Source organism: Panulirus ornatus, chromosome 10, assembly GCF_036320965.1.
Source record: "Panulirus ornatus isolate Po-2019 chromosome 10, ASM3632096v1, whole genome shotgun sequence".
NCBI lineage: Eukaryota > Metazoa > Arthropoda > Malacostraca > Decapoda > Palinuridae > Panulirus > Panulirus ornatus.
This window is the reverse complement of record NC_092233.1, coordinates 11,811,793-11,955,971: the sequence shown is the minus strand read 5'-3', so window position 1 is coordinate 11,955,971 and position 144,179 is coordinate 11,811,793.

The following is a 144,179-nucleotide window of genomic DNA, read 5'->3' as shown; positions in this document are numbered from 1 at the left end:
TTTTGCCTCAGCACCGACACACTCGAGTGTGGACAAGTTGAATCGTCTCTTGACACTCAAAACCCGACATCATATCTGCATTCTAAATGAGCCGATTTTTTTTATATCCGTTCCTCTGGAGGTCCTTCCCCTCTGTAGTATTAACGTGTTATCCTCTTCAGTAGAGAGTTTCAACCTAAACCTTTCTTTCTGATCTTTTCTCCAAAGAAAATGAAACCAAATCAACCATTCTTACTTTCTTTTTCTTTTTTTTTCTGTTTCGGTGATTATTTTTTTCTCTCTCTTTTTTTTTTCATTTTCAACTAACAGCGTCGTGGTACTCTCTGAAGACCCGTGGCAGAGGCGTCCAGAATATCACACGGGACGAAAACATGAACCGTCAGGTCGCAATCTGCTCGTGAAATTTGGTTAATTGTTATTTGGGAATAGTTGCTCCACTTTTTTAATTTCACTTTTATCTCATGATAGGTGAGACGGCAGGGGGCAACTGAGGCCCTTAATCTAGGCCATCTCATAAACAGTGTATTTATTATTTATTAGTATACTTTGTCGCTGTCTCCCGCGTCAGCGAGGTAGCGCAAGGAAACAGACGAAAGAATGGCTCAAACCACCCACATACTGTACACATGTATATACATAAACGCCCACACACGCACATATACATACCTATACATTTCAATGTTTACATACATATGCATAAACAGACATATACATATATACACATGTACATATTCATACTTGCTTCCTTCATCCACTCTCGTCGCCACACTGCCACACATAAAACAGCCATCCCCCTCCCCCCTCGCGCGCGCAAGGCAGCGCTAGGAAAAGACAGTTACCCATTTGATCGACCAACCTCTAGGGGTAGATGAACTGTTGGGTTGACTGTGGACCGACTGCTGCAACCAGGATTCGACCTGCTGCACGATCTGTCGGCTCTCTTAATTCTTTTAAGATTACATAAAGGTTCTCTTCATATCCCACTTTCATCAACAGTTCTTTTGATGCTTGATATATAAAAGAAATGAATGAGGAAACTTAGGCCTTAATCTCGAGTATATAAACACCCTTCAAGAAGATATTATCCTTTTCTGTCAGCTGATTGCTCTTGTGAACTCAAGAGCGAATGGCTGATGGTTGACTTTGGGTTGTACTGGCAATGATTGTTGACTTTGGTTGTACTGGCACCGGTAAGCTAAGAAGTTATGAACACAGACGTCCTTTACATCCTGCCACTGCAGGCTGTCTGTTGTGATTGAATGCCTATAGGATTATGATTATCATATACAGTTGTCCTTGTAATCTTAGCTGAGTGTATGTACGTCCTCTTTTGTGATGATTAATCATCTTTCAGACTATCATCGCTGAGGGCCGAATTGCTGGACTACTGTTTGCAGCTATATATCCATGGCAACCGTCCCCCCCCCCCCCCCCACTCATTAACGTCTCTATAAAGCCTATTGAGATTTCAGTCCTACTTCTACTCTCACCCAAGGATCAAACATGTTCAGATTTCTTATAATTATCTTCTGACATGAAGGCTTAAAGAGTCAAAAGCTTTCAGAAGTAAAGGAATGGATTTCATGAATCAAATTTCTTAATGTTTTCTTTTTTTTCCTTTTCTTTTCGACCTATTCGTATATAAAGTACGTATGGCAATGGTGGTTAAAGATTTCACATATCACAGTTGCTCTTAAGTCACTGTCGTGAGAGCTACACTGCAACCAGCAGTGCTCGCCATATATTGCCAGTTGGAACATTCTGCATTCCCGTTCCTTCCTTGGAAAAATACAGGGAATTGATATCAAACTTTGAATTAGCTGGGGAAACGATGCTGCACTGAGTTTTATGCTTACAAATTGCATCTGATATATTTGTGAACTATGGCATTAGCTATTCCAGACGTGTGTGTGTGTGTGTGTGTGTGTGTGTGTGTGTGTGTGTGTTATGTTGTCTCATTTTTTTTGTGAATATTTCGTCTGGTCTTCGTCCATGGTCTTTAGTAATGCACCCATGGATGTGTACGGACCATCTTGACTTCACAGTGTGCGCTACTGGCTCTGTGATTTAGGTGATGCACTTTCGTAAAGTTAAACTATCTTGTAGACTGTGGCTTACTAAAGTAACAGAGCCTCTCCTTAACCAGTTTGGCCTCTCGAGCAGCAGGACCATCACGTATAGTGAGAGGAAGCACCATAGACCCAAGTCTTATTGTGGCAAGAGCCACCATAGACTCTAAGTCTTACTCTAGCCTCTCGGTCGGTAAAGAGCGTCACATACAGCGAGAGGAAGCACCATAGACCCAAGTCTTGAAGTCTGGTCTCTCGGGCAGGTGGAGCGTCACATATAGTGTGAGGAACCACCATAGACCCAAGTCTTGAAGTCTGGTCTCTCGGGCAGTAAAGAGCGTCACATACAGCGAGAGGAAGCACCATAGACCCAAGTCTTGAAGTCTGGTCTCTCGGGCAGGTGGAGCGTCACATATAGTGTGAGGAAGCACCATTGACCCAAGTCTTACCCTGGTCTCTCCGGCAGGTGGAGGAGCGTCACATACAGCCAGAGGAAGTACCATAAGACCCAAGTCTTATTGTTTAAACAACCGGAGGTTCGAGTGCACACCTGGCAACACTCCTCCCTTGCTAATGCCGCGCGAGAGTTCTTCGATAAAAAATGGAAATTGTTTCCGCCCATAATGTATTTCATACATTCTTTCACGGTAATGCGCCATTACGGGCAGCATTTAGCGAGCTGGGAAGATGTTAGGGTTTGATTCACTGCTGTAATATTCCAGTAAAGAATACCTGCTTTGGAATTGCAGATTCAGCCCACGTGCCGTTCTCCATGGCTAATCAGGAATGTTAATTAATGGATGTCATTTAGATGAATGAGTGAAATACAATGCAGATGAATGTAGCCCCTTTCCATCTTTTATATCTTCGTAATTGGTGATGAGTTATGTATTCCACAGACAGGAAGGCATTTTTATGTGCCGTTTCTGCATTGACGGTGCGAAGAAGCTGGGTGATTTCCTGGTATGACGCATGTCCTACGCACACACACACTGTCTCTCATTGTGAGTAAAGACGCTTATGGAAAGTAGGACGAAGCACTGACTGAGATACACTTGGCCTTGTGTGTACTTACGTAGTTGTTCAGTACGGCGGGGGGGACCTCTACACTCGTGTGTGTGTGTGTGTGTGTGTGTTTTGTATGTCTAGGTATACCTCATCCCAGATGAGTGTGAATAGATTGGTCTCAGTTTTAGATTAGTGTGTATGAGTGTAGCTCGTCTAGGGTGAGTGTATGTAGTTGCAATTTCATCCCATTTGGTTGTGAATAGTTTCATTCCATTTCAGATGAATGGGTGTAACGCACCCAGGATGATGCTTTACCTCATCTAGGATGAGTGTGTGTGTGTGTGTGTGTGTGTGTGTGTGTGTGTGTGTGTGTAGCTGCATCCCACTTCCAATGAGTGTGTACATATATGTCTCACATCACGTAGATTGAGTAACGCTGCGTGTCATCATGCCTTATTAGTGTGCACGCTTTCTATGTCACCTTGGCAGCGTTCATAGGGGCATCTCACTGACCATGATTAGGTATGACCACTACGAGAATCCGGTAGTGTGCTTGTCTTGGTTGAAGCTATACCCGGTCATATTCCCTTGAGAATTTAGGATAAGTGTTTGGGGGGGCCGGCTAGATGTGCTTGATGCTGAGTTGTGCATGCTTAATATTTCATCCAGGAGATGTATATGACAGGAATATAAATTTCATGAGCATATGATGCAAATGTAATATCTCTTCACATAACTGCCTGTCATAACTTCCATTTGAAAAATGGTACGTGGAATATTTCTTGCCTGATGTATTCTAAATTAGAATAAAGAATTAATCCATCCCTCAAGTTTTCTTGTTAACGTTTTGTGAAATTGTTCAATGGCCTCAGGAAACCGAGGATATTCTAGCTTTTATGTTATCACGTAATATTCCATGATCTTAAGGAACCGGAGTGAAAACGTCCATGTTCACTGAACTGTATGTAATATTCCATTCCTAGGCAGCGGTGCAAAACAATGCAAAAAACTGATCTAAATTCTTGATAGCATAAAAGATATCATTCAGAAAATCTAACTTCGTCTGAACTTTGCAAATAAAACAGCTAGATTTATGTAGCACAAGTATACATCATACTGACAGTTCGTCTTAAGATTCAGTTTGATCGTTGTGGACAAAACGACAGTCAGACATCGGTGCAGTGAGATATGGCTAGCGATTCACACCCGGCCAGAACTCTGCTGGATGAATCGCGTCGTCCTCGACAAATGCTAGGGCAATTTCGGTCTGGAGACCCCCAGCTGCTGTCACACAAATTGGGTACAACTTATCGGATAAAGGACCCTTCCCTGGAGGACTGAGAAACCCGCACACACAACAGCCCAGCCACTCCTATAGTATAGAGGTAAATGGGGACGTCCTTCGTTGTGTGTGTGTCAGCCCCTTACCTCCTCACCTCTCCGCCTTACAAAGCGACTCTACACGTAGCACGTCATCTCTCCGCCTTACAAAGCGACCCTACACGTAGCACCTCACCTCTCCGCCTTACAGAGGGACCCTACACGTAGCACCTCACCTCTCCGCCTTACAAAGCGACCCTACACATAGCACCTCACCTTTCTGCCTTACAGAGGGACCCTTCACATGGCACCTCACCTCTCAGCCTTACAAAGCTACCCTGCACGTAGCACCTCACCTCTCCACCTTACAAGCGAACCTGTGCATAGCGAGAGTTGTAGGTGGTTTGAGAATACATTTTACTTAACACCTGAGTATGAATATTTCATAATTAAAAGAAACTGTCGACATGTACATGATTATTGAGCTAAGCCATGATATGACACTTACCTTTGGTGACCCGACCCATGCCCTTTGGTTCATGACGTTTCTGATTACAGTTGTTCATCATCTGTCTGACCCCAAGAGCGTGAATTACACCGCGACTGAAAAGTCACCTCTGACGAGGCAGTGTCATCGGGAATACGAATCTTGATCAAACACTTTTCACTCCAAAGAAGTCTACATTTCCCTGCTACTGGAAGTAGTGCAGCCTCGGTCTTCAAGGAAGAAGGTCAAAGGTGCTACGTGAGACCACTTCCACTCGGGAGACCTGAGTTCCTATAACATACACAGAGGGATCAGCAGCCTCTTTCCTCGTCTCCCACGCTCTGGGCTGCTGTAGATTGGCTAGTGTTGCTTTTACGTCCTCGTGGCCATGGGGAGGGGAGTGCCCTTAATTTGATTAAGGCTGTAAATAGCCAACCCCGGGAGAAGATATCCTCGTTTTGGCATTTTCAGGAATAATCGAAAATCAAATATTCTTTTCAGGAATAATCGAAAATCAAATATTCTTTTTTTTTTTTAGATGAAATCCTTATGCATAAGAGCTGCCTGGAGGTGCAAATGGTGTTTGTTCTTTGGTCGATCATCCATCACACCGAAGACCACATCCTGAAGATGTGGGAGGTGGTAATCTTGGGAGGTAAACACCACCGTCTAGGGGCGCATCGTGTCCTTCGCCTTCTCTCCTTTGTCTTGACGAACATGATCGTTTTCTTCATATCACATAGAAAATGAGGAAAATATACACAAGTTTATGACGCCACTTTTATCATTCGTTTTCTCTTGTTTCGATGTTTTTTTTTTTTCCTTCTTTGGCTTGTCATTCTAGCTTCGCTACTCTCGCCCTCGCTCTTTCTTTAACGAAGTTACAATCCTGAGTTTATGATGAGCCTCTTCATTGCTTCTTTTTTTTTTTTCTTTCTTTTTTACGAGTGATGAGTGAGCAGTGGCGGAGGACGCATGCATGATAGAGTGGAGAGCCGAGGCAGAGGGTGTTGTTGTGAGGGATACTGGTGGAAGATAATGTTGTACAGGAAGGCTTGAGAGAGGTAATCGTGTTAGGAGAGGTTGTGGTTGCAGTGGTTGATGTGGTAGAGGAGGATGTGTGCAGTGAGGGAAGAAGGTGTGGGGGTGGATGTGGTAGGAGGAGGATAGTGTGTGTGTGTGTGTGTGTGTCTTTGTGGATGATGTGGTGGTGTGGTTTACGATGGCGGGCTGTGGGATGGAAGGGTGTAATGAAGAAGGATCTGAGTTGAGGGAGATGGGAAATTTTAGTATGCTAGGGAAGGCCCCTGGTGGTGGACGGTGTCATGGAAGTGTGTGGTTGCATATGGTGCAGTATTGGAGAGGGTGTGGTAAACTAGGCCGTGGCAGAGAAAGTTACTTTACCTCAGGGTGTCCGGAGGGAGTGTGTGGTAGAGGGACACTGATGGAAGAGGGTGTGGAGGCAGAGACTGGGTAAAACAAGGTGTGATGAAACAAAAAAATCATTGAAGTTAGGCGTGGTCGTGAAGTGGTGGCTCAGTGTGGACTGGTGGAGAACTGCTGGAGGAAGGAGAGGCGATGGATGAGGATTCGACTGTGGTGAACTGACGGATGATAATGTGATGAAGAAGAACTGATGGAGTAGAATATGTATTGGTGGAGATTTAGTGGAGTAGGGTGTTGTGGTGGAGACATGATTCACTTGGGTGTGAGGGTGGAGAACTGGTGGGGGACCGGTTGTGGTGGTGGGGTAATAGTGGACTTGGTAAAGCAGTGGAGGACAAGTGGAGTAGAGTGTGTCGATAGATGAAATGTGGAGGAAATTTGGAGGAGGTGTTCAGTGATGGAAACTAATGAAGCAGGAGAGCAGGTGTAGCAAGTTTTGGTGTAGAACTAGTGGAGGAGAAATAGAACTGGTGGAGGAGAACTAGAACTAGTGGCGGAGACCTAGTGAGGGAAAATCTGATGAAGGTAGACTAATGAAGGAGAATCTCATAGAGGGGAAATGGAGGTGCCCTACGGTGTGGTGGTGAAGGAGAACTGGTGAAGAAGATTGTGGTGGAGGAAGAGCGGTAAAGCATGGTGTGTTGGACAACTGTTGGAGTCAAGTGTGTGGTGGAGACTCAGCGAAGCAGTGAGGTAGTGGTGGCAAGAACAAACACCTCTGACTGACGGATTTTATTACACCGTCTCCCTGCAGTTTATCGCCTGACGGTTGGGATGGATCATGGAAGGTACGGCTTCAGGCATCCTCTCTCTCTCTCTCTCTCTCTCTCTCTCTCTCTCTCTCTCTCTCTCTCTCTCTCTCTCTCTCTCTCTCTCTCTCTCTCTCACACACAGCGACACGGACGGAGTCAAGCAGTAGGCGAGAACGATCGCAAAATAATTATGTTACCGATGAATTTTTATCATCGCTTCAGAGAATGTAATTTCAAAATACACACATCCCTGACGCACTGCCATGAAAAGAAATACTGGGCGAGAAAGGAGGTACAAAATTGATTGTGTATCAAATGATTTTCTAGCAGGAAACTAAAAAGCAGTGGAGTCATTCTTTGTTCCCAGCAAAATACTTGTGTCGTGGGTTCTCTGGTTGCATACAAAGACTACCTGGGAAAAAAAAAAAAGAGTGTTGATCTCTATTGTGCTCAGGGAAAAAAAATATATATCCGGTTATCCGGATATTTTTGCCTGGTATGGTAAAAGATTACGATTCATTTGTTATTCGGGGAAAACATATTTCACTCATAGGAAGCATTAAAGTAGAGAGTCTCGCTGAATAAAGGAAGAGATGCAATGGATGTGGCAAAACACTGTATACGTTGGGTACACTGATATTCTTCTGCTCCACAATAATTACCATGGGTCGGTTGTCGTATAAACATAAACATGGCAGATGTCATTCAGGCTGAAAAATGGAGATCCAAATACCGCTCGGTAAAGTTGAATTTTATAATGAGTTATTCCTCCCGCAGGAGTCCGTTCTCTATGAAGTTTCTTCACCCTCAGGAGTCCGTTTTCTGTTTATGAGGCTCCTGCAGCGATCTAGACCCAAGTCCACCGGTTTGGACCATAGATCTTGAAGTGTAGTGATGCTGTTGTGTGTGCATCTATGTGCAGCGAGTGCAAGGCAGTTAGACAGTACGTTACTTAGCGTCTTTGTTGTCGTAGTTGAATCATAGGCATGAAGGTATTGGGATATGTTGGAATGGTGTTTGCAAAGTTGTAGTGATGGGTGATGTCCAGAGCGTAGATGGGAGAGTGTGACTCGTGTCTGTCTAGGGAGTGTGGCGTCTGATGGGTGTATTTCTCGTGGGTTGGCGTTCAAAGCTGACTCAGTATGGCGGTTGTTAAGTGCTTATCGTGATATTTCAGTGTGTGTGGGTGTTGTTATATTTGCTGGGGTCGGGAAATCTGCGGTTGAAGACTTCTGTGGAGATGCAGTAATCATGTTTTGGATGAGTCAGAGTTCCAGTTGTATAATGTTGTGCTGCATGTTTGATATTGATGCCGTGGTTTCAGGGTGTTGTGATGTGGTTGTGAGGTCGTCTGCTGTACATGAAAGGCCCTTCCCATTGTGGTTTACTGTAGGTAATGGGAGGTAATGTCGAAAAAGATTGAAGAGGGTTGGGGAAACGTCTTCTCCTTGGGGCACTCCATTGTAGAGTTTATGTTTAAGAGGTAAAACCAATGTGCGTGAATTTGCTATGGCAGCCGACTATGAAATTGACCAACCACATTTTTTTTTGCAGTGTTGTGGAAGATGGTGCAAGTATCTTTCGCTTGAGGATGTGTTGAAGGATGATGTCGAGTGCTTTGTTGATGTCTTTTGCCAATAATGCTGTGCGGGAGGGGGGGGGGCATGGTTGGTTGCAGCCATCTAAGACGTGTTGTGTGAGGTTGATGTGTTGCCTGGTGGTGGAGTCTTAAGGTCGGAGGCTAAACTGTATGGATGAGAGTGGGAGTATTTTTCTCTGATTCTGGTGTGGATCAGGTTTGCACAGAGTTTTGATTCTTGAGGATAGAAGTGATATATGACTGTAGGAGGAGAGGGAGTTTAATGGGATTTACGACTAGTATTATGTTTGCAAGTTTTCAGATGTTGGGGATTATGCAGTGTAGCCAAGAGCTTCTGCATATATATATGTACGTGCTTGAATTGTCAGTGGGGAAAAGTGTTAAAGTGAAAATTTGAAATGTTGCCAGAGACTGAAACTGGACTGTGTGTGTGTGTGTGTGTGTGTGTGTGTGTAGGCAGGATATTGAATTTTCTGTATGCTCCGCTATGCAGCAGTGTGCACATTATATATTCACTAGTTTCTTGTTGGCTGATTTCCATATTCCTTGCTGTAGCTTTCACAGGCACAAAAAAGTTTGTGAATTGAATTTCTTTTTTTCTTTTATATGTTTATTGTTGATGAACTGGTTACGTTTCGAGATGCACAGCCAGTACATTGTGGAGGCACACTAGACAGAGATGCATCAGTGTGGACTCTTAAGGTGGTTGACTGAGATGCATCGGTGTTTAGGTGTGGACTCTTAAGGTGGGTTGGTCTGTCACCTGGGCACGGACTGATTGGAGTACGTGAGGGTCGAGTTGCCTTTCGCTGCATGCGTCCGACACCTCATGTCCACGTTAACTGCTTAGGGGTTCAGCGGGTTATCTGAGAAGAGTTTTAATAATGTTTCATCGCGACGTCTTCTTTTGGTGGTGTTTAGTCTAGGTTTCGTCTCAAGGATGTAGATCGTGCAGGTGTGTTTGACATTTGCTGTACCTTACTGTTTTGCTTCTGGTTTTGAGACGTTGTCGCTTCTGGAAGATGTTGTGATGTTCTCTCACACGTTCCTTTACTGGTTCTTGTTGTGGATGGGTTGTGAGACGTCGGCTACGGGCAATGCTGATCGTGCCATCATAAATCCCAATTTTCTCAAGTTTACAACCTTGAGGGACGCACGAGAATTGGTAAATTATATTGATGTGTTGCAGGGAAGGGATCCGTGTCCTGAGCTATGTTCCTTTCCTGATTGTTATTTTGATTCTTTGAGCAGGCGATGAGGCTTTACTTGTCCTATGCTTGTCTGCATATGGTACTTCTTTGTATCATTTCCATTGAGAACTCACTCATTTCTCTCAGTTCTTTTTTTTTTTGGACTTGGGCCTTTGCACCAGCGCCTATTGCTACTGCGTTTGATGACGCATTCATGATGGTCATTAAACAGGATCTTCTATATAAACCAGTTCTAGAAAGAGCCATCATTCCTGGGACTCACATATGAGATGAGGGCGTGTACAGCAACAACATCCCCTCCCTACGAGTTGACATCAGAGACACAGGTTGTATACGGACGCCTGTCATCAGCATGCCCTGTGAGGGCTGCCGTAGTAATGTGTTTTGCTGCTCGGGGTCTGACCTGACCTGAGGGGATGTGATCAAGCTTGTATATAAAAAAGGACCTTGGAATGCCGGATGTGACTGAAATACTCCAGCTGTTCAAAGCCAATGGCTTCTAAGATACGTCTCTTCCTTTGTATATCAGCTGACTGTTCTACGTCTTCTATCTCATTCTTTTATCTCCCCTGACGATGTGATTATTACACGAAAGTGCACTTGGGAACTTATCGTGTTTCATTTTCCTCTTGGTTAATATATATATATATATATATATATATATATATATATATATATATATATATATATATATATATATATATATATATATATACAGAGAGAGAGAGAGAGAGAGAGAGAGAGAGAGAGAGAGAGAGAGAGAGAGAGAGAGAGAGAGAGAGAGAGAGAGAGAGAGAGAGTATTTAGAATGAAACCAGTTGGTGTGTTCTGACCTGCAACCTAACCCGATGTAAATTCTTATTCGAGGAACCCTGTAATGAACATGAACTATTTTTGGAACCCATTTTACCCCTCCTTCATTCTTCAGCATAATGTTATATAACATCATAAACCAACTTGTGGAAAACATTAGCTAAGCTTTAGTTAAGAGAGCTCCATTTATATAGATTATGAACTGCTAGGATTACCCATTTAGAATTTCTTAAAAAACACACAAGAGTCTCTTGGAACCCTCGAAGCATGCACGTGGAACCCTGGTTGAAAAACGTGGTCGAAATGTGTGGAATGAGACAGCCAGCGTGGGAAACTAATGGCGTAGAGGCGGGCCTGTTGGGCACGTAGGTGGTGGTAGATGGTGCCAGCCAACGTAGATGGGTGAAGGATTAAGCACCGGGACGGGTGGGCTGCTCATGCAGGTGCGGGCTTGGCTGGCGCTCGCGCTCCTGCAGGTGTGGTGGGGCTAGGCGCTCTCCCCTGGGAGTGCGGTAAGGCGAACGCCGCCCGAGTGCCTGAGATATACTAAGGTTGGTTGGTTGTTTTGTGCTCGAGGCCTTTTCAACTGCCTCAAGTCTTCTTAAGGCCGTCAACAACGCCAGGCTACAATTATCAAACCGAAAATTCCTTAAACATCATCATCTGGTTTTAGGGATAATTCTGAGGCCACTTAGAATCATCATGTAAGTTAGCCTATGCCTGAACTGCACACTTAAACCAGGTTTATAAAGGAGGATGGGACAGTTCGCGTCTCGAGGGCGGTCCTTGGTTGTCACATCGTTTTTGATTGGCTGGAGGGCCAAGAGGAGGCGGGTGGGTATTGGAACTCGTTCATTGGTAGAAACGTGAAGGTGATGAGGCTTCAGCCATGAAGGTCGGAAGGCGCTCCCTCTGGCCTGAGTAGTGGCCCAAGGATCAGTCAAAAGTTGCTGCAGAAGGTCCATGTTCTCGTGGGAGGTTGCGAGCACTCCACCATGTGAGCAGCATGGAGGTGACGTGAACACGGAAGGCGACTTAGTTAACATGTATGTCTTACAACATCAGTTTTGACCGGGCCACACACAGGCCTTAACGTTAACACGGCTATGACAGAGGGCTTGGGCCTTCTGCTCGGTGACCTACTGGTGCCTTTCTGTCACATAGCAACCTAATTCATAGGGATATAATCAGTAGATATAAGTCTCTTAATTTACTGTACGTTATATGAACGGTTGCATAACATACCTAGAACATTTGGTGGTGCATGGAATAAATATTTAGGAAATGAAACACAGCCTTAAACAATTATGAAAAACAAGAACTGACTTACTATTTTTAGTAACATAACACGTAAAATGTATTAGGGGTACAGCCAACATGCATGAAATACAGACAAACACAGGTGTGAAGAGATGTGAAAAACACAAAATATCATTTGCTTAACCTTAAACTTCAGACATAAACAATCTTGTTAAAACAAGAAGTTATCTACACAGTAACTCGCTCTAGTTTAGAAGACAAGTAGCTTACTCCCACTGGGACTGTAACCACTGTAATCCCGGAAGAGTGCGACGGGCTTGATTGACTGTTACATATGGCTTGGGACCATCACTGACAACGGCTATGGTAACATCCCACTGCTGGAGTACAAGAAGAAGTGGGCTTTACATATTCATCAGCTACAACCCTTGTGGGTTTAAGGAGGGGGGTGTGTGGCAGGTGGCAGTTAAGGTATGGCTGTTTTCAGCTAGGGTGCAGCTGTTTTCAGTTGGGGTGAGGCAGTTGACAGTTAAGGTTGTGTCGGTTTCCAGTTGTTATGTGGCTGTCGACCGTTAAGGTGTAGTAGTGTTTAGCTGGAGTGTGGCTGTTTTCAGTTAGGGTGTGGCAGATGACAGTTAAGATATGGTAGTTTTCAGCTGGGGTGTGGCAACTTCTTACACTTAAATGTTTTCAGATATCTACCAATAATAATCTTAACGAATAGTCAGTCATCAATCTTGTAAACGAATAAAACATAAGACCTTGAGTTGGGACTGAGCAAAACATTGTCAAGTAATCGCACGTAATCATGATAAGACACATTAACTCGGCACGAGAGATGATTCAAGATAATGCTAATCATAATTTGAATAGATGATATTGATGATGATTGTACTTCGAGTCTGTCACTGCTTATCACTTGGATTAGTGCAAGACCCACGAGACACTTTCGGTAAGACGTGGTCGAAATTACTTGCTGTACTTCATCATGTCTTACACTGGAAAATCTGCTTCTGGCTGACTCACACTTCCTCAGCGACCTACCAGACTGCTGTGTGTATATATATGGGCGGCCACGTCGGGTCACGAAGGCGGTCCTTGGGAGTTAAGAATTAAAAAGCTATCGATTGCCTGGAGAGCCAAGAGGATGAGGGTATTCGAGCTCGTTCATTGGAAGGACGCTAGAAGGCGGAGCTTCAGTCTTTAAGGTTAATAGTGGTTGGTCTAGGTCGACGGTCGCTCTGTCTGACTTGCTTTAGTCGTCTGAGGTCAGTAACAGTTGCGGCAGGAGAACCAGCTGTTCGTGGGAGGTTAGAGATGCCACGAACACACAAGAGCTTACCTCAGCTTTGAGTGGCACGCTTACGGTTGTGGCAGGGATCTAGCACTCCATAGAGACCGTAATGAAGCTCATAAGAGGTAGTGTATAATATAGTGTACCACAGGCCCACAGACTTAGGAAGGTGCCTCCCTGCGCACAGTTACTGCCAGCATATATCAAAAGCTTGACGAAATTTGAACGTAACAAAGCTTAGAGGAACTGTTCATCTTAGCACCTCCTCCATTACGAAGTTCAAAAGATCTAAACAAGTCGTAGGAAACGATGGATTCTCAAACTTTTCTCTGACAGCAGCTTATCTACAGCATAATGTCTACACCGATCGCTACCAAATTTTTGATATTTTAAAAACTACTGTCAAGTATCCGCCAAGCCTTCGCCTTTGCTGAGAGAGAATGGTTCGTCTTTCTTTAAATTTAGCGTATGGTTTATACTCTAGTTCTGTTGCTATACTTCTGTGGTTGTTTTACATTTTACCGTATGGTTTATACTCTAGTTCTGTTGCAATACTTCTGTGGTTGTTTTACATTTTACCGTATGGTTTATATTCTAGTTCTGTTGCTATACTTCTGTACATATTTCTTTTTTTTTTTTTTGAATCTTTGTCTATTTGATCCCAAAGAAACAAAGATTCTACCATTCTCCTCAACATTTGGTTGGTCTTAAGTAGCGAAGTACGAAAGGGTAATATGGTATCTGATAAATTTGTGATGAAAGTTTCTTAAATTACAAAACTTTGCTTTTGAGCGGCAGCTCTGTTTTTCTTGCTATATCATTCAGGAAGCAGTGCTTTCCTGAGGGAAAACTTCATGATTGATCTCCTCTCTGACCTTTGAAAGCGCTTCTCGAAATGTCTTTTAAGTCTCATATCCAAGATGCATTGCTCTGCTTTTTCTTTTAACGTTGGAAGCTCCAGTCATGGACAAAATAAAAAAACACTTCAAGGCTGGTCATGAATCCGAATATAAGAGGTTAATGAAAGAGAAAAAGAAGAGATGTGGAAAAGTATTTTCGAATTTCTGGAGAAAATGATGAACCTGTATTTTAAAATGTGCCAAGTCACAGTTATTGGGAAAGACATGAGAGGGTCGAGAGTTGCAGAGCTTCGAGGTATAGGAAAAGAAACAGTTATCAGAACTACCCACCCTTCAGTTGCCAGTGGCCACACAGTAATCATGTTACGAAGTAGCCTGCCGAATATTGCGTGTTCTTGCTAATGGTAGTGACACACAAGCAGCCAGCGCTTGGGAGCAATAGCCAAAGTAATACCTACCGAAGAGGGAAAGTGGACCGCGTTCGTGGCGTTAGGCATGTGGGTCGAGTTTTGAGGGAGACTTGATAAGTCGGATAGCTTTCGACTCAACTCTGTCAAGTAAGGATTCAGAGCTAGAACCACCCCGTCTGTGAGAGCAGTACTCTATACAAAGACGGATCAATCCCTTGCATAAACAGAGCAGCTATTCGGGGGGAAAAAAAAGAGATTTCGACATCTAAACAAGATTACACTGTCTACACTGATTTTCATTGGCTAGTTCTCTGACCATCGTGTCGGTATGTCATCATTTTGGATACTTCTGGTCATCGGAAACCATTTGGGATGCAATCTATACCTTTTTAACACATAAGTACCACTCCTTGTTTGGAGTTGCCCTTGTAATAACTGATTCGGGTCCTCCTCGCCTTCTCGTTCCTTCAGAGGCCTACCACACCTTCTCTCACTAAGACCACGCCCTCCTACCGTGGCCGCCACACCCTACTTCATACCCCACCAGTCCCTCCCTGTGTGACTACCACACCCTACCCTGCCATCAATATTTCCTCCCTCCTTGGCCACCACACGTTTCCTCACCACCACCAACCACTCCCGCCCACCCTGGCCACCACGTCCTACCTCCCCACCATTCCCTCCCTCCCCGCTACCACACCCTCCCTCACCACCAGCACTCTCTTCCACCCTGGCTGTCACACACCTTTCTTCACCACTCCCACTTTTCCTCCCTCCCTGTTCGCCACACACCCTGGAGAGCGCAGTGACATTGTTCAGTGACTTAGACGCTCATCACCGCTATTTTCCGCTTCAATCTTCATTTTCTTCATTTTCCTCATCCCATATCACTGGCACAACCTTCCCGCTCAGCTGTGTAAAATTACAGTATATCATATTTCCGAAAATACTTGACCCCAGCAACCAAAAATTTCAATCCAGTTAAGGAAATGGACGAATTGTTGGCAGATGTATTTTAGGAGCTACTTATCGTACGCTGGGTAATTTCCTCGCCTTTCATACAGACAAGACGGACAAACGGACAGACAGGAACAGCTTTTTTTTGATAGCACAGTTGTAGCTGAATGTAGCAGTATATGTTCAGTACTGTTCCTCATTTACTCTTATGTTGCATTATAGTCACCCTATTTTTCACCATTTTGTTACAATATATCCTCATACTGATCACCCGTCACTATATACAGCAGTGTTTTCACCTGTATCCCCAACTTATTACTTGATGCTCCAGTATTTTCACTGCACTGTTGACCAGTCGTTATCATCACGGTATATTGCAATATTGCCAACATACTTGTCACCGATTAATATGTACACCTCATGTTTCAACATTCATCTCGTAGCCATATTTCCAAAGTATTGTTCAACAATCACCACACGAGTACATTGCAGCACTGTTGCCATATTGCTTACCAGTCAATATACGGAGCGAACGATTCCACCACACTGCTCACAAATCACTATATACAGCCATACATCCACCATTATCTGACCAATAGCAATATGTCGCAATATTTCTTCAGTATTGTCCTCCTCTCACTATACAAAGTATAATAAAAAAAAAATATATATATATATATATATATATATATATATATATATATATATATATATATATATATATATATATAAGAGTGAATGTTGGGGTGAAGAGGGTGGTGAGAGTAAGTGAGCTTGAGAAGGAGACCTGTGTGAGGAAGTACCAGGAGAGACTGAGTACAGAATGGAAAAAGGTGAGAACAATGGAAGTAAGGGGAGTGGGGGAGGAATGGGAAGTATTTAGGGAATCAGTGATGGATTGCGCAAAAGATGCTTGTGGCATGAGAAGAGTGGGAGGTGGGTTGATTAGAAAGGGTAGTGAGTGGTGGGATGAAGAAGTAAGAGTATTAGTGAAAGAGAAGAGAGAGGCATTTGGACGATTTTTGCAGGGAAAAAATGCAATTGAGTGGGAGATGTATAAAAGAAAGAGACAGGAGGTCAAGAGAAAGGTGCAAGAGGTGAAAAAAAGGGCAAATGAGAGTTGGGGTGAGAGAGTATCATTAAATTTTAGGGAGAATAAAAAGATGTTCTGGAAGGAGGTAAATAAAGTGCGTAAGACAAGGGAGCAAATGGGAACTTCAGTGAAGGGCGCAAATGGGGAGGTGATAACAAGTAGTGGTGATGTGAGAAGGAGATGGAGTGAGTATTTTGAAGGTTTGTTGAATGTGTTTGATGATAGAGTGGCAGATATAGGGTGTTTTGGTCGAGGTGGTGTGCAAAGTGAGAGGGTTAGGGAAAATGATTTGGTAAACAGAGAAGAGGTAGTGAAAGCTTTGCGGAAGATGAAAGCCGGCAAGGCAGCAGGTTTGGATGGTATTGCAGTGGAATTTATTAAAAAAGGGGGTGACTGTATTGTTGACTGGTTGGTAAGGTTATTTAATGTATGTATGACTCATGGTGAGGTGCCTGAGGATTGGCGGAATGCGTGCATAGTGCCATTGTACAAAGGCAAAGGGGATAAGAGTGAGTGCTCAAATTACAGAGGTATAAGTTTGTTGAGTATTCCTGGTAAATTATATGGGAGGGTATTGTTTGAGAGGGTGAAGGCATGTACAGAGCATCAGATTGGGGAAGAGCAGTGTGGTTTCAGAAGTGGTAGAGGATGTGTGGATCAGGTGTTTGCTTTGAAGAATGTATGTGAGAAATACTTAGAAAAGCAAATGGATTTGTATGTAGCATTTATGGATCTGGAGAAGGCATATGATAGAGTTGATAGAGATGCTCTGTGGAAGGTATTAAGAATATATGGTATGGGAGGAAAGTTGTTAGAAGCAGTGAAAAGTTTTTATCGAGGATGTAAGGCATGTGTACGTGTAGGAAGAGAGGAAAGTGATTGGTTCTCAGTGAATGTAGGTTTGCGGCAGGGGTGTGTGATGTCTCCATGGTTGTTTAATTTGTTTATGGATGGGGTTGTTAGGGAGGTAAATGCAAGAGTTTTGGAAAGAGGGGCAAGTATGAAGTCTGTTGGGGATGAGAGAGTTTGGGAAGTGAGTCAGTTGTTGTTCGCTGATGATACAGCGCTGGTGGCTGATTCATGTGAGAAACTGCAGAAGCTGGTGACTGAGTTTGGAAAAGTGTGTGGAAGAAGAAAGTTAAGAGTAAATGTGAATAAGAGCAAGGTTATTAGGTACAGTAGGGTTGAGGGTCAAGTAAATTGGGAGGTGAGTTTGAATGGAGAAAAACTGGAGGAAGTGAAGTGTTTTAGATATCTGGGAGTGGATCTGGCAGCGGATGGAACCATGGAAGCGGAAGTGGATCATAGGGTGGGGGAGGGGGCGAAAATCCTGGGGGCCTTGAAGAATGTGTGGAAGTGGAGAACATTATCTCGGAAAGCAAAAATGGGTATGTTTGAAGGAATAGTGGTTCCAACAATGTTGTATGGTTGCGAGGCGTGGGCTATGGATAGAGTTGTGCGCAGGAGGATGGATGTGCTGGAAATGAGATGTTTGAGGACAATGTGTGGTGTGAGGTGGTTTGATCGAGTGAGTAACGTAAGGGTAAGAGAGATGTGTGGAAATAAAAAGAGCGTGGTTGAGAGAGCAGAAGAGGGTGTTTTGAAGTGGTTTGGGCACATGGAGAGGATGAGTGAGGAAAGATTGACCAAGAGGATATATGTGTCGGAGGTGGAGGGAACAAGGAGAAGAGGGAGACCAAATTGGAGGTGGAAAGATGGAGTGAAAAAGATTTTGTGTGATCGGGGCCTGAACATGCAGGAGGGTGAAAGGAGGGCAAGGAATAGAGTGAATTGGAGCGATGTGGTATACCGGGGCTGACGTGCTGTCAGTGGATTGAATCAGGGCATGTGAAGCGTCTGGGGTAAACCATGGAAAGCTGTGTAGGTATGTATATTTGCGTGTGTGGACGTATGTATATACATGTGTATGGGGGGGGGGGGGGGGCGGGGCCATTTCTTTCGTCTGTTTCCTTGCGCTACCTCGCAAACGCGGGAGACAGCGACAAAGTATAATAAAAAAAAAAAAAATAAAAATATTTATATATATATATATATATATATATATATATATATATATATATATATATATATATATATATATATATATATCATTGTTCCTACCATATATTTCACCAGTCACGAATCGTAGAACAGAAATATTTTCTCGTGATGTTCCCCAGTCTTCACATGTTGAAATATACGCACCATAGTGACCACCAGTCTCGGTACGCTGATATGATATCGCCATATATTGTCTGTGATGTCCCCATGCTGCTGTCCTAATATATTGACCGTCATGCTAACTCTGCAATATTTTCTACCACCATTACAGGTCGTGTGTGACCACCAGCTGTTTGGCATGTGAGTAGAGAGTGTGAGTACAGTCCGTAGAATAGCAAGTCGAACGAACTCTAGAGTTGATGAGTAGAGTGTGAGTACAGTCCGTAGAATAGCAAGGCGAACGAACTCTAGAGTTGATGAGTAGAGTGTGAGTACAGTCCGTAGAATGGCAAGTCGAACGAACTCTGGAGTTGATGAGTAGAGTGTGAGTACAGTCCGTAGAATAGCAAGGCGAACGAACTCTAGAGTTGATGAGTAGAGTGTGAGTACAGTCCGTAGAATGGCAAGTCGAACGAACTCTGGAGTTGATGAGTAGAGTGTGAGTACAGTCCGTAGAATGGCAAGTCGAACGAACTCTAGAGTTGATGAGTAGAGTGTGAGTACAGTCCGTAGAATAGCAAGGCGAACGAACTCTAGAGTTGATGAGTAGAGTGTGAGTACAGTCCGTAGAATGGCAAGTCGAACGAACTCTGGAGTTGATGAGTAGAGTGTGAGTACAGTCCGTAGAATGGCAAGTCGAACGAACTCTGGAGTTGATGAGTAGAGTGTGAGTACAGTAAGTAGAATGGCAACTCGAACGAACTCTGGAGTTGATGAGTAGAGTGTGAGTACAGTCCGTAGAATGGCAAGTCGAACGAACTCTGGAGTTGATGAGTAGAGTGTGAGTACAGTCCGTAGAATGGCAACTCGAACGAACTCTGGAGTTGATAAGTAGAGTGTGAGTACAGTCCGTAGAATAGCAAGTCGAACGAACTCTGGAGTTGATGAGTAGAGTGTGAGTACAGTCCGTAGAATGGCAACTCGAACGAACTCTGGAGTTGATGAGTAGAGTGTGAGTACAGTAAGTAGAATGGCAACTCGAACGAACTCTGGAGTTGATGAGTAGAGTGTGAGTACAGTCCGTAGAATGGCAAGTCGAACGAACTCTGGAGTTGATGAGTAGAGTGTGAGTACAGTCCGTAGAATGGCAAGTCGAACGAACTCTGGAGTTGATGAGTAGAGTGTGAGTACAGTCCGTAGAATAGCAAGTCAAACGAACTCTGGAGTTGATGAGTAGAGTGTGAGTACAGTCCGTAGAATGGCAACTCGAACGAACTCTGGAGTTGATGAGTAGAGTGTGAGTACAGTCCGTAGAATGGCAACTCGAACGAACTCTGGAGTTGATGAGTAGAGTGTGAGTACAGTAAGTAGAATGGCAAGTCGAACGAACTCTGGAGTTGATGAGTAGAGTGTGAGTACAGTCCGTAGAATGGCAACTCGAACGAACTCTGGAGTTGATGAGTAGAGTGTGAGTACAGTAAGTAGAATGGCAAGTCGAACGAACTCTGGAGTTGATGAGTAGAGTGTGAGTACAGTCCGTAGAATGGCAACTCGAACGGGATGATCAGCTTGAGAGTTCTGAACCCAAGCGCGAGTGGATGTTGCACTCAGTTCTCTTACGTTATCCATACGCCATCCAGATCAGTTGAGTTCACAGATACAAGAGTGTTACCGGATTCTTGTCCATGAGTATACTTCAGTATCAATCTCGAGCATGTCTGAATTGTTAAGGAGACTTGTTAATTGTTAGGCTACATGTTAATTGGTAGGCGACATGTTAATTGGTAGGCTACATGTTAATTGGTAGGCGACATGTTAATTGGTAGGCTACATGTTAATTGGTAGGCGACATGTTAATTGGTAGGCTACATGTTAATTGGTAGGCGACATGTTAATTGGTAGGCTACATGTTAATTGGTAGGCTACATGTTAATTGTTAGGCTACATGTTAACTGTTAAGCTACATGTTAATTGGTAGGCTACATGTTGATTGGTAGGCTACATGTTAATTGGTAGGCTACATGCTAATTGTTAGGCTACATGTTAATTGTTAGGTTACATGTTAATTGTTAGGCTACATGTTAATTGTTAGGCTACATGTTAATTGGTAGGTTACATGTTAATTGGTAGGCTACATGTTAATTGTCAGGCTACATGTTGATTGGTAGGCTACATGCTAATTGTTAGGCTACATGTTAATTGTTAGGCTACATGTTAATTGTTAGGCTACATGTTAATTGTTAGGCCACTTGTTAATGATTAGGCCACATGTTAATTGGTAGGCTACATGTTAATTGTTAGGCTACATGTTAATTGTTAGGCTACATGTTAATTGTTAGGCTACTTGTTAATGATTAGGCTACATGTTAATTGGTAGGCTACTTGTTAATTGGTAGGCTACATGTTAATTGGTAGGCTACATGTTAATTGTTAGGCGACATGTTAATTCAACCTCGTTCATGTTAAGAACACAACACACACTGAAATGATCTCACGGGTGGAATCACTCAGCCCCAGGACGTCACTGGTATCTGAATTAACAACATTATCGCGTTAGTTTCACCGTTTTTTTCCCAATTCGCTTTTTCATGCTACACTCGGTCATTGTGGATGAACTAAACTTGTTGCTACGCGTCTCGATTGATGTTGTAAGAATTATCGTTTATTTTTTATGGACTCTTGAATAAATGATAATTTACCATTAAAAACTTCGTGTGAATAAATGGTAATGTACCATTGATTACCATTGCTGGATAATGCTTATAATCTCTGTCGCTAAGATAACAGCGTCTAGCTAATGCATTTTCATTAACGTATGGAGGTTTATAGACCCTCCATGGACGTAAAGGCAACCACAAGCGAGGCCGGAAAACGATCGTTTAGCCGAAGTGAAATAGTTTCATATTGCTTCTATAATAGGTTTACCACAAGTGTTCTGACTCCAAATTAACCAGCATCGCCTCTTATACTAGAAAGGTGGATCTGGGTATTTATAGGCAGCTGTTGGGCAGAAAACGGGGGCTTTTAGAAACAAATGCTGTCGATCACTTGCACAGTTTTGGTCTGAGTAACAGAATATGTGGGCATCGTCAAAATTTATGACACCCACTTAACGCTGTTTCCACACTTTGTAGTACGTACGACCAGCTTTCACATGCGACCTTGTATGAGAACCAGTCTTAAATCAGTCAGATTTTCCGTATTTTTTTTCCCCTTTGGAATCTTATATAGATAATCCCACTTATTTTTTTTTTTAAAAGTGGTTTTTGCTGATTTTCGTTCTGTAACCTTGCTACAGCCTTTGCATTGTCATTCATATGATCGTAACACATCGATGTGAATTATATTCAATTTGTGTGTCCTTGTTTCTCTTCATCGAATATGTGTGTGTGTGTGTGTGTGTGTGTGTGTGTGTGTTTGCTTCTGGGCCATTGTGTGTTTAGGGGAACGGAGGGAATGTGTGTGTGTGTGTGTGTGTGTGTGTGTGTGTGTGCTTAACGTTCGTTCACTTTATCATTTATACGTATAATCATTCACGTACTGTAGCAAGTCATCAGAGCGAGTTCGTTCTTGTAGATATGTAAAAGACGGTTCGTTTCATCACGCCTACACTTTGCTTGTGTTTACATACAGCAGGATGGCGGATCCTAACATTTACTTGTTTACGTCAGTCAAAATCTTATCACCCAGATGCTGTATTTATAGCTAAGGTAATCTGAATAAACAAGTTTGTTAAGAATTAACCTCAAAATCAACACTCCCGGCACCGGCCTTTGTTTTGTCTGCAATGACCCTCAAAGACTTCGATGGCCAAACTACCGGTTATGATCCGTTGTTGCTTAAAAAGGCGACGTTGCCAAGTCCTGTCCCACTTCAGACCACATTTGACTCGAGCCTTGCAGTGAGGAGGACGCTTGCAATGGAGACGCTGTTGGCTATTCATTACTCTCGGACGTAGTATTACTTTGACTCGAGTGAAAGCGTAGGAAAAAAGACTGGCGTGAACATTTCGTTAACTTTGATTTCTAACGAGTGTGTTATCGGACGATTGTTTGGTCGTTAAACATGCCTTGAACAGACGTTAATCCAGGGACGTTATAGTGTTAAAACACGTATTTCCAAAGAGAAACATTGATTAGATAAAGATAGATAGACTGCAGATGTGCTTCAGTTGATAGATGAATTTGTTCCTGGATAAAATCCAACAAATGGTTTGTGTATGTGAACACGCTTGAACAGTTTTAGGAATGAGATAGGTAAAGATTGAGTGTGACATCCATAACTATAAAACAATAAGTGACAATACGTAATGAAAAATGGCACAGATAGCGTGGACAGTGAGAATTAGAGCCCCCCCCCCAAAAAAAAATTGCATCTGTTAACAGAACTGATAAACGGTTTCTATATGACAACAGTGAATAACTGAAAAAAGATATTGTGTTTATATTGCAACATACACTTACGTTGGTGAACAGTATCGTAGAAACATTGCGACATGCAGTAACGTGTGAACATTTATGATAGAAAGACTGCAGTGAACAACTGATGCGATTGCTTGAACATTTTTCGAAAAGCGATTCATTCTCCGAAAAGCCTCGTCACTCAGGTCATTGACGGCTGTCGGAACTCTACTACTACTACTACCACTACTACACTTGCCAATCGCCGCGCAGGGGTGTGTGTGTGAGGAAGGTAAGTGACAACCACTTGTTTACTACCTCGTTTGATGATCATGTCTCAAGGAATTGCTGACAGTGTCACCGGACGAAGTTCGGTGATTATGTGGCAGCTGTTTATATATATGTATGGTGAATTATTACTCAACGATTGTTTCAACTGATATGATTATATTTTCTTCGGTGATAATGTTTTTGATAAGGTAAGATGTTATATTTGGATTGTCAAGTTTCAATCGATAAGGTAAGCTATTATATTTTGTTTATCATGTTTTGATTGATGTTATATTTTGTTGATCATGTTTCATTGATGTTATATTATGTTGATCATGTTTCGATTGATGTTAAGATATAATATTTTGTTGAACATGTTTCGATTGATAAGGTAAGATATTATATTTTGTTCGTGTTTCAATTGACAAGGTAAGATTTTATTTTTGTGATTGTTTTAGATTTATTTGTGCTGATTTGTTTGGTAGTTTCAACTGATGATAAGGTAAGATTATAATTTAAGGTGATCATTATAATCGATGGTCGGTAATTTTGTTTCTATAGATGAGGTAACATTCAGTGATCCTGTGATCCTCATAACTGATTGTAGGGTATTTACGAAGGGCTCCTGGGTGATTGTTTCACGTTATTGTAGGTTATAGGAGAACGTGGATGGGGCACGGGCCTCTCTATGGGTAATTAGTTCAGTTAAGTCAATTACGTAGGTTCAGACTAATTAGAGGTTGTCAGATATACAGATGTTTTCAGAATTCTTTAATAGGTGGCCTGAATTTTGATTGGCACTCCCTCCAAAATATGGTTATTGACAGTATTTAATGGGTAACGTAAGTAAGAATATATGATCTAGTGATGAAAATAACGAAGCTTTGAATGATTGAACTCTTGACATTTTACGTAGTCTGGTCTGTTATAACATGTTTGTAGGGATGGTACCAAAAGTATTTTTGTATTTTTTTTTTTTTGAATTTTGTAAATATTTGAATCCAAATGTGGAAAGCTTACTATCATTTTGGATACAGTTCCACTTCAAGCTAATGGTACCAAAAGTATTTTCGTATTTTTTTTATTTTGGAATTTTGTAAATATTTGAATCCAAATGTAGAAAGCTTACTATCATTTTGGATACAGTTCCACTTCAAACTAATGTTCCGCCAGAATGATTTTTTAAACTAGATACTTAAATGCAACATGATCATCCCCCTTCATCATCATCAATATCGTGATCAGTGTCATCATTATCATCCCCATTCATCATAGTTTTCATCTTTGCCAGAGTAATAATCATCATCTTCATCACTGACGCTGAACTCCTCCATATTCCAACCACCAGCCAGTACAACTGCAATCCACCCCCGATGTGTTCCTCCACCCAGTTCCACCCCCGATTTCTACCTCCACCCCCGATATCTACCTCCACCCGCGATTCATACCCCCGCCTCCCACTTCCCGAATCGTACTTCTGCGTCATACCTTCGACGTGCGAAGTCCTCTCTAGGTGGTGATTGGTACCGTTCCCACGCCTCCTTGCACATGCGTGCGTCACGGACGCACTGCTCGTGTAACAACAACGCTAATTGTTGGAGTACTTTCCCCGAGACGCGTTTCGGTCCGGCGTAATATACGAGTGAATGATCTTCAGTGGAATTGATACATATATGTTGGAGTTTCTGTGATGGTCATGTGTTTCGTCAGGTAAAAGGATATAAACCTCTGAAGAAAGAGAGGGAGAGAGGCTATTCGACACTTCAACTGAGCTGTTGTCGAACTACCAGTTAGGATCTTGCCTCAACTCGCGCCTTACCTCGCCAGATGGATCATCCGCAACACCAGCTGGCGTTACCAGGAAGAATTGTTGCCCTGCGAGAGTCTGTCTGTGCGATTGCAGCCGTAGCAGGCGAGCTAGGACTATCGACACGTATTACAGTGCTACGTTGGTGTAGGAGAAGGGAAGAAAAAGTGGAAACCTTCAAGAGCGACCTGAATGTGGTGGTCCGAGACTTTCTTTAAGACCAGCCTCGCGTGTGGTCGAAGGGTTTCGGACGAGGTGACGGGAACTACTCGCTGACAGAATGCCGTCGCCAACAGTGAACTGCTTCAACCAGACGCTTCCCCGGGAGCTGTGAGGAGGCGGCTTCAAGAAGCTGGAGTACTACGTATGACAACGGCTCTTAAGGAGAACTCAGAAGACCGCCACGGTAATGCCAGAGTTTGCCCGCCAGTGCGTAAATGAAGGAAGGCCTCAATTGTTTTTTTGTGGAGGAAGGTAATCGATCATCTCTGACGAAGAGACATTGACATCCACCGCCCACTGTCCTCTCTGCTGCTGGCGACCCAACGCCACCACAAATATACCCACGTGAACATCATCCCACGGTGGCAAGTAGCGGGCATGTCGCAGGCAACCGTGTGGGCGATGGATACACCTGTGCGGCATGGCAGATATGGATGAGATATTTAACGTCGGAGAATGTCTGGAGATATTAGAAGTGATGGTTCCTTCTGTGTGACTCTCTCTCTCTCTCTCTCTCTCTCTCTCTCTCTCTCTCTCTCTCTCTCTCTCTCTCTCGTCTTCAGAGGTTTATTATTTTCTTTTTTTCCATTTGTTTGAATATTTGACCATTACAGCAACTCCAGCATGTGTGTTCTTTCCGATGAGTATTCCGTCGCGTATGAGTGAGGACCGAAGCAATTATTAGGGAAGACACTTGAACTGTAGTCTCCGTACTTACATGGGGAGTGCGACGTTGCCACATGAGCAAGTGAGGCTTAACACCACACTCGTGGAACCGACTGTACCTCCACTTGCCACCCTTGATAGACTTTGGCCTCCACGTCCCTCCCTCGACTCGTTCCTCCACCTCCTTCCCTCCCTCTCTTGACCCGTTCCTCCACGGTATACCTCAGACTGGTTCCTCCACCCACCCCTCACCCTCGGCCCGTATCTCCTCCTCTTCCTACCTCCCTCTCCTATTTCCGTTATCACATTCACGCGTTCCTATGTGTGTGGGGTGGGGGTGGGTGGGTTGAATTATATATCGGTGATAAGATGTGGAATGTCAGGCTTCAGACAAGCGAAGCGTAATTATCTGAAATTCGTCAGAACACCCAATTCAGTATACAGACAAGGTGATAACGAGGGAAGAAATACTTAAATGGGTTGTTAGGAGGGTCTAGGAATGATTGTAATATACATTCCCAACTCTCTACACGTTAGATCACCACCGTCTTTTTACCCCAGTGTTTCAGCACACGTATGTGACACTTTGATAATTGATTACAGTGTGGTAGTATTTCTCACTCGGAGATACTGTTTTTGAATCGAATTTTTTTTTAGTATTAGAAGTGTATTCGAGGAGCCAGAGCGGCTGGAGCGTAGCTTTGGCAGGATGAGTGGTGTGTGTGTGTGTGTGTGTGTGTGTGTGTGTGTGTGTATGGGTTGTGTGTGGGTCTTGTGATAAAGGCCTTCACGGAAAGGAGTGGGGAGAGAGAGGAAGCGTTCGCGGAAGTATGGGTTCTGCAAATTCCTTTTTCTATGTGTTGTGAGTTCTTCAGGTCCTAATCCTGTGGTGTTCACACGCTTCAGGTCCTAATCCTGTGGTGTTCATACGTTCAACGTGTAAGTTGCAGTGTCTGGTTGTCGAAGTTGAAACGTATCAGGCATCATGAATTTAAGTTTCCATTCATTCATTCCCTTTCATGAAGGATAGAATCAAAACTCATGCGTTCTAGCAAATACTTTTGTTACTTTTGAAGCCTACTTCGCAGAAATAGTGACGTTATCGACTATATATACTTTCATACACGCTACTTGATTTACATATAGTTTTACAGTGTACAGTGAATTGGTAAGTTTTCCCCGCTAACTACGATATACCACATGATGTACCTTATAGAGGGTAAGTGATTCGACAAGGTGTATGCAGATGTCTGATCACTGTCGAAATGTGTGGCATTCCTTTCTCCTTGTTTACAATACTTTGGCAGCTGCATATTGCTTCTACTGCTCCCTCTTGAATGAGGATGGCTCAGTGGTAGGTGTAGTATTACACTCACTACTGGCTTGGCACGTCCAGGGAATTTTCTTCAGTGTGTGTTTGGGGCCAGTCCCTCACTCGCTACCGTGTACGTATTGAAGCTCTTCAAAATGATAACATTAAAGTATGTTTCATCTGCCATGCATCTTAAGATTCCTGCAAACTCTGTGGTTTGTTATACCACTGGTTCTGTGGACCAGCAGTCACTGCCTCTTGTGCTATCATTTTTACTACCTTCTTGCTTCCATAGTCTGTAGAGTAATTCACAATATTTCGACACTGTAGACTGAGTTATATGCCAGCACAGTGACCCTTGAACAAGCTGCAGCTCATAATCATAATGAAGTGATGTGTCCTGATTCGTTAAGTTGCTATTGAAACTTTGAAGCACGTGATTCATGACACTGTAAATTACAAAGATAATTCTACCATCTCAATATCTTTAATCTTCAAGTTACAGGATTGAAGCTTCATCTTCACGTGGGTTCCAGATCATGCGAGTCTCCACGTAAGTGAGGATTCTGACAGCTTGGCCACACAGGGAACGGCACAACGAACGATCAAGGAACGAATCCCGAGCGAGAGTGAGGTAACTGAAGCGACGGTTGAACTTTGGCTGGAGGTGTCGTCTCTGCTTGACCACCTCACGACCTCCCGGCAACTTTGCTCCGTCGGCCACCTGGTATAAGGTTGTAACTATCCACCAACTAACTAACAGCCTTTGGCAACGGGACTACTAGGGGCGAAGAGGAGCATCCCACGCACCGTCTTCGGCTGGGCTACCGTCGTACGGCGCCTAGGAGGTAGGGCTGAACGTGTCCTAGGATGGTAAGAAATGCAGAATCCGGTGCTGGGTTACTGGACATTCTCTAAATCACAACCTGCAACGCGATGATGACTTACGATACGTGTGAGCGGGTATTACCATAGTCAGTGTAGCACAACGTCCGTTGCAATGATCATCTGCAGTGTTTTCGCATGGTAGACTTTTTTTTTTTTTTTTTTTTGTCTGTCGTGTGATTCTTGTTGCTGTTGATTGAAACACTCATCGAGACAGAGCAGTAAGCACTGACCTGAGGCCTTCTCCCATACATGTCTGATTGTAAACCACCCTTCGTGGATCTGTCGGCATCTTTCCTATCTATAGACTACACCAACATCAGATGTTCCCTGTCTCTGGTGCTTTTCTTGTTAATTAGTGTTGGCTTGTCATTCCTTGGTAGGTCGAGAGCAGTCTCTTGTTGACCACTTTGGACTGCCCATCTCCCTGGCACTTGGTGGCAGTTGGATCTGTCTGACTCGGATGGTTTTTGAGGCAGTGGTTAATGGCTCGGGTGATGCTAATGGGTCATCCGCAGAGGGGTAGTGGTGTTCAGTTATCCTCTGGTGAGTCTGCTTTGGAGAGTAGTGGTGTCGGGTCATTCTCATAGGAGTCGAATGTAGAGAATAATCGCACTGTCAGTCTCAGGACTAAGAGGGTAACAGTGCAGGGGGTCATGCTCAGATGAATTTTTTGTGGTGAAGTTCGTGGTTTATTTCGTCCATATACGTAGTTATCAGCTCGTATAATGTAGTCTCCCGGCCAGATTCCCGTAGTGTGCGCAGGTTCTTCATGGAGGCAAATTTTCAAGTGAACTCCCGCGTCACAGAGTTGGATGTTAAGTGCGCCTGGTCAAGTGTGATGCTTTACAGGTCTTCTTACTCTGGGAGAGGACACCTGTGGTCGGTTTGGGGATGTTTGCATCATTGGGTCTCGCTTGTGTTTCTGTAGTTGTGTACTGCTGACTGACTCTGTGCCCTGTCTTTCGTTTAGCACAAAATGCACCAGGTCAGGACAGTAAAAACTGATCCTAAAGTCGGGATAGGGCAGTAACATTGTGCTGGCGAGGTAGATTTTGGGAGTTGACGAAGCTACAATCACAGGTTGTGACTGTAGCTAAGATGGTCCTTAAACATGAGTTTACGGTTGATGTAGAGTTAGTAGTTGTAGTTTCCTTAGTCTCGATTGGTGTAGCTGCCTCCAGCTCAACACTGTTGAAGCAGTCGAGCAGAGTCTGGTTGGTAGTGAGGAGATGTCGGGTAACCAACTTGTTTCACACAGAGTTTGGTTTGGAAAGGCAGGACGGGCGTCTCCTGGAACATCAGCAGAGCACGGTTGCCCCTCTCAGTTAGGAGTGTCTCTACAAATCTCGTGAAAGATGTGAGGAATTGGGGGAGAGGATCAAAACGGGAGGACATGTGATCTTCCTTCTGGTGTTGGTGTAGTGACACTCGCTGTATCTTGAGATGAGTGGAGTCAGGGAGTAATAAAACTGCAGGATATTTGTTGAACTTTGTTTGCACACTTCATGTTGGATGTAGATTTTCTTGAAGCACGCTCTTCTCACCAGGGATGTAGTCCACAGTCATCTAGTGTGGTTCTTGGACGTACTCGTGATTTTATTACGGATGTCTTGAACCAAGACAATCTTGGCCCACGATTCTTAGCGAAGTACTGCTGCTATCTTTTTCATTTGTATTACACTTTGAACATCTCTGTAGCCTGAACGGTCTCCTATTTTGATGGGCATCTTTGGGAAGACAGGTGTTGTCCATGCAGGAGTTCAGCATCAGATCTCGTTGTGGTTTGTAGGTGGAAAAGATACAGACAGAGCCATGAAAAGAGGCCTACTCTCAGAGGCCTTCTGCTTCCTTTGATGAGAATGTTTGTCAGCATCGTCAAAAAACACATGATTGGAACAAGAAATATTCCTTGTGAAAACACTGCTTATAATCTTTGCAAGACATGTTGCTGCACTGACCATGGTCATAATTACACAAACGTATCGTAAGTCATCTCGTAAACACTTACGTATCGTAAGTCATCAGTGTAGTAGGTTGTGATTTGGAGATGTCCATTGATGCAGCCACAGTTTCTGCATTTCTTATCATCACCAAGGATGTTCAGTCCCAGCTCGTAAGCACGGTGGTGACCTAGGCGAAGACTGCGTGAGACGCTCCTCACCCCAAGTGGTCCTGCCACCTAAGATTGATGGCTAGGAGGCAGGTACAGAATCATAACCAGGTGGCCGAAGTAGAAAAGTTACAATTGCTTTAGTGGGGTTCAAACATGCGACATCTCCAGCCGAAGTTCAACTTTCGCTTCAAGTGGCTCACTCGCGCTGTGTCTTGGTTCCTTGGCTATTAGTCGTGGTGTTCCTTGACGGCTAACATGCCACGATCCTAATTCCCGCATGGACTCGCACGACTTGAGACCCACTTGAGAATAACATGCTACGCTACGACTGACGCTTAAAAGTGGTCGTTAAATTTTCTCTGTAATTACATTGCCATCGTCAGGACTTGTGACCTTCAAAGTTTCATTAGCAATATTTGAGTCGGTGTAAATCATTACGTTATGAACATGAGCTGCGCCATGTTCAAGGATTGTTCGAGGGTTATTTTAATGGCCTGTAACTTTGTCTACGATGTCGAAGTCTTATCAATTACCCTACAGACTTCGGAGGCAAGAGGGGGAATGAATAGATGCCACAATCTGCAGGCATTGTTGATTCACAGAACCACTGGTTTAACAAACCACAAGAGTTTGAAGAAATTCTATGGTGAATGGCAGAGAAAGCATATTGTAACTGTGAAGAATTTACCAGTGGGCGACAGGTATAGCGATCATACATACGCCAGCGGAAGAGTGAGCAGGATACTCGATTCCTGGGACGAGGAGATGTGTGGCCTCGAGTCACTCGCGGAGGTCGGTGGAAACTTCTCTCGAGCCCTGAGACCCTTGGGCTCCGGTATCCTGACGCAGTTGTATCCAGGCGGAAAAGACAAGACTCCATTCGCTTCCGGGGGGTTCATTCATCCCTTATATTTTGTGAGGATCTTGACCGCTAAGGAGAGGGAGAGAGAGAGAGAGAGAGAGAGAGAGAGAGAGAGAGAGAGAGAGAGAGAGAGAGAGAGAGAGAGAGAGAGAGATTCTTGACGCTGTGGTTTAGGTCCGTGTTTCTGGGCACAGTTTATATACGTTTTAGTTCATCTTGGGGCTTGCGTAACGCTCTCCATCGCCCTCTTTTGTATGATCTTTAGAACATCCATTTGGGATTATGATATTGTCCCACAGTGTCTGGGTGTAGTCCATAGCAGAACTCAGAGAGTGAGTGTAGTGTGTCTCATAACGTAGTCGGATCCAGCCTTGCTACATCAGATTTAGCCTACATATTCTTCATTTCAAGTACTTTATGTGCTTATCAGATGTTCACTTACCGGTCCGCACCCCTAAGTATTTGTAATAAGTCGGCCGAAAGAGATACATTTTGCACCCAAACATGTCTCTTGATTCCCATCACCAAAAGCGGAGTGTCTTTGATTTCCCAACGGAGATTTTGAACCCCACGGATGACGAAGACTTAAGTCATTCGCATAATTGAAGAGATTGATACGACAACCAAATTATGACATCTCTCACCTCTCTGACGTTGATTCCCCCATTTCCTTTCATTCTAACCATACCAACATGTGTAAGGGTGATGGTCTGTCTCTCGCCGAAGTGGATGCGAAAGTAATATCTAGACGGCTTCCTCTTGATACACGTCGGGACGTCACGTCTGACTTAGGGAGACGTTAAAGAATTTCGTGTAAGGCATTGATGGTACGTCTCCGGTAGTGGTATTGGTGGTCGTCCTCGAGGTGAAGGACGATGGTGAGCTGTAAAACTCGATAATGAACATGTTAGGCTGGGATGATGGTTCATGTTGATCTTTGATTGCCCCTACTGTACTGTCAAGACTTAACCATTGTCTCGGCGACGTTTCACAGCTTGAACATCAAGAATATCATCACAGGGGATTGAATCACGCGCATGCGTTCATGGGATTACTTGCAAATCGAAATTCATACAACCTAACTTGCTTGGTACTCCTTGTAACACGAGAGCTTTGATAGTTGGCGAGTTCAGAAACATGCCGAACACGAAGACACGTTTTAAGTAATAGTAATTCACTGACTGATTCCATTCCATGTCTCTTTTCACTCTTGTAGGAGGTGGGTTTTCCGTCGAAGTCTGCACGTATTCCAGTGCACGACCCCTGAGAAGTGTCCTTGGTTGAATGTCGCACCGTGAACTTGTGTCATCTCCGTGAAGTTGATCTCTCCGTCATCGTCCATAATTGCCACTAAAAGCTCCGTTCAGGGTTTTGGTGGTTCCTGTAACTCCGTCACATCAGGGTGCTTGTTCACGTCGACGTCGTCCATATCTGTCAGTGACAGTTCTGTTGACGCTTGCGATGCCGGATCCGAAACCATCCAAACATTAAACAAAACTTCCTGAATCGTCTGTACCGGTTGATGGATGCGGCTGTACAACGATGTTTGTGACTGGGTGGTGAGTGCTAGGGGCCTTCCAGTTTTGGTGAATGTGAGGTGGAGAGTGTGATGCTCTTGTGTCAGACTGACGCTCTGTGCCGCGCTGCTAACGTTCTTCTGGGATGGTTTCTGGATCCTTCTCTTGTGGTTCCTTAGTCCATTTTTTTTTCTTCATGCCCTGATTTTGTGGCCAAGGGCAGGCGTAACCTTCCTGCAGAATATATTGCTGTTCCAAGCGATCCAAACGATTGTACTTTCAAGAAAAATGGGTCTTGTGTGTGTTTTTGTTGTAGTTGCTTCACTGTACTGGCTGCCGATCTCTCGGTTCGAGTAGCTGCGGCACGTAGAAGAGGTTTCTCTGGAGAAATCATCCACCCTTATCAAAGTGCCGTCGGTACCAGGATGTGGAGGAACGCACTTCAGGTATCACACGAAGCCACAGCATGGAGGAAAAGACACAACACTCTCTCCACGAACATCCTATCATTTGCAAATGGGTAGTTAACTTCCACTTGTTTGTTACACGGGATAGATAATGTCTGGCGCAGCATCTATCAGGCGTGGCAGCAGCTACCAGGCATGAGGCACGAGACCTCTATAGAGCATCAGTTCTCAGCCATGGTAATCCTGCTAATGGGAAAGCGTCTTGTGGAGTAAGCGATATCCCAGTATCTCAGACTGAGCCCTTTGGGGAATTCTCACAGCAGATGGGACCATTCGCAGTATTGTCAGTGGAGCTGAAATGGCCTCGTATCTCACTAGAACGGACTGAGGTTGCTGCTTCGTGACTAGGGTTCGTTCATCCTGCCCTGAAACCTTCTACATAACCGTTACCACGCCCAGTGGGCAGGCCCCGTGCATACCTCGTTGGCATAAGCCTGTTGATGGTAAACGTGTTAGAAGGAAAGTAGTTTTGTAACCTCCAGCAAAACCTAGTACCAGTCCAAAAGCCCATGACAGTTCTATCATAAAAGACATCGTTGTACGCCTGAGATATTGTCTCATTCATAAATTACTGCGGCGGTGAACCAGCCCATCGCTGCTGCTGGAAGACCCTGCAGCACATGAAGCTCTCCAGAATGACTTGGCCTCACTTTCTAGAGCTGGGTTGTCGAACTGGTGGTGCATGCACCACCTTGGGGTTGCACGGAGTAGCTCTTGAGAGCACAAGAGGTATATGGAATAATGTTTCATTGTGCGTCATGCCTTTGCGACCTTGAAACAAATTGGTTGTTGACAAATTTTTCATCTTCATTCAAAATAAATACATGTAGTTCTGCATTAAAGTGTGTATCTAGAAAAAAAATATTTTATCCCTTGTTTTTCCACATTTCCACCATGTAGGGATGCACGAACGAAGATGAATTTGGTCAACGGAAGCATGAGCCCAGAAAAGGGTAGACAGCTCTGTTCTCGTGGGTGGATTCTAGGAAAGTCTTTGATAGTCAAGGAGTGATGTATGAAGCGATGAAATTTGTAACTATTCTCGTGATGTCTTCCCCGTTGGCCTCTTTTTGGAAGCGGTAGAAAAAAGATATCGCTTCAGGCAGCACTCAACCATCAACATGAAGATGAAGTTTTTAATTCTTTGAGAAATTGTAAAATTCAGGAGGTGGCGTTTTGTTTGTGCATATCTTGGGGGTGGTGTGGATAACAGCCATGTTTTATTCCACAAGAGACCCTACCACGGATCCTTCATTTTCATGCTTACCATAAATCATGGTCGATTCTTTCACCTCTTCACAAATACGTCTCCTCCATCACATGTTTATCCCTAAAGAGGTCATCCAAGGACCGTAAGAGAGTTGTTTCTGGAGTTCAACAAAAGTCGAATTAGGAGAGCTATCGTGAAAGAGCAGTTATATATAGTTGGCAAGACTCACAATCAAAGCTCTACTATTAATCCATTCTCTCTCTCTCTCTCTCTCTCTCTCTCTCTCTCTCTCTCTCTCTCTCTCTCTCTCTCTCTCTCTCTCTCTCTCGCCACACGCCAGGGATTATTCCCTGATCCCTCTCGTATCTTCACCTGAAAGAACACGGGGTTTGCGGATGACTGGTGGTGTCGTTGCCTTCTCCCTCGCCCCCACAGGTCATCCCATTTTCCATTTACACGAGAACGTCATAAATAGGGCGGCACCACCACGACCTCCTCCTCCCCTCTTCCCTAATCTTTATTTCTTGCTTTTAGTGTAGTCGCAGCCGCCTGTTATCTCGGGTAAATCTATCTCCTATCTCTTTTATAGGCCAGTCAGTCGACTCGACATCACTCCCAGAAAATGCATAAGTAGTGGTTCAGACTCGAAACTGTTCCGTGAAGCGTCTTAACGTCCACTTGGTCAGACGAAGGTAAAGAATTTGGCATGATAATGAAAACCCCCTTCTATTTCTGGGCAAGGTTTCCCCCCCTCGAGAAAGCCCAATGGTCCATTTATGTGGTTCATTGGACCACATTTCTTTCAAAAGCGTAAGATATAGCCCAATAAACCGACACACATTACCGGCACTCATTCGAACGGCGTCCGACTCGCCTCCCGAAGCCTCCTCCTCTTGTCTAGCCCAACCCCCCCCGCTTGAGGTAAGCCTCCGTAGGTCGTATTCTGGTCGTCGGTCGTTCGACCCTTCTCATCGACAATGGATCGTCGTAAAACTAATATTTTATATCTCTGGCCTTACCTTTTCGTAACCTATAATTCTCCACCGGATCCCTACGGATAATAAAAGAGAAGAAGAATGCTTTCCGCAACGCTTGCTATTGTAATCAGAGAAATGAACTTAGAGAGACCAATGTGCTTGGAATGGAATATATTTTTTGGAACTTTGTAGATAAAGTATGTCGTGGATGCAGGTAGTGTTCAACAAAGGATCGAATGAATGCCATTCTTTTAAGAAACTATATATCCATATACTCCCTATACGAAAAAAGATATTCGGCACCCTTACGGCGTGATACAATACGACACACCACACGAGAGTTTTTGAGAAATAAAAAAAAAGAAACCCTCGTGAGGTGCGGTGCATGGTAGGTAGGTATTCCTGGCCTGCTGAGTTGCCAGTTACCCTGCAGCCTTGTGACCAATAAAATTTTACAGTGGCTCTACGTGCAGGTTGTAGCACATGATCCAAATAATGCTGCACGATGCAAATTAACCACTAAAACAGTGTTCACAGTATCGCCACAGTTCTTGTTACAAACAGACTTGGTCACGGAGTATTAGATATATGACCTAGTCACAGAGTATTAGATATATGACTTAGTCACAGAGTATTAGAGATATGACTTAGTCACAGAGTATTAGAGATATGACTTAGTCACAGAGTATTAGAGATATGACTTAATCACAGAGTATTAGATATATGACCTAGTCACAGAGTATTAGATATATGACTTAGTCACAGAGTATTAGATATATGACTTAGTCACAGAGTATTAGAGATATGACTTAGTCACAGAGTATTAGAGATATGACTTAATCACAGAGTATTAGATAAATGACTAAATCACAGAGTATTAGAGATATGACTTAGTCACAGAATATTAGATATATGACTTAGTCACAGAATATTAGATATATGACTTAGTCACAGAATATTAGATATATGACTTAGTCACAGAGTATTAGATATATGACTTAGTCACAGAGTATTAGATATATGACTTAGTCACAGAGTATTAGAGATATGACTTAGTCACAGAGTATTAGATATATGATTTAGTCACAGAGTATTAGAGATATGACTTAGTCACAGAGTATTAGATATATGACTTAGTCACAGAGTATTAGATATGACTTAGTCACAGAGTATTAGATATATGACTTAGTCACTGAATATTAGATATATGGCTTAGTTAGCTTATTAGATATATGACTTAGTCACAGATTATTAGATGTATTATAAGGGTTGATCGGTCATGTGCCAGGCTGGTTCATTGCTGGATTGGAAAGGTAAACACGTTTCACCAGAAGTTACCTCACTTTTAATTCTATCAGTAGCGTAGGAAGCCCCTGCCGCTAGGATACAGTTAGACTTGTTTGGCTGGCATGGTTTTCTTCTCGTCTAACATAGCTATGATTCGAAATGAATATTGCGACTCCCACTGCGCGCTCCGAAGCTCGACTCCCAGCAGGTTGAACCAGTTCCGTTTCCAACGTATTCGACACACAGTATTCAGATAACACACTTCCTGTGGTAAATTTCTGTGCTCAATAATATTGCTTGTCTCGCATGAATTTTCCTCACCAATCACACCCTTAAGGAGCCACTGATCTTCTTATGTTTATCTTACTAAAGAAATATCATACATAATTTCATGATTCATTCACTGCTTCATAATCATGCCAGAGCTATGACTAATATCACTCTTTCGATCCACAAATATGTGTTCTTTGTGCATGTGGTCATATATTACAGGTGGTTTACATACTTCTCATTATCTTCACTTTGTAATGATCTGGGTATATGGCGTTGCGTCTCATAACGTAAGAACTCCCTATATGGCACCCCGATTCGTTGGTTGCCATGCGCACATCGATACAGGTTATGGGTTTGTTTATTATATTGCTGAGGGTAGTGTTATGCCGTTTAGAGGCTTTCGTACTAACACTCTTATGTATTGCTGTTTACTAACCGATAAATGCAACACGTGGCAGCCGTAAACATCATAGTACATTCACACACACACACACACACACACACACACACACACACACACACACACACACACATACATACCTGGGTTAAGCTGGCCTGTGTGTGTGTGTGTCTGTGTGTGTGGTTGCATACATACATAAGGGTAAAGATATGGTGTTTATAAACAAGCTTCAGAAATGGCGCAAAATCACGTTAAGGCGTTACTCAAGAAGTTGCATCTTCAGGTAGGAAATAAGGGCGTCTTCTTCAGTGGATAGATCATCTCTATGGAAGGGCACAAAGGCCCCATGCGAGAGGATCTTTTTCGACAAAGGTTGGAGGATTCACTATTGGTGTGCTACAGGGTTCAGTCGTGGGGATATTGCTCTTTTGATCCTTGTAAATGGCCAGCCGTAAGGGTTGGATTCCTGCCGTAATATGTTTGGGGTTGATGCCAAGGTCATTAGGGAAGGAAAAGTGAGGAAGATTGTATCGGTTTACGAGGGGATTTGAAAACTTCGAAGATGTTCTGGTACCTTTTTAATGGGATTCGACCCGAGGAAAGCACAGGGCATAGAGAGAGGTCCTAGTACGCATATTATCTAGTGGGGAACAAGATGCAGGAATCTATGTGTAAATGGGATTTGTATGTCGACTTTACACCTAAGCTGTCGCCAGAGTCTCACCTTAGGAGAATAGTAGAGGAGCGTAACTCGCTGTTGGCAAATATTAGAATTGGATTCCAAGTATATGAATGATATTGATACTCGGTAAGCTTTTCACGTCATATATTGAGGTCAGAACTACAATATGCTTCTCAGTTTTAGTCTCCGTCTGTAAAGATCTTAAGAGATCAAAAGATCTTAAGAGAGGAGGTCCAGAGTACGTCAACAAATATGAGACCAGAATTAAAAGAGCCTTGTTACAGCGAAAGGACGGACACCTTTGATAGTATACGTCTGCATCATCACCGAATGTATTTGTGTATGTACGAATGTATGTGTTTCCTCAGACGTCAGAGCAGATGTTAGAAAAAAAAAATCTTTTTTGGTCCCGTTTCTGATTTCATTATTTATTTTTTATCATTCTTGTACCAGAATGAACGTCATAGACCGATATCTATAGTGAATATCACCAGTCCTCGTTCTTGATAAACGGAACTCTAGCTTTCATTTCATTTAAGCGTCAAGTTTTTTCTTCTTTTTTTTTGTATGTGGCCTTCACTTTTGCTCTGGGACGGTGTTGTCGTAAATCATTTCTGGGAAAGCGGTCAACTGTGCAAGCGGAAGCAGAAATGCCCGACTGGTGGTTTTTTTACGAGTCCACCACAGCTGGTGGACCTGTGATCCTAGCTCGTGTATTGCCGCTGGAGGTCACCTTTTTTTTTTTTTCTCTTCCTCCCGCCATTGCTTTCTCGTCACCTGGGGCCAAGCTGGTGCCTGTAACAGTGTATTACATTCTCTATCGAGTGACTCCTCGATATTCCGAATGTTTCTATTTTAGCTTGATAGTATCCGATTGCATTGTCTGTCATAGTAAACTCGTGGTCTGGTGCGTTTATTTTTGATATCAGATGAGGTGGCTTGGGTAACCCGAGTGCCCTAATCAAGGCCATGTCACGAACACTATAGCCCAGCCAAAGCAAGATATCCAGGTTATCGACCAACCTCTTCCGAAAGATGAACAGCTGGGTTGACTGTGAACCGATTGCCGCAACTCGGATTCGAAACTATGCCCTCGACTTCTGCCGGGCCGTGAACGCGTCGCGGACAGCAACACTGACTGCTGTAGCACGGAGTTGTGTGTGTGTGTGTGTGTGTGTGTGTGTGTTGGGGGGAATTCATGCAAGCAATACTGATGTGTGCATATAGGGAGGACACAGTACGTAGCAGTATAACAAACTACCCGAAGGGTGTAAGAGACTGCTGAGGTATAGGAGGAGTTGGATGTTGTGTGAATAGTAGAGTTAGGAACAAGGGATTTGAAGCTGGTGATCATGGCAAGGGAACACACACAGTAAAATCCTGATTATTCGAGGTTCTACAAATGATACATGTATACGTTGGTTTCAGAGACGTGAAACAGAAGAATCTGTCGTCTTTCTTCTTACGTTTGCAGGTATTGACTTGGCATAGACGGCCTTTGCTGGTGCTGTTCTCTGTCTTGTAGATATGTAGGTAATTGTTGTGATATGACTTGAAGCGCCCTTGATGTTATAAGGTGAGGCTCCACGAGTGTGCATGCCCTTCAAAAAGTAGGTAACTGCAAATAAGTGGTTTTACACACACACACACACACACACACACACACGTGTCTCCTGCCCCCGCTCCTACACTCACACAGAGTCGTAATGTCCTCCTCAGGGGATGGGCTCCTTCAAGACGCGCCCGCAGGATCCAGAGGGCAGCATTATTTCAGCGGCGGGATGGCTGTCTTCACATTAATTCTCCCAAACTGCCAAGATTTTTGCCTTCAGATCTTGTTCCATCAGAGGTAATGGAAATGAAGCCGTGGTGGTGTTTTTTTTTTTCCCTCCGTCATATGAATTTGCACAAAAAGATCGCGCGGGGTGATCGTATAAGTGGCTGTTACGTAATTGAAATTTCATCAAAAAAAGGATCACACACAATACTTGGCTTCTTCTTTTTTTCTTTTTTTTTTTTTTTTGCGAGTGACGATAAATGTTCAGATATTTTGTTTTTCTTCGTTATAGCGTCTCTTAGAAAGATAAGATTAGATTTCTGTCCCAAGTTACGAATCGCCAGCCTCTGTCTGATAAGTTGTGATTCTATTTTTCATGTGGTTGTGCACTCTCATAAAGCTGTTTTTATGGAGTGGGCTATACATGATCTCTCTCTCTCTATCTCTATCTCTCTCTCTCTCTCTCTCTCTCTCTCTCTCTCTCTCTCTCTCTCTCTCTCTCTCTCTCTCTCTCTCTCTCTCTCTCTCTATATATATATATATATATATATATATATATATATAAATCATGTCTATTAGTCTATATCTACCTTTTCTGGGTTTATATATATATATATATATATATATATATATATATATATATATATATATATATATATATATATATATATATATATATATATACACGCTCTAATTTTGCAGGTATATCTGATGGTAATTGCACGACGCTGTAATCATACGAGACACATTTTCTCCTGATCGCCTTTGGTAAAACCATCTCGATTAGATAGATGGATCCTGGCAGAGTACATCGTAGAGGGAAGGAGGTTTTCTAATTGAGAACTTCCCCTTTTTCTCACCAGGGGCAAGAGCAATCCTGCCCCCTGCGTCTCGTGCTCACGTTCCACGAATTCCATCCTAAAGGCCAGTGGTGAGGTACTGACGTGGGATGAGTCGGAGGGGCTGTGTATATATATATATATATATATATATATATATATATATATATATATATATATATATATATATATATAATATGGTCTAGACTCCAAAGACTGTGCGTTCAAAATCTGGGGATTTTAGGTGCGATAGGTCGGCAAGCATACAAACTCTCAAAGGAATAAACACCTGAAATTGAGTATGCGGAAGAACAAGGAGAAATACAGATAAATACTGAGATTAGCATTTTCCTGTTGGCATTAGTCACGTCGAAAGACATTAGCGCACAGTGCTAAAGCAAATTTACAACATTACGTTTAGGAATTTGATATTACGTGTATAGGACGGAAAGCAAATATCAAATCATTAAAAGAACAATGAATATAAGAAGACGTGTAACGTCTGACTATACTGTAATCCATATCCTTCTGCACAAATGGAATTACACACTCACGAACTTGTTATATCCTAAATGTACCCATTTTTCGATCTCTCAGATAACAGAAGAATAATAATTTCCGTCAGACGAATAAGAAGAGGATCGACAGGGGAAAAATCCTGCAGTTGGGGAGATTAATGTGAGGGAAGATCTCCCCGGGGTGAAATAACGCTGTCGTCTCACTCCGGCTGGAGTGTCATGAAGGGGGTCATCCTTTGAGGACATTACGACTCTTGAGTATGTGTGTGTGTGTAGGAGAGGAACTGACTGTGTGGGTGTGTGTGTGTGTGTGTGTGTGTGTAGGAGAGGGGCTGACTGTAGGTTTGTGCTGGAGAGGGGCTGAGTATGTGTGAGGGAGGTGATGAGTGTGTGTGTGTGTGTAGGAGAGGGGCTGAGTGTGTGTTTGAAGGAGAGGGGCCGAGTGTGTCTGTGTGTGTGTGTATTATGGGGAGAGAGGCTTACGCTCCTGTTGCCAGTCCCTTAATTTTGTATGTATGTACCATGTCTTAAACGTGAGCGTGCTTACACATATATCCACCCCTGGCTTATGCCAAGGGTGGATGAACTCGTTAGGTTGTATGTGAGCCGGCTGCTCTTATCAGAGATTCGAACCCGGGCCCATTAGATGAGTGGGTCACGATGCTTGACGCTGCACTACGGAAGCTAACACACACGGGGAGACACACGTACTTGTTCGTCGTTTCCTGTGTCAGCAAGGAAGCGCTAGGAACAGACGAAGAAATGGCCATATTCGCTCACACCCATTCTTTGGTTATCATGTGTAATCCACCGAAACCACAGCACTTTTCCTGCTGTCATCCCCATACACCTTTCTGTGATTTTTCCCCAGCCCCTCCATATACCCTGGTTCAGTCCACTAACAGCACGTCGCCCCCTGTATACCACATCGTTCCCGTGCACTCCTTACACTTAGGCCCCGAGCACTCGAAACCCTGTTCACTCCATCCTTCTTTCTTGAATTCGGTCTCCTCTTACTCCGTTTCTCTTCCACTTCTGATACATAAATGCGCTTTGACAACCTTCCTCACTCATTCCCTTCATATGTCCCGACCAATGCAGCACAGCCTCCTCAGCACACTCAATCGTACTCTTCATTTCAACCACGCCTTTTTTCATACCCTTTCATTACCTGTTGAACCCTCCTCACGCCACATAGTCATCAAATATTTCATTTTCCAACAAACCACCACCCTCCGTACATTCTCAACAGTATCCTGTACCACGATGTATACCTCCCGGATAGCGACGCCTCTTCCCACCACTTCCTCATTGCTTCCCAAACCTTCACCTTGTGGCAGAACGGCCTAAAAATGTGAGTCCTTTGTTAGTGACTACCACCCACCGACAGCTAGCTACCAGCTGATCCAGGTAAATGTGTTGGCTCGAAAGTGTCTCAGAACCGCTTCCTTTAAGGGCTCATTCAGTAAGAATTGTGCTCCTCTCCTTACAAACACTTGAGCATATGGTGTGTGTGTGTGTGTGTGTGTGTGTGTGTGTGTGTGTAGCACTTTAGCAAGGAGAGTCGAAGAAGAAACCTCTCTAGTCCACACAGACTTTTCAGCTGTTACGTGTAGTGCGCCTAGGTTGATATATTCCTTCATGGCAATATTTGCCGTCCCGCTAAAGTCATACTCGCAGTTCCTCTTGTCAAAGAGAACTCGCAAGCTGCCGCTTGAATAATAGTCCTCACCTTCGCTATCAGGGGCCACTTAGGCGAGAAAATGAGGGTCATTTTCAACCTCCAGCACACGCAACTCTCGAGTTATGAAGGCGTAGTATATACAGGCACTTTGTATACGATTTCTTCCTTGTGCTTCGTAGAACGAGGTGGGCAAATCCCATTGAATTAGCCATAAACTGGTATAGGTGTCTGAGGCGGTTTCTCGGACCAACATGTTTCTCTGGTTCAGTTGGTGGCTTGTCAGGAGGAGGTGGTGTCCAATGGGTAAGGAGTAACGGCTAAGGCCGTCCTGCCATACGGTAATTGACAATTGTTTTCCAGAGTGAATTACGCGCACGTCATATACCTGTTAGGAGGAAAGGCGTTTTTTTTCTTTTTTTTTCCCAACGCTCCTTGGCGTTTTCTCGTGTTTCTGTAATTCTGTTTTCTGGGAATTGTTTCCTTTCAAACAGCAGTTGATGTAGAGCTGTAACATGTTGCTTGCAGTTTGAACAGTAAGGTGATGATGCATTCTTTAGATCTGTTATGGGATGATTAAAGCACATACATACCCTTAGCTATAGTAATCCACTGTCATAAGAGAATCATAACGATAATCTATCGCAACTTTAACCATTAACCATAAGAACATTGCTGGGGGGGTAGTCGTCGTGCTCGTTCAACCCTACTGGTTCGATGAAGCCTTGGAATTTGAAGACTCGAAAAGAGAAGTTACGAACGATGATTTTCCTGAGAGTTTAGTATTTGCATGTGCGTCCTTGAAGACAGGAATCGCCAAGACGTTTTTTTTTCTAGTGGCCTGAGTGAGTTCTGTGGCTTTTAATGGATCCTTTTCTGTCGTCAGGAAGCAGCGAGTCCGAAAATATTGAGGATCACTTGTCGATCGGTCAGAAGTTGAGGGTGGAGTCCCGCAAGGGTGTGGCGTTCTTGGTCCAAATCTGTTTCTGTTGTAAACAGGTTTCATGACGCAGACCTGCAGTTTGATTTCCAAAAGTAGGGTTGTAGATATACACTTGTAGGGCCCATGTGTCCAAGAATATAAGTACAATTACTTAACAGATGCAGAGTGTGCCTTAGTACCTGGGTATATAATAGATATATAGACGACGAGGTTGAATTTCGTATTTAACATTGATTTAACATTGAATTTCGTGCTTAACATAGTCGCACACAAGACGAGGGTGAGTTTCGTATGTAACATAGGTATCCACATAGATAAAGGGGTTGAATTTAACAGATACACATATAGCTAATGGGGTTCAATTTCGTATTTAAAACAGATACGCACACAGATGACGGTTGAATTTAGCATCTAACACACACACACACACACATCTAAACACACACACACACACGCATGACTGTAGAAATTCGTATATAACATTGATACACGAACAGACATCAGGGTTGAATATCGTATTTAACATCGACACACACCCATGAATGACGGCATTGCATTTCAAAACTTTGATAAATGGTAAAACGCTGATGAACATATGTAGCAATATTCATGTATAAAAAGTATCGACAACAGAAATGAAACCTGTCACCAAATCGCGTAACGTTGAACGTATTATTGTTCACTTGCCTCTGATTTACTCTGTAATGAGGAAAATATCAAGGAAACTGAAACATTTCGCCTTTTTTTTTTTATCAAAGGACATAAATCACTCGCTGTGACTTTAATCAAATTCATGAGTAGAACTTTTTTTATTTAGTTTTTTTTTTGCAATGCAATGAGCTGCTTGAAGTGCGATAAAAAATTTATGCTTTTCATTACGTCAGAGCTGTATAGATTTTATTTTTATTTTTCTATATCTGAATCGGGTTCGTTTTTTTTTTTTTTTGTCGCATTTTCAGGCAACTCAGGGTCGATGGCATGGGTTCGACTCCTGGATGCGGCAGTCGGTCCATAGTCAACCCAGCTGTTCATCCTTTCCTAGGGTTTGGTCTATGAATTGGATACTTGTCTTAGGGTAGGATATATATATATATATATATATATATATATATATATATATATATATATATATATATATATAGCGCGCGTTATTGACACGCCCTTGATTAGGGTATTTAGCTGTTCGGGGCGTCTCACCAAACCTAAAAGGAAAAAGATCATATAAACTTCTAGATACATAGAATCATATTTTCATTGGCGTTCGAGTGTCATTATTTTGAGCTGGAATATCACCCACGAGATTTTGGGTCTGGGGATAAAGCGGTGCGTGAGTAGCGATGTCACTTCTAAAGACTTGGCAGGCAAGAATTAAATCTAATATTTATATCCCATATGACCACATGATTCCACATACGAAGGTGTTAGTGTTTTCAGGAAGTAGTGGAGACGTGCCCAGAGACGAGTACTGAGGAAGACTTGTTCACAAGTAAGAGTGTTTACAAATGGGGTAAAGAGTGCTTGAGTGACTAGTGTGAGTTTGAGGACACAAAATGGTACTCGGGTCAGTGTATAAATGAGTCAAGAGTACGTAAAGTCTGAATTGATTGCTGAAAGCCCGTTAACAACCTCTTTACTGAAGAACCAATACACACACACACACGCACGCATGCGTATTCTAGGCTAGGGTGTGTGTGTGTGTGTGTGTGTGTGTGTGTGTGTGTGTCCGCATACATAGTACATGTCATGGTACACATGTACCAGGTTAAGAGACGGGGCAACACAAGTGTAAAACACAAATATTAAATATTAATTGTAATCGCAAATGCAGTGAATATTCAAGAGATTGTGCCCTACAAAGTGCAAAACTCACACTCCATACGGTAGAAATGGGTAATTACGCACACGTGCAGACTCGTACACACGAAAAAAATACACACACATACACACACACACACTTACGGAGGGATATATGCACACGTGTAGAAAAACACCGAGAAACTGGACGTAAAATAAAATGCAAGAATGTTGCAGCGATTGTAAAAAGTTATTGCGTGTAATAAGATTTGCATTTTTTTTCCCCCTGCTTGTGGTACACCACAGCTCACCACACCTCAGGCATCCTTGAAGCAGTAGTTTAGGTTCACCACAGCTCACCACACCTCAGGCATCCTTGAAGCAGTAGTTTAGGTTGAATTCATTTACGAAACTGAATGTATATCTCTCACGCTCGTATTTATCTGTAATCGTAATGAATTCTGACAATATATTGATATCCAGAACATGAATAGAATTCAAGTTTTAAGCGAATGAAAGAGAGATAAAAGATACTTGAAGATGTTTGAATTAATTTGGAAGTATCGTAAACTTAAGTTCTATGTGACTGTTAAAAGTCTCACTCACTAAGATGCTCATAGGATCTATGAGTCATTGTGGCGCAAACCTTGTGATGGACCATTCGTTTTTTTCCTTTCGGTATCTTGCGTCGCTCGTCGTCATCTTGGAAGTCGAATGCGGAAACGCAGTGGAAATGATACAGCCAAGTTCCTCTATGTTTAACCTACTTGATTACAGTTCCTTAACGCCCATGTTAAACATATCTCCACTCATATTCTTGGACTCGTTAGTGAGGGAGGAATTTTTGAGACTCGATTATGGAATGATCTTAAATGGGTTTCCAGAAGGGTTTCCTCTCTCATAACACACAATAAGGCTATTTTGTCATCGTTATTGACTGAATAAAAAGGTCAGTTCATATGGTTGTCCTCGCGATGGTGTAGGCAACCCAAACGATGCATGGGTACAACCCAGAATTGATGATGAAGAACTAAGTGTTGACGTTCGAAAGCAGCGTGACTGCTCTGGACTTGGATACCAGTCGTGCTGTATGTTACCTCAGGCCCCCAGACTTACTCCGAGGGTAGCATCGTATCAAGGAGAGCCACTTCGTATTGTGCTCGTAAACAGATAGTGTACTTCTCCGATGATAGGACGTCGCCAAGCTACAAAGTCGCAGCCATCGCTTCCAGCCTTGCCATACCCGACTCCAGCAGTGTCCCTGAACATCAACCATTTCCAGTATTCATGGGTAATTCCTTGCCCCACTCTATCGCCGTAATTGTGCGAGACTAAATACCAAGTCCTTTGAGACTCTGAATCGTATCGTCTCTCGTTTTTCGTTTCTTTTTTTTCTAGGTGATAAAACTCGTGATATCTGAAGCTGTATTCGTAAAACCCCGAGTGACTGCATGAAGAACGCTCGTAGAATCGTAGTCTAGGAACGTGCTGGATAACAAATCCTCATTGGTCCATTAAACTGATCGACGACACAAAGACCAGTATGGCTGTTATGTCCAGTAATGTACGTTATTCTACTGGTAAAGGAATTGGTTCAAAATTTCAAGAAGGATCTGGTTATGTGCCGCTGACAACAGATTTACCTCGACTCGTGTATGTGGATGATTACATCCTGAAATGCATTCGTAGATGGGTCTAAGGGTCATTGGATTCCAATAGGTGGGGGATGTGTCGTTGATTAGTATTCCGTTGGAGATGAGAGGTGGGTGGGTGGTGGAGGTGGGGGAAATGAGAGAGAGAGCTTATCAATCGCTATCGACATCTAATAATACTTAACAGTTCAAGGTATGATTTTCCGTCTGATTGTATATGAATACTGGTACCGGGATCGATGTAATCAAACACTTGCCCTATGCCCAATATGCGTCGGTAATCAAAGAGCTGCAATTACTGGTCCAATGGCACCCGGCACATGTTTTCATCAGAATGGCCCAGGTGTGACGTATGCATTCGATGAATATGTATTAGAGATAGTCTTTGATGTCCCTAACTCGTGTCTGTAGAAGCTGATTACCTCTCGAAGTTGGAAAAAAATGTATCTCTATATCCATCTAACGATTCCATTCTTTGTCAGTTTCCTAGCGCTACCTCCCTAACGCGGGAACTGCGATCGAGTTTAAACGAATTATATGTGTATATTTATTATATATTTTATTATACTTTGTTGCTGTTATATTTCTCTCTTGTGTCTCCCCTGATGATGTGATATATATATATATATATATATATATATATGTGTATATTTATTATATATTTTGTGTATAACACACAGAGTGCACGTAATGATCATTTGTGTTACAAAATGATCATTGTGTTGTCACGCGATGCAGAGGAGGATTTCAGTGGCCGCTTTTGCAGTCATGGAGCCCTGAATCAGGATAATATAATCCTTTAATTATATAACCACAGAGCTCCTTCTCCAGGGCTTTTGGAGCTTCACGGCTTCGCCATCATCGGTAGCGGAGGAAGACGACGAACTACTCACGAGAGGTGAAGAGGTGCTTCAATGTCATTATATTCACTTCACTTCGACTTCATGAACAACGCCTCTAGTCTTGTGTGAAGGGACGATGTCGTCAGAGTCCATCACTTCTCCCCATTCCTTCCTCAGTTTCCTCTTGTACATGTGTGGCGGAGTGGCGATGGGAATGGATGAAGGCAGCAAGTATGAATATATTCATGCATGCGTGCATCCTCCCCTCTCGTTTTTTTTTTTTTCCCCAAAAGAAAGAACAGAGAAGGGGGCCAGGTGAGGATATTCCCTCAAAGGCCCAGGCCTCTGTTCTTAACGGTACCTCGCTGATGCGGGAAATTGGTAATAGTATGAAAGAAAAAGAAATATACAGGGAATATAGGTCTTGACAGTAATATATGATCTTAACGGAGAGCGCCGACAATTATTCTGGGATTATGGCATCGATTTCATTTGAAAGGAAGATGTAAACAGAATCCCTGCCCCAGGCAGGGCTCATCTCTTCAATACAGCTTTGTCCCAGCCTACAGGAAATTGCGCCCGTTGCCCGGATGAGTCTGGCCTCCGTAGAACCGCGTAGCTCTTCACAAAGAACCACGAACCAATCTTGCCTCTACCAGCGGTGCAATGAAACAGTAAAATCACATCTTAAGAGCGCTAGATGATATTTTCCAGAGATACGTGATCCGTCTTCCTTCGATCATGGTGTGCTCCCACTGTCGCTTTTGGGCAGTTGCTCCCTTCCGTCATGGAGGTTACACTCTCGTCGTCGTCGTCTGCTGCTGCTCCCGCTGCTAAAGATAATGGAGCGGAGGCTCAGCCATTGTGGGCGGGCTACGTTTAACTATGCCTCGGGGATATCGCTCGTGGGTTCCGCGGACGGCATTGCCTCCTCCCGGCATCAACAGATAAGCCGTTATGTAATCGTTCAGCATCCCCCGTCGGTGAGCCATGATATATAGCCAGCCTGCTCCTGGCGACGGCAAGAGAGTCGGAGGATAAAACCCTCTCCCCACAGCAGAACCCACCCCCTCTGAGCCTTGCTGCAGGGTCATTTGCCATCCTGCTATTGATGGCAGCCCTTGCCAGTCTCAGCAGACATTGCCAGACACAGACGTCGTCCAATGTCATGACTGTTGGATGTGGCGTTGCAGAGACACACACACACTCTCACGCACGCCATCAAGCCTACCCCACACGACCACATGTCTTTGTACGTGCACACACGGAGCTCCCAGATGCAAGCACTTAATCGGGGAGCTTCCATTGCCAGATTCCTCTCTCCCTACACTGTGTGTGAGTTAGTATTTTTGCATATAACTTGCGTCTTTGTAAATGTGGAATGTGTTCCCTTCTCGTTGATTTAATAGAAGAGTCTCTCGCCTGATCAGAAGATTTAGTTAACACTATTGCATGTCATGTCTCTAGGGTAGCAGTCTGTGTGTACAAGTATCTCTCATTGTACAGTGGAATAGAATGTAGTCCAGCAGCAACAGACCACTGGGTCCTTCTTCGAGGCTGTTAGTGACATTGGAAGAGTCAGAAACTCGTCGATTAGCGTGTTGAGATCGAAAATGTATTGTTAAATAAAGGAGGGAAAGTACCTTGAAGAAATGTCAGTCGTGGATATGAAGCGAGATGTTTATCAAGTCGTTTCTTATCTGTGGTACTGCTTTGAACCACTCTAGTTGATCATTCATGTTAATCACCCTGTTGAAGAGAAAGCATTTCGCCTGCTTCGAGGTAAAACGGTTGCCAACGAGTTTGTATCCGTTACTACGAGTGAAAACCAGACGGATCTATCCTCAAGTAGGATGTCGAAGCCTTTGATGATATTAAATACCTGTATTAGACCTCACCTGGACTTTCTCTATTCTCTGCTTAGTGAATACATCCAGCTGACTAAATGATAACGATGATATCCTCCTCCACGCGAACCTCGCCGTGTAATCCCTACTGCTACCAAAGCCTCCAGGTGTTCATGTGAGCAGCAGCTATTCTAAGAACCTATCCAGTCTCGCCCAGACCTCCATTTCCACGATACAAGAACCCTTGATATATCCACGTAAAAATGTCCCGTCAGAATTCACCATATCACCCTTACGGTCGACCAACTCTGATCTTACAGTTCCGCATCCATTCATCCCGTCAACGCGATCATATCCATTTCTCTTTCTCGAGCCATACCTAACTTCGAGACGTTCTCTCACACCGCTCCATAATTGGCACCATTCCTCCCCTTCCGCCAGAGATTTACTCTCCCGTTCCTCCATTATCGTCCTTGGGAATGGTTCAACAAACGGGGGTGAAGGGAGGAATGGAACAGATCGGTGAAGTGAGAGCGTCCAACACGCTGGAAGGTGTAGTTACCATCTCGCGTAAAAAAAAAAAAAGAAAAAAGGTTCAGGTCAGAATGGAGTATGGAGGAGGGCAAGTCTCAGGCGATGGGGCATCTGTAGGCGAAGTGAAATGTCGAGGTTATCCTTGCATCGTCCCAGGGGGCTTGACTAGACACGATCGTCCCAGGTATGGTGTATAAAGGAGAGGGCGGCCAACGAGCGTCATGTCGCTACAAGATTAGTTTCCAGGTCGAGGGTCTTCCGTTCGCCAGACTCCACCTGAAATGGAGGTGGCTATTGTGGGTAGCGTGTCTCCAAGGTTGGAAGTCTTCATGTAGCCACCATTTTACCCATCGGTGTAGCTCAAACGAGTGCACTCGATGTGGAGATACGCGATAGGGGAGAGGCGTCTCCAAGCGAGAGTGGGCCGGGTCCCACCGACTTCTGCCACTCTTTCGCGAGGGCGTATATCACTGCATCAGGCGTGGGAGTGATCAGTGGAGAGGGAGGGTAGCTTTTTCAGATGGCGTCTGGCTGGGAGTCTCCGCTTATCACTCCTGGGGATGACTCGACGTGGAAGAGGTGTGTGTGTGTGTGTGGAGAGAGAGAGAGAGAGAGAGAGAGAGAGAGAGAGAGAGAGAGAGAGAGAGAGAGAGAGAGAGAGCAACCTTTTCTAGGGCTTGAATTGGTTGGGTCTTGTTGTTTTCGAGACCATCCGCTTAATGTTAGTACTGATAAACTCGTGCCGAGAAAGTGGATGAAATCATTTCTTTTCCCCAGCTGACGACATCAAGACCTCGGCCCGTCGGGTTCGGAGCCGCTCGGTAGCGAGAATGAAAGAAGGAAAGAAAATATAAAAAAAAAAAGCTTCGATGAAAGAAATAATCGCAACGCTTTACCTTCCGGGATGAATGATGAGAAATGAATCAAACACGTACTGGACATATATATGATGCCTCCCGTTATGTGGATCACCTTGTAAATTGGCACTGTGCAAACAGTGAGGTGGTGGAACGTGCCTGACATACAAGGGATGAGGAACCCGCCCAACTGGGCCTCTACCTCGTCAGGAGGATGGAGGACTTGGCACGGGATGAGCTGGGAGGGAGGGAGGGAAGGAAGGAAGGAGGGAGGGAGGGAGGGAGGGTGAGATAATGGTCCATAGGGAGAGGAAAGAAAGGAGAGACAGTGATGGACGGGAAGAACAAAGAGGAGGAGGAGTAACGCTGAAGGGGAGATGTACGAAGCCAGGAATATATATTTATACATCAATAGAGGACGGAGGGAGGGAGGGAGGGAGTGTGAGAGAAGGGAACGTGAAATGATATTTATCTTGATGAATTGTGGGGGGGGGAAAACATGTCAGAACGGAAGGGAAATATAATAAGTGGTTTAGAGAAGTGACAGGGAGGAGGAAGCGAATTTTGGAGAAGTGTGTGTGTGTGTATGAGAGAGAGAGAGAGAGAGAGAGAGAGAGAGAGAGAGAGAGAGAGAGAGAGAGAGAGAGAGAGAGAGAGAGACACAGAGAGAGAGAGAGGGAATATGGTGAGGTTATACGAGTCAGGATATTGGGTATCGCACTGCTTTAGGCCAGCGTAAAGGACAGCTCTATAATCATCAGTTCCAGTAGGTGGGACAGTGCCACGTATAGTAACTATGGTGGTAGAACGGTCGGTTGGATCATGTGCCGCGTTCAGTAACTATGGGCTGGATCGCTCAACCTGAGGCATCACAGACGGGCGGGACAGCGACCAGCAGCTGGACGACCAGACACAGTGGCAGCTGTATAAACAACAGCTGGAGCTGCACGAACACCAGCAGCTCTAGGAACGTGAACAGTCGTGGAAGTATTGAGAACTGTGTGGCAGTAGAACACCCATAGCAGTGTCAACAGTAGACACAGCAGCTGTGGAGACAGCAGTGGCTGTGAAAGAGGGTAGTGCGAACGCCAGCAGTACCGGTAGCAGTGGAAAGTAAACCAGCAGGGGTAGTAGAGGTAGATAAAACAGCAGCAGTGTTAGCACCCACCTTAGGGACCCCCCTCCAACAGCAGGAGAAGAGAAATAGGAATGCCACAAGCAGAAGCAGCAATCAAAATAGCAGCTGGCGGTGTTAGCGGAAGGAAATGGACAGCAGAACCGGAGGAAACATCGGAACGTCGGTTGAGTGTATACTGAACAATATCATCGTTCGTACAAGCCAATACGTATTTGTTGGACTTGCCACAGCACACGAGCGGAGTCATCAGCCCTCGATTCACTAGGACTGTGACCTAAAATTGTATCTGGTAGGGTTTCGAACCAAGAATTCCGCGGTTTGGCTCCAGCGTGTTGTGACGAGCGAAGGGAACAGAGAGTTCCGATACCCTATGTTCCATTTGATGTGGCCCCAGCAACGACAGGCGTCGACAAAACTTCATGAATCCATGTATTCAAGTCTACCTGGAATTCATTAATATGTAAGCGGCAGCGTATGGCACAGGCTCTGTTATACAATAAATAAAATGTTTTACATTTTAATCTTGCGTACGTGTTGAATAGTTAATGCTTAAAGCAATTATTCTCCATGTTGCCCCGGAATATATATATATCGTGTAACAAGTAATAGGCTTTATACATGCAATCCAGGGGTTTCATTATTATACAGACGCAAAATATACAAACACACACGCACTCCAACATGCTACATGTATACATACAAAAAGACGCACACACACACACACACACACCCACCCACACACACACACACACACACACAGGGTAGACTGGGAAATGGTAACGGTGCTAAGAGGTGAAGAGGATATTGTGGGAGTATTTTGAAGAATTATTAAATGTATCCCATGTCACAACATGAGGTTTTAGGTTGACTCGGAAGTGGAGCTATGGAAGAGAGACGAGTGTTTGGGGAAGGCTGAGTGATGGCGTCGGCAATTCTAATGCAAAGGATCGAGTATTACTGCTAGATTATTTGAATACGAGAGTACGGAACGCGACAGTTGAAGGAATATTAGGGGAAGGAGGGATGGGGGTACCCAGTGATAAGAGAAAATGTGGTGAACAGCCTGTTGAGTTGTTTACCAAAACGATTTGTGTTTTGAAATACCTGGTTTAAGAAGGACATGCATAAGTATACGTGGGTGGTTAAGAAAGGTGATGAATAGACTTTGGAACTCTCAGCCCTCTCGTATTTTTCCCAATGATTATGACTTAGGACTTTGTAGAAGACATGTTTTTCACGTCCTCCAGAATTCATAAGCCTAAATTCTATGATCCAATCCAATCCTTGTCTCTTCGCCTTACATTAACCTATCTATATTTCCTTTAAGACCCGGCCTTGATGTGGACTTCTGTCCATGACTGGAGCCTCCAACGTAAAGAGTAGATAAGGCATTATTGGATTACGTACTAAATGATGACCCTGCACAAAAGAGACCTCCAGATGTGAATGTGCTGAGACAGCCAGCTGGTGGGGTGTCTGATCATTACTCGGTGGAGGCGAAGGTAAAAAGATTTGTAGAGGCCATGGGAAAAGCGAAAACGATACGGGTGGGAGGAGAATGGTGAAAGGGAGCGAGCTTGGAAGAGAGGCTTATGAGAAGAAACACCAGGAACGGTGGGGTGTAGAATGGCAAAATGTGAGGGTGAATGAAGCCAAGGGGAGTGGGTGAGGTATTTAGGAAAGTAAATACTGACAAATGCGAGAGAAATATGGAGCAGGCGCTGAGGGCGAGATGCGGGCACGCAATGGGGTAGTGAGTGGTGGGATGACGAGAGTGACTAAAGGTGGATGGGCGTCACTTGCACAGGAGTTTTAGTGACTGGGAGACGTATGAAGAGAGAACGGCATAAGGTCGAGAGGAAGGTGCAGGGGGCGGCTGAATGAGAGGTCAAATGTGTGAGTTGAGGTGAGCGAGTATTAGCAAAACTCTGGGAGAAAAAGAAGACGTTTTTGGAAAGAGGTTTATAGCGTGAGTTGAAGAGTGAGAGATTTAATGGGAACGTCAGTGAAGGGGATAAATGGGGATGTGGTAACAGGCGAAGATTAAGTGAAGAGGAGAGGGAGTGTCTGCCTTGAAAAATTGTTGCATGTGTTGTGATGATGAGGTTTGCCAGTTAAGAGCTTGCGGATTACTCCTTCGATCATCAGAGAGGATGGTGTGGGATTTCAGTGGTCACAGAAAACGTGATGTGAGATGGGTAGTTCGTAGCTAGGCCTTAGTGCAGTGGTCTTCGTCACTGGTTGTCGTTCAAGTGATGGTAGTTTCGACATGAATTTCTAGCTGAAGTTGAAATCCGGGTCGGTAAATGCCTTAGAATTTTCTTTTTCTTTTTACGAAATTCTTAAACGAGGCTTGACCGTATTCTGAAATCATTATAGATTGATTACTCGTGAATGGTGCATTGTTATGGGGGTGAGATATAACGTAAAATGTTATTACTTGGGCGGCAACTTTTTGAGTGACACTCGAAATATCAAAGGACTTTGTGCTCTCCCGTAGCCTGCACAAAGTTGTCAAGAACCGTCCACTTTTACCTGACAGATGGTTCGCATTTTGCCTTTTTTCAAAGCTGTTGACAGAGTTTATTTAAGAGAACTCAAGACCTGTATTTGTATAAGGAACTAGATATATATCTGTGGAAATGGAGAGAGACATTTCATGTGAAAGAAACATGGGTTATTGATAGGAGTCGTAGACGCCACATTTGGAAGTCTTTACCAAAGGACATCTGCATCAGAGATAAGAATAGTTTTGTCTTGTTATCTCTCCGGTAACCGACATGGCATGAACCACAACACACACACACACACACACAATAGCAGATATCTCGGACGAAAGGAATAATTGATTTCTGTGTAAAAAGACTGTAGATCTTTACTTGATATCTTCGTGTCTTTGCACACCCGACTCTCAGAGCTCGGGGGGATTATAGGACGAGGGAGATAACAAAATAACGAGGAGAATTTCACAAATTTTTCGCTACGCGGAGACTCTCTGGGAAGCAGCAGCCTGGCGAATGCCTTGGGTGCGGAGGCACAAGTAGCTTACGAGGACGCCCACAGACAGTGACTTGAATAATACTTGTGGATCAAAGAGGAAGTAGCAACATCAAGGCGTACGAAATGCATGGTTTAAAGGAGGTGAAAGCAGGTGGATGGTTCGGGATTCCACTCTGGCTAAGAGAATGGTAGATGAAGAGCTAAACCAGTTTTGCAAGCAGAGGTCTCGTGAGAATGAAAGAACCTGCTTAGAAGAAATATCATTTCTGTACCTATAATCACAACTAGCTTTATATATATATATATTTTTTTTTTATACTTGGTCGCTGTCTCCCGAGTTAGCGAGGTAGCGCAAGGAAACAGACGAAAGAATGGCCCAACCCACCCACATACACGTGCATATACATAAACGCCCACACACGCACATATACATACCTATACATTTCAACGTATACATACATATACATATACACATGTACATATTCATACTTGCTGCCATCATCCATTCTCGTCGCCACCCCGCCACACATGAAATAGCACCCCCCTACCCCGCGCGCGCGCGCGAGGTAATGCTAGGAAAAGACAACAAAGGCCACATTCGTTCACACACTGTCTCTATTTGTCATATATATATATATATATATATATATATATATATATATATATATATATATATATATATATATATATATATATATATACACACACTAGGAAAAGGAAACATATGGCTCACTGTGTGTTGGGGCCACAAAGCGATCTCTCAACTGTATAGGTGAAAAGCATCTCGCCAGGTTATACTTACGGGTATAATGGCTGTCGAAGCCAGATGTGTCTGCTGTAAAGCCTTAACGTAGGAAAGCTTGGAGATAACTTTTCATTTTCAGTTGATAGTCCGGTATAGTAAGTGACTGGGAGAGTAATTCGCTAAATCTAAAGCGTCTTGAGCCCGTGGATATTCTCAAAGCTAATCCTCGCACTTCATTGGCTGTCAGTTGTCACTCCGGTCCCCCCAGCTGCCTTTTTCTACCAGCTCTTTTTGGGTTCACAAACATGCGATCTCTCCATCTCATATACAACACTTGACAGCACGTCACCCGCACGGCTTCTTTCTCGTAACTATATGTGTATATGTTTCTTTTTCTTTCGTACTATTCGCCATTTCCCGCGATAGCGAGGTAGCGTTAAGAACAGAGGACTAGGCCTTCGAGGGAATATCCTCACCTGGCCCCCTTCTCTGTTCCTTCTTTTGGAAAATTGAAAAAAACGAGAGGGGAGGATTTCCAGCCATCCGCTCCCGCCCCTTTTAGTCGCCTTCTACGACACGCAGGGAATACGTGGGAAGTATTCTTTCTCCCCTATCCCCAGGGATAATGTGTATATATATATATATATATATATATATATATATATATATATATATATATATATATATATATATATATTCCTGCGATGATTGCAACGCGTTAACCCAACCGGAGGGCAGAACCTCGCCGTAAGTACTCTCTCCAGTACATAGTGTTGTCGCTACACCATTTTTTGGACCCATGATATGTTGAAGCACTGAGGACGGAGCGGTGTTTATGTCTGGCCATGATTGCACAGTGTGATTAATCTGTAATCTCTGTCCAGTACAGTTTGATGTCTGACCTGTGTCTTTGTATGTGTGTGTGTTTGCGTGCGCTTGGGTGCGTACACACACACACACACACACACACACACACACACACACACACACACACACACACACACACACACACACAGTATATTTGTTATGGTCCCACACCAGACAACACTAGATAGTGATTAATGGATCAATCACACTGTAATCAAGACCGGACATGAACCTGTGGTATTGCTCGACCCTCACTACCTCAGAATGTCACAGGGTCATGAAAATCATAGAATGATAGCAGCGATGCACATAGAGAGAGAGAGAGAGAGAGAGAGAGAGAGAGAGAGAGAGAGAGAGAGAGAGAGAGAGAGAGAGAGAGAGAGAGAGATTACGCCATGCTGGAACGTTAGATGTATTAACGCTATAACATCTTTACCCGTTCGAGAGAGATCTAAGCCATGAACAAGGGAATGGAACGCGACAGTAACAGACCACTGGGGTCCGTTCCAGGCTTACCAGTCGTGATAATGTGGCGGGAAAGATCAGGAAATGTACAGGACAGTGTGGTACGAGTAGAATGGCGAACAAGTAAGGAGGGATACCCATAAGCTTTATATGTAAATAAAGAGGCTAAGATTATGTGAATCGTGAACCGACATATTTGAACATTCGATTATTAGACGTATATATATGATGCTGCTTTCGACCGGTTTTGAGTGGGACGACACTTCATATGTGAAGAATTCTCTCGAAGATAAAACTATCTCACCTTATCCAATGTAGGATGTTTTTGTCCACGCTTATGTACCCATTACTGCAAATGAACTGAGAGAGAAAGATCTAGACTTGAAGTGTATGATTATGCTAAATACCTGCATCAGATCACTTCTTGACCTTCTCTTTCTTAATCCAGATCAGTTTGTCATATTGTTGGCTTTTAGATTATTTATATCTCAGTCTGGAAACATCTGGACGGTTCTCCTCTGTACTCTCTCCATTCTCTCTCTATTTTTTTTTTCGTCTTTTTTCAAGAAGGGTGACCACAGCTGAACGCAATATTCTGGGTAGAGACGTAAAATTTGAGCTGTAATGAACGAGGATTAGTTTCTTAGACTCCACTTCGAGTCCCATAGCTATTAATCCAAGATTTTTGTTCTTTATTACTGCTTCTGTGACCTGCTTAATTGCCTCTGCTTCATATATATATATATGTATATATATATATATATATATATATATATATATATATATATATATATATATATATATATATATATATATATACATATACACACACACAATCCTATGAGTCCACGGGGAAAATGAAACACGATAAGTTCCCAAGTGCACTTTCGTGTAATAATCACATCATCAGGGGGGAGACAAGAAATATAATACTCGAGGTCAACCCCATTAGGGTTTTTTTAATGGTTCCCTTTCTGCTCCGAGCGTACACGTGTTATCTGACGCTGAGGGCACGTGCAATTTTGTGTATAGCGTTCATTTTTAAATTTTTTTGACCTTATTAGAGCGGATATTATCAAAGTGGTTTTCCTGAGTTTAAGGTGCAGGGAGGAACGAGTGTCTTCAGTTCGACGAAGGATGTGGAGACTATAGCTAGAGGGAGTTTGATGGTGGGTGGTGCTGACCACTTCTCCCTCCCTACACAGGTTTGGGTCATCGCTTTCCGTAGTGTCACCGAGAGTCTTGGTGAACTGAGTAACCTAGTTACCTGGTGGGTGGCTGGGGGTCTAGCGTGACACAAGGGGGTTGGATGTAGTTGGAAGTGAGGCCGATGCGCATGGCTGTGTCTTGGTTGGATTGATCGTGTGTGTGTCCGTTTTTGTATGTGTTTGTGTTTGGATGTCAATCTGTGTGTGTGTTGACTTTCTGATAAGTTGCAAATTGTGCGTGACTTTATTTTGTGTGTTTTAACACATTGCGTTTCACTTGGTATACCACTAGAATTTTGGAAAACATTTGAAGAAGAATATACCAAGAGTTTTGGTTGCTAAAATGAATAAAAGTTGTCAAAATCAACTAATTATGACAGGAAGAAATCAAAAAGAAAATGATATGTATTTGAAAGCACTTGCACGAATGAATTCATTGAAATATAAAAGTTTACTGTGAAGATTTAGTTTTATCGGTGATGTATATCCATAGTTAGACATTGAAAATGAATATGTATTCTTTACTCAACAGGATGAATAATCACACATTGCTCCGTATTGTTTCTTATCGCCATTTCTTTTTGTTTTCTTTGGCAAGTTCGCAGTTTAATGGAAGGTTTGAGACTTGCTAGTGTAACGCAGTGAAAACTTGCACAAATATGTCATATGTGAAAGAACTCCTGGTTCTTCTAGTCTTTTATTACGGATGAAAAATAGTCCACAAAGAGAGAAAAGAAATTGCAAATGACGGTGAACGAGATGGCCTTTTGCCCGAGTGATCACATGAAATTCAATTTACTCCATTAAACAAGTAGGCCCATCCATCATCGTCTGGTAGGTAAACACAGGCAGAGGGTTTCGAACCCTGGAAGTCGAGTGATTACAAAGCTTCGTCCAACCGCCGACTCCCTTACGACCCAACGTTGTGGTCTCGGAACAAGTCATGGCAACATTGACCAAAGAACAAAGTGTCACACAGCGTTGATGAAGTTGCCAACCTTCAGCATTGAACGATCAAGTCGCAGCCTTAAAGTGCCAACCTCAGCACTGAGCGACGACCGACTCGCAGCCTTAGCTAAAGTGCCACACTGTACACTGAGCAACTAAGACTTACTCAACTCTAAAGTGCCACTCTCATAAGTGAGTAACAGAGACACAGCTGTAAATGAGCGTCCACCTCGCAGCCTTAGCTAAAGTGCCACACTGTACACTGAGCAACTAAGACTTACTCAACTCTAAAGTGCCACTCTCATAAGTGAGTAACAGAGACACAGCTGTAAATGAGCGTCCACCTCGCAGCCTTAGCTAAAGTGCCACACTCTCTACACTGAGCAACTAAAACTTGCTCAACTCTAAAGTGCCACTCTCATAAGTGAGTAACAGAGACAGAGCCGTAAATGAGCGACCGACTCGCAGCACTAAAGTGCCACACTCTCTACACAGAGCAACTAAAACTTGCTCAACTCTAAAGTGCCACTCTCATAAGTGAGTAACAGAGACACAGCTGTAAATGAGCGACCGCCTCGCAGCCCTAAAGTGCCACACTGTACACAGAGCAACTAAGACTTACTCAACTCTAAAGTGCCACTCTCATAAGTGAGTAAGAGTGACACAGCTGTAAAGTGCCGGTCTCACCAAGAGGCAGCTAACACCCCCAACTATAAAGTAAGTCTCGGCACTGAGCTACTAAAACATACTTAGCTATAAAGTGCCACTTACAGCAGTGAGCTACCCACACACTTATAAAAGTGCCATTGAAGCAGTGAACGCCCAACACGCCACTTGTTCTAAAGTGCCACCCTTATCAGCGAGCAGGCAGCCCGGAGCAGCGGTAAAATATCCCTCCTCGCTGTCACGAGCTGCCACAATCAAGAACGCTCATTTCACATCCCGTTTTTTTTTTTTTTCTTTCACGCACAAAAAAAAAAAAAAAACGCAAAAATCATTTAAAAGTTATCGAGGGACGTAGCGCGCGCGATCAATCACAGATATATATATATATATATATATATATATATATATATATATATATATATATATATATATATATATATATATATATATATATATATATATATCTACATCGTTTCCGAGAAATTACATTGCATGAAAAGCACATTTTAAAGAAATCACGGGAAATTGCCTTGACGAGAAAAGAAAAATGAAGGAAATGTAGGGACGTTGATGTATGTATCCGAGGTGGGATGTGAATGATGCTGCCGCCGGGAGGGAGGAAAAATAATCTACACTTTTATCTTCCAAGTAACTTTCCACTGAAAGCGAAACGCAATCGACTGATGAAATTGCCGACTTCCTCCATTTCACGGAAAGGCGGGTCCTTTTGAAAGTTATTATGCATTGGGTCTATGTTTAGCGTAGGAAGTCCTTTAAAGCCCTGGGGAAAGAAATAAAACATTTATAGTTTAAATCTGCTGAGGAGTAAGTTTACACCAGGTATATTTACCTACGCAGCCGTGTACATGCAATGTTATACGCTCGCTTGCGCAGAACTTTCTCACACATACGCTGACCAAAATAACTCCACACACACACACTTGGCATAGGTTTGGAGGTATATGTATTTTCACATGAGAGAAGGGAGATGTGGTACAAAAGTCTCTTCTGGTAATACACACCTAGTAAACACACACACACACACACACACACACACACACACACACACACACGCGCGCGCGTGGACTAGAAGACAGCAAAGTTTAGAAAACCTGGAAGCTAGACTGAGCCAGATGTTACTTGATGCCGGGCCGAAGCTTTCCTGGGAGATGAACTACCATCAAAACTTTTCTTGTAGGCTACATGGTAGCGAGGGAGGACGAGGAGGAGGAGAAGACACGGGAGGAAGTCAAGGGTTTCGGTCCTTTAAGCAGGAGACAGACTGATTACGTCAGGAAATACGAGAGGACGCAGATGGTGTCTTGACGCTGAACTTGCATTTACGTAAAACTGTGCGTGAGTGTTAGTACCCCTACTGTGTGTGTGTGTGTGTGTGTGTGTGTATGTGTGTGGGTCATATTCAGATCCACATTCGTCACATTCGGTCGTTTCTTCGTCCCTCTCGGTCATTGTCTTCGACCCTTCTCACACTTGGCCTTGACCTCGAACGCTGTCACACTTCTAGATCAACTCGATCATTACCACCGACCCCTGTCACGCTCAGCCGTTACTCCGGACTCGCTGTCACGCTCCTAGGCCCACTCACTCGTTACCACCGATCCGTGTCGCATTCAGCCGTAATCTACGACCGCTGTCACACTCCTAGACCACTCGCTCGTTACCCCTTACCTCCGTCACACTCAGCCGTTACCCCCTGACTTCTGTCACACTCCTAGATCCACTCAGGCATTACCCCTTACCTCCGTCACACTCAGCCGTTACCCCCCTGACTTCTGTCACACTCCTAGATCCGCCCGGTCGTTACCTACGACCCCTGTCACACATCTAGAACACCTCATTCCCTGCCTGAAATTTCTGTGACTCGGCCTCTCTCTCTCATGCCTTGCATTTTACACAATCACGATCTCCAACCTCCGCCTCGCTCCTGAATCCACTTAAGTCATTATCCCCCACAATCCCTACACTTTCCTCCACCCCTCTCCCTTCCAGTCTGTAACCTCGCTTTCACCGCTTTTCTTCGTGGTTTGCGCTGTTCACGGGTTTTCGTCATTTACACCCAACCTTCCTCTCTCTCTCTCTCTCTCTCTCTCTCTCTCTCTCTCTCTCTCTCTCTCTCTCTCTCTCTCTCTCTCTCGTCATCTAGCATTTCATAAATTGTTGGACAAGTCAATGGATTGGAAAGCAAGTGTTTTCCCCCAACGTCTGATTAAATGGCCCTGAGAGACCGTACCTTCACCACACAAGCATGGAAATGCACCACTTCGGTTTCCCGTTTTCTTTTTGTTTTTGTTGTTGTAGACGTGTGTTTTGATGGCAGGTATTCAGGGTTATGTTTCTCTCTTCTTAAGGGTTAGCAAGATCTTTATAAGGTTTTCATCGGAAAAATATGGTGTTCTTGGGATTTTAATTGCTTCCTCCTAGGATTCTTTTATAGTAGTATTGTATTTCGCATACCTCGTTCACTGTGTGTGTGTGTGTTTACGTGTGTGTGTGTGTGTGTGTGTGTGTGTGTGGGTTGACGCGAGAGATGTGGACATGTGTGTATGTGGGTTGCGAGTAATATTAGCTGACGGTCCAAAAATGAAATAATAGTATATGACCAGTGAAGGAAGGAGGAACCAAAACTTATGTTTTAACATCGGAAAACGTGTGGCCACAGTAAAGATCTTTATCGTAGTAAACTTGGTATGTTTTTGTTTCAATTATTCTTTCTTATTCTGAAATTCCAATAGGTTTCTGCGCTTCTTAGTTTTACTTATTGGCGTAAACCATTAGTCTCTTGTATTTCATAACGATGTTTTTTTTTTTTTTTTTTTTAATTTTCAGGAAAAATAGTGAGATATACGCAAAGGGATCGAGTACTAGTGATGAGTTTATTTAATGCGAGAGTGGGTAATGCGGCAGTTAAGGGTATGTATACGTGGATGAGTGGAGTAGATGGTGGGCAGGATTATTGGACTGTATGATTGATAGGCGTGCAAAAGAGAGACTCTTGGGTGTGAATGTGTTGAAAGGGGCAGCTGGTGGAGGCGAGGATGATAATCTGTAAAGGAATTAGGAAAAGAGGGATTGTTGATAGGTTGGGAGAGGGTGGTTAAAGTGAGTGAACTTAGGAGACTTTTGTGAAGGGATATCGGGAGAGACTTGAGTGTAGAACAGCAGAAGGTGAGAGTAAGTGAAGGTAAGAGCGTGGATTGAGAATGAGAAAGCATTTAGGAAAGCACTTCTCAGGGAGAGAATGGTGTGGCACGAACAAGGTGAGAATGTGAAGAAGTGAGTGGTAAGGCAAGGACGTGGAGTTGATAGGGAAGGGAAGCAGTGTGTGGGCGGTACTTGCAGGGGAGGAGCACGAGAAAGCGGCAGGAAGTCGAGAGGAAGGAACAGCGGCTGTGAAAAAGAGGGGAAAGTGAGAGTTAGGGTGAGAGATTATCGGCAAACGTCGAGAGGGGGGCGGGGGGAAACTCCTTTTGGAAGATGGTGACTAGTGTGAGGAGAACGAGAGAACGAATGGGAATATCGATCAAGGAGGCGAGATGGGAAAGGTTTGGGGTTATCACACGACCTCACCGAGAGTTTAAGAATGAGATGATCCTTCCATCCCGCTCGCAGAGGATTTTCATTTCCTCCTCCTCCTCCACACACACACACCTCTACCAGAGTCGGATGACTGTCGATACAGAGTGGGGTGTCAGCACTCAAATGAGGCGTTTCGGGATGGGTTCGGTGATAACGGAGGGCTGCCTCATCGACGTGAGTTGCGATACCCTGGTGTGAAATATAATCAGCATTAACGTTATCATCGCCTTCGGCGTATTGAGGAGCTGCTTGATCGACGTATTCAGCGTCAGTGACGTCTCTTACGGTCGCAAGAGCTGCCATCTCGTCAACCTGGAGGAATTCAGAAGATTTCCCTGTGAATGGTTCTGACATGACAACACCATCACACAGACATCATTTGCGGTCCTTGCTTATGTGAAATGTTTGCAGTCTCTCTCTCTTCTCTCTCTCTCTCTCTCTCTCTCTCTCTCTCTCTCTCTCTCTCTCTCTCTCTCTCTCTCTCTCTCTCTCTCTCTCTCTCTCTCTGCGCTCCTACCACCACCGCCACCACACTCGTCTTCCACTATCACAAACGGCTTCCAAAAGACCCGGTGATCTCTTGCTTTTTTTGGATTCCCTTTGTGTTCCCTTTATATCATCTTGTTATCTCTCGCCATATCTTTTTTGGGGGGGGCATTTTTTGCCAGCTCGGGGTCTTTGGTATGGCGGAAATATCTTTTTTTAGTTTTCATTGAACTTTCATCCTTGAGGAGTTTCCTATTCATATAGACGTCACTGTCACGACATCAGCTGTATTGAGAATGAAGGAAAGAATATAATCTTCCACGTATGCTCGATATTTGGTGTATTATTAGCTGGATGCTAGTCACCCTTGGCACGACTTGGAGGAGAGGGTGGCAGGTGTGTGTGTTTTCTGTGCGAGACGCCCCTGACGCGCGTGTGGAATTACTGTCTTCTTATGTGTCTGGGTTGAGAATGACGTACGTAAATTAAATCGCTGAGATGGATTGGTTCTGTTGCTACCACTTGTACGTATTTTCTCAGTATTAGCGAATAGCTTCATTCATTTCACCATTACATACGGTCTTTGCAATTTCTCTGATAATTCAGTATATCAAGATCGACACAAGCCATCTCAATCCTCGTTACAAAAGAAAAAAAAAAAGGGTTAAAGTGTGTGTGTGTGTGTGTGTGTGTGTGTGTGTGTGTGTGTGTGTGTGTGTACGTACTGTACGGGGAGGGAGTTTTACACTCTTGAACATTCTCCGCCATCATAAAAGGCCTTAATATTATCTTTGCTGTCTGCATTAATCATGTACTCAATCTGCCTTTTTTCCGTTCATCCACCATTCTTAACACTCTTTTTGTATACATGTGAGTGTGTTTGTGTTCATACACATAGCGTTTTTGTGTTCGTACTCATAACGTTTTTGTGTGTGTTCGTACACCTAACGTATGTTTGTTTGTGTGTTCGTACATCTAACGTACGTGTGTGTGTGTGTATTCGTACACCTAACGTATGTTTTCGTGTGTGTTCGTGCACCTAACGTATGTTTTTGTGTGTTCGTACACCTAACGTATGTTTTTGTGTGTTCGTACACCTAACGTATGTTTGTGTGTGCGTTCGTACACCTAACGTATGTTTGTGTGTGCGTTCGTACACCTACCGTATGTTTTCGTGTGTGTTCGTGCACCTAACGTATGTTTTTGTGTGTGTTCGTACACCTAACGTATGTCTGTGTGTGTGTTCGTACATCTAACATACGTTTTTGTGTGTATTCGTACACCTAACGTATGTTTGTGCGTGTGTTCGTACACCTAACGTATGTTTGTGTGTGTGTTCGTACACGTAACGTATGTTTGTGCGTGTGTTCGTACACCTAACGTATGTTTGTGTGTGTGTTCGTACACCTAACGTATGTTTGTGTGTGTGTTCGTACACGTAACGTATGTTTGTGCGTGTGTTCGTACACCTAATGTATGTTTGTGCGTGTGTTCGTACACCTGACGTATGTTTGTGTGTGTGTTCGTACACGTAACGTATGTTTGTGCGTGTGTTCGTACACCTAATGTATGTTTGTGTGTGTGTTCGGTGTGTTTTTTCCCCAAGTCTTCCTTCGTTGATGTTTCCCTTCCCGTATGAAAAGTCGAGTCGCTTCAGTGTAACCAGGGTTGTTCCTGTTTCCCCCGTACGTGTGTGTGTGTTTGGGAGGCATGCATGAAAGGCTGGTCACTTGGTTGTACACATAGCAATTTACGCTACAAAGACTTGTCCAGATAGCGTCCATTGCTAAAAACCCATCACTACCCTGCTGGTGAGGCAATATGCAATATGGGGAGTGTTTTCTCTTTTTCTTTTTTTTCACTTTTGATTTCGAAGCGTTTCGAATTCAGTGGCGATATTGAAACCCTTAGGATGATGACGCATGGCTACAAGGGCAGTCTGGGTTTTTCTACACTGTTTACCGCATTCGAATAAGCGTCGACACTAAAGTGTTCCACTTTCACCGGATTGGATTCATTTCGTTGTCGAGTAGGTATGAACAGTGAGCAATATCCATGTCGGTAACATCACTGTGTGTGTACATTATATTCTCCGTTTCTTACTTCGTTTTTCTTTTTTACATTTTCTGCCTTGATGTTTTTTCTTCTTTTCTGTCTTAATGTGTTTCACATTTTCTGTGTCTTAATGTTTTTTTTTTTTAGATTTTCTCTCTTAATGTTTTTCCTTTTGCCACATCCGTCAATGTATTTCGGTATGGTATTTGGATATCTGTTGACATACCAATCAAAAAGTGTTTTGTGATATATAGACTTTGAACACACACACACACACACACACACAAGCTAGGGTGTACATGTGTGTGTATGAGTGTGTGTGTGTGTGTGCGTGCGTGCACATATAGGAGTCAAGACATTCAAAACATATACGTGGTTAAGAGACGTGGCAACACATGCAAAACTCTTGTCTCCTTTAAAGACACAAATAGTAATCACAGACGGTAATCGCACTCGTGAGCGTAAGACATTTAGTAATCACATATAATGATCATAGCACGACTGTAAAACCTTTCCTTGAAAAACACTAACTTGTGGTCAGTTAGTACACACACACACACCCACAGTACGAGTGCCAAACTCTCTCCTTGCAACACAGTTATTGATCAGACGTACAAGAGCGCGCGTTTATCAACATCTTTTATCTGATTCTCGCTTTGATGATTGCATATGAATGCTTTTGGTGGTTCCGAGAGAACACGGCTAGGTCTCAAGAGTTCTCCCACTTTACCTTTAGTCGATGATAAGAAACTTAAGTCATTACGTAGAGGAGGGTTTTTTACCTCTGACTGTCAATGGTCATAGCGGTTCAAATTGCGTAGATCGCCCTTTAGAATGTCTACATTGTCTTAGCATCTCTGATAAGCTACTTCGTGTCTGTCTTTGGAAATCGAAGCCAGCCAGTGTAATAGTGTGGTATACGCATTTTTCTCTTGGAATGTGGGCTCTGTAGAATGTCTCTTGATGTTGGCGAGATTGATCGCCTCCACTCTGGCTCGTAAGGAAATGAAAGCTAACTGGGGCATAGACTGTGGTCAGCTCCTGAACTGCTGGGGGACAATGTGAGCTGCAAGCTAGTGGCTGTCATAGACGTGTTCAGATTTGTAATGCAAAAGTATGAAATATCCAAAGTATAGTTTGTGGCATTATGATGGAACGGGTCATAGAGACATATGTTGGAACACCTTACCTTCCAGTGTCTTTCTGGTCACATTTATTGAAGACGAATTCTCTACCTCATGAAAGACTCTTGGTTTTCTGTTTTTCTTCATTGGCTTCGCTTTATTCATGTTCAAGATCAGGCTTCTGTGAGCACCTCGGGCCTTGACCAGAACCCTCGACATACAGGGATATATATATATATATATATATATATATATATATATATATATATATATATATCTCCGCAGTTTGATTCGACCATCATATATCACATCCGAGGGGCAAAAAGTTATAATTTGACACTCCTATCACAAAACTTTGGCTCTGACTGCCAAGGGGATCTGATACCGACTGATGAAGACGTGGAGGATGACAGAAGCCGAAGCTCTGTTTCAGATGTGTTTCTGTGGTGTAAACACGTTAGATTTCCCCCCACCCCCACCCACCCAAGTTCGTTAGCTTTCAGATACATGCCTTTTCTATCAGTCGAGATAATGAATGCTTTTTTCCTAGCGTCTGTAGTACGCAGAGACCGCAGTGTGCCCAAAGCCTCCTTTCTGAATCATTTTCTTCAGGTGAACCTATAGATAGGATCATGTTTTGTATGTTCTCTTCGGGGATCACTATAATGCATACCCTCGGAGTATATGATGATGATGCTAATATTTTTCTCATGAATTTCGAGGAAGAAGAACATACGCACGTGTATGTATACATTTGAATGTATGAGGTACACTATGAAACGGGAGTGATCATGAGCAAATGATTAGATATATATGTATGACACCTAAGAACATGACATGAATGGCACCAGCCATTTTGCTTGGATGTTGTGGTCCTCTCGCATTTTACTTAGCTATACAAATCTGGTCGTAAATAACATCAGCATTAAGATCACTGGCTTCTCCTTGTAAGGAATTGGCTTCATATCATGACTCTCCTCATCCTCGAGAGAAATCTTAAACGCGTCCAGGAAACCTTGCGTTCTCTTGTTCCCTTCCCCACATAAACTACGGAGTTTGTTTATATTGCGTTTTTGTCCTGCTTGTTTGCATATCATACACTTTGTATGCTAATTCCACAGCGCTTGTTGAGGAAGCCCTCTGTGCCTACGCGTTGCACAGCCATGTGATTCTTTTGGCATTTTGGTTCCCGCTGGATACCTCATATTCAAAGCCAAGTCTGATGTCGGTGTTTATTTTTCGTTTATTAGACCACATTAAACGCAGGTTAGATTAGCGTTTGTTCAACGAGATCGACTTTTTTTTTTCTCTTAATCTTTTCTTCAGAATTCGACAACTTGAATTGTTTCATTAGTCGAAATTTATATCTTTTTCTTCTGTAGTTGCAACACATGAACGACTTGCGAGGTCTACAGTGAATCGACTACCGAAGATTATACAGACGAATCGTTCACTGTTGGTCGAAGAATCACTGCTGTCACCTGTAAAGCGATATAAGGACGAATCAAAAGGGAGGAGTATAATAATTCTTTCGACGTCTAGCCACAGTAATGTCATTATAAGACTCCAGCGTTTTTCGGCTTGGAACATCAGAGAAAACCCAGCGTTGCAAAAATGTATTTACACACCAGACGAGGAAGAGGAAAACCCACACTGGAGAAGGTTTTATTTCTCCAGTGTGTGTTTTATCGACACACACACACACACACACACACACACACACACACACACACACACACTAATGGTGAGAAGTAACCATTAATTCAACCCAATGTGACTGGGGAAAGAGCAGTCCTGACTGCGAAGCTTCCACATTCTCTTGTTAACTATCGTACCTTTCATAATGCGTCGTCGTGACAACATAAAAGTGTCGATCTCATTTCGCTTTTTATCTCGGATCATCGCTTTGCTAACGCACCAAGCGAGCACTGGTTGGTGACTGCACGAAACCTTTGTCAATGCAAGACGGGACGGACGTCTCTCTCTCTCTCTCTCTCTCTCTCTCTCTCTCTCTCTCTCTCTCTCTCTCTCTCTCTCTCTCTCTTTCTCGTTCTCTTTCTCTACTCTCTCCATTTCCTTTTTGATACTGCCTCATTCCCATCTTTTTTTTTTTTTAACCTAATCGTCAGCGTTAAATTTGGTCAAGCACCACTTAGCGTTCTCCCTCATTATCTAAGAAGGTATGAACGCCTTGGCTTCCAGCCACTACCGTTCTCGAAGGCCCCTGTCTACGTCGGAATTTCAGTTTTCCTTTTCCTTTAAAGATCCAAAGTTTCTCTTCCAAAAGCCTTATGATTATGCTTTCTCAGACTAGCCTTTAGTTCATTAACATTGTCAATTTTTTTCGTTCATCTTTGTTAATGCTTCCTCATGTGTGTGTTCTATATCCTCGATTCATTATCACTTTTTCTCTTTTCTCTATCGTCTCTTGAGGAGCTTCCCTTTGGGTTCATTTTTATCTCTATTTGAACCGCTTTTGGTTCGTTTTATACCGCGCTGTCTTCGGCAAAAATCGTTGCCAAATGTCAGCCTCTCCTCACAGTCTTTGAATTTTGTATACATTTTTCATCTGGACAGTATTTGCCTCTTAACCTTCCCCTCTAATTTGTATGCGTCTGCTTCTCTCCCACTCTGCTGTGTGACTGTGTGTGTGTGTGCGTTGCTTTCCTCCTCTATGGCTGTATTTGTCTATTTCTCTGCCCTTTTACGTACTCTCTGACTGTGTGTGTCTGCTTCTTTCAGCCTCTATTGCATGACTGTATTTGTCTGCTTCTCACCGTAGCCGTCAACTCTTGTGTTGGCCTCTCGACAGTAGGTCAGCTGTATGCGCCTCATCCATCACTGCTCACTCTCGTTTTCTTTTCCCCCAAATATTTCCTCTTCGGCTCAGAGATTCGTTTGTGCTTCCAGTGTGATACTGACGACCCGCTCTTCTTGCTCTTCAAGCCGACTTCCCCGCGTAGATATTTCTTTTTCTGTGACTCGTTTTTCTGTCTCGAGTAATGTCTTTTAAATACCATGTTTGACCACACGGGGTTCGGGTGAGAGAATTTAGGTATTGGGCACTTGGTTAACTAGGAAGCTCACTCTGTGTCGGTGTCTGGAGTTGCCTGCTACTACTACAAGTAGCTTTTCCCTCCTCTTACTTGGCTACCCTTCAGCATGATGTCAGGTTCCTTCCTTGATCTGACAGCGGGAGCCGATCACGCCATATCACATGAGTGAGTATCTAACCTGCGTTTGAGTAAGTCGAGGCGTGCGTGTGAAGTAGCTCTTCTTCACTGAGCCTTCTCGTGTACCTTCAAGTACCAGAAATACAGCAGCAGCTGAAGCAGCAGTGCTAAGAACGCCTGTTAAAAGAATTCTGATGTTTACGCCTTCTGGAGCCAACAGGTGAAACACAACAGTGCTGGTTAGACCATCATAGATTCAGACAAGTAGAAGACAACAATGTTAGTCAGGTCATTAATTCGTGTTTAGAAAACCACTTTTATTTTTTTTTATTTGAAGATTCAGGTTGATGTAGTAAAATGTAGATGAGACTATATATGAAAAAGCGGTCTTCTATTTTTTCTCTTTGTGGGAAATTATGATTAAACAAGTATTAATTTCAAGGTTATTACAAGAATGTCCCAGAGTGACTTTAAGGCGCTTTCTAATTCTATTGGCCCAAATGAAGGGGGAAAATTGATACGTATACGAGGGCAAGAATTACGGTCACGGTACTTGGGATGAACACATTTCAAGGTTGGCAATGAAACTTGATGTTTAAGTTTGTAGTCTTTTCACTATTCCACGACTGAGGGGTAACTGTACTGGACATAATGTGAGAACACACACACTCCACATATCACACACACACACACACACCAACTCTCTCTCTCTCTCTCTCTCTCTCTCTCTCTCTCTCTCTCTCTCTCTCTCTCTCTCTCTCTGGCGCCGATTCTTCTGACGCCTACAGCAGCAATATTGTCGTATTTTCCAGCGTGTGCCTGGCCCACACGTCATCACTCGTCAACCCGCGATGCCATTCCAGCCATATGGCTGGCACTATTGATTCCTACGTGGCCATACTTGCTCGATGTGTGTGTGTGTGTGTGGTGGTGGGTCATGTATGGTCGGGAGTGTTAAGCAACAGGGTTACTGGGCGATACTACTCCAATTTACTGATCGTGGAAACGCGTCTCGAGTACATGTTGTATCCACAACTCCAACATCTGGGTTGTTTTCCATGATTCATTCCTTGAATTCCAGTTCTTTTATCATTTTCTACTGACCCATCTGCATTTTGTCCTGATCCATCTGTGTATTCATACTCGTCTTGTCTATAGTTTTGTGCCTATCTTCACTGCACGTAATGGCATTTGTATATATGTTTGTTTTCCACTAGTTAATCTTCTTGACCTCCGTACATTACTGGTAGGGGATGTCCCTTATTCTTGTCCCATTTGTTTTTAAAGTGTGTGTGTGTGTGTGTGTGTGTGTGTGCAGAAACACTTAAGAAAGGGAACACGAGAATCTTGAGTGCTTTCATGTGATACCATATTTGCAGAGGAGTTATGCAGAGAGAGAGAGAGAGAGAGAGAGAGAGAGAGAGAGAGAGAGAGAGAGAGAGAGAGAGAGAGAGAGAGAGAGAGAGAGGATTCTATCGTTTCTACATTTCACAAGTCACGCGATTGTTGTGATTTTATATATATATATATATATATATATATATATATATATATATATATATATATATATATATATATATATATATATATATATATATATATATATATGATATGCCGTTGTACAGCGGAACATCATTAACCCAACTCAAGCGGCGGCAGCAAAATTAATGGTAAAGGGTTAAGTGAAGAATGAGCGTTGGTGAATAGATCCATTCGTCTCCAGCTGATCCCCCACCGACGCTATGTTCAGCAACCCTGATGAATCACCACCACCACCTGGGCCCCTCTGACGAAACCCCCGGGATAAAGATTTTCGTCTACGGATCCGGCGATACAAAACTGAGGGACGAGGAACTAGTAGACCTCCTGGATAGGGGGTATGGATGAGGAGTGGATGGTTGCAAAACTAAGGGACGAGGAGCTAGTAGAGCTCCTGGATAAGGGGATGGATAAGGAGTGGATGGTTGCAAAACTAAGGGACGAGGAGCTAGTAGAGCTCCTGGATAAGGGGATGGATAAGGAGTGGATGGTTGCAAAACTAAGGGACGAGGAGCTAGTAGAGCTCCTGGATAAGGGGAATGGATGAGGAGTGGATGGTTGCAAAACTAAGGGACGAGGAGCTAGTAGAGCTCCTGGATAAGGGGTATGGATGAGGAGTGGATGGTTGCAAAACTAAGGGACGAGGAGCTAGTAGAGCTCCTGGATAAGGGGAATGGATGAGGAGTGGATGGTTGGAGTGATGTGTTTCCAGTGGTCTGTCTTGACTAGTAGGAGGGTCACTTAGTATTAACACGTAAGGGTTAGTGAGTGACAGCAGCAGTAACGTGGACTGCTGGAGCGAGTAAAATGGAGATGTTTCAAGGTGAGTATGACGTAAACCAGGAGGTTATTCTTTCTCTTCTCATAATTGGATGGTGGGATCTGGTCCAGAGTCTACCACACTGGATGGTGGATGTGGTGGTATGTCTACCAGATTTCGTTGGGCTTCGCTCTGGCTCGGAACGCGGAGCTCACTCGTGGAGACAGCTGAGGCTTCCTTGGAAGGCAAGGGGGGTTCATTGAAGACAAAATCCTTCTATACTTCTCTCTCTCTCTCTCTCTCTCTCTCTCTCTCTCTCTCTCTCTCTCTCTCTCTCTCTCTCTCTCTCTCCGGCATTGCCTACAACCTCCTGAAGTTTTCCCCAATTTTTTTTTTTTTTTTTTTTTTTTTTTCAAAATATTTGCTCTAATGTTGTACACTTCTCCCTGAATAAGTCTTTCTCTCCCACAGCCGACAAGCAAGTAATAAGTACAGCGAGCGGTGGTCAGGTGCCATAAATCGTTGGTGGGTGGGAGTGTTGGGGAGGAGATACGGGACGTGGTGATGGATGGGGGAAGGAGAGCAGAGATCCCACCTCCGTATACTGGTGGAGGAGGGTGAGGAAGGGGCTGATGGTGACTGGTGGAGGATGAAGAAGGAGGATGAGGAGGAAGATCATGGCTGGTGAAGGTAGATGGAGACTCGGGGAGATGATAATGGCTGATGATGGAAGCCGGAATGTGAGGGAGATGATGATGGCTGGTGATGGAAGCCGGAATGTGAGGGAGATGATGATGGCTGGTGATGGAAGCCGGAATGTGAGGGAGATGATGATGGCTGGTGATGGAAGCCAGAATGTGAGGGAGATGATGATGGCTGGTGATGGATGACGGAATGTGAGGGAGATGGTAATGGCTGGTGATGAAAGACGGATTGTGAGGGAGATGATGATGGCTGTTGATGGAAGACGGAATGTGAGGGAGATGATGATGGCTGGTGATGGATGACGGATTGTGAGGGAGATGATGATGGCTGTTGATGGAAGACGGAATGTGAGGGAGATGATGATGACTGGTGATGGAAGCTGGAATGTGAGGGAGATGATGATGGCTGGTGATGGAAGGAAGACGGAATGTGAGGGAGATGATGATGGCTGGTGATGGAAGGAAGACGGAATATGAGGGAGATGATAGTCTAGCGAAGAAGAGAGGTAGAGAATAGAGGAGGAGGGTGAAGGATGGGCGGCATTGTTGGTATACAATCCTGTCTCGGAGAGGCATCCAAAAGAATCGAATCTCCTGGATTACAATCCTTTCAGGGAGAGGCATGAAAGACATAAAATCAGTCCAGGATGTTAACTCGACAATGTATGAAAATCCCGTTATGTACTCAACGTTGGCCGCTTTTAAGGCGATTAATTTTTTGGGGGCTGATTCCCTGGCGGGGTAGTAAACAGTAGCAAGGCACAAGATTAGATAATGCACAGGCAAGGTACAGATTAACGAGCCACGGGGTAGTAGACTTAATATATTTCCTGGAAATTCTGGTTAATTTGGTATCCCAGAGGTGAGTACAACAGTGAAAATTATCATTACTATTATTATTGGTTAATTTGGTATCCCAGAGGTAAGTACAACAGTGAAAATTATCATTACTATTATTATTCATTATTTTCATTAGTGTTAATGGTATGACTGTCTTTTTTTTGTGTGTGTGTGTGTGTATGTATGTATGTGTGAGCGCGCGTCAACTGCACCATGTTATAAACACCATCTCTGTCAAGCACTGCTATTAATATATTTCTCCCTCGTAAATGGCTAGGGTTTTATAGTTGACCTACAATAAAAGAATGATTTATGTAATTATCTTGGAGGTAATTATTCAAAAACACTATAATTGTATGTAAACAACAGAAATATATATATCGAACATTTAGAATTTTTCTTCCTGTTGTGTTTTAACAAATCAATCTCGTCCGTTCATAGTGTTCATTACTCAGTATATGGCTTCACAAAGATTGGACTTGAAGTTCTTAAAGCGATACATAGCGTTGAAAAAGCAATTGGTATAATAGTTATTCTCGCCATACAGCTCGACAAGCGAGTGCCTGAGCCTGTGGTGTATATATCTGCAAAAAAAAAAAAAATCCCTTGAAGGGAAATGATTTTCGGGCACTGTCGAACGATGACGCAATGACGCCAAGTTATCAGGAAAAAACGCAGAGGGGAAATTACGATGGGTGGTACTGGTGAAGCATCCTCATAAGTTACCTTAGAATTATTGGATGATGATGAATTGATAAAGCGCAATACACTGCAATTCAGACTGTAAAAAAAAGGTCCTGTTGATTGTGGCCGTTGAGTTCGGACGGTAAAAAAAAAGAAAAAGAAAGATCCTGTTGATTGTACCCGTTGAGTTCGGACGGTAAAAAAAGAAAAAGAAAGATCCTGTTGATTGTACCCGTTGAGTTCGGACTGTGAAAAAGAAAGGAGAAAAAAAGAAAGATCCTGTTGATTGTGGTCGTTGAGGTCGTACAAAAAACCGTCACACTGCAAGGAGTCGTATTGATTGCGCCGGTAGAGAGCGTATAGAAAACAGTAAAACTGCGCAGAAGAAGAGTTTATATCGAACATAAAAACCCCCCTTCGAAATGCAGATGGTGAGATCTTGTATGCAGAAAGAGTGAGGCAGCGTGTGAAACGCGATATACAGATCAGAGGACGAGAAGAGGCCAAACAAAGAAGGGGTTTTTGAGGTATTTGAACGGTGATGCATCTGGGAAGAATTCCTGATCTGAGTTCGAAGTGTCAAGATATCTGGGAGGAAAGACGGACTTGTCGGCACATCGGGGATGACACAACAGAAGGCAGACATAATACTGGTTCAGGTGTGAAAATCATCGAGTCAGTCTGTTGTGAAAAATATAAAAGGGAAATGTGATTATGGCTGACAGGTTCGGTTACAGGGTGCAAACCGCTTACAGGTTCGGTTACAGGGTGCAAACCGCTTTGAGATCGATCATGAAATATAGATGGTTGGGTGGAAGAAGGAATGTCCAAGTTTTCGCGTTGGTGGATCGGCTTACCAACTCGGTGTGTAGAGGTGTTCTCGACATAAGGGTACACACAGTGTCCTTAGACGAGTGTCGAATTTTGGAAGAGAAACGAAACTAGAGAATTTTAACATCGTAGTGGTGCTGAAGACTTTAATATCGTAGTAGGTACTGACCGATAGAACTGAATAGTACGAGAAGCACCTATCAAAATACACATTCCTGTAGTTACTTATTATTCCTGGTACTGAAGAGGACTTGTTTCGTATAGAGGTAAATTTTTACACGAAGTTTCTCCCGTCCACGAAGTCTGTAATGTATATTTTGTGTGTGTTACTGTGCACGTGTGATTACTAAGTGGGTGGAATTCCGGAGACAAGAGTTTTGCACAGGTGTGTTATCATCTGGGTATTATTACCCATTTCTTGATTCCGGGAGGGAGCTTTATATAAACCTCTTGACCCCGTTTTCGTGTCGTATAGTTTTCTGATTTTCGATGGAAGTCGGATTTTTCTCCTCCATGCCCCTTTTTTTTTTTTTTTTATTCCACGAGTCAATAACTCCGCTGTTCCACGTTCCTCCTTACACTTCTCTTGTCTGACATTCATGAATACCCTGTTGTTCTTGACCCTCTCTCTCTCTCTCTCTCTCTCTCTCTCTCTCTCTCTCTCTCTCTCTCTCTCTCTCTCTCTCTCTCTCTCTCTCTCTCTCTCTCTCTCTCTCTCTCTCTCTCTCTCTCTATTCGGACGAAAGAACTGTCAACACCGTGATGGCCGCTTAAGAATTTATAGGTAATTATCATGTCACCCTTATTTCTCCCTCCAATATGGACAGAGTTAGTGCTTCCCTTCGTAGGTTCGTTCCATTCCGTCTCGATTGCCTTCTTGTTGTATTCCTTTGGACCATTTGCAGCTCCTGCTTGGCTCTTGTAAGCGAACAGACCAATGCGAATGCATGTCTCGAATATAGACCATCTCGCTGTCAATGTACTTGAAGACGATTTTCCGATTTTCATAGAGATCAAAATTTAGTTTTTCTCCCCCGGGGTCCTTCTCGCATACTCCTCTGGCTGACGACAATTTAGGCAGGTCACAGCGCACACTCTCTCGTCTTATTGTCTCAGATGTGGTACTCGTCGTCCAGTTTGTTTGAGTCCTTCCCAAGTTCATGAACTTCCATTTAATTGTTCATCATCCTCTTGGGGTTCGTCGATAAAGTGGGTGTATATATATATATATATATATATATATATATATATATATATATATATATATATATATATATATATATATATATCGTTTCGGAGAACATAAAGACAAAACATATTTAGTTAAGAATTTATGATGCTCGCTGAATCATTTATTAGAATCGGAAACAGTAATGGGACCAGCAAGTGAGCCCTAGACAGAACCCAGTCATCCTCTTCCTCCTGGTTAAGATTTATCTTTTGACACGTGTCTTCTTTTCTTCTTATCCCAGTCACTTGTCAGGCCATTTGAGTAACAACCATCTTCCTGACCCCCCCAAGCTAAGGTGCTTAACTTCACCATCAGTCATCTGTGGGGGATGTTAACGAAGACCTGTTAACTGTCATACAATCCATCAACCCATTTTTCCTTCAGGATGTTGCTGTCTCGCTCAGAAAATCCATTAGGTTCGTCACACATAATCCTCTTAGAATCCATCTTGTGTCTGTCTCCCGCTTGGGTAGCCAATGCCCCCAAAGTTCTCCTCTGTCTGTTTTCAGATAAATTTTCCGCAGATACTTTTCCGCAGTATCGTGCAGATCACGCTCGTTATGGACACGGATCTGTGATTAAAAGCTACTTCCGTTGTATTATTTCTGCATGATGGAATTGCAGTGGATCTTTAGCATTCAGTGAAAATATCCCCCTCTCTGAGGAAGGAAGGTTTCGGAGCATCACCTCAGGTTTATCAGTTGCCTTCGCGTGTTCTCTTGTGCACGTATGGTGAGATGTCACCTGAACCATAGTCTGTGTGCGAGCCTAGCATCCCTGTGGCCTGCCTCAATTGGATACACGGTACTTCAATACTATCCAAGGTATTTTACCCAGCCTTAGCTTACTGTAGCGTTGCCTTTGAGTTTACAGATGTACACACCCTTTGAAACTTTGTATTTTACTCTTCTGTAACTTTCCCTTCGAAGCTCCTTAATATAATCATATGCTTTTCAATTTTCACACTTGTTTCGTACGAGTCTGTGAAATAGTTTTGGGATATGCTTTTGCATTTGAAACTGTTCCCATCATACCTCGCTTCGTCCTCCCTTCGCGACCTGTCGTATCTAGCAAATGTAGTTTAACGCCTGTGTTATCTATTTTTTATTTCCTTTCGTTCCAGTTTCACCCTACTCTACCGTTGTTGGTACGTACCTCTCTAAACCCTGGTTTTGAATATCGGTTAACAAGTGGAGTGCCTCAAGGTTCAGCCTTGGGACCTGTTCTCTTTCTCGTATACATTAACGATATTGATAAGGGGAAGTGACGTGCTTTGGAAAGGTCTGTGAGGTCTGGTTGTCGATAGGGAGCTGTGGTTTCGGCACATTCTATATTAACAGCTAGAGAATGGATGTGAGCGAACGCAGCCTTTCTAATTCTCTTCCTGATCCTACCTCGCTGGCGTGGGAAACGGCTATCAAGTATAATATTAAGAATAACAGTAATAATAACAACAATAATGATGATAATGATAATAAATATATATCAGTACTTTCTTGCTATATTCCACGATATCGTTGTACCCCCAGGAACAGATGAAGAATGGCCTCGTTCGTTCACATCCGCTTTCTATGTGACATATATAGTGTACCGAAATCAGAACTTCCTATGTACAACCAGACCGCACAAAACTATGGTAACCCCTTTTCTTTTCAAATGCCGTATTTCAGCGCAGTGATAGCGCGTCACCTCTCGTATACCACGTCGCTCCAATGTATTCTGTCCTATACACGCCTCACACTTTTTTTGTGCATATTTCGGCCCGGGGGATGGTCAGAGCATCTTTCACCCCTCATCCTTCAGTCACCAATTGCGATCTCTCCCTTCACCTTGTCTCCCTCACCTTTAACGTGTATACCCAACTTAGAGAGCTTCTGCTCATTGATCCTATCCCACGCCCAAGCTAGTTCAGCACAACCTTGTCATCTCCCTCAACTATACTCCTCTTACTGTCGCACAGTTCTCTCACCCTACCACTTCTAACTCGATCGACCCTCCTCACACAACATATTGTCCTCAGATATTTACTTTCCAGGACGTTCACCCTGTCCCCTACCTTTTCATCGTGGTTCGTCTTTGTCATGCGACACCGTCTGGACTATTGTAACATTGAAAGGCACTCGTATGTACCTTCCCCACACACTCCTTAATGCACTCAAATGCCTGCTTCAGACTCTATGGTTTCTTGTGCTGTTATGATCACTGCCAGATATCGAAAACACTCCACATCCTCCAGTTTCTGTCCATTGATAATTACACTCTAACCAACCTGTCACCCTCTCCTGCTAAATTCGTTACCCTTACTCTTATTTGCATTTATTCCCAACTTTCCTCTTTCACACCGATACCAACTTCTGCCTCCAGACCCGTGTCATCAGCAAACAGGAACAGACTCGCTTAAAGGACCTAACCCTCAACAGACTGCACACCCCACCCCCTCTTTCCAAGACCCACACATTCACCTCCCTCACCACCCATAAGTAGATTGAGCAGTCAGGGCGACAACACGCACAACCTTGCTCCCCAGACCCACCTTGACTTAGAGCGCTCACCCCCTGCTCCTTTCTGGCACAGAAACCTTATACTCACACCAGACACTGCAACCTTATTAGTTCTGTCCCTACCTTTCGGAAAGGATCTCTTTACCAACCTTATCAAATGTTTTCTTCCAGATCCATGAAATGGCATGTATATACAAAGTGAAGTGAAGAATATCATTTCATCTCTTTTTTTCTACGTTCACCACTACACACGATCAGATACCTCGTGCGTTTGCCTCCCTCAACCACCCAGGCTCATCCTTGTAACTAGATCGACTGTAGGCCACATCAACCTTGACGTCTAGGTCTCCCAAGATTTTTCCGTTTGCCGTTTGGTCACAGTGTTTCCTATATGGTTGTCCCGGTCGGGCATGTCTGGCCGCAGTGCTGCCCAAAATAACTTCGAGTTGATTGTCTGGAGAGCCAGACATGACTTAATTGGCCTCCCAGACGATGCTGTGGTTACCATGGCTACTGGATTGGCTGTTTTCCGCCAAGTATGCTCGACACGGGGTAATGAAAATTTTGATGTAAAAGTATTCATATCTGTTTCTAATTTGATATATGATATGCGTATACATACTTCATCCATTAAAGTGAAATACTTGAGATCTCTCCTTAGCAGTGAACATCCTTCCTGTGCTCAAGATCTCGGAAATCGTATTAGAGGTTGTAAACCAACTCCATTACTTATTTGGTTCCCTGTTTGTCTATTGAGCTTGGCTTTTACTGATATTGGAGAGTTTGATCCGCTCTAATTCGTGCTGAAAGGGATCCCATTCAGCTTCCTTGGAATTTTCGTTCCTTGGAATACTAAAGGGGGTTATCTTTTACTGTCAGCTGGGGACTGACTCTGGTTAAGAGACAGGTTACCGCCTGTCACTGATAAAGAGACAGGTTACCGTCAGCCGGAGACTGTCACTGATGAAGAGACAGGTTACCGTCAGCCTTGTGACTGTCACTGGTAAAGACAGATGCATCTGTCGAGCAGGGACTGTCATTGGATAAAGTACTTTCATCCGGCTGACTGTCAGTGGTAAAATAAGACAGGATTCTGGTAAAGCGACGAGTTACTGTCACTTGTAAAGAAACGTGCTACCGTCCACCGTGGGCTGTCAGTAGTGGAGAGAGACAGGCTGCTGTTGGTAGGGAATGGGCACTCGAAAGGTGATAGGCTCAGGTGTTTCATTGTTCCATAGTCAAAGGTGTATAGGGTCTCTTACGTCCCTGCAGTCTGTAGCGATTTTTAGCTAATCAAAAGCCAAGAAGACACAGGTAACTGAAGGCCCTTATGAAGGCCATCTCATTTACACTATATACCAGACCCCTTTTCATGTAGCTCCTGTTGAATCTACGCTGCTTTGTGATCAGTAGCAGGGGTATGAACGTAGAGGAAAGCGAGAGGTATGTAATGGATAGAGAGAATTGGAGCAATGCGATATATAGGGGGCGACGTGCCGTTCTTTGGTTAAAGTATCTGAAGCGGTCAGAGTAAACCATGGGATTCAGGTGAGGGTGATAAACTCTTTATCAGACAACATACATGGTAACAGTGAGGTCGTTGTTTGTGTGTTTGTGACGCTACATCATGGCACGTAATCCTACACCTTTTGATGCTGTGATCCTTTACTGAGCTACTTTGAGGAGAGGGGAAAGGTACTGTCATTGTCGTGATTATGATTGTACAGCTAGTCATTATCACTATAGTTGCCACAGTCTGTATCATTATCGTTATTATCATTTCCCATCATCATGATCATCATGATCATTCACTAAGTATAACATCATTTTATTTCGTATCGTGTGATGTTCGACATTTAGAGGACAAGGTGATAACTAAGGGCATGGCTATGTATCATGACACTTTATCATAACTGACGCTGTAAAATCGTAATTACTGGGGCACTGTCGGAAGGCCTTCGTCTGTATTAACCTGGCTCTTTCATTATAACACTGTCTCACATTTACATGTCAAAAATGTGGGGGTTGGTCATTTGTTTTATATTTCGCAACATTAAGGATAGCTGAATTACTCATTGTTTTTCATAATGTGTCGTACATGATATAGGTTGATTTAGTCTGCTCTCCACGAAGCCATGTTCAGTAGAGGAACAGTAGTGTGTATGTACACAGGCCATTAGGTTCTCCCTCACATTATTGAACTGTTTTGCAAGTATCTTACTCGCTATGAAATTTAAGATGGAACCCATTGTCAGGCATGGCATTATATACTTGCCCTCTCAAATAGACATTAAACGCACGTATGTTTTTGTGTCATTTACAATGACGTTCATATTCGTTTACACTGTTCATACTCATTCATGATGTTCATATCCATTTATAAGGACGTTTATACCCATTTAAAAAGTTCATACCCGTTTACAATGTTCTTATCCATTTACAAGGTTCACACCCACTTACAAAAACCTTCCTGTCCACTTGCAAGAACCTTCCTGTCCACTTACAAGAACCTTCCTGTCCACTTGCAAGAACCTTCCTGTCCACTTACAAGGACCTTCCTGTCCACTTACAAGAACCTTCCTGTCCACTTACAAGAACCTTCCTGTCCACTTGCAAGAACCTTCATGTCCACTTACAAGGACCTTCCTGTCCACTTACAAGGACCTTCCTGTCCACTTACAAGAACCTTCCTGTCCACTTACAAGGACCTTCCTGTCCACTTACAAGGACCTTCCTGTCCACTTACAAGAACCTTCCTGTCCACTTACAAGGACCTTCCTGTCCACTTACAAGAACCTTCCTGTCCACTTACAAGAACCTTCCTGTCCACTTGCAAGGACCTTCCTACCCATTTGCAGTGTACATCTCCATTTTCAGCCTTCATACCAATTTACATGGACGTTCGTACCCTTAAAAATAAATCTGATAAGTTGCCACAGGCGAAATAAATTCCCCTTCCCCTTTCCCATCTGTAATTATAAAAGTTCTGGTGGAAAAAAAAATTCTAGACTAGAAATATTAATTAGAATGAATCAAAATCTCATTTCGGAGAAATTTGTCAGTAGTCGGGGTGCTAAAATGTACTCCAGAAATTTTAATATATATATTTCACTAAAGCTGGTGTTACCGTTCGATTCATGAAGTGTGTATGTCTGTCTGTCTTTGTCTTTCTGTCACGGCGAAGTGTCGTAATGACGACCCTGTTCCAATACATTTCATTTTCTAGGGAGAAAGATACCACGTCATCAATTTCTCTCGCTCGAAAAGTGATGAGTCAGCTTTGGCGAGACTGTATGATCGTTAGTGAACGAGTTAGTCTTATCCGAAGTTTCTGCTCTTCTAAAAGAGTTCATCTGTCCGTGCGACTTAGTGTAGCGCAGCGCAGCCTTCTGCAGCAGGAACACCAAGAAAATAGAACCTTACTCTTGTTGGGAATGAACCAGTGAAAACACACTTTGCCATTCAATAGAGAAAAGCGCGTATGTTGAACAGGGGGTGAAACACACACACTACCATCGATACATTTGATGAAGCAAACAGGAGAAAAAAAAAAATCTTGCAACCAGTTATCATACCAATGGCTTCCTCATGACAGACAGTAGAAAGGCTGGAGGGGCTGTTGGTATTATTCATAGAGGAAATGAGAGAGTGTACGAATGACATACGAGGTTAAATAACCGGCCAACTAGCACGCAGTGTTAACGTAATGTTGTCCACCTTCACCCACAACATTTCTTTCAGCAAGGTAACATCATCATCTTTTTTGACGCCAGAAATAATTCTTGGCAAGTAACGTCTATGGAAGAGAAAAGTCCTCCTCGTATACATACCATGTTGGTGTTGCCGTAAACAACCTGCTTGAGGTTATAGCGCGAAGTAAAAGGCACCTTTGGCGAAGCTGCAAGACTAGAGTGCACTGCAATGTCTCGTCATAAAACTTTTCGCTTCAAAGGAGTTCATCCCGTCCCTGCTACTGAGTGCAACTCTTTCTTGAAGCTTCGTCTCTTCGTTGTATGTCAACTGACTGTTATATTTCTTTCTTGTGTCTCCCCTGATGATGTGATTATCACACGAAAGTACACTTGGGAACTTATCGCGTTTCATTTTCTCGTGCACTCTTAGGAATATACTCGATCACGAGCTCAATTGTGATCCTTTCAAATATATATATATACACACAGAGAGAGATTCTGTACCTTATATCGTACACAGAATTACAGAATAATAAGCAGTTATCATATTGTGTAGTCCTCTTAAACTGGCAAGGTCCTGATGATGCCAATAAAGGGATAAATCGCTGGTATTCAGCACTGAGCAAGTGTTTCGGCAAGTTGACCAAAACATCCCTCGTTATTTCAGTCGGCCGTGTGGCGCGAGCCGCTTCGTTAGGGTGCTGGAGGAGCAAAGTTTTTAAGGAGACTCGACTTCCAAGTCGATGACTGACGTTGCACAAAGCCGGCGTTGCGACCAGCTCCAAGTGACGGCGAAAACAGCCGAGGTGTAGTGTTGGCACTGGGAAATGACTGCTGAGGGACGCTTGAAGAATCAAACGCCAGAAAATATGCGGCTTACGATTATAACGAGGTAATGAGGTGCTTCAAAATACCTCATTAGTATTATGCTTAACTTTTATTTATTTATCGCTTTTTTATTATTGCGTCATTGCATTATTTCCCTCCTAACTTACAGCTCCCTTGGTTCAGAGGTTTCCTGCCTTGCTTTTTTCTAGCTTTACTAATTTCCACACTTTATTACTCTCTTGCCTCTGTATGAATCACTGATTCACTGCTTCGTCGATTCTGTGTTTCGTCTCTTCTGTCGTCACTGATTCCCTGCTTCATCGATTCTGTGTCTCCTCGATTCCCTACCTCGCTTTCTTTTATCTCTGCTTTACTAATATTCTGCATCATCAGTTCGCTGCCTCACTTCGTCTCTGTATTATTGATGCCTTGATGCACTTCTTCCCAGTCTCATTTCTATCCTTGCCTCACTCTCCTTCCTGTATTGCTGCTTCCCTGTCTAACTTCATTCGTTGCTTCGCCACTTCCCTGCTTGCCTGCTTTCCCCCTCTGTTGCTTCACTGCTCGCCCGTTTCAAACATCTGTGCTTCAGGCTCCTTTTGAATCTGTCTTTCTCATCTCTCTAACCATATATACGTTCTCGTCTCGATAACATTAATATCCTGTATTTTTCTTAGCTTCATTTACCTTTCACCATAATGCTCTATTATGGTTTTTCTTAATTTCCATTCTTCCCTTACTGTAGAAATGCTTTCGTGGGAACTTCAGTCTTCCTCTTGCGTCACTTAGACTATCCTAATGCTTCCTCTCCTTAATGTTTGATAACGTAATTATTCCACTCCTTCACAGCTCTCCTAACTCAACAATTTTGGCCTCGGAGGTAAGCTAGTCTGTCTCGCTGTTTTCTCCCTAGACCTTACTTCTGTTCATGTGAAACCAACTGTAACATTAACTTGATTATCATATGCCTCTCGGTAACACTGCCGTATCTGTATCGTGTATAGCTCTCTCCAGGTCACACAAGGTCATATCTGAAACCTCATTACCACCTCTGAAAACGTTTTGCGTCTCGCTACAAATGTGTACATATCACCATCGCATGAATCTTGGGGAAGATAACAGCCTCGTCCCACTACGTCAGCCACACTCATGAACAGACTTCAGGAGGGAATATCTCCTGGGTAAATATTCTAAGGTGCTGGCATATGAGAGATTTGGTTGCGAAATATATATATATATATATATATATATATATATATATATATATATATATATATATATATATATATATATATATATATATATAGTTGCCCTTTGGACCTTTCTAAAGGCTTCTGCAGCTCAACGCTGCGCTACTTCTAGTGGCAGGGAAATGTAGACTCCATTGGAGTGAGACGTTCTTAGACACGACTGTCCCCTTAATGCTTCAGCCTCGTTAAAGGTGACTTTCCACTTCACGCGCGGTGTAACCTCTGCAGATGGAGGCTGGTAAGGCGCACACGTCACAACACTTTATGGCCTGTGGTCCCGAACGGTGGACGTGGCCATCTTCCTGAGTGCTGCAGGAGGAGCCTCATAAGGATAAATGGGACCCCTGGTTGCGAGAGAGAGAGAGAGAGAGAGAGAGAGAGAGAGAGAGAGAGAGAGAGAGAGAGAGAGAGAGAGAGAGAGAGAGAGAGTTTCCTGATACCATGGATTCGAATTACGGTTCATTATGTTCCAACCACTCGGAGGAGACAGATAATGGAGCTCGCTGTCCTTGGCTGGATAACTATGCTGTACTGAAATACGAAACTCGTTCCAGCCTTTTCCCTGTTCTGGAAGCTGGAAATCCTCCTTGGTCACGTAGACTTTCGTCCGCAGCGTTCCAGGCTACTGAACAAGCCTTCATAAGGTTTCCGTGGTTCACCGGCCCCATATGCTGCACATACGTTCCTCTCCTACAAAGTAGTAGCAGTGCTGAAAGCACTTGTTCGTGTAGGCCCACAACAGCTGCTTAGCTTTCCAGGATTGCTATTTCTCCGTCTATACACCGGCCACATTCCATCAGGCGTGTGAATCCGATGTCTTGTTTCCATTGGGTAAATGGAGGTGGGGTGCAAGACGCTTGAGAACGATCTCGCTAGCTAACTTCTCTGTCCATGACGCTCCTTACGGTCGGTCACGTCTCTGCCCGCAGATGCGCTGACATTCACGGTAAGAAATGGTAGGCTGTGCGGAGCACGGTGGGGACGACGCCCGTTCCTAACGAGCGAGTAGGGAACGAGAAAATTGTACGACGGTGTGAGGCTGCTCCGTTTTTTGGGGTTCGTAGGTGTGCTTACCCGGGATGAATGTTTGAGGGCGGGTTAGACTGAGTAAGGCCATGCTCTCCACGCTGGGTTCTGGATGAGGCCCGTTCCTAACGAGCGAGTAGGGAACGAGAAAATTGTACGACGGTGTGAGGCTGCTCCGTTTTTTGGGGTTCGTAGGTGTGCTTACCCGGGATGAATGTTTGAGGGCGGGTTAGACTGAGTAAGGCCATGCTCTCCACGCTGGGTTCTGGATGAGGCATTGCCCCCCTCCATACGGTTATCCCCAAGCGCTGGCGCTGCACAGATGAATTTAAGATCACGTTTGCCTGAGGTAATCGACAGTCTCTCTCTTACGACACGTGGGACCTTCGTGGTTAAAAAACTTGATTTTCACGACTTTAATGAACGCTGGCGGTTGATAGGCACTTAAGCCCCATATAACCAGCCAAGAGACAGACAGATTGTTAGATACGTAATGCAAGAAGACTGATAGTTGTTTAGGTACTTGCGTCTATGGATGCCAGTGTTTGTTGGAGCAGCTAATCGTCAGTCTGTCGTATGGGGTAGTTAGAATTTGCATATCTGTGTCAGTCATAAGCCCACCGATTGCGTCGGCATTCTTTTATTTTTCGCCAATAGCTTGTTAAGGAGGAGCTGTTTCATTTCATAGTAATGAAATATTCAAATGGACGAGAAATGTTTACAGTTTTCCGATACCAAATTCCAAGCGCCTTATAGAGACCAATAAAAATGGAAATTCCGAATCACAGAATTATTGAAATCCGATCGTTGGACGCTCTATCATTTTAACATATATGTTCATGAAAGTAAAGGTGTCTTGATTCAATAGATTGTTCTTGCGTTGAACTTATTACGCACGGCAATGTGTGTTTCGAATCCGTCTCTTTAAAGAGGAGATACACACATCTCGAATTCTTGTCCTGTGAGCTGTTGATTCGTAGTGGTGGTTGGAGTAAGGAGGTAGGGAGGGAGGGAGGAGGGACGATGGTGAAGGCACTGAGGTAGAATCGCAGAAACTCGTATTCATTTGTATGTGTAAACCTGTGATTTGATGTTTATCGGTTTTTCATCTTCACGCAAATTGATCATAAGTTGTTAGTATTCTAAATGGAGATGAAAAGGATGAAGGTTGATTACATCAGGAGAGAGAGAGAGAGAGAGAGAGAGAGAGAGAGAGAGAGAGAGAGAGAGAGAGAGAGAGAGAGAGAGAGAGAGAGATGAGGAATTTATGAGATGTAAACATCATACAGGGAACAAGCTATGATATGAATAAGCAGAAGGAAACAACTCTGTTGTTGTCTGTATATTTTCGTATATAATACAAAATTCTGGATCAGTGCTTTTACTTGTTAATATCCATTACATCCAGCAACGTGTGTGTGTGTGTGTGAAAGGTGTAGATGAAGGGCAACACATCTGTTGTGAGCAGGCAAATGATGAGGGCAATTACGGCCGGGTTCCCTCGCGGGACCGGAGGCACAAGCTAAATGAGAGTTGTTGGCTCAATCCGAATGATTCATGACGCTGAATGAGCCATGGTGATACCACCACTGTGGTAGCAGGTAACTTCAGTGTCGTTATTGGCCGTGGTGTTTGTAGGAACGGAGGTTCGAGTGAGGCTTGAAATGGAAGGAGCTTATTGCACCTCGCTTCAACATAATTCCTGACAAGTTGCCATGGCATAATACGCATCGTAACTTGACGCATATTCTGAAGGCGTATGTGAGGATATAAACGCTACCGTGAGCACAAGTGTGTTTCACAGTTGTTGCTCTGTAGACAGTGTTAAGCCATGAGATGGAAGAGTAGTTTTTATGCATTCCTTTTATAAAGCTGTGAACACGTCTAAGGCTGTAATTCGTTTTACATTACCAGTGTCCTGACATCGTTTATCGAAGTCGGCTCATCTTTGAGTTGGTAACTCTTGACCCACACAAGTTTACGGTGATTCGAATACTACTGTGGTTACTTTTACTGAGCGAAAATTTTCGCTGGCCACACAAGAGCAACGTTAATTCATCACATTTTAGCGGTGTCAGTAATTCTGAAATGTTAATTACCTATCTTTGTGTGTCTGATCATCAAAAAAACACTATTCAGTTAATCCCTTTAGTCTTTTACCCTCGTGGATAACCTGTTACTGCTATACAAGGCGTTCGTGTGAAAGGCTCTTACTGCTTCGTTCTCAAAGGCGGAGTGTTCTTGTCACAAGACGCTCAGGTCAAACCTCCATTTCTCATGTTCCCCGGGGCTGCGCCTGACATATCAGGTGCGATCTCTCTTGATTTGTGTGAACGCTGACAGTCATGGATGATATATATGACATGTTCTTACTTCAGTCTTGGTAGATAACGGGAATGATTTTCACGTCTCGAATCCAGCCTGCCTAACCATGCACTCCCAAACCCCTTTTCAAATACAGGTCTTCTGTAACAAACAAGCTCCCATGACCACTTAAATCTGTCCCACACATATACGTATTCAGTCTCCCCTGGCCTACAGATACCCTCAGATCTACCATGAATACCAAACATTCTCCCAAAATTCACAAGTCTGAGAAGTTCCTCCCTCTACCACTACATTCCTGCAGCTGTTCTTAACTTTCCTGCTAAGTGCCCTTCGATCTATCCTGAGGTCTGTACACGACGCTTCCAAGAAGGTAAAAAGCGCCGTAGGGTACGTGGATATGAGGGTACATCGTGTGGAATGAGGGGAAAAAACTTGGGTGCACAATTCACTGAAAAACAAAGGGATGTTACCGTATAATTCTCAAGAGTTGGGAGCGGATTGCGCTGAGCCAGACGATGTCCGCAATAGACAGAAGGATCATTTCCAAAAGCCACCACGGATTTGTGGGGAAAGCCAGAGTGTTTACAGAGAGTCTTGGAGGAAGACGAGTGGGAGACTTGGAGTCGGTATACAAGGAAATATGGGGTAGTATGAGGTATGATGAAAAGGTGAATAAAGCAGTGGTCTTCGTAATGGGAATATAAGGTAAATGGATAGATGTTGACGTACGGAGGGGCGAGTAACATGCAAATGCTTTCTCTTGCAGCGTGTGTGAGAGCTTGGTGTGAGAAGGTGATGACGTAAAGAGAATAGTGGAATCCTTCTAGATTATGACCTGATCTTATAAAAAGTACATCAAAAGATTTTACCTTCAGGAATCCAAGAACTAGAAGGATGCAGGGATAATATCTTTGCGTTAAGGTTATAAACAATTATAAATCCCTTTACGTGTTTGATTTCATGAGAGATGAAGTGTACGTAGAGGTTTTAGCTAATTCAAATGGAAAGAACAGAGAATAGTCAAGTGACAAATGATCAAGGTTGATTTGTTGAGGAATTCATATCATGAAAGCATCAACAGTAGCGAAAGAAAAGGGAGAGTGGTTATAGCACTTTTATTGTTAGAAAAGGAATACAAGTCGAGAGAGATGGTATTTGGAATTATGAACAAATGAAGTCAGCTCATAGCCGAGGCTGGTGATTTATTCCCACAGAGATGATAGTGCCTACCCAGTTGGTTTTCCTTCACTTGATTGGTAGATGAATGGGTATCATCTTCGGATAGGTTGAAGCATGCAGATGTGGCAGTCCTGTCCAACCTACAGCTTGTAACCACTCCAGTGTTCGATGACATGGTCCTCGCTGACAGTCCTAGTGAGCCGACCAGGACCTGATGCTTTTACTTTCCAGAGATGTTATTGAATTTTCCAGTGTACAAGAGACATGAATGAACGGCTCATGGTCGGGATTGAAGGTTTATCTTATGTCTCCGTGGCGACTGAAAATCCTTGTTAATTGAGCTGTACATGAGGTCCAGGTTATTGACATAAGCAGGAAGGAGTAGGACAGGATAAAGGATTGGTATATACATAGTGATGAGTTCCACTGTTATTATATAGTATTGAAAATGCTGAAGAGTAAGATGATACAACTTGACGTAACTATAGAGGAGCTTCGAGCTTGTTGGAAATGGGGCAGTGAAGCTTTGATATCAGAAGAGAATCAAGATGCTGGTGTTTGAGGTGATGGAGATGGAATGCAATGGGTAGATAGATGATGGGGACGTTTAAGGATTCGAATATTGAGAGAAAATGTCTATTAAAGATTCTGATATATTCTTGAGTCTTAAGGCTGGTTAGTGTCAGGCCCTCTGGACAGATTTATGAAAGATATGTAGAGAACTTTACAGGTGTGTCGGAGTATGTATCAATAATAGTTAAACATACTCTCGTATATGGGAAAGAAAAAGTGGCCATGTATTGGAAGGACAGGGAGTGTGTGAGTGGTATATGTTGTCTCTTCAAGACATGAATGCGAAGGAAGAACAGCGGACGTAAGGACGCAATACAACGAGGCAAGGAAATGGTGGAGCGGATGCAGGAGTGGTACAAGACGACCCATTGCAGATCATGAGATGGCTTGAACGAATGGGAATAAGGACGTCACACGGATGTCTACTCGAGGTTATGTGACTGACGTACAGATCAGAGGGGAACCAAGACTCTGAATGAATGGAAGGTGTAGAGTGGATGAGCAGAATCAAGGCATTGAACAGTGGATGGGTAGGATACTATAGTGAAAGGGAAGTATACAACGTGGCTCATTGGTAAGGGTGTTGAGAGAAACAGCGTATTAGACATAAGAGTAGTTTACGCGAATCCTTATATGTAGCTTAGGTATTAGGTAGATATTATGAGGTGGACTGGAAGCACAAGTAGGTAGGTAGATGCAAATACGAGGTTAAAATGACCGATAGCTTATGTTACACTGTGTATACAACGTAGGTATTAGGTAAACTGAAGGGTAAACTGACAGTTTTGATGGTTGCGAAGCTTGTGAAATGTTATGGTTGATGGATAATCATATACCTGATGTATGAGTTGCGGAGGATTCACATTTCGGATATATTCATGATCTAATAGATTCAAGATTCTCTTGACTAAATACCGTTCTCATAGGGCGTGTCGGATATTTGATGATTCACGGTATACGACACCCTGGCATTAACCACATCTCTACCAGGCGTTATGGGAAGTAAAAAGGCAACTAACGGCCCTCTCCCCTCAACGCAACATCTCGTGTCTGACATCTGGAACGAGGACTACGTCGCCCAACGTGTTTGTTCCGGGTTATTAAGGAGGAGACGGTGGAAGAGACGGAGGCAGGAATGAAGATGAGCGAGGGTGTGTGTGTGTGTGTGTGTGTGTCTGTGTGTGTGTGTGTGTGTGTGTTTGTGTGTTGTGTGTGTGGGACGTTACCGTTTGGGAGGAGGAGGAGGAGGAGGGGGATGGAGAGGAGACGAGACGACCGGTGGATGTGTGGGGAGGAGTAGTGAGGACAGAGATGGTGGCATGTGAGCCGTTACTGACCTGGCAGAATCATCATGCCTTACAGCTACCTTTCTGGGCGTTTTCCATCCCGCACTTCCTTACATACGAGTGAGTTTATTCACGTCGCCCCTCACCTTCCCATAACCCAGTAGTATGGGTTAGGATTCAATGAATGCTTTGTGTAATGGTACTTAGATCAGTCGGTAGACAATGTGTGCAACGGAACCCTTTCCTGGACGACCCTATAGACACACACAGTGGCCCAACCCAGCACAGCGAGCGTGGGAGACGCAGATTTTTATCTTTTTTTAACGGATTTTAATTTATGTATCGTTGAGCTGGATATTTTTGTTCATTTGGTGTCCTTGATATCCTAAAGGCTGCCTTTTTGGGGAGGATAATCACCATTCAGAGGTTGAAATGTCCTTGAAAGTCTACAGTTTCGTAGACTGAGAAGCAAAATCGCATAGAAAGCAGGTAGTGCTGGTGCTAGTTAGGAGTGGAGTGGTTCTCAGGGATAGCGCACAAGAGTACTGAGGTGTTGTGGTACTGACTGAGGGTAGTCATTGCTTGTAGGGATGAAGCCTCCCTTGCAGAAGTGGAGGGGTTTGGTTGGCACTGCTTAATCTTCCCCTTTGAGGTTGAGGAAGGGGTGTCGCCTGAGGTCAAATATTATCTTGGGAGTTGAAGGGGTGGTTTTGATACGATGGAAGTTGGGTGATGTTTCAGAGAATTAGAGCAGAATTGACATCGAGGACGAAGTATGAAGAGGGAGGTGGTGGAGCACGTAGAAACCTGACGTTGACGAAGGTTAGTACTCCTTAGGAGGATGGAGCTCATGGGAGGACTGGAGATATGAGAGTAGAGCAGCCATCGTATCATATATAAAGCGTGGGTGATGACAGGGTCGGAACACTTCTTTGAGAGGAGGATGTGAAGGGGAACCGACAGTTGATGAGTGACACTGACGAAGTGTCCCTCTGAATTAGGGTGGAGGTGATGATGTGATTGGAGTCTACATCAGATGGACACAGGGTATAGAGGGAGTGAGTTTCCTATGAGAGCACATCTAACGAAGTGAAAGATGGTGGTAGGTTAACAGGCTACAGCATTCCTCGGTTACATTTTTATACACACACTCACACTTTTGAACGTGATTATGCTTGATTTGTCAGTATCTGTTCTCGTATTTTGGTGTCTGTTACATTGTGTATGCATACTTCAAAATGCGTTTGCGAAAGTACGTCTTTCTTTTTCTCAATACAATAGTATTGTTAGAGGAATTGTGTGACCAATGGGGGCTTGCACATCGTATATGTATATAAATGTCGTTAAGACGAACATAATCTTGCATAGGTATCCACCTTCCATTACTACACAGTAATTCCATCTGCCCAGTTCTTGGGTGCCTAGTGACATTGTCTCTGCATTACAGGCAGCCTTATCTACTGAATCTTTTTCGGTTAGAGAGATTGGAAAGGTTGGGTGTTTGATGATGTCTTTGGAGAACAAGTGGAGGAAATGATCTTAGCATAACTGTATTTTTCTCATTTACGTAGCGATTAGGGAACCCAGCGATTTTGCCTTATCATACTATGGTTTATTTCTCATCTGGTGGAGTAGAATTTTTTAATTTTGGGAGTAAAACCATTTCACCCCTGATTTTTATGAGTATGAAAGTAGTTCAGATCGAGAAAGAGAAAGGTGTGGTAACAATGTGGTTGAAGGAGCTGAAGAGGGTGTACTGAAATGGTTTGGACAAATGGAGAAGATGAGTGAGGAGAGGTTAACAAAGAGGAGAAATGTGTCGGAAGTGGAGGGAACAACAAGGAAACGGGGTAGACCAGAGGAATGATAGACACTTTAGGTATATGAAAACAATCCTTTACGACCAAAACTGGATGGTATTACTCTTCGATTGAATCTAACGTAGTAACATACTATTGTATGGACAAGTTATTAAAACAGAAAGACGTTTAAAATGTGGAGTCTCCCGCGTCGCACATAACCACATGCCGAAGTGGGGAGATGGTGGTGAGGGTGTTAACGGGATGAAGAACAGTGTGGAAGAGATGCCTCGCCCATCTGGGGCTTTCAGGAACATGTATCATCAGTGATGGAGGTGGTAATATGAGGAGCTTTACGTCTCCTGAAGGACTGAAACATGATCTTCATTTTTACCTGAGAAAAAGCAAGGATGTGTCGCCTTCCTTGCTCAAGTGGCAAACTCATTTCTAACCCAATTCTCTTGACTTCGTGTCGTCTTTCCTCACGCGGTATCTCGTTCCAAGCCAGTTACAAAATGTTTTCAACCAGTGAGTTGTCTTCAACGCTGAGGTACTTCATACCTTGACTACTATACATGCACTGAATTTCGTCTCTTTATTTATCTGTGGTTTGAAGTGAAGAAGTTGTGTTCATACTTCTAAGACGGCATAATAAACCGTAAGTTCCATGATAAAACGTAAACACGTCCTTGTTCGATCTTTATTCGACTCGCTTGCATCGTACTTGAATCTGAAAATTTGATATTTATATATAATGGGGGGGCCTTTGTCTTCGTCTTTTTTCTCGTTTTGTATTTGTCTTCATCTGAGATCATTCTAAACGTTTGATATGATTGAGTTGTGTTCTGTAAATTGTTTAGAGACAGGTTATAGCCCTGTGTACATTTTCATGATTTTATGATTCTATTTCATTGGTTGGTTCACACGAAGATTTTTTTTTCTCTTTCGTACATGGCAAAATAGGATATGAACCAAGTCGACCGATTCTTCCGTAACACCTCCATGAAACTATAGCCACACACACACACACACACACACACACACACACACACACAGCGTGGGCCAGACACCTGTAATGAGTGTTTTGATTTGATCCCCCCCCCACCCTCCCACCCTCCCCACCCGTGAGGGGTCGTAATGGGAGAGAACAAATACAAATGACGTCAGTAGCATCGGTCTGTGTTTGTGCGTTGGGCATAACTCTGCAAACCAGATTACTCCCAGTGGCTCTATCATCACTCCTGGGATGGATGTATGTAATGAATATCACGTGAAGAACGTGGCTTGATAGTTCTAACAAGCTAATTGTAGTTACGTGATCTCGGTGATGTATCAGGACATATAACTTATGAGAATATACGATGGTTTGGTGCACGGATAACAACCTCAGTCGTCATTGTGGTTGGTGGTTGCCTGTCATAGAGCCGGAATTGCTCATTAGCTTCTTGGCACTAACCACCAGACTTGGAATATAGTTGACAGCTGACGGTTTATTGATTTAAGCTCCTGTAGGAATATTGGTAGGGTTGTATAGTGTTAATGGTCAGTTATCCTCAGGTTTGAGACAAAATGGTATTCATTATTTTTGATATGTTTCGGTGGTGGGATATTTGTGTTTTTTTTTTCGTTCGTTTTCCAGCTCGACTGTGGATTTGAATTCCCACGACGATTGTGATATATTTTTTTTTTTTTTGTCATCGTAAGGCCTTAGGAAATACGGCAAATGAATCTCTCTCTCTCTATCTCTATCTCTATCTCTTCTCTTCTTGCAACCTCTCTGTCTTTCTCTTCTCGTCCATCACTTTGGAAACGGTGGTCGTCAGGACCGCCTGCCTGCAAATGTTATGTCTACGCCATGGAGATCCACTCTCTCTCTCTCTCTAAGAATCACACGAACTCGGGGGGTTATGAAGCGGGTCCGAGTTATCTAGTGGCAGTGTTGACCCAGGCAACTGTAGGGTAGTGTCGGGTCTGGCCCGTCCTAGGATAAAAAAGGGAAAACGACACATTTCACACAGCCTGATGCGTGTGTATGTATGTAATCTATCTATCTATCTATCTATCTATCTATCTATCTATCTATCTATATATATATATATATATATATATATATATATATATATATATATATATATATATATATATATATATTTATCCCTGGGGATAGGGGATTAAGAATACTTCCCACGTATTCCCTGCGTGTCGTAGAAGGCGACTAAAAGGGGAGGGAGCGGGGGGCTGGAAATCCTTCCCTCTCGATTTTTTTTTTTTTTAATTTTCCAAAAGAAGGAACAGAGAAGGGGGCCAGGTGAGGATATTCCCTCAAAGGCCCAGTCCTCTGTTCTTAACGCTACCTCGCTAACGCGGGAAATGGCGAATAATTTAAAACAAAAGATTATATATATATATATATATATATATATATATATATATATATATATATATATATATATATATATATATATATTATCCCTGGGGATAGGGGAGAAAGAATACTTCCCACGTATTCCCTGCGTGTCGTAGAAGGCGACTAAAAGGGAAGGGAGCAGGGGGCTGGAAATCCTCCCCTCTCGATTTTTTTTTTTAATTTTCCAAAAGAAGGAACAGAGAAGGGGGCCAGGTGAGGATATTCCAAAAAAGGGCCCAGTCTTCTGTTCTTAACGCTACCTCGCTAACGCGGGAAATGGCGAATAGTTTAAAAGAAAAGATATATATATATATATATATATATATATATATATATATATATATATATATATATATATATATATATATATATATGAAAATATTTTCAATAAACAGTTTTCCTCTTTTTATGTGTGTCGAAACTTGCTCTTCTATTGACAGTCCTCCAGCATTTACACACATCGTTCGAATTTTTTATTTTTCACTTTTTATTATTATTCTTTATCAAATAGTTGGCTCGTGCATTTGTTGTTGTACATAAAGGAGGAAAATCTGTGCAATATTCTTTTATATTACGGGTGATTCGCACAGTACATATATCGTACCTTTAATAAAACCGTTCTGCTACTCTGTACATCCACAGTGGCAGCTGGATATGAAGTCATGACTTGGCAACATAGCACCAAGAATGATGCGTCCAGCTTGGCTGTGAATTGGCTTTTTGCACATCGCTGTCCAACAGTGCGATTAGCTGTGCGGCGTGCAGTGACGTGCAGTGAAATGATAGTATGAGTTCTGGTGAACTTCTTACGATGTGAGGCTGATTTCTAGTGCTGATAGTTAATTGGTTGAATTAGTGAATTAGTGATTTGGAGCGTGGTGATAATTTGTGTTTTGGTTAACTTCCAATTCTATGATGGCCTGCAAATAACCAGAGCCGATATAACTTGGTTTACATTACTGTATGAAACAGTGAGCCGAGTATACCTTCACAGTGAAACGGTGAGCCGATTATACCTCCGGAGTGAAACGGTGAGCCGAGTATACCTCCGCAGTGAAACGGTGAGCCGAGTATACCTCCGCAGTGAAACGGTGAGCCGAGTATACCTCCGCAATGACACAGTGAGCCGAGTATACCTCCGCAATGAAACAGTGAGCCGAGTATACCACCGCAGTGAAACAGTGAGCCGAGTATACCACCGCAGTGAAACAGTGAGCCGAGTATACCTCCGCAGTGAAACAGTGAGCCGAGTATACCTTCACAGTGAAACAGTGAGCCGAGTATACCTTCACAGTGAAACAGTGAGCCGAGAATACCTCCGCAGTGAAACAGTGAGCCGAGTATACCTCCGCAGTGAAACAGTGAGCCGAGTATACCTCCGCAGTGAAACAGCGAGCCCAGTTTACCTCCGCAGTGAAACAGTGAGCCGAGTATACCTCCGGAGTGAAACGGTGAGCCGAGTATACCTCCGCATTGAAACGGTGAGCCGAGTATACCTCCGCAGTGAAACTGTCAGCTTATCACTGACACCTTTGTAAACATTTGAATCTTAAAGCATTTTCTTTTCGTCTTTTCCAATTGTCGTCGACTGGCGCTTGATTTGTGACGTGTGTTACAGTTTATCACACGCGTAATGCTTAAGCAAATTATTTATGATGATGGAAAGGGGTTGATAAATGATGTAGTATTATTATATCTTTATAAACGCCAGTAATTTGTCTGCATGATAAATCTTAATGTTTTAGTCGGTAGCGATACATAACCCTGTTCCCTCCCTCACCTTCACTCCACACACACACACACACACACACACCTTTGCAATATCTACCTAGGACCATTACCACCATGCGAAGTTGTATATTAAATCAGTGGCTCGGTGTGAAAAATTTGACATCTACGGAAAGATCTAATTAGAAACTTCATCATTTCAGTCAATATTCGCTGTAAATATTGCGTGAGAGACATATTTAAACCACTTGGCAATATTTCATATCGAGGATTATACTTGGGATGCGTTTAATGGAGAAATTTTGGTGATTTCTGTGATGGATTGGAGTCCAATATTGGAAATTAATATATTCATGAGATAATCTAATGCGACTATAAAATATTGTATCTCGGATAACACATTTTACATACATTATTGACATTCGCTCTCTTGGCTCGGTACTGCGTCCACCCGCATTCGTTTTCGATGACGCGCATGTCGCAGGTCAGGTTCGGGTCAGGTCAGGTCAGGTGTTTGAGGTGACATGGCTACGAACGAACTTGAGGCCTAGCCCACGCAAAAGTTCCCCCTTCTGCTCTCGTCTTGAAGAACAACGCAACTGTGATGGCCGGAGGCCTTACATTACGTCTCTGCCACTCACATCAGCAATACAAGTTCCTCAGTGCGTGTCTTCATCCATTTCTTTAAGGGTTAGGTGTGTGACCGTAGACTTGAACGAGGTTATGACAAACGTCTTTTCATCCAGTGTTGGGAGATGGACGCAGCTAGCTAGCTAGCTGTGTTGTGGGGGACGTCAGGAGGAGGAGGATAATCCCTTTAACGACAGTTTATACATTTCTCACAACAGTTCATACGTTCGTCTGGATCTGTATGCGACCGTGCCATTTCCACACACACCCCTTAAAGTGATGTTGTCACATGGGCAATAGCGATGCGTTTTTTTTTTTTTTTTTCTCCTGCATGTGCTTGTTGTCACAGAATAGTTAGCTGGATTGATATTGGGAGTCGCTAAACGGTCAGGCAAAAAGAAAAAGAGGTAGATTAGTCGGGAAAAAATACCATGTAGTCTCTCTCTCTCTCTCTCTCTCTCTCTCTCTCTCTCTCTCTCTCTCTCTCTCTCTCTCTCTCTCTCTCTCTCTCTCGTAGGAAATGTTACATAACGCTGCATGTGTAAGAGAAAGAGGGAGTGTGAGTGATTGGATTGAGACATGTGTAAAAGTGCTTCATGATTGTGATGTCATCATGGTTATTTAATGTTTTTGTGAGTGGGCATTGTGTGAAATGACACAGAACTGGAATGTGTGTGTGTGTTTGTGTGTGTGTGTGTGTGTGTGTGTGTGTGTGTGTGTGTGTGTGTGTGTGTGTGTGTGTATGTATGTGTAGACTGTGGAACAGGGAAACATGCACTCCCATGGGGCTGCAGAGATATACGATGAAAACATTGGTTATCTGTGGCTTTTCAGGGCATGGACACACAAAAAAGAAGTACGGTTATGCAAGGCGGATAGAACAGGCAGGAAGGAAGAACAGGGTAATTTTGTTGATAAGGATGAAATTGATATAAAAGGAGAGGACACTGAAGACACAGAGAGAAAGAGCGGAGTGATTGAAGATGTGGGGCAGAAAGAAGACAAATGAAGGGCAAACATAACGGGACACGAGTGAAAGATGTGATATTGAGAGAACAGACACAATGAAGAACACGAACATAGTTTTAAGAGGAGTCTGTAGAGAATATATGAGAAAGTCTCATCTTGAATTATATCTACATAGGGAAGGAATGGAACCAGAAATCTTCTTTTAGGATGTTGACGATCATCTTGATGATGAAGTGTAAGAAAAATACAGAAATATGACTCGTATACAGCAATATTAGCTCAGGCAGATGAATGGAGTATCCCAGCCACTACTGCTTCTGCTACTGTTACTCTCGCTACTCGTTCTATTACTGCTACTGCTACTTATACTGCTACTATCCACTATTTACTACTACTGAATACTATGGTTGCTGCTGCTGCTACTACTACTACTATTAAATGCTCTCGAGTACCAAATACTGACTATTAACTTCTAACAACTACTACTGTTTCTACTGCTACCAGGGACGTATCAGAGAGGCTAGTCTATAAAGAAATTGAGTTAACGTGTCATAAGACTTTCCTCCTTCATGACTCTTGTGGGCAAGCATACACTGTATCATGAAGAAGCGTACAGCACCTGGTGTCCCGGAGTGAACTTGGGTTTACAGTAGGAGACTGGCACAGGGAGAGGGAGTGAGGGCGAGGAGATGGATTTCATGAGAGAGAGAGAGAGAGAGAGAGAGAGAGAGAGAGAGAGAGAGAGAGAGAGAGAGAGAGAGAGAGAGAGAGAGAGAGAGAGAGAGATGAGAGAGCGTATGGAATGGAGAGAGGGACGAGTATGGAATGGAGAGAGGGACGAGTGTGGAATGGCGAGACGTAGTTAAGTGAGCTTGGTGCTGTGGCTGACGTCGGTGAGGATTACTCCAGACTGAGAGAGAGTGAGGGACTCGAACACAGTGAGGGAGGGAGTATGAGGCTCTGGGTGCTGTAAACATGTGGGAAGTGACTGGTAACATGCGAGGATAAAGTTGCCCCGGGAAGGAGGAGGAGGAGGAGCTGCTGCTGCTGCTGGTCGTGACACTCTCCTTGATAAGGGAGGAGGTGGTTGTGTGTGTTGGCGGCAGGGACGTTCACTCTATAGGACCCCAACGGCGTTTCCAAGAGTCTTCCAGCAGGAGCTTGTGCAAGTGTTCATCTTGTGAGGTGATGTTCGAGCTCTCCCTCCTCCTCCTCCTCCTTGATTATCAGTTCCTGTTTTGATTCGTGGGATTATTATCGTACACGGAATACACACACACTCCTCTCTCTCTCTCTCTCTCTCTCTCTCTCTCTCTCTCTCTCTCTCTCTCTCTCTCTCTCTCTCTCTCTCTCTGGATTTATTGGCTCCTTGCAGTAGTAGTAGTAGTAGTAAAGGCCACGAAATAAGGCTCGACCATCATTGAAATGAACTCGGGAATATATTTCTTCGTTAATGGCAGTCGTTGATTCTCCATAGATTTCCGTTTTCTTTTATTTTCTTTTCTATGTTCCTGGCATGTTTGGGTCGGCTGACGGAAGCGTAACGTACAAGTGACGAGACTGTGTCTCGTGTTACATGTTTTCCAGTGACACGAAGAATAACTGGCACAAATATAATCATTCGTACCTGCCGATTAGATATAGTGAAAAATCGCGTGAACGAAAAAATTACATTTTATCTGTAGTTATCAAAAAGAGAACGAAAATTGATTACATTTTATCTGTAGTTATGAAAAAGTGAACGAAAATTAATTACATTTTATCGACTTATTACATCAGGAACTTTTTCTGTGAAAGTCCTGGTTTTACCCAGGACATTTCCAAAGGCTCCTGCAGGCTAAGGCTGCGCTCCTCACAGTAGCAGGGAAACGCATAACTTCTTTGGAGTGAGAGGTTCTTTGCCGGGACAGCGCTCTAAAGTGACACTAACCTCACCAAAAGTGACTTTTCACTCGCGGTGTAACCTCCAGCGGGCGAAGTCCGGTAACGCCAGGCTCAGGTGGAGTCCGGTAACACCATACCCAGGCTCAGGCGGAGTCCGGTAACACCATACCTGGGCTTAAAGAAAAAGCATCACGTATTTTTATCTCCCCAGTACAAAAGATAAGATAACTTGCATATCATACTTTCCTTCTCTATAGAAACCCCCTTGGAAAACACCGCAAGACGAAGAGATAAGAGATAAGCAGAAGGGGCTGCCCGGTGTATCATTATCGTGTAGGAGATAAAACCCCTCTTTCTGGTAAGCGAAGTCCCAGTGCTAACATGGATCTAGATAAACGACACGCCGCCTCCCAGGATGATCATTTGCGTCCGCGGGAAGCTCAAGTGTACTTTGTTTCCAAACCTTCCCCCTGGCGGCGTAGTGCGCTCCTACTTTATCTTGGAGGATGTGTGTGTGTGTGTGTGTGTGTGTGTGTGTGTGTGTGTGTGTGTGTGTGTGTGTGTGTGTGTGTTGGCACGCATATAACATGGTTGGAATGCTCCGATATATATATATATATATATATATATATATATATATATATATATATATATATATATATATATATATATATATAACGTAAGGCTCATTACTTCATCCTTTTATTTATTGCATTATTTCCATAGCTTAGTTTGGGCCCACACAACTGAGGAACGTCGACTCGCTTCCCCCAACTAGGGGGAAATGTCGTTTTTGTCCAGAGGTAAAAAGCATGCGACACTGGTTGATCCCGCTAATAGTTTTAACAGTGGAAGCCACTCTTGCAAAAGCGAGAAAAAGGTAAATAATATTACGGGAGAAAAACCGAATTCATATCTCATGGCAGCGCTAGGAAACCATCTCCATATTTCAGGCCGCCTTTGTTGTTCGGGTCGGGATAGGTCAGAGCACAGATGACTTGCTGCCGTAGGTTTGGTTGCAGGGGGTGATGGGCAATGACGACCCTCATTCCCAAAGTCAGTGATGGGACGTCTACCTTTCTCTCCTACCGCTTGGTGATGGGGGGCGACTGCCATTCTCTTGCCAGGGGAAATGGGCGCTTCCCTCATTCCGGTAGGTGACAGTGGACTACTACCAATATCCTGCGGATGGTGCTGGACGCCTACCATACTCCTGCAAGTGGGGGCGTGGGGCGGCTCTTGCCTTCGTCGTAGGTGCAGTGGTGGTGGATGACCTCCATTCTCAGTGGCAGTGGCAGAATTTTACGGTCTTGCTGGACATCGAGGTGTGGGGGATGATCCCCCACCGTTCTCCTGTTCGTAGTGACTTGATAGCATAGTGACGCTGAACAATGACTATGGATTGTGTAGGCTCTTGTGAGGCCTCGTTATACACTCCAGTTGTGGTACGGCATATGGTAGTGGTACAGTACCTGGTACGGCATATGGTAGTGGTACAGTACCTGGTACGGCATGTGGGTCAGCCTCCAGTAGTGGTACAGTACCTGGTAGCCACTACACAATGTTGACCCATGTACTCCCTACCTAGCCAGTTCAGCTCCCCTGGCGGGGGCCCAAGTTCTGCTTACACGCCTCCTATCCCCGTCGCTCTAACGCTCTTTACCATATCATTGGCTTGGAATGATTGAGTTCCCATTTTATCAACATCACTTCTTTTAACTCCAAGAAGATCCGTGTACGAACTTATACCAGATGGCTGGTGAATTGATTACTGAAAGGCTGCCACACAATACCATCGTGGCAGATGCGCTGTAACACTCCATACACTTGATATGGGCACATCTCTTTGAGATCGTCTCGTTAAAGTTTTCAAGGCACAGAATTCTTCCCTAAGCAGGTGTAGGAAACTACAGTGGAATATTGATATCGGTCCTTCTCGTGGGTACACAAACCCCACTAAGGGATAGTGTTACATGGCCTGCTATGTTATGTACAAGGTAGTCTGTGGTCACTTAGATTAGGGCCAGAACTCGTCAGAATTTCTTAAACATCTGCATTGTTCTTGCAGTGCGCAAGTTGACTCGTAGGGTCTTACCCTCAGCCATCTCCGTTTACGTGAGAAAAGACTCACAGGAACTATTTTCCTGCAGTGTGGCTCCTCCTCCTCCTCCTCCTCCTCAGGCTGACGGTGTAGTGATCGGGTGGTCGGTCGATCACCTCGCCCTCCCTCCATGATGGTCGTGGGACACCGTGAGCCTCCTGCCGATAACGATGGTCGGCCACCGCTTTCTGACGGTAGTGATGGACGTGCATCACTCTCCCGCTGATTACGGAGATGGGTGACCAACCTTACGGTGGAGAACACGTAACATTCACGATTTTTTTTTGTGTGTGTGTGTGTGATTGTGTATGATGGTGCGTGTATGTATGATGGTGTGTGTAATGGTGTGTGTGTCTGTGTAATGTCGCAGGTGTCGCAGGTCTCCCCAGGTAACCACCTGGGTGTCGCAGGTCTCCCCAGGTAACCACCTGGGTCTCGCAGGTCTCCACAGATAACCACCTGGGTGTCGCAGGTCTCCCCAGATAACCACCTAGGTCTCGCAGGTCTCCCCAGATAACCACCTGGGTGTCGCAAGTCTCCCCAGATAACTACCTGGGTGTCGCAGGTCTCCCCAGATAACCACCTGGGTGTCGCAGGTCTCCCCCCAGATAACTACGTGGTGTCGCAGGTCTCCCCCCAGATAACTACGTGGTGTCGTAGGTCTCCCCAGATAACCCGCTCCGCTCCGCTAGAGATTGAACGCTCACCTTCAGCGGCCTCTTTTACGAAAATCGTCCAATAAATCAGGATTGCTCCACCGTGCCACATCACACACCTTAAATGGTCTCTTGAACTTTTCGTGTCCCTGTACACTGGGCGTGGACGAACGAGCCTAATGTGAGGTGAATGTATCTATTCTTACTGACTGACTGACTGACTGACGTAATGTACAACTATGTAAATGAACTGTATGTGTGTGTAATCTGCGTTCGAAAATTTGAGCTTGGATGATTTCAGAAAGGTGGCAGATTCATGGAGTTGCTGGGTGTATATATATTCTAGAAGGTGGCGGATTCATAGAGGAGTGTGTGTGTGTGTATATATATATATATATATATATATATATATATATATATATATATATATATATATATATATATATATATATATATACCAATAGATGTATAGGACGTAACGAAATCTATTGGTAGACACTGAAGATAAATCTTTGGTAAAATGTCAGATAGTAACAGCGTGACTGCCTTCAGGACAGGAACACGTACGATGAAGCTTTTGGGTCGTCCTTCCGCACTTCATATTTTCTGACAAGAGTAAATATTTTTCTCCCAAGGCCAAAAACTTTGAGAGAAAATGCCTTTGCTTAGAAATGATATTTTTCGCCTCGTATTTCTTTTGGGAGCCAACCGGTTAGAGTCACATCTACGGATAACCCTACATTTCGAGCCAAACTGGAAATTGCTTCTCCTGTGACCTTCTAAACATCTGTCTCTATGTTTCACTAATGAAAGCAACGCCTGGCGGAAAGAAAGAGAAAAAAAGAAATCCTGTATATCACGGCTTTTTAAGTTTTCTATAAGTTCAGACCGCACGACTGAACAAGCCGAGTTCTTGGCTCCCACTGTTGGTAAACGATTTAAAAAAGCATTATATAATGAGGTCTCCTTGAAGGCCTCTGGGGGGCCACGTCACGTATTGAAAAGGACATGACCTTTACATTTGCCTGATATATGCCATTAATGATCCCTCCCACGCCTCACTCGCTCCTTCCCGCGCTCCGCTTCGAGTTGGGTGTTGTGGCCATCGGGCGTGACGCCAACATGACGAGGAGACTGTGCCTTGGGAACGGAGGTTCTGTCCTCTTATGTCGTGATTGAAGGGTGAAGACACAAACGCCTTCACCTCATTTTTTGATAACTCGAATGTACTTGACTTCTTCCACTCTTGTGTTTTGACCTCTCGACCACATCCCTTGTCGCAGGACTCACTACGTGTTAATACATATTGCTATTTGCAAATTTAAGTCTTAACTATATGGCCCACCAAGACACCTTTAACGAGGCTCCTGCAGCTTCAAAGCTGCGCTACAGGAAGTTGCAGGAAAAAGATAAGACTCCTTTGGGGTGAGAACTTTTTCGACGAAACTGTGCTACCGTTCGTTTTATCGAAGGGGTAAAAAAAAAAAAAGAAAAAGGCGTGTTTGAAGGTTAAGAAGTTCTAGGAGAGTTGTATGAATCTTTGGTTCTGAATGGTAAAGAAAGGACAAGTGTAGATATTCCCTCAATCAAATGCTTTAAAGATTTAAGGAGGTTGAGCGTGTGTGACATAACATTTTAAGGGAAGTTTTAAATAGCGCAGTTAAACTGATAAGACCAGCTCAATCGTGCCGAAATGGTTTGGATATACGGAGAAGATGAGTGAAGAGCGACTACAAAGAGTGTTTTTCTTTCCATAGTGGAGAGATCAAGGAGGACGGGATGTCTGAAGTGGAAATGGGAAGATGGGGTGAAGGAGGCTTTGTGTTACCCAAGACTGACCATTCAATAGGGCGAGACGCGATTCATCGAATCCAAGTAAAAAAAAAAAAAGAAAAAAAAAGAAAAAAAGAGGTAATCTAGGGCGTTGAGAAGATCGTAGTTGAAATATCTCTGGTTGAAATTCAGGCTAAACCTCGTCTTCTCTTTTATTGTGGAGCGCTGCAGCTCATGTGAGGTCAGGGTATGACAGGCTGACAAAATAGGAGCGACAGTCCCTCATGCACTTTGTCACTGCGTCTGTCAGGCCGGACGCTCACCGTCCAAACTGAGGTCAATAATAAATATGCTTCCGTGAGATCTGCAGAAAGGCGTTTCACTTCATAGAAAAATGGCCTGAAAAATGATTCTTAGTCAGGGGTTTATGTTCATCTGAATTAATCATCTAACGCATACGTGTGTGTGTGTGTGTATATATATATATATATATATATATATATATATATATATATATATATATATATATATATATATATATATATATATTTATATGATGATAATAATATGGAATATAGACAAATGCCACAATCTTCTGGTTTTGAAGTTTGGAAATATGCTCATCTCATTATCAGAATCTGCAATTACAACTGTACTAAATCAGCTGACCTAAAAAATACTTAATCATATCACATCTAAAATTCACATAATCATGTTAAGATAAATATATAATCACAGGCTGTGGGGATTTACCTTGAAAAGATGAAATTCGGTATTGAGTTCCGAGTTCCTTCTTTAACAGATAATGAAAAAAATTGAACACTAAATAATTTGAATTATTGTGATATATACAGTCTGTCGTTGGTGGATGATCATTGGTTTTCTAGTGATATCTTAACTGTTGAACAATTCGTATCTTTTTAATGATAGTTAGTGTCTGGTGTTGAGCGACTCCGACTTTGTAATAGCACTCTGAGAGCAACCAATGTATTCGTTCAGCACAACAACTTTTTAGACAGTATCAGAAAGAAATCGCCGCCTCTTTTATGTTGAAAACACACTGAGTTTATTGAGAAGCTGTTGGTAGAGATGAGTCTAAATTGAATTTGAGGATATAAAAGAGAAGAGTGCTGAACCTCCTCGAATGGGTTTGAATGCAACGAAGATGAAGAGAGAGAATTAAATGGTATGTTTAAGAAAAGAAACGTGGATATTCTGGATCTGAGTGAAAAAAACAAAATGCTCAAAAGTTAAGTAAGGCGGAAGAATGAGTAGGGAATGTCTTGATGGTAAAATAAGGGGTTAGTGAGAGTCCGAGAACAAGGATAATTTGTGGGAATGTACGAGTGAGTGAGGAAGTGAGACCCAAAATATGGGTAAAAGTTAAAGAGGATTAAGACAGGTGCGTGATTATTAGTGCTTATGCACTACCACTGGCTACAAAAATAATGGCGAAGAGAGTGTCGAGTAAGTACGTCAGCAGTTTTGATTAGAGAGATTGGGCGTTAGTGATGAGCGTTTTGAATGGGACAGTTTTTTTTTATGTAAATGATACATAAGAGTATGTGGCCTGCACCTGCTTGTGTTGCAATGTAGGATTATGATTAAGTATCGTATTAAGATTAATGAAAACGTACGTGATGAGGGTGACTAGAGGAAAGTCTGTGTCTCCCTTTCCAATAGGAGAAGAGAAAGTGATTTGCTGGCTTCAGCTGTGGCCAGATGGTTACTCCTGGGTCAGCCCTGCCGTTGTCAGCGATGTTTTTAGGTGTCGGCAATATTGACTGAAAGCCGCGAGGGAAACATAACTCGATTGATACCAGAGTGATGCATCTTCCTCCCACGCCCTTTGGAAACACTTGTTTGAAATGCGGCACATATTTTGGTGGAGAGCTTTTGAATAAAAGATTATTCTTTTTGTCATTTAGAAAAGGTGACTAATAATAGTTTTATGACGAGAGAGTCTTCTTAAATACTTCTTTAAGACTAAGTTCTTAAAATATTCTTTTTCTTAAGTACTTCTTTGTAGGTTACCGTAATCGCCCAGGGTCAAATGCTTGCGTCTGGGTTTTATTTCCTAATTAGGAGGAACGATTTGGCCCGCCTCCTGGAGTCATCAGTTCTTGGTCCGGTCGCTGTCATGCCCGGAAGGAGACGTGGTTTCTTTTTTTTCGTATTTCTTCTTTCTTCTCTTTTTCTTCCTCGTCACTTCTTTTTCTTCATCTTCCCTTTCTTTTTTTTCTCTTCCCTTTCTTCTTTTTCCTCTTCCCTTTCTTCTTTTTCCTCTTCCTTTCCTTTTTTTATCCTTATCCTTTTCTGTTTTTCCTCTTTCTTTTCTTTTGCTTCTTATTCTTATTCTCACTTTTCTTTCTTCTCCTTCTTTATCTTTATTTTTCATAGCAATCAAGATTTGACGTCATTCCTGTGTGCCTTTTCATACTTTTACCACACTAATCTGTGAGTTTCTGATATCTTCTACTATCACAAACATCCTCAAAGGGACCCAGCAATCTGTTGCTGTTTGAAATTCCTTTCCTATTCATTTGTAAGTCGGAGCAGTACATCAGAAGAATAGGTATGAGTGAGCTGTTGAATTAGTAAGAGGAAGTGATGCATATAGTGCTACGCCATTCTAGCGTTTCAGCACCATCATCACTGGTGACGTGGTGATTCCATGCTAGGAACACGGAAGTAAGGCTAGATAGGCTTGATGCTGTATCCGTGGAGGCTTAGTGAAATATATGAATTACATTAGACACTGAAGACATAGTTTTACAGGCTTTCCTCTGTGTGCATCTTGTTGGTGCTGTTGAAGAAACCTTGAGTCGGGGACAAGAAAGAGATTAATTATGAGAGCCGAAAAGAAGGCTTCAAGCAGGAAAAAATGAAAACAAATTTTCCAGTCAGACAAAAAGTGAGTCACACGTGTTATAATATCACGACTGATAGAAAGTGGAGGCTGAAGTATTAAGGACGGTAATGAATGAAAGACTGGTCCAGATACAAGCATGCCACCCATCCAACCTTCCATTTTATCAAAAATCGAGCTCACTCTCTCGTAGAATTCGAAAAGGTTTACCTCTCACTTGTATATATTCTCTTCCGCAGGAAGTCATCCAATTGCTATTTTTTTTTGCGTGTATGTGTGTGTGTGTGTGTGTGTGTGTGTGTGTGTGTGTGTGTGTGTGTGTGTGTGTCTTCGGTAGCAATTCAAAGGAAGAAAAATATGGAAGGAATCCTTTCTTACGCTCTATTCTGGTTTGTTCGACGTCCATTTCGTCAGGTATGACGGGCAACACTTGACCATCTATCAGAAGCAAAACATTAGCGCATGTGTTAAGTTGGTTTACGGAGGCAAGGTTAAAAAAAAAACAGAAGAAAAAAAAAAAAGTGGTCGATTTATTGCCGTCGGGTTTGTTTCGTGGTTATCTTTCCCATCAATCAGAGGAGGATAAATCTAAAGGCAATCATTCAACGCCTGTTGCAGCAGCTTGAAAAACACTCAAAAAAAATCGCACTTTCACGGGAGGCAGATGATCGATAGAGCAAGCGGTGACTATGAAAGACCAACGATATATTCGTATTATGACCAGCCCCGCCGATACGAAGGCCCCTGCATGAAAACCTAAATCTGTCAAATATATCCTGGGGGGAAAAACAGAACACAGCCACCGTTGCACCTGTGATGATATAATGCCTTTCGGAGCTGCACGATTTGCCACTCATACGCCTTTGTTATGGTTCATTCATTAGATGGAATTGTCTGAATTCGTCAGCAAGTATATATATATTTGGAGGAGGATGGAGGAGATGAGGAGCGACCTGAGATTAAAGCCATCACTGAGGAGGAGCAGAGGGCCCTCGCCAAAAACTTAGACAAACTGGGAAAAGACAAATGGAAACTTCTCTTCAAAAAGCTTGGATTCAAAAATGAGGAGATTGATTTTATTGAGAAAGATAAAGCAGAGAAGGAGGATAGCGTGGAGAGAGAAGTTGCATTTCTCCTGAAGCTTTGGGTGGAAAATGAGGGTGACGAACTGAAGGAAGAGTCTCTGGATCTTCTGAGGGGTTCCCGCAGCTATTAGGAAACTGGCCACATCTACTAGATGGGACCATAGGTTCATGAATTGTTGGCATGTGTGTACGTCAGTGTGGGAAGAGTGTAGGGGTTAACAGAGCATTAGGTGTTTAGTGTCGTCATATTTGTAGTTTCATTATTCCCATGAAGGGTCTTCGAATACGTTCAGTCGGTGATTATAACGTTCTAGGGATGGGTGATATTCAGAGCATGAACGGGAAAGTGTAACTCGTCTGTGTCTGGTGAGTGTCGTTTCAGATGGTGTATGTGTGGTGGGATGGAATTTGGAATTTAAGACTGAAGTGGATAGGCGGTTGTGTCGCTCTTGTTGGACCATCTAGATGATTTTTCACTGTTGTGTGTGTGTTGGGTGATCTGTGAGTAGAGGTTACTGAAGCGTGATGCAAGTGTAAGGTATTCATTTCTTATTTGAGGACTGGTGGTTAGTTATGAAGGGGCTAAGATTGGGTAGGTCTGGTGCTGTTGCTGAGGACTAAGTGCGGAGCATAATGAGCTGGGACTGTACTGAGAGGATCATTGTTTCATTATGTACGTATTTGAGTGTTTGTAGTCGCTTGGCAGCCAATGATCACTCTGTTTTGAGGTTCCAGTGGTTTCCAGCTTTGTTACTTTTGCTTTTGGCAAAGCGGATGGCCAGGCTGGTGAGGCACAGTTTAGGGAGGAGCAAATGAGTTGTTGGCAGAGGATACCAAAGTGTCCATATATACTTTAACAAACACGCTAGAATAACCTCTCAATTTTGCTCCCAAACATATATACATTAACAAACACACTAGAATAACGTCTCAATTTTGCTCTCAAACATATCAGTTTGTGCACTTGTGTTTACTCCCCTTTTTTGGTATATGTGTCTTTTCTGTACAAGTGCCTTTGTGGTCGAATGTTTCAATGGATGTATATTGTTCCACTCTAACTGGTGGTCTCAGCTGGCGAACTGATGGAGATTTCACTTAAGCCTGCTCACCTTAAAGTGTACCATGGCCATACTCTCTTAACTACTTACATCTTCAGGATACAGTGAAGACCTGCGTAGAAGATATTCAAGCTCCAAGAACGAATGAAATATGAAAATGGAGCCATTTTTTTTTTTTTTTTTACATAGTTGATGTTTGCGTTCAACGACCCTTTGGTTCTCCCACTCTGATTGTGAAGAACTGGGTCGTTAGTTCATAGATTTATTGATAATGTTGTGAAGGTATATGGGATTGTGCCTGAGCAGAGAATTATATGCAGCCGGTGGATAGGGCATAGTGCGTAGATATACGGATCCAGTGGATTGTGTTTTGTGTGAGATGACGTCTCTCTATACAGTCATATGAACGTATTCGTACGTAAAACCTTAGAGGGTGACCACTAGACGGTTTTGATGGTGGTTGCCTCCGTTGTGGACGGGTTTACGTGTCGCTAGATGGTGAAATGTGCAACTGTGTTTCCGTAGATATATTTTCTAGGCCGTAGGGGAAACGTTAACATTTGTCTAAATCATTATCGAAATGGGGATTGAAGCTGGAAATGCCATACCCGTAAGTGGCACTTGTGTGTGTGTGTGGAGGAGAGAGAGAGAGAGAGAGAGAGAGAGAGAGAGAGAGAGAGAGAGAGAGAGAGAGAGAGAGAGAGAGAGAGAGAGAGAGAGTATGGAGTTCCCGAAGATTTATTTGGATGCAAAAATCGTTGAGTGGGAGTAGGTTCGTCTCTCTGTTACTCGTAGTTTCATAATGGGTGATGTACATACGTCACTTCTGTTGTGTTAGGTTTAGATGGCACCCTGGAATTCCACGTCTTCCCTTGAAGAGTACGAGAATTCCCCGCAGAACCAGAAGCCATATTCTTTAGGTCGTGTTCTTCAGATGGTGATGGTGCTTTACGCATTGAACTATGTTCGGTCTGGGATGACCCTGCTGCCTCCTGCATGAGAGCACAGGAAAAGAAATGAGACGGAAGAAGACACTGTGTGGTAGAAATCGACTCAAACGCGGTAATGCGTCAGACATGCGCGTGATTTTCAGCGACGAAGAAAACTTTTTTAAGTACTCCGCTGAGCCTTGGTCTCTGGAGCTCCCAGGAAAATAATGTTATTGTTGCGTTCTTTTGACGAGGGTAGAGAGGAGACCAACACAATAAGGTCATCACAACCCCCCCCCATTATAATACCCAGCAATGTTCCATTGTCCGTCTGCTGCTTATTTTAAGGTCGGTTCTTTTTCTAGCCTCTTGACCTAGTTGCGTCTACGATCAATCAAGCTGTGGAGCGGCAAGGTTAACGATAGTTCTATTCACTACAGATAACATCCCTGCCGAAGACCTACCATTATTTTTCCTTTGTTATACCGTCAGTTCCAGTCTGCGTGTTTGAGTCATTGCCACTCTGACCTGTTCTGATCAGTGGAAGCTCAAGGCTGAATGCCCCTTGATCTCACTGCTGTCACAGCCAGCTGTGCTGATACATGTGCCAACCATTTGTGTTGCCAGTAACACTCTATCTCGAGTCTTTGACAACGTGAGGTTTCTCTTACTCCTTCGTGGGAGCCGCAAAGGGTTTCCTTCGCCCAATAAATAGCGAGGAAAACTCTGCGGTCGCTAGATGGCCTGTGTTTCCGCTGTTAACTGTGTGAATTCTTATGATGAAGCAAATGGAAAATTCGTATACCTTTGTCATTTATACTTCCAAACATGGTGAACGATTTAAGGTAAATAGTGATGCCTCAAACCCACCCATTTGTTTGAAATTCTAAAATTCACGAAGCATTTCGGTGAACAAAGCATTTTTCCCATTTGCTCAACTAAAATTCTGTAAAGCCTCGTTGGTCTTATGCAAAATAGTCCTGGTTGATGGGGTAAACAACGAGGCTGCGCAATATCTTTGCCTTAGCTTGGATGGCCTTAGGAAACTCACCCACTTCCTGTAATCAGTCGCATATTAGTGACTGGTCACTCTCAGTTTAGGTGGTCATAGAAGAAGGATATATATATATATATATATATATATATATATATATATATATATATATATATATATCGCTACCTCGCAAACGCGGGAGACAGCGACAAAGTATAAAAAAAAAAAAAAAAAAAAAAAAAAATTATATATATGTTGTTTTAGGATTCAGTTGTTCATTCAAAGACGGTTTCAAGACATACTTAATAACCCAAATGATTCTTTTGAAACTCTCGTGACTCATTCAAACATATTCAGACACACACACACACACACACACACGGGTTTCACTCTAAATAAAACAGTAAGTATAATAACCTTTCATGTAAGCTCACAGAGTTGTATGAAATTTCGAAGGTCTTATTTTCCAAACTGCCAGCCAAAATGTTGTTCATGTGTAGAACTAACAAGGTAAAGGGAACATCCATTTTCTTGAGGTGCATTTTCCTCAAGTACTTGTGTTCACTATGAACTGTGAGGCAAGAAAATAGCTTTTTTTTTTCACTTTCGTGTAGCTTACAAACAGATCCTTTCAGTAAAATACTAATTGATAGAATGAAAATAGAAGTAGGCAAAGAGAAATAACTGTAATACCATAAAGAATTGTTAATGAGTTACAGATTGGAGCAGGTCATACATACAGTGTAAATCCATTTATTAACGAACAGTAAGTACAAAAATGATCCTTTCTTACTCACACTGGACTTTGATGAATGCAGTGTCAATATGTCGGATATCATTGGCTACTCTCGAAATTCATTGCGGAGTCATCCAATTTGAATGGGATATGGAGTTGAATTGCTTAATCCAGAATGGAATTGGCTCTCAGTTTAAAATTCTAGAAGGAATTTTTTTGTAGTATTTTTTTGGATACATAAAAAAAAAGATCGTGAAGTTAATATCTGCATTTCTATTGCCTCGTCTCTCTCTCTCTCTCTCTCTCTCTCTCTCTCTCTCTCTCTCTCTCTCTCTCTCTCTCTCTCTCTCTCTCTCTCTCTCTCTCTCTCTCTCTCTCTCTCTCTCTCTCTCTCTCTCTCTCTCTCTCTCTCTCTCTCTCTCTCTCTCTCTCTCTCTCCATTTCTCGGATATTACCACACTGTTGGCCACGTAGATTCTAATCTCTTTCTACCATGATAACTGGACCGCCCCCCTCCACCCCCCATTCTCGGCCGTTTCCTTTCCTTGTCTTTGAACACATCGTCCAAAGCCTATCCACATGAATGATGTCTTTTCTCTCTCGCTTCATTCTTTACTCTTCTTTCATCTACGTGTAACCAGCAGGTCTTCCCGTGTCTATAACATGGTCGTCTCTGGGTTTTATACACTATTAGGTACTGTGCATGTCCCAGTCCAGGGCATGGCTGCAGCGTGGGTTCTGAGGGTTACTGTCATAATGCCAAGAGGCTCTTCCTCCTCGCTCTACCCTAGTGATAACACGAGAGCCTGGTTACCAGGGGCGGAGCGCCGTGGTCGAGACTCTCCTAAGAAGAGGAAAAGGAAAGGAGTGATGACGGTGTGTCGTGGGGGAGAGGACCTTTGTACTGTGAGGTGTGGGTGTGAGGGATGAGGGATAGAGTGGTATGGTTACATTATGGGGATAGGCAGATCGAATCAGGGATGGGGATAGGAGAACGTGATGAGGGATGAGTGTAAATGTTAAGAATCTTGGGACTCGAGAGATGAGGACCAAGTCCAGAGTCAAATCAGTGCTGAAGGATGGACGACGCCTTGGGATTAATGGCTTTTAACTTGGAACTGAAACTAGGTCTGGGTACTGATTGTGGTCGTGATGGGACGGTTGTTGTGCATGGACTGTGGAGAGAGAGAGAGAGAGAGAGAGAGAGAGAGAGAGAGAGAGAGAGAGAGACTCACTCTACCTGCGACTGGACTTGGCCATGGGGCAAGGCGAGCGCGTAATGATCACGGCAAATGATCTGCAGAAGTATCGCCCTGTGGCACTCCACAAATGAGACCATTTTCGGTCATTGATTTATGTCAGAGTGTATTTGGTCCACCTTTCTGGTTTTGTTTTCATGCTGTGCATCTCTTGTTTTTTTTTTTTTTACCCTAACACACCTCTATACCGTTAAATGCTTTGGCATAGTCGTGGAACGCTCCTTCCTCGCTGTAGCGCATAGGACGTGCCCTTGAAGTGAACTAACGAGGTGTTGGTTGACTCCGCCTGCAGCAAGTTGCAACACTCACGAGCGAGCTCGTATCCTCGTCAGTGTACGGAGAGAAGTACGTCCTTTATGAGAGCCACTTCGCTCCGAAGGAGTACACACCATCCCCTCCACCCGCACGGAGTGCAACCATGAAACTTCAGCAGCTTCATAATCGAAGTCACAGATATGCTCGTTGAATAATGAATTAACTAATGAGATAACGAAAGTTTTAATGAAACTGTTTTAAAAGCATGAAATTGTCGTTTTGATACGAAATAATAGGCTATGTATATTTCTATTTCATCTTAAGCGTCTTTGAAATGAAAATGAATGAATTCTGATCAGTAATAAATAAGGATAACGTGATTCTTGAAACAAGATTTTACAATGAATTTAATTGAGAAAGGAGAGTCACTGTGTATTGCCCCTTTAAGATTGATGTCATTGGTGTATTGCCCCATTCATAAGATAGGTTTTTCACGATGGAAATGTGAATCCCCTTGTGGTATTCTTGCGGCCTAACCCATGATGATCTGTTCGAGAACAGGTTGTGAAAATTTCCATTCCTTGTCAGAATGGAATTTTGGTAATACGCTGTCCACGTGTCGAATATTATTGGCTGGTCTTTAAATTCATTGCCGAGTCATCCAATATAAATGGGATGTGTAGCTGACATGTTTAATCAAGAATGGAATTAGCTTTCAATGTAAAATTCTAGGAGGATTTTTTGTTTTGTTTTTTATCTTTTTTTTCATATCAAAGGTTCATTGCGAATTTAATATCTGCCACTTTGTTCTCCGAACAAGTTGATCCCCGATGGTATATAGCACAGTGTTGTACATGTGCAGATTACATATAGCCATTAGTTCTAACCGTGCAATAGTTTTCCGACCGGCAGTGAGGTGGGTAACATAGTCTGTCGTAAGTCATGGTTCAGAAACGTTCCTGCGTAACACTTGAGTGTCTATCACAAACGCAACAACTACACAATCTTCCCTACCAGGACTTCTGGGTTAGGTAAATGCTTGCCTTTGCAAAATATGTACGACAACGTGGAGGTTTTCGTCCTAAAAGTGCGCCAAATGGGATTTTATATTCTGTCGGTATTTCTCTCCCCTTCGATCTTTACATTCTTTACAAGAGCCAGATTAACTCTCCCATGTACTCCTGTTCCAGCTCACTGGGAGATCCTCCGTACTACATGGTAACCCTTCTTAAAATAGTGAGGGCCAAAGCGGCATATCATGGTAACGACCAGACCCACTCACTTCATGTTTCCCAACACACTCTCTTGTGTCGGTAGGTTTGCATCCTTTCGTTCCTTAGAACTCAGATATTGCCACACTGTTGGTCAGATAGATTTGGATCTCCTTAGCTTAATTACTGGATCCCAAATGCTCTGCTGTTTCCATTCCCTATCATTAATACCTCGTCCAAATGACTCATTTTCAACAATATCGTTCTCGTTTTATCAGCTTACTTTTATCTGAATAGAACCAACAGGTTTTTTTTCTAAGTGCAGAACATTTGGTCGTGTCTGGTTTTATATCGCATTAGGTCCTGTGTATATCCTGGTTATATATGTAGCGCATGGTGCCACCGTCGACTCATGAGGGTTACTGTCATCATGTGAGGCTTTCGCCTCCCTCGCTCTACCCTAGTAATAAAAGCGAGAGCTTGGTTACTAGGGGAGGAGCGCCGTGGTCGAGACTCGCCCAAGAAGAGGAAGGAACAGAGTAATGATAGTGCGTCATAGAGGCGGAGTGGGTGAGGAGCGTGAGACGGCATTATGTGGGATTTGAGGATAGGTTAGTCTGGCTACTTTTGGGGATGTGGCTGGTGTGGCGAGGGACGGGAGTAGGACAGAGTGATCCAGGGAATGAGGACAGATAAGACGTTCCGGTCAGGAGGCTCAAGAGATGTAAGGACGTTCTGAGGTAGGACGACGCCTTAGAGAGAGAGAGAGAGAGAGAGAGAGAGAGAGAGAGAGAGAGAGAGAGAGAGAGAGAGAGAGAGAGAGAGAGCCTGCCTGTCACAGTGGAAGAACGAGTGCTCAGTGTTCGCCTCTCTCATCTTTTTTGATTAACACTACCAGTGTTCTGTTGCTGCTACGTGCATTCCTATCTTGTCAGTCATGGATTCCTCTAGGACTGTACTTTGATGATCTATCGAGATTATTTTTGGAAAGGTTCGGTGGTTACTCCCTACAGGTTTGACGTGAGCAGGGCGTTGAATGTTTTACGAGGCCGAGGCGCTGAAGAAGAAGAAGTCTCTCCAGTTTGACTAAACTGTCGTGTGTTTTTCGATTGATAGAATTTAGTATGTTGAAAGGCTGAGAGAGAGAGAAAGAGAGAGAGAGGGAGACTCTCTCTCTCTCTCTCTCTCTCTCTCTCTCTCTCTCTCTCTCTCTCTCTCTCTCTCTCGTGGTGAAAGTTCAGAGTACCACTCAACTCGTATCCCGACTTCCCAGTACATTTCTTTTTTTCTGTGCATGGTCAACACCTTCAAGTATTTCAGTCATGGGTCATCCTAGGCGTAGTGTATCTTCATCAATTTCTTGTTAGACTTTAATTTTTTTTTTATATCCACTGAGACGGCACGAGTCATTGAATGGCCATATCAAATGTGCCGTAGTAGTGGGCGAGGAGGTGGTGGGTGTTGCCAGACTCAGCCTGCATATGGCAACACCACCAGCAAAGTCGTCAGCAAACGAAGGTGAGGTAGAGCCACGACGCGAACCCTCCCCGCTCAAAAGGAGCCCACCTTACCCTGTTCCTTCACGAACCTCAGCCTCCGAGCCACATAGAAAGAATAGTAGTCCTGGAGATGTGGTATTATCACAGTAACTCTTGCAACTAACAAATGAATTATCCTAAAAATGTTTAGCAGAAAAAAATGTCACTGATTTAGAAAAAACACTTATTTCTACCTCGACTTGTGTACGAATAATGTATAAATGATCGTCATTAACATGATTTTTTTAATAGTATGCTACCTGGTGTATTTGCAGTTTGAAAATTGCCTAAAGATAATGTGAACGCGAATAATGATAATAGTAATGATAATAATAATAATGATAACCTTTTTATTCAGCTTATAATAATGTTTTTTCCCTGGAAAGCGAAATGAGAATGAGTGACATATGTCATACGCATTATATGGTCATGTTAGTGTCTGATGCAGCCAAATAGTTCTGAATGTTATAGGAAATAGAAATGTTAGCTTATGAGAATTTAGATACTACTTTAACGTAAATGAATCGGTCTGGAAAAGTAACTAGATGTTGCATGTTAGCATTGACCTCCACATTTTGTGCTGTTCGTGTGGGTTGTATGACTTGAATCTAGAAATATTGAAGAGTGAAAGTGACCCACACACCATCTCTACTTCATGGCTCTAGATCTAGAGGCTTTAGGGAAGGAGGAAGTGATACGAGTACAAGGAGGATGGTGAAAGTGAGAGACCTTGGAAAAGAGGACTGTGGAAGGAGATACCAGTAGTTGAGATGGAGTGAAGAGTGGCAGAAGGTGTGAGCAAAAGTAACGCTGTGAATGGACAAAGAACGGGAAATATCTATGGAAGACATGCTCATCTTTAGGGGAGTGGTGGTTGCATGTGAAAGGTGGGGTGTGTGAGGTGTAGTAAATAGTGGAATGAGGAAGTTAAGTTCTTAGTGAAAGGGGAAAAGAGCGATGTATGGCCGTTATCTGCAGGGAAGAAGTGCGAATGAATGAAAAATGTACAAGAGGAAGTGGCAGATACTCAAGAGGAAGGTACAAGGGTTGAAAGAGAGGGCAAATGACAGATGGGGTGAGAGTGAATATGTTGTTGGAGGAGACGAAGATTGTGAGGAGAGCAAATGGGTACGTAAATGAAGTGGAAACGGACACAGAAGAGGTTGTAGGAGAGAGTGAATATTATGAAAGACTGTTGAATGATTCTATTAAATTAGAAAGTGGCAGATGTGTGATGTTTAGGAGGCAAAAGTGTGCGAAGGAGAGAGTCTGCAAATGTTTTGTAGAGAACTGAAGTGTTGAGGTTGGGGTGGATGGGATTACAATTTGATTTGAAAGAGTGGTATAACCATGTTGCTGTTTAGTTATTTATGATTTCATTGTATTTTTGGCTCTTGATGTGTTGCCATAGGACTGGCGGAATGCCTATGTAGTACCACTTTTTAAAGGCAGAGGGATGAAAAGTGAATGTTCAAATTATAGAGGTACAAGTTTGTTGAACGTACCTAGAAAATTTTATGGGAGATTGATGATTGAGAGGGTGGTGGTATGCATAGAGCATCAGATTAGGGAGGAACAGTGGGGCTTTAAGAGATGTATTGGGTATGTGGATCAAGTGTTTGCTTAGAAATATCTACGTGAGAAATACTTGGAGAAAGATTAGGACTTCTGTGTGGCATTCATTGGTGTGGAGGAAGCGTATGATAAAGATACTTCGTGCGAGGTGTTTCGTATATATTATATAGGAACGTAATTACTGGAAAGTGAGGAGTTTTTGTCACGAAAGTAAGGCGTGTGTGCCAGAAGGAAAAGACTGCGAGTTGTTTCAGTATGTGGGTTTGCGGTAAGGGTGCGTGATGTCACCATTCCTGTTTGAAGTTTTCGTGGATGGGACGGTGAGAGAGGTAAATGGAAGGGTCTTGAAGATGAGGAGGATGAATCTGCAGACAACTGGGATTTATGAGGGGTTAAGAGGTGAGCGAGTTGCATTTTGCTGATGACACGGTTCTGGTGGCGGACTCGATTGAGTGACTGCAAAAACTGGTGTCTGAGTTCGGGGGAGTGGCTGATCACTGTGTGTTGACAGTTACTGTGAAAAATGAACGGTTGATGAGTTTGGCTCGAGAGAGAGAGAGAGAGAGAGAGAGAGAGAGAGAGAGAGAGAGAGAGAGAGAGAGAGAGAGAGAGAGAGAGAGAGAGAGAGAGAGAGAGAGGTAAGTTGCTTGTTTTGTGAATTTCGAGTAGTATAGATACTTCGAGTGGACATGCCAGCAAATAGAACCATGGGAGCTGAAGTAAGCCACAGGATGGTTTAGGTGCGTGGAAATGGGGTTACTGACTGTTATGGCATAGACGTATACGTTAGATGTTACAGTAGTCCTGACGGTGTATGGATACAAGCTGTCGAGCGAGCAAAAAAAAAAACAAAACAGGAAAGTGGATATATTAGAGACGAAGTGCTTGAGGACAGTATGTGGTGTGAGGAAGGATTTAAGCGAGGGGTCTGGTGGTGTGAAGGGTAGGGTTGAGGGTGTGATAAGATGGTTTGGACGTTTGGAGCGGATGAGAGGGCATTCACGTCAGAAGTGGATGGAAGGAGGAATAGGGTAAAGACATGCATGACGAGACGCTTGCAAGGGGGTGAAAGATGTTTAGAGGTTTCATGAGCTGAACAGGGAGGAGGGTGCGAAGCATGTACGGGATAAAACGAATTGGAGCGAAGCTGCAAGTTCATGGGGAAGACTTGATGTCAGTGAGCTGAATCAGGGCATACGAAGCGGTGAGGAGAAACGGCTGTAAGGTCTTTGGGTTTGTCGATAAGAGTCCTTAGTTTCGCATGAATGAGTGAGAACGCTCTTCGTCTTAGCGCTGCCTCGCTACGCCGAGAACGGCGAACAGGTATTAAAAAAAAGGGAGAATTGTATGTATATATAGAATTTACTCATGCAGGTGTGGTGCATGCACAGTCAAGAAATTTTTTTGTTGATGCTGTAAGCAAAATACGAGAACCCAAAATTTTTGTCCGTTTTCATTTTCCTGTTCTGAAAACCAGCAGAATTTCAAACAATGGATGTAAACGAACAGAAAGTGTAGTACAATAATATATGGCATTTATAATGAATAGGACTCGCCACTGTTGTTCAGGCTTGAAACCGTCATGTACTCTGTATATTTTCAATATGAGAGAATTTTTCTGTACAACAGAATATGAACGTCAGTAGAACCTATGATGGAATATATTCATTTCGACTTTACCAAGACCGGGCATATAAAAAGAAATGGACTGGATACTACGCACAGGATTATTTCCAAATTATATACTGTGCAAATTCCTATGCACTTTCTTCAAGGTAATGCCATGTGCAAAGAATCGTTTTATTTTGAGAGTACTGTGACCATGTTGATTGGAAGGAGAGAATGTCTGACCTTAGAAATGGAAAGACTGCCTGACCTCAGGAATTGGTTTTAAGAAATGACCAAAAATTGAGGGTAAACCCTTTTCATAACTGTAATCCATTGATTGGGATGCTTACACGATTTGTCAGACCGCATCAGAAGGCATCGAAAGATGATCATTTGATTCAACCACAAAAAAATACCTTCAGTATGACCAGAAAGAGGATGTATTTGCTGGTTTTAGGTGAGGTAAGAAAGATGACGACAAGTTCTTGTTCGAGGTAGTCTGTACGAAGTCAACCCAGTCATTAAAGGGACAGGCAACTGAATGCCCTAATTAGGGCCGTTTAGTTAGTTTATATATATATATATATATATATATATATATATATATATATATATATATATATATATTATATTTATATAATAAAACCTACCCTGTACCAGGATGAACCGCTGGGTTGACTGTGGGCCGACTGCCGCAACTGGGTTTCAAACACGTGGTGCTCGGCTCCGGGCGGCATGTAAATGCATTATACCGGAAACTCCTGAACGCTGTACCACAGACGTCCATATATATGTTGCCTAAATGGAATGGCCTTGATTTGGGCATTCAGCTACCAAAGCCGTCTCTGCTTACAAAACGAAAATGGAATTTGTAAAGAAACTTCCAAAGAAACATTACGTTTCAGGAGTACGCAACTTTCAGGTGCTTATTATAGCTGCTTACCAAAGTCCCCGAGGCAATCTTGTATACAGTATACATAAAGAGTAGTTGGGAGTCTTATTTATTCTCGTATACATACCATTCCCTTGCGCATCCGAGGGTGGACCACAATGTTGCTGCAGTCTACCCTGGTCTTGAAGAAATGAAAGATCCCTAACCTCTGAAACATATCGCCCACCGGCCATTATATGGATACCTCGAGCATCCCCCACGGGAGCATTGAAGCAGGTGGAGTGGTTGATTATAGAGATAATATCTGGAAACTGATGCCGTGCAAGAAAAGCTGAACAGTGAATATTATCAAGAGTGCAAAGACTTGGGCATAACATAAATATGACTGGAGATATCATATGTTTACTGCTGAGTTTTGTAGCCAAGGGCCATTCATGGACACACACACACACACACAGACCAGACCTCGAATAATGCAGTGTGAGCACCATACGTGTGGTCTCCCGCTCCGTTACGATGTATATACCATCCCTACCCAGCAAGTGAAGGGGTGTGTGTGTGTGTGTGTGTGTGTGTGTGAGAGAGTGTGTGTGTGTGAGTGATTTCTAATTCTCGTAAAAGTGATCATTATATTTGGATAAAGAGATATTACCATCACAATGGTGATATATGGCGATAATAGAGGGTATTTTCATTAATAAGCGGTAGCATTTGTATGATGGAAGATAAGGAAGAATTAATCTTGAAGATACGTCAAGAGTCGTTTCGCAATGTCGCACGTCACCCCATGTGGATTTTATTGATGACAAAAAAACGAAAACGCGGACAGTGTTGCCATTAACGTCGCCTCCATATATTTTGTTCTTGTGGATAAGGAATTGGCTCGACTCCACGACACGAGACGTTGTGGATGAGTTTCCGGTGGAAGATGTAGAATTGCTGATGGAAAAAAAAGAAGATCAGAAAAAGACAGAGGAAGGTTTTGGCCTCTGACCACATCGACCATCAGACAACGGGCCGACTCGTTAAGGTTTCCTGGCGTCCAGCTGAGCCCGAGCAGTCGCTCGTCTTCCTCGAGTTTACAGTAAACTCGTGGCTCCAGGTGTGTGTGTGTGTGTGTGTGTGTGTGTGTGTGTGTGTGGGGCTGAGGACCACGCTCGCTGGTAAGACGCCATGAAGCTTGGGTGTCTATCGAACCCCAGGACTTGAGGGCAGCAGTGGACTGTCATTCCGATGATGGCAGGCACGCCTCGAGAGAGAGAGAGAGAGAGAGAGAGAGAGAGAGAGAGAGAGAGAGAGAGAGAGAATGTTGTATTTCATTTCACTCAACGCCGCATGAGCAAAATGTTTTTCGACGTAGATATTTTATGTATATATTTTTGTAAGCGGTACAAAATGTTATTCTTTTTTCTATTTGTATTCCTTTTTATATTGATTACATTTATGTGCCAGATACTTTTTCTTCCTTTAAAATCTGAAAAAAAAATTATTCATATTGAAATTCAATGTCGATGATTTGGTGATAATTTCATGGTCAGAGACTCTGATATCATTTATATAGATTAAATGTTGATGGGATAAATGTATGTCATTGTCTTTCCAAATCAGTTGCATCTGGTGTACGTAAAACGAAAGCATAAAGATTAATTATTTACCTTACACGCAAGAACAGTTGATATCAGAATGAAGTGTTTCTATGTAACAAATCATCAAATAGATTCAAGATTTAAGAAAAAAAAATCTCTAAAGTGAGAGGAAAGATTACTCTAGGTACTTATTTTTTTTTCTCTATTCTTCCTCTTTTCTTCATTCCCTTCCTTCTACCTCTCCATTTTCTCCTCCTTTATCATCTTTTCCTATTATTATTATTAATAAATGCCAGATCAGAGCGCAACATACGTCAACTAAACATAGACGCTTTGATGTTTGTTTCTCTCCTTAAGCACACAATCTTGTTTCTTCCAGTTCGGAAATTTCCGGTGCGTACAAAGAAAAAGAAAAAGAAAATGGGATTTACAGTACGCATAATATGGGGGGGGGGCGATGTTGAGGCAACTTGAAACTGGTATAATAATTACAGTTACAAAACTTAGGATATTAAAATGACGGGACACTATTTATGCATGACTCATTTTTTTTTCTTAGATGTGACCTATATATGACGTAGTTCCTAGACACACGTTAGCTCATCTTAAATAGATCACTAATCAAATGTCTTATTTGAAGCAATTCTAGACTCGGTACGACCTGTGTGAATCTCGGGCTTTTACGCAATCTAACTTTATCAAATTACGTTAGAAATAGACTTTGAACGGATTCTTTAAGTGATTAAAAAAAAAAAAAAAATATACTGTCGATTCAGACTTTCTGGATGAGTCTTGTATCCTATTATTCATCGCTTAATCCATTGAGCACAGCGGTGAGATTCGAACACCGTAGTGCCTTGGTGTGACATCCTTCATCACAGAGCCTTTGCAGTTACTCAGTCACTCACCCTCCGCCAGCCAGCCAGCCAGCCAGCCCGACCGAGAAAGTCAGCTCCCGTGTGAAGTGTTTGAGCCGAGTCTTGGTGCATTCAATTTGGCGCCGCCGTCGTGTTGCCATTGCACTTACGTCCCTGCTGTCGTGTAGGACTCGCTCAAACACTCGTCGAGAAAACTTGCTTCCTTGGTTTGGCGAGTGGATCCGCAGATCAAGCGAGTAGCATTGGAAACTTTTCGGTTATTTCGGACGCATGTAGTTATCATATGGACTCCCTGTATATCGCTCATGAGATGTTTCTCTTTTCAGTATATCGGATTCATGTATGCGAAAGCTATATGTGTGTGTGTGTGTGTGTGTGTGTGTGTGTGTGTGTGTGTGGAACCATTTACAGAATACATGAAAATACAGCATAACTCAGAAATGCCAAGCGATGATCCTGTTCTAGATATACAATAATGAGATAGATATAAGCATACATATTTTATATGAATGTAGGAGACTTCATAGGATATCAGTATGTATATTATCATATATCAGTCCACACTTAATCTCGTACTTTTGCCGTGAATTTCATTGCGACTATCTAAATCAGATAAACGGGAAAGTTACACTCCCTCCAAAAAACACATTATTTTTCTTTATTTTCTTTTTGCGGTGCATCATAGCTCGGGCTAACGCTGCCCCACACAGACGCTCACCATCACAGAAATCCGCCTGCAGGTTACTGTGTAATGGGTTAATTCGTAATAACATTCATTGATGTATGGCTGTCACCTCTCCTCCCTGTTGATGCCTGTCGCGTACAGTTTTCGAACCCTTACGAGCAGTTGTAGACCACTATAACCAATATTCACTTCCGGTTGTAGGCTAGTGGATTGAGTATTTGGTGCCAGTTTTTTAGTTCACCAGTTCTTATTCTTCCCCAAGTGGTGTTGAATGGAAACGTGAGATTCTACACGCAAAAGAAAGTTGACATACTATTTACCTTCCGTCGCGAGTGTTTACCTGTTTTGTGGCGCCTACAGGTGTCCACCGGTGGGGCTGTAAGGCTGAGGGATCGCATCCAGCGTTCCACCTCCCCGAAAAAAAAAAGATGTAAATAAACCATCAATATAGCTCTCAGGGAGATGGACCCAATGCAACAAAGTCTCGAGTCTCGGAAGAGCAAGGAATAATTTCCATGCATTCCCACAGGAGACGTAGCTTGGGACTTTGAAGTCAGTTGATGACGCGGGACTCTTCTTTTCTTTTTCAAGTTGTTCGTGAATAAAAGATTTTCTCGGAAGAGGACGGACCTGAGGTGTCTGAACTTCTCTGACGCACTCCCGTCTCTCACGTGAATGGATTCGTCCATAAGATGTTAAATGGAAGCCGAGGGAGACTCGCTTTCAATAGCAAATGGCATTATGAAAGCTGGCTGGGTCGAGTTTTTATTCTATTTTCTTCTCTCAACTCTGTCACTCTGAAGCCAAATTCGCTTCTGCCGACTTGCTTGTGGCTCGTGTTACTGGATGTCCCGTATACACAATGCTAGTAAGGTTTCGTCTTCTTAAGACTCGTATAAAGATAACTTCTACAATGAACGGATGGACAAAGATGAAACTATTTTTTGCGATAAGGTTATCGTGGAAGATTTCGTTCCGTAATTCGAATTTTCGTAGTGTGTGCCACACTGGGAGGCAGGTGATCCGTAGCGTTGCTGGACCTCCGAGTGTACGTACCTCTGTCTATCTTTTGTAGGTAGACGTGCAGGAACACTGAAGACTCCCATGCGAGCCTCTGTGTATCAGAATCTCCATGCGCGCTGAGAACTTTCAAGACGTTCCCTTGCCTGGCTATTTTGGGGAAAGCCGAGGCGTCACTCTGTCCATTTATTTTGAACCCTGAGGAACGCCGGCTTTCCTCTGTTTGCAAGTACTGGAGACTTGTGTAAAAGTTGAGGACTTGTAGGGTACCGCTCTCTACATACTGTAGGTCTGCGGAAACTTTTACGCCTTCTTCTGTGGATATACTAGTTTGTTGAGGGTCTTCGGTTGTCCCTCAGCTTATTTGCTGTAAATATGTAGGTACGGTCAGGATCTTTTAGGCGTCCATCCGTCTGTTTACCGTGGCATATGTTCAGATATGAATCTGTCCTCTCTGGCAGGTTGTTTACACGCACCATGAACAGTAGTAGTCCCAGGAGCGAGCCCTGAGGCACTCCATCGTTCATCATCGTTGCCCGTTTCGAGAATACTAATCTGACATGCGCCCCCTTTTTTTTTTTCTTTCCACTTTGGTATCTTTTAAGCTTGCTTGGAGATCCTGCTTCTTTAGCAGCCTCTTGTGTAGTGTAGTTTCAAAGGCTTTCTTATGGCGGTTGAGAAACACTTGGGCAACTTTCGTCGAAAGTCGCGATCACTCGTTCGTGGAAGTTTGAGAGATGTGCTACACATGACCCTCTCCCTGAGTCCTTGTTGCTTCTCTTTATGGTTATTTCTCCGCTGCAAGTAGCGATCTGTTTGCTTATTCTTTTTTTTTTGTCCTTTTTAAGTGCATGCTCAAAAACCAGCAGTTTTTGATCGTTTACCTGTTGTCTTATAACATTTGACATTTTCCACTTCCTCGTTAACATGTGTGAAGTCAAGATTGGTCATATTTAGTCTTTGTTCAGTGATGCGTTTATACCAAATCTGTGACGTATAGATTTTGAGAATTTGTCTCCATGACTTCCTATCTTCATAAGAACCTATTCTCTCTTCAGTCCTTTTTTCTTGTGGTTGAAATCTCCCTGTATCTGTTTTTTTACCATCCTTATGGATTGAGTGTGTGTGTCCGCTGCTCCCTTAACAATCCTGATTTCTTCTTCGTTATGTTAGTTGTATAATCGTCCTGGATCACTGCAGTGCCTTGAAGAACTACAAATGCAGCTTTCCTGTATAGTAATACCTCCCATGATATTTTGCCTGGAAAACTGTCGAGCGAAACCTCCTAGAAATCCAGGTCATGCCTCACGCGTAGAAAAGGAACCCTCTCCCCTTTTTAGCTCGGAGCTACAGGGAATGCTAGGAGCCTCCCGGCCTCCATCTTCTGTTCGTCGGGGGACCTATATGAATAGCAAGGTCCTCCGGGAGCCCCGTTCTCGTATGTCTATTGTGTCCCCCGCAGGAACCTCTGGGTGTCCACCATCTCCTTACAATATGGACTAACAATGAGGACCTCCAGGCGCTCTTCTTTGCCTTGCTATGGACCTGCAGACGCGCTGTGAAGATTTTTTTTTTTTAAGGCTTCCTTCTCTCTTGACATGCAGGTGGCACAGACAAGCTCTGTGTCCCTCTCTTGTTGACTGGAGACTTGTGCGAACACTGAGAATCACCAGTCTCCCAGCGCTTGTTACTCTGTTTCCCGTAACTTGAACGCTGATGAGAAATCTGTTTAGTTCTCTGTCGACCTTCAGGGTCTCTTGAGTCAACCACAGTCTGTCGGGTTCTACGTAAGCGAACCTTGAATTGGGAAAAATATTGATGAAAGTAGTCTACTTGAATTGGAAAAAATATTGGCGAGAGTAGTCTACTTGGCGAAAAAATTGGCGAGAGTAGTCCACTTGAATTGGGGAAAAAATTGGCGAGAGTAGTCCACTTGAGTTGGGGAAAAAAATTGGCGAGAGTAGTCCACTTGAATTGGGGAAAAAATTGGCGAGAGTAGTCTACCTGTCTGTGGTTCAAGCATTCTATTCTCCCTGCATACAGTTCTTTCGGTTGAAGCATTCACATCAAGGAGAACTTGCGTTAATGTCTTTTAAAACTTTCTTTTTCAATCATACATGAAGACGTGATTATATATATATGTATATATATATATATATATATATATATATATATATATATATATATATATATATATATATATATTATTATCATTATTTTGCTTTGTCGCTGTCTCCCGCGTTTGCGAGGTAGCGCAAGGAAACAGACGAAAGAAATGGCCCAACCCACCCCCATACACATGTATATACATACACGTCCACACACGCAAATATACATACCTATACATCTCAATGTACACATATATATACACACACACAGACATATACATATATACACATGTACTTAATTCATACTGTCTGCCTTTATTTATTCCCATCGCCACCTCGCCACACATGGAATAACATCCCCCTCCCCCCCTCATGTGTGCGAGGTAGCGCTAGGAAAAGACAACAAAGGCCCCATTCGTTCACACTCAGTCTCTGTCAAGAAACGCTGAAACTCCCAAAACTATTCACATTAAGAAATGAATTGCGATTCATATTTTTAAAGAGTTCATCAAACTCGTAATATCATCAGACTTTGCTCATGAAAACAGAGGCAGTAAACAAGGAAAAGAGTACTTGCATTACTTACAGGATTTTGATATAAGCCAGTGTTAGTTGCATCGCTCACCGCAAGGGTGTCTAGCATTACGAAAAACGAGACGTGTCAGTTTCGTATTGTCAAGTGTTATATTTGAGATTGCGATGGAGTCTGTGTACTGAATGCCATCAGCCCAGGTGTGGGTGAGGGGAAAAAGTAAAGACATCATTTGGGCCGAAGGAATGACACTTAACATTCAAACAGGTGTTGACTTTGCGGCGCAACCGTCGCTGACCCTCCCAACGCCTACCTGAAGGAGAGAGAGAGAGAGAGAGAGAGAGAGAGAGAGAGAGAGAGAGAGAGAGAGAGAGAGAGAGAGAGAGAGAGAGAGATTGACCTTTGGCAGTGTCCTCTCATCATATCTCCAAGACAAAAAAAAAAAGATACCTAATCCGTTCTGTGCTGCTTAGGTCGGAAGCATGTTCAGCACGAGAGAGGGAGAAGTTGTGTGTAAAGTGGAATCGTCAGCCTAAGAGTGAATGGTCTTTAGAGGTAGACTCAAGAGAGTAGACTATAGGACTAGAACACTGAGGAGCACCATTGTTGCTAGGGTAGGAGGTGGGGGGAAGTCACTCCATCAGCGACTGCCGTGATGAACCTGCCGGAGAGGAAGCTGTGCATTAGGGAGGAGAGAGTACCAGTGAAACCGAAGGAGGAAAGGGGAGTTTAGAGGGGCATAGACTTGTGTCACACCGTGTGTCAGTGCTTTAAGGATGTCAAGGGCTACGGCAAAAGTTTCACCAAAATCGTTTTGGGGAGGAGAACCAAACGTGAATCACATGAGAGAAATATATAATAGAAGAATCGCTGCGAAATCTGTTTAGGTGAAAAGGGAATGGGATTCCAAGCGTGTGAGAAACAGAGTTAAGGAGACTTTTAAACACTTTGGAGATATTTGAAGTGAGAGCAGTGAGGCGATAGTCAGTTGGGTTAGAGAGGTCTCCTTTCTGTGGGATGGGCTGCACCAAGGCATGATTCCAAGGGGAGGGGTATGTCTAGAAACCTTATGACATGGGCGCAATAGGCGACCAAGGATCGGAGCTAGCAGAATGGGCTGCACCAAGGCATGATTCCAAGAGGAAGGATATGTCTAGAAACCTTATGACATGGGCGCAATAGGCGAGCAAGGATCGGAGCTAACTCAGAGCCACACTCCTTCAGGACTTGAGGAGGTATGCCATCTGGGCCATACGTCTTGTCCATCTTTTCCCATGGAGCTGGGAGGATACTTCGAAGACCTTGCATGGGGAAGAAATAGGTTCAGTGGGAGGAGACAGGGTCAATGGATTGGAATCTGAATCGTTCCGACTTGAATTAGAAGAAAAGAAGGTACCACAGAGAGATGCCTTTTTCAGTTGAAGAATTGGCGATAGACTGATCATGAGAGAGAGAGAGAGAGAGAGAGAGAGAGAGAGAGAGAGAGAGAGAGAGAGAGAGAGAGAGAGAGAGAGGAAGGGTTAGATTACAGAAGTTACTGGAGATGTTTTTGGTTAGGGATCAAAGATGTTTTGTCGGTAGCAAACATCAGTTCAGCGAGGGAGCAGAATGCTACTGCTAATATGGAGACATGATAGACAGCGAGGAATCCAATGGGCGGGGACACGAAATGAGTGGGGAGGTCACAGAATGGGCCGGGACGCTTAATAAGTGGTGACAGAGGATGGGTGGGAACGCCAAATGGTTGAGAACGCCGAGCATTTGGGGAGACACACAGTGGTCGGCAGCACAGAATAGGCGGAGAGAGGAAATGGTAGGTGGACACAGCCGGCGACACAGAGTGGGGACGAATCTACTCGAACCCGTGATGAGATTTCTGCCATTAAGCGGGGTTAGCGCGCAGCGCCCACTGCGCAGAGTGGCTGTCTTCAGGGAAAAGCAGTGAATGGTAAGAAAGACAAGATGGAGGCAAGAATGGCTCCGGAACGCAGGGTTGGCAAGGAGAGAATCGCTGGGGACGCGGAATGGACCTAGACTCAGACTAGTCTGGGTTAAAGAACGAGGAAGACGCGGACTGGACTGGGACACAGGGTAGCGGAATGGACTGAGACACACGGTAGTCAGGGTTAGAGAATGAGGAAAGCGCGGAATGAAATGAGACACAGGTAGCCTGGGTTAAAGAATATGAAGAAGACGCGGAATGGACTGGGGCACAGAGACGTTGGGGGTAAAACAATGAGTGGGAAACAATGGGTTACTTTAAAGAATTGGCGGGATATAAGAAGTACGGAGACAAAATGTAGTGAAAGACGCAGAATGATTGTTTACAAAGAGTGGTGGACTCGTGAGCAGCCAAGAGCATAAAGTAGGTTAGGGTGAAGACTGGGTTTATGACGCGTCATGGGAGAGGAAACCGAACGGATGGGAGACACAGAAAGGATGGATGCAGAGTAATCAGGACGTGGACAAGAGCACAGAATGAGTGACTAAGGAAACTGGGTTGGAGATATGTATTGGACGTCGACACAGAATCGGACGGGATACAGAACAGTTGAAAATATAAATAAGGATAAGCTGTAGGCTCGCTGGGAACATTCGGCGGGTAATAGTCGAGGTTAGTAGAGGACATCGAATGAGTAGGAACACAGAAATACCGGTGACACAGAGAGGATGGAGACAGAATGGATAGGAATATAGGATAGTTAGGATATACAGTGAGTATGGCCGCAGAGGGGCAAAGACTCGAATTAATCGAGGATGTAAAATGGGAAAAGACGTAATGAAAAGGGGCACAGAGATCTTGGGGACACAGAGTGAGCTGGAACATACATCAGGCGATGACACAGAGAAAGGTGGTGAAACAGAGTCAGGAAGGGAGACTGCGTTTGGTAATGCATAGTGTGCTGTGATAACACACAGTGGCCTGACACGCCAAGCTGTCTGCAGTACACGATGGCACGGAGCACACATCGGACGGGTACACAGTATGACTGACAGGAATACGTGTTCGGTGTCATCGGGTCGCCAAAGGGTGCAGGGGTGGCTGAAGAAGATCCACAGTGGCGGAGATGCATGTAGTGACAGAACGGAGTCTAAGGACACGGAGTGGATGGGTATTCATAGTAGTAAGGGACTGTAGACATTGAGTGGGTGGAGTCACGGCGCAGGATGGACGGAGGGAGAGTGAGTAGAGAACTGAGATATCACCGACACAGCTTGGAGAGGAGGGTAGATGGTGGGGACATGCAGTTGTTGGGAGAAGAGAAGGGACGGGTTCATAGAATAGCCCCACGACCCTGAATGAGAATGGACGTGGAGTAGGCAGCGAGAGAGAGAGAGAGAGAGAGAGAGAGAGAGAGAGAGAGAGAGAGAGAGAGAGAGAGAGAGAGAGAGAGAGTGGGCGTTGGCGTAGAGTAGATGGGGGTCTTGGAGCAAAGGGAACTCAGAGGATAAAGGTCCATTTGTCAGACATTCATCATGTTTGGTGACCCAGAGTAAGCAGTGGCTCAGCGTGGGTTGGGGGAGCCTTAATGAGAGGGAACACCACAGAATGAACAGTGACGTCAAATTGGGTAGGACACAGATCAGTCGAGAATCGAAGTTTGGTAGTTGACGTCGTTGATGGATGGCTGGAGACTGCAGAAGCGCTAAATGGATAGGGAATCGGAACCGATGGAAGCGCAGCGTTGGGCTTAAGGATAGAGTAGGATCTGCAGAGAGAAGGCAGGTATTTGATCATGAATTGATAAGAGGCAAGGATTGGGTAAGATATCCGATGTTTGCGAGGCCTCAGATGAGGCAAGATTGACATGGATGGAGGCCGAGGACCAACAGAGTAATTTCTTTCTTTTCAAACGCTATCGATGATCGAATTTTGTCTCCATACTGAAAATAGAAGCTATTGGAAAGGGCCAAAATTTCTTCACCTTTAGCGAAACTGTTCGAATGATTGGTTTAAATCAATATCTTGAGATACGGAGACATGAAAATAAAGTTATTATGAAAATCATCATTCTCACAGTATATTCCATACATATTACCTGGTTCCCTGCAGCCAGTTGGTAACATGAACCCAGATAACTGCTAGCGGTATACACACATCTTTGACGACACATCTTAACCCCATCTCTACACACGATTCTCAGATTCGAAAGTATTCATCTCTATCTAATTCTAATGGACGGAGCTGAATCTTTCCTTCTCGCCAAATAATTTATCTTCATCCAGGACGATTATCTCTTAAATGACTCCTCAACTGATCGCACTAATTGTTTCTCTGAGACTTAGATTACGAAGAACAGAAAACCTTCAGTTTCTCCGTCTCGGCCATCTATTTCTGGCAACACAACTTAACCGGTAAATTTTTTATCAGCAATACTGGCCGTGATGAATAATATGAATTTATCAGGGTACGTAATGACTTAAATAACGCCTTACCCTCCTTCAATAATTCCTAACCTAAAGGACCACTTATCTTCCACTGATGATGACATTTCGAGTCTCTGCTTAAGTTCATAGTTGCTGTAGTGTTCGTTGGTGTCCCCCCTCACATCCATTCCTATTTTCGTCTGAGTTATGTTTAAAGAAAATGCGACGCGATGGCCGTGGCTTGAAGCATAGCTCCTCATTTTCTGTTCAGTTTTTCATAACTTTATTATTACACTCCAGTTTTATGCCATATGTTATCGTAAGTCATTCTTCTGGTTTTTGATTTTCAGAAATTCTTGTGCACCCCTCACCATACGTATACTTCCCTCATTGTTACATCTGGTTAATTCATTCAAATGATTCTTATTTGTTTATCTATTTAGTGTTGATTGACTTCTATGATTATTAGATTTGTTGCGTTTGCTATATCAAAGCATACTGGGTGTCGTGGTTGATGCCTTGCGTCTCAACACGTTATTGAATGCTCACGTCTAAACGCCCTCGCCCCTCAAGATACCCCGTCCGAACACTTGCGTCTCAGCAACCAACATCTCGGTACACAAACATCTCAGGAGAGTTACATCTCGGTTGAGTTCAGTCAACACACCTGTATCCCAGCAAGTCCTTCAGCATACATCTCGGCACACTCGTATCACAGCACAGTTCCATCTCGACTCGCCCAAGCCAGAACACTTTCAAGATACTCGCATCTCAACGCACTGGTGTCAGAATAGACGTATCTAAACACGCATCCCTATACACACACACTCGTCTGAAGAGGCTTACGTTTCAAACTTCTCATATCTCAGCACACACACACTCACACACACACACACACACACACACACACACACACACACACACACACACACACACACACACACTTTCAAGACACTCACATTTGAACACACTCGCCTCTTAAGAAACGCTCTCAGTTGAGAACAGATTTGCATCTCGACACACATTTTAGCAGCCACATCGCCTCACACCTCTCAACACACACACATCGCCACGTACAATATCTCCAGAATATACCCGCCCATCATCACGTTCTTAACTCTCCTCACACCTTTACATACATAGACCCATCTGAACACGCCACACACCTCAGCACCTCTCAGCACACACCATCACACACACACACACACACACACTCTCTCCTCTGAATGGACATGCAACTCGCGACAGGTCAACACCTAAACCCCCCAGCCTGACATTCTCCAGTACCTCGGGGGTTTCCTCAACCCACTCACGTCCCCAAACCCTCGCCCACAGACGTACGCAGAGCGAAACAACCTTCGCCTCACGGCAGAATATAACAACATCTTTCAACACAAACCTTCACTGAAGCCGTACGAAGGAGGAGAGGGGAAATATCCAATGTTGACCGTTGCAGTAAGAAATTATAATGTTGACACACTTGGAATTATATCCTGGGCGAGTAAACACGCCAGGCAGGTATTGTCAGGACGGAAGACCGTGTACACACTTCAAAGGATTCTAATCCCTTACTTGTCGCACGTTAGATGATTCAGTTCTCCCGCTCAAGGACCGGGGGGGAAAGAGAGCAACAGATGTTTGCGAGGCCAGCAGATTTGTTTATACGATGCCAAACAGGGCCACCTACACAAAATAAGGCGAGAAATGTGAAGGACATTTGTTGTGATTCGCGAAATTATTTCTAACATGTTTCTTTTTTTGTAGGTGTTATTGTGGCACATGTATACTAGATATGTTCTCCTGTTATTGATCAAGTCTGGGTAATTGTTCTTGTCAGTTCGCTACAGTCACAGAGTTGTAGTAGCTGGTCCTAGGTTATGACAACCAGGTGGTACTGGGTTATGATAACCAGGTAGTACCAAGCTATGATAACCAGGTTGGACTAGGGTTATGATAACCCTGTGGTACTGGGTTATGATAACCAGATGGTACGAGGTTGTGACAACCAGGTGGTACCAAGTTATGATAACCAGATGGTACTAGATTATGATAACCAGGTGGTACTGGGTTATGATAACCAGGTAGTACCAGGTTATGATAACCAGGTGGTACTAGGTTATGATCATCAGGTAGTACCAGGTTATGATAACCAGGTGGTACCAGGTTATGATAAGTAGGTGGTACTTCTCATTCTCTTGTTTGTATAGTGTTCGTAAGGTGGAAAGAGAGGGAGAGCGGGCCTCGTCTTGAGAAGAATAACCCATACGAGGCTAAACCCAGACAAATCCTTAGGAAATGTCTCGTCATTTTCATTATACTTCATAAGCTTATTTATCTTTCTTCTTTGGCCAAATTTCTCCAAGTTGGCCGTGCTCCTTCTCGTTGAATATTTATCATACTTCCATGCCTTGTTACGTTTTCTTTTCTTGACGAAAGCCTACTATCCTTGTTTGTACTTGTAGAAGTAGCAATTTCTTAGTTATATTCCAAAAGTAACAAAAAATTGACATTAGTATAATTTCTCGGATTATGTTACAGTTCACAGCATCTCGCGGTCTGGATTTTGCCCTTGGAAAATACAAACTGATTTGTATTTCATTGTCAGACACTCGCCACCTATAGTGGTGGTACGAAAAAAAAAGAAAAAGCAATGTAACATTCTAAATTGCTTTTTGGGAACATTTTCGTATTTTCAAACTAATTCCTTTTATTCTGTGATATATTTTAGCGTTGGCAATATTTGTATTTATTTTTAAAAAGTGGTTTATGATTTTTTTCTAATCCATTTTATAACATATAATACGAGTTAATAGAAAATGAATTCTTTGGAATATTTCAGAAATTTTATGACTGTGCAAATGAATGCCTGATAATATTTACAGCGCGTCCCTGAGGGAGTTCATTTACTGGGTTTTTCACAAAGACAGCTTTATATATATATATATATATATATATATATATATATATATATATATATATATATATATATATATATATAAGTTTCTTTCTTCTTTTAAACTATTCGCTATTTCCCGCGCCAGCGAGGTAGCGTTAAGAACAGATGACCAGGCCCCTGAGGGAACATCCTCACCTAGCCCCTTTCTCTGTTCCTTCTTTTGGAAAATTAAGAAAAAAAAAAACGAGAGGGGGGGGGGATTTCCAGCCCGCCGCTCCCTACCCTTTTAGTCGCCTTCTACGATACGCAGGGAATACGTGGGAAGTATTCTTTCTCCCCTATCCCCAGGGATAATATATATATATATATATATATATATATATATATATATATATATATATATATATATATATAATTTTGCGGTCTTCATGCAGATAACGAAGCAGACAGCCCAAGATGCAGGTCAGGGTAAAATGTTTGCTGTTAAGTTGTCTGGCCAAGAATGCACATTACTGCAGGACCAAGGTTTATGTTGGCGTGATGCTGACGAGGAAATGAGAATGAGAGAGTACACAGGGAGGAGTCTGAGTGCGAGACCGCCTCGCTGGAGAGAGAGAGAGAGAGAGAGAGAGAGAGAGAGAGAGAGAGAGAGAGAGAGAGAGAGAGAGAGAGAGAGAGAGAGAGAGGAACTCGAAAGAATATAGGTGAGTAGAGAAATGTAGTAAAGGAAACACGAAAATGGTTAAGACGTTTAAGAAGATGCATAGTTAATAGGGACATATGCATAAAACGCGCATATATATATATATATATATATATATATATATATATATATATATATATATATATATATATATATATATATATATATATATATATATAATGCAGGTAAAAACCGCATGGAAACTGAAAATAGAAAGTATGTTTATTTCCTTAAAATTGTGCGGTGTTGCCTGCTTTTGTGGGGTAACGCGAGGAACAGACGAGACATCGCCCTCGTTTGCACACATCCACACTCGTCCCAGTCGTTATGTTCACGTTATGCATGGAGACCAGAGCCCCACCATCCATAACCAAGACCAACGGAACAGTTCTGCGGGGTCCACCAACCACTTCATATTCTCTGGTTCACCCCACGAACGTGCTAGCACGTTGGCCTCCTGTATACCACATCGCTCCAATTAGTTCTATCCCATTTACGCCTCGCAGCATCCAGATAGCTTAAATCACGGCTCCTCAGAGGCTCTTTCACTCCAGACTTCGATATCGTCTTACTCCCTCAACTTTTCCTTCGTAGATCTTCTTCGTCAGTCTCTCTCCACGCATAACCTCTCAGCGTCCAACCCTTTCGGCACACACTGGTCAGATCTCGCAATCGGACGCTGCTTGGCACCACAACTTGGCTCTTACACTGTCATTTCTTGCACGGTCAACTCTCCTAACAGCGTTTGTTGTCCTCGTACATCTCATTTACAACACTTCCAATCCTCCTCCCTTCTTTTGGATTGAGGTGCCGAGACTCGCATCCATGGAGCACCGCCGGGACTACTGTATCTTCAGAGACACCCATCTTTGCCCCTCACAGACGGGAGTGACCTCTCCTTCCACGCACTTCAGAATACACCCAGGATCTTGGTATTCTCTCCTTCTCTGTGATTATCTCAAAGCCTTATGGTTCCACCCGCTGTCATGTCCACGCCAGTGTACTTAAGCCACCCGACTTCCTCCAGGTTCTCTCTCTCTCTCTCTCTCTCTCTCTCTCTCTCTCTCTCTCTCTCTCTCTCTCTCTCTCTCTCTCTCTCTCTCTCTCTCTCTCTCCCCCCCCTCTTGCCACTGGCACCCAACTCACCCCGTCTCTCGTCCACACACCCACTCCCTCCTCCCCTCCTGCTTTACCTCGTTAGCTCATTAGTGTTTACATTAACTCTCAACTTCCGCCTTACACACACACACACACACACACACACACACACACACACACACACAAGTACACTAGGCTTAGCCAGGTACTCAGTGTGTCTCGACCAACCTGTAGGGGTGGATGAACAGCTGGTTTGACTAGAATGACTGCCGCAACCGGGATTCGATCCCATGCGCTGGACTTAGGGCGGCCCGTGAGTGCGACATGGTCGACAAAGCTAATCGCTAGATTCACCCCAGAAAAAAAAAAATAATGTTATTTTCCCGTAGATTTTATTTCACATGTACAACAGCTGACCCCTGATGTCATCTGAACCTGCCAGTGTCTTATTTTCCCGTTATATTTTATCTAAATTAATTGAATACCTTTTTCTATTAAATTCTTGTCGGTTGTAATGCCTTGAAGTTCTGAAAGATTTGACCAATTCCCCGCTGCATTATCGCGAAAACATTTTCTGTTCTGGATTATTATTAGCCAAAGGCTGTTCGCCGGTTTATGTACTTTTTTTCAAACGCTACGCTGAGGCTTTGCACCAGTTTTCTACTTTCCATTTCATCACTAAGTGTTCATCAAATGCCAGGTCATTTCCTGCATGCTTGTGTGAGGACATATTCTCATCATGTTATCCTACAGAGGTGTTGTTGACATTTGTTGAAGCTGCAGCTGGCAGAGAGAGAGAGAGAGAGAGAGAGAGAGAGAGAGAGAGAGAGAGAGAGAGAGAGAGAGAGAGAGAGAGAGAGATTAAAACGACCTGCTAACTACAGAAATGTTGTCCATCTCTATGTCCCTGCGAAGTTGCTCTGAGCCATGTCAAATGACATGTACGATACTCTCAGTTGAAACTGTTAGGTCATGACTCTTTCCTGTGTGTGTGTGTGTGGTGATCGTCCCGTTGACACTTGAGATTCCGTTATTATAGGGAAGACGAATACTGTCTCTCACCTTTTAGTAGTAGGGGAAAGGAATGACAAACTTATAGTAAATCTACCACTACAGGTAATGTGAGTGGGATGTAGCGAGTATTGTTTCAGCAAGGTATGATGAGGTTGAGGAATTCGCGAAGGTGCCTTGAAATGGCCTGGACCGGCATGTAATGGGTCTGGCGCACATCAGTGTTGCGCAGAACAGCGAGGCTGTGAGGGTAGAATGGGAGTTGAGGTAAATGTTCTAAGGCTCTGTCGAAGTGATATGGCAGAGGTTGAACTGAGGGAGGGACTGACTGACTGACTGTGCTGAATAACCTAGTTGATGGAGAGTAAGGTCTGCCACACAAGCACAAGTGTTTACTCTCTGAACTGTGCTGGCCACAGCTGAACCTGAACTACATAGTATTAAACTGTACAGGCCAACATTTTGATATGTAGAGTTAAGACACTGGAAAAACTGTAGCGATCCGTTCGACAAAGTGGGTTCTGTGACCTTAGGATGTCTTATATTGATGTATGAATTACACCCTGACCATTTTCTATGAAAGAGTCCTTGTGTTACCCTACGTTCTTCTAAAGACATCTGTGCAGCCCATGGCTACGCTACTTCCAGTATCAGCGAAATGTGGACTCGTTTAGAGTGAGAAATTCTTTGACTCGGCTTTAACTCGCAGCCCATTAAAAGGTGACCTTTCACTCGCGGTGTAACCTCTTGCAGGAGCAGCCCGGTAACACCAGATTAGGATTAATGAGGAGGGAGGAGAGGGAATACAAATGTGTAGAAAATTAATTGAATAGAGCAAGTGTAGCATCAAATTAGCATAAAAAAGTTCATTCGGATACAAAGCATTCAGTCTTCAAAGGTAACCCGAGACTTCAAATGCGTATTGTAATTACATTATGTATCTGATGCACGTTGCTCTTGAGTTTACATACATGCGTTACCAAGTCTGTTGATTTTGCTTTCGAGTTTTAATCGCTGCTCGTTTTCATATTTCCGTAAGTAGAGGTATTTATTTTGAAATTTCCGTCGTCATGGATTCGATCTACACTGCAATAGTCTCGGATTTCTTGTCCGTCGCCATGTGTTTGTCACCTTATGTTTGTGTTTGTTACATTATATACAGACCTTGAAGTTTCACTCCTGTCTTTCTGCTGAACATCGACCTCTCGCGCCAGCTAAACTCGCGCTTCCATGTTATCTACATCCACCATCATCTGGCGAATTTTCTTTTCACTTGTCTTGTGAGCCAGTGCCTACTCAGTCCACGAACCCATGGCTCTATTCAACCCACCCCAACTCTAGCTACAACGCAAGACCTTCTGGATATGTTGTTTCCACCTGGGCTATAATCTACAACCCCCCCCTGGCTATATTAACTCCTTTGTAGCTACGATCCGCGCCCCTTTGCTCCGTTCTCTCTACCTTCCTTGGCTACAATCCACGACTCCCCTGGCTACGTTCAGTCCCCTTTGGCTGTAATATCACAAGAGCCTGGCTACGTTTGATCCTCCTCGTGTATTACAATTCCTCGCCTCCTAGAACTCGCTTCCTAGTCGCTACCCATGCTCTTCCCTCTCGACCTTGGAAGCGAGCCACGTCTCGTCCAGGATGTACATATCGACCCAAGGCTGCAGCTGCCCAAACCTTTACCGAGAAAGTCCCTTCCTCCTCCTCAACCACCTCCATAGATAATTCAAAATGCCTCATTAAAGTTTGGTTTATCTTTGCGACGCACGTAACCAGATTTCCCCGGAGTTATATATTTGACTGACGGAGGGGGGAAAGATGGCTTTTGCGTTATCAAGTTTCAGCTCGAACTCTTCCACCAACTCAGAACAGCCTTGTCTTAACTTCTGCCGAATTAAAGATGAGAAACTTGCCTACACACCTGCTATCATTAGCAAACACGATTTCGACAAGTTTTCATACTTTAGCGCCACTTTGGATGACTTCATATACCTTGGAACGTTGCATTTCACGTGGAGGAGTAAAACCTATACGAATGCTGATGTGTGTTCGTATTTTGCCCATTTGTAGTGACATATTTGTGGAGTATTGGGAAAAAATGACTTTACATTTGTAGATAACATTTTTTTTAAACTTTCATTATCTGGTTCGCAATTTTGACATTAGGTAGACCTGACGCGCAGCGCTCACCGCTGCGCGTCAGGAAAACTTTGAGTCGTGTGTGTGTGTGTGTGTGTGTGTGACATGTTGGCGAGAGTTTTTTTGTAAGATGGATGGAGAGTGTGTGTGTGTGTGTTTTGTGGACTGAATGCCAGCAGCCTGCGTGTACGTGTGTAAGGAAGTAACGGCAGCAACCTGGGATAGGGAAGGGTATTTGACAGCCTCGCTGCGCCGCCCTCACTAACGCCTTAGATACCCAGTATGCAAATACCTAATTGGTTTAAGGTTGACTTCCACCAATATATATGTGTCGGTCCACAGTCTACCAAGCTGTTCATCAACCATCAGGGGCTGGTTGATAAAACGGGTACCTGACTCAGGCTTAGGTATATATATATATATATATATATATATATATATATATATATATATATATATATATATATATGTGTGTGTGTGTGTGTGTGTGTGTATAATTTTTTTTCGTACATGTTCGCCACTTCCCGTAGCAGCGTAAAGAACAGATGACTGAGCCATGTAGGAAAAAATCTTCGCATGGTCCCCTTCTCTGCTCCTTTTGGAAAAATGAAACAGGAGGGGAGGATTTCCAGCCCCCCGCTCCCACCCCTTTTAGTGGGAGTGGGGAATACGTGACAAGATTCTCCCTCCCTTGTCCCTAGGAGGATATATATATATATATATATATATATAACAGATTAAGCATAACTGAATACTGCTGTGTTCTACGGTTACGAAGGAAACGGGTAGAAACAGACATAATCAGAGACCATTCAGAAACACTTTGCAAGCAAAATCGAAGGGATGGTGCACATGGACTACCACGAAAGGCTGAAAGAACTGCAACCATATAGCCTAGGAAGAATTACAGATGGATGTTGATCTACACAGGACAACATGGTGGAGGTATAAAGAATAGTGTTATACTTGAAAGCCTCTTAACAGGGAAGATAGAGAGTCGTTAGGTCGAGAACACCATGGGACCTACCGAAAATAAAGCAAAATATATCACAGTTCAGCTAGGAAGCGAAGACGAATAAACATGCATGGTATAACTACAAAAGAATTCATTTGATATATGGTTGACGTGGTCTATGGTACCCGGGCCTTCGCTGTGGGGAAACAATACCTCTTCCCTATTCAAATTCAGACCTGAAATTTATACGAGTCAGAGATGTTAATGGTCATCCAGATTACTCTTGGAAGATGCTAATGAACATTCCATGAAAAACGGATGAAGTTTGGAAGTGCTATTAACATAACCTGAAGTCTTACTCGGTGCCCTCTAAGGGTAATGTTCAAGCCCCACTATACTATAGGACGTGTGTATAGACGTACGAATCTTATACCAAATGCTCCTCTATAGTCTTGTGATGTTTACTAGTGTATATGTAGTGGTTGTAATACCAAGTGTAATGGTCAACCCAAATGCCAGCTATCGTGTCAGCAAGGATTTGAGTTCATAGGAGGTGTATCTATCGTATCAAACTCCTGTAATCCGTCATTATCTTGATCACTGACAGCCGTATCGAAGTCTCGGGACCTTTCCATCCTCTTCATGGGCCATCATCATGGTGAATGTGGCCACCGAATCGTCTCTCAACACCCTGAAAAAAAGGTGTTCAAACATTTTCCGGCTGGTGGCTCTGTGTTGACGTTGACGGCCATAATGACCCTGGCAGCTGTGATAGGCCTAAAGCCGAACTAACCAACCCAACCATTTTCTTCGCCTCACTGCACACGTCACACGCGTCACTGCTGAGCCCTTCTCCACCTGCTATCCAAGCCCCTCGCTGGGACTTGTGAACGCTCCATGCCGTGTGTTTCATGATATATATATATATATATATATATATATATATATATATATATATATATATATGTATATATATATATATATATATATATATATGGGTGTGTGTGTTACCGGACCCTGCCTGCTTGGGATGCACTGCAAGTGAAAAGTCACTCATTGATGCTGTATCATCGTTAATTGATGAGAGTACAGTCTCGCCAAAGGACTTGTGGTTTCAAAGATGTACAGCCTGTTCCCTGCTACTGAGTGTTGCGCAGCCTTTTGAAGCTGCGGGGTTTATATGATGATGTATACAGATGTTTGTGGGGCTGCTCCAGCGCTCGGGGCAGGGCTCCGACCGAGCGGGAGCGGGGTCAATTTAGGATTTGTTTTGGTACCACAAGGCTCGTGTACCCACGGGTGGGAGCCCAATCCCCCCAAAAAATTACCATCAAGAGAAACGAGGATGTAAAAGATGTCTCCTTGCTGAAATGACGAGCCTGACGTCAAACTCCAGGCTAGACCTTACAAAACGTCGCCAACCTCAGAAGGCGATGTGTCCCCATTGGTGGTGGGCGATTCGTCGACATTACGTGACGCCGCCTTATTAGCGAGCGATTCATCCGCGTCATTTCCCGCCTCCTAGGATGACGCAGAGGCGTCAGGATCTGAACGGGGGGGGGGGGTCGTTAGTGGCGGACACCCTGTCGGAATAGACATCGCCGACCACCCCTCGTCGTTCGGATCGCTCAAGGAGAACCGAGCACTTTGGGGAACTTAAACGTCTGGTTAGGGTAAAGGATCTCCCTTCTCCTGTTAAGGGTTCTAGTCCTATACAGTTTTATGCACCAGGTTCTTGAAACTAGTCTGATAAGCTCAGAGAGGAGTTTCAGATCACCTGTTGGGTAGTCTTTTCTTGACGGAACGATTTGTAAATAGGTTATGAATGTGGTCAAATGATCGAGGGTGACATGGTAAGAATTTAACCTTCCACAAGGTTAAAGCTCTAGCCTCACAGGTCACATCGCAGGGGATGGGGTGCTGCAGTGATCCAAAGTTTCACGTCAACAAGCTGCAACGGTTACCGCCGCGCCAGCAGTGTGGAAGCTCGGTATGTAGGCCACTAGGCCAAGGGCTCCATGGCCTAGTGGCTGATTCGACAGGTTTATAAACACGCAAGCGTCTGACACCTGCCGAAGGATACCAGACGAGACACACGATCCAGAACAGACGAGACACACGATCCGGAACAGACGAG